The sequence below is a fragment of the Cetorhinus maximus genome, chromosome 23 (assembly GCF_964194155.1).
Source record: "Cetorhinus maximus chromosome 23, sCetMax3.hap1.1, whole genome shotgun sequence".
Taxonomy (NCBI): domain Eukaryota; kingdom Metazoa; phylum Chordata; class Chondrichthyes; order Lamniformes; family Cetorhinidae; genus Cetorhinus; species Cetorhinus maximus.
Genome location: NC_135901.1, coordinates 45161491 through 45305669, shown reverse-complemented (window position 1 = coordinate 45305669; position 144179 = coordinate 45161491). Strand labels below are relative to the sequence as shown.

General features: G+C 44.0%; 1 protein-coding gene, 3 non-coding genes and 1 pseudogene across 4 annotated transcripts; 2 read left to right on the top strand and 3 right to left on the bottom strand.

Annotated features, from left to right (window-relative positions):
* Positions 1-10772: 10772 nt before the first annotated feature.
* Positions 10773-23856, bottom strand: LOC144698519 (uncharacterized). The gene is given in 3 exon segments (XM_078570456.1): positions 10773-11507; positions 22763-23322; positions 23325-23856. Coding segments are annotated over 3 exon segments (1827 nt in total).
* A 16454-nt stretch (positions 23857-40310) lies between these two features.
* Positions 40311-40384, bottom strand: trnan-guu (transfer RNA asparagine (anticodon GUU)). Its single transcript has one exon. It is a non-coding gene; the product is annotated as a tRNA-Asn (tRNA).
* Positions 40385-48512: 8128 nt separating this feature from the next.
* Positions 48513-48584, top strand: trnae-cuc (transfer RNA glutamic acid (anticodon CUC)). Its single transcript has one exon. It is a non-coding gene; the product is annotated as a tRNA-Glu (tRNA).
* Positions 48585-52217: 3633 nt separating this feature from the next.
* Positions 52218-127780, bottom strand: LOC144698018 (uncharacterized; annotated as a pseudogene).
* trnat-ugu (transfer RNA threonine (anticodon UGU)) lies at positions 53597-53670 on the top strand. Its single transcript has one exon. It is a non-coding gene; the product is annotated as a tRNA-Thr (tRNA).
* Positions 127781-144179: the final 16399 nt, after the last annotated feature.

Genomic DNA, 144179 nt, shown 5'->3' with positions numbered 1-144179 from the left:
TTCATCAGATCCTGAACATCAATGGATTTTGAACATGGAAGGAAAAAGCAGTGTTCACAGTGGGGAGAAACCGTACATGTGTTCTGTGTGTGGACGAGGCTTCAGCCAATCATCTGGCCTGTTGAGGCATAAGCACAGTCACAACAGGGGAAAACCGTGGAAATGTGGGGACTGTGGGAAGGGATTCAGAACCCCTTCGGAGCTGGAAATTCATCAGCGCAGTCACACCGGGGAGAGGCCGTTCACCTGCTCTGAGTGTGGGAAGCGATTCATTCACTTATCCACCCTGCTGACACACCAGCGAGTTCACACTGGGGAGAGGCTGTTCACCTGCTCCAAGTGTGGGAAAGGATTCACCCGATCATCCAACCTGCTGAGACACCAGCAAGTTCACACAGGGGAGACACCATTCACCTGCTCCAAATGTGGGAAGAGATTCACTCGGTCATCCACCCTGCTGCAACACCAGCGAGTTCATGCTGGGGAGAGGCCATTTACCTGCCCTGAGTGCGGAAAGGGATTCACGACCTCATCTATGTTGTCGAAACACCAGCGAGTTCACACTGGAGAGTTCGCCTGCCCTGAGTGTGGGAATGCATTCACTGATTCATCCACCCTACAGAAACACCAGCGAGTTCACACTGGGGAGAGACCTTTTCAATGTCCAGACTGCGAAATGTGTTTTAAGAGTTCCGGAGAGCTGATATCTCATCAACGTGTTCACACTGATGAGAGACCGTTCAGGTGCTCTCTGTGTGGGACTGGGTTCAGGTGGCCATCTCAACTCACTGTGCACCAGCGAACTCACACTGGGGAGAGACCATTCTCCTGCTCCGAGTGTGGGAAAGGATTCACCCAGTCATTTAACCTGCTGAGACACCAGCATGTTCATACTGCTGAGAGACCTTTTAAATGCCCAGACTGCGGAAATTGCTTTAAAAGTCCCAGGGAATTGATATCCCATCAACGTGTTCACACTGACGAGAGACCATTCAAGTGCTCTCAGTGTGGGGCTGGGTTCAGGCATTCATCTCACCTCACTGTACATCTGCGTACTCACACTGGGGAGAGACCATTCACCTGCTCCAAGTGTGGGAAGGGATTCACTCAGTCATCTCACCTGCTGACACACCAGCGAGTTCACAAGCAACAACAGTAATTGGATTTTGCTCTTACTCACATGCAGAACTGAACCCCATGTTCATTGGGGTCTGCTTCGGCTGATGTTAATAAACTCCAGCACAATTATAGGTGTTAATATTATGAATAAAAATGAAATAAATAAGTTTTGTGTTCAACAGACAGTGTTGAGCCTCTTTAATATCTCTAACACAAGTTAGTTCCTTTTGAAGGGCTCTCCCTCTCTCCTGTCTCCTCCACCCTCAACAACAAGTGTGAGGAGCTCATGGAGCTTCTTTGTCACTAAGATTGAGACAATCCAATCAGCTGCTTCTGCTGCTTCCCTCCCTTCCACTAGCCCACTGAGACAAACTGTCTCTTAACTCCCCCCTTGTCTGAGCCCTGAACCCACATCTTTCTCCATCCAGCCTCCACATGCTCAGCAAGTTCAGACGGCAGAGAGAGGGTTAAATGCTTGGATGTATCAAGAGCTTTAAAAACCCACATTCATTGATGGTTCACCAGTGCATTCTCTCCGGTTCCACTCCATTCACCTGCTCTCACTGCGGGTAGAGGTTCAGGTGATTGTCCGTCCTGCTGCAACACCAGTGAGTTCACACTGGGGAGAGGTCATTCACCTGCTCCATGTGTGGGGAGGGATTCACAGATTCATCTAACCTGTTGGCACATCAGTGAGTTCACACTCACCAAAGATCTTTTAAACGTCTGGATTGTGGGAAGTGTTATAAAGGTTCTCTGGAGCTGACGTGCTATCAACATGTTCACACTGACAAGAGACCGTTCAGGTGCTCTTGCTGTGGAACTGGGTTCAGGTGATCATGTGAACTCAGTATCTACCAGCACACTCACACTGGGGAGAGACTGTTCACCTGTTCCGTGTGTGGGAGAGATTCACTCAGTCATCCCACTTGACTACCCATCAACCTGTTCATTCTGATAAGAAACCGTTTCAAAGTTCTGCCTGTGAAAGAGATTTTAAATCAAAGTAGATGCTCTGAAACACAAACACATTCAACCTCACCATCCCTGGGTTTGTCCTGTCCCAGATGCAGGACAGACCTAGCAGAGGTGGCAGGACAGTGATATACAGTCGGGAGGGAGTTGCCCTGGGAGTTCTCAACATCGACTCCACACCCCATGAAGTCTCGTGGCATCAGGTGAAACATGGCCAAGGAGACCTCCTGCTGATTCTCATGTACCACCCTCCCTCAGCTGATGAATCAGTGCTCCTCCATGTTGAACACCACTTGGAGAAAGCGCTGAGGGTGGCAAGGGTGCAGAATGTACTCTGGGTGGGGGACTTCAGTGTCCATCACCAAGAGTGGCTCAGTAGCCCCACTACACACTGAGCTGGGCGAGTCCGAAAGGACATAGCTGCTAGACTGGGTCTGCGGCTGGTGCTGAGTGAACAAACAGGAGGGAAAAACATACATCGTCACCAACCTGTCAACCGCAGAGGCATCTGTCCATGACAGTACCTGTAAGAGTAACCACCACACAGCCCTTGTGGAGATGAAGTCCGGTCTTTACATTGAGAATACCCTCCATCGTGTTGTGTGGCACTATCACCATGCTAAATAGAATATATTTCAAACAGACTGGGCAGCCATGAAGTGCTATGGGCCATCATTGGCAGCAGCAAAGTACTGAATCACAATCTGTAACCTCATGGCCCGGCATATCCCCCTCTCTAACATTGTCATAGAGCCAGGGAATCAACCCTGGTTCAATGAAGAGTGCAGGAGGGCATGCCAGGAGCAGCACCGAGCATACCTAAAAACGAGGTGTCAAGTTGGTGAAGCTATAACACAGGACTACTTGCATGCCAAACAGCATAAGCAGCAAGTGATAGGCAAAGCTAGGCAATCCCACAGCCAATGGATCAGATCTAAGCTCTGCAGTCCTGTCACATCCAGGAAGGGGACATCAATAGTGTTGTCAAGCGGCACTTGCTCAGCAATAATCTGCTCATTGATGCTCAGTTTAGGTTCCGCCAGGGCCACTTAGCTCCTGTCCTCATTACAGCCATGGTTCAAACATGGGGAAAAAAGCTGAGCTCCAAAGATGAGGTGAGAGTGACTGTCTTTGGCATCAAGGCAGCATTTGACTGAGTATGCCATCAATGAGCCCTAGCAACACTGGAGTCAATGCAATAAGGGGGAAAACTCTGCTGTTTGGAGTCATACCTAGCACAAAGGGAGATTACTGCCATTGTTGAAGGAGAGTCATCTCAGTTCCAGGACATCACTGCAGGAGTTCCTCAGGGTAATGATCCTCGGCTAAACCATCTTCAACAGCTTCATCAATGACCTTCCTTCCATCATAAGGTCAGAAGTGGGGATGTTCGCTGATGATTGCACAATGTTCCACACCATTCGTGGCTCCTCAGATGCTGAAGCAGTCCATGTCCAAATGCCACAAGACCAGGAGAATATCCAGGCTTGGGCTGAGAAGTGGCAAGTAACATTTGTGCCAGACAAGTGCCAGGCAATGATCATCTCCAACAAGAGAGAATCCAACCATCGCCCTTTGATGTTCAATAGCATTATCATCACTGAGTCCACCGCTATCAACATCCTGAGGGTAACTTGACCAGAGACTGATCTGGAATAGCCAAATAAATACTGTGGCTGCAATTCCAGGTCAGAGGCTAGGAATCCTGCGACAAGTAAATCACCAGCGAATTCACACTGAGGAGAAGCCATTCAGCTGCACTTCCTGTGAAAAGAGGTTCAGGCATTCAGGCAACCTCATAGCCCACCAGCGAGTTCACACTGGAGAGAGGCCGTTCACTTGCAGTGTGTGTGGGAAGGGATTCCATTGGTTATCCAGCTGCTGAAACACCAGCAGGGGTAAGGGTTGGATTCTGTTGTTAGTGCTGGTCTTAATCACATGCAGGACTGATAGTCTGAGTGTGACTGGTCTGTTTGTGTTGACGTTATCCACCCTATAACTGGCTGGAGTTTAATACTCTGGGTATGTCATTGATTTTCGGGGCCACATTGTTGCTTTCTGAAAGCACCATCTGAGATCTCGCCCCTTAATTCAGGAATTCTCGACAGGAACTCGGTTTCAATAAAGTTATGAACTTGTCATTCAATCTTAAATTGATCTTTCATGCAAATTCTACAATTCAGCGTCTGAGAGGTTCCACTGATGAACATCTCCAATTAGAAAGTGCTGATTAATCCTTGCTGACAATTCTTACTGACTTGCACATTACCCACAGTGATACCTCCGTTATAGAGACAAATAGGAACATAAGACTGAGGAGCAGAAGGAGGCCATTCAGCTCTTTGAGTTTGCTTCAGCCTTCAATTAGACCATGGCTGATCTGGTTGTGGTATCAACTCCACTTTCCTGTCTGTCCCCCATAGTCTTGACTCTGTTGTTTATCAATAATGTGTCTAACTCAGCTCTGAATACATTCAATGATTTAGCCCCCATTGCTTTCTGGAGAAAATAATTCTACATAACAATGACCCCTTGAGAGAACATTTCTCATCAACTCCATCTTAAATTGTAGGCCACATATTCTTAAACTGTGTCCCCTCGTTCTAGTGTGTCCCACAAGCTGAATCATCCTCCTGCTATCTACCCTATCAAATCCCCTCAGGATTTGAAGAGTCATATGGACTCGAAACTTTATCTCTGTCTTTCTCTCCACAGATGCTGTCAGACCTGCTGAGTTTTGTGAGCATTTTTTGTTTTTGTGCCCTTAGGATTTTATCTGTTTCAATATGATCACCTCTCATTTTTCTAAACTCCAATGGGTAAAGGTCAAATTTACTTCAGAAGATTCAGGGATGAGTTGAGTGAACCTTCTCTGAATATTTTCAATGCAATTATATCTATTTCTAATAAGGAGACCACAGCTGTACACAATATTCCAAACGTGGCTCATCAAGGCCCTGTACAGCTGCTGTAAAACTTCCCTACTTTTATATTGCATTTTATATTGGTGAAACTTAATTATCAAGGAACATAAACAAAATAGTGAAATATTTACAGGTACATCGACAAAAGCTTCATCAAACAACATTGATATTGGTGAATCTTGGAAGTCGCTGAGTTTAATCATTTCTGACCCAGCAGCAGCAACATTTGGTAAAGGTGGAACCCACAACAAAGACTGGCTTGAGACCTACTCAGCAGAGATGAATCTGTCATTGAAGCAAAAAGCAAAGTCTACCTGATTACAACATAAACCCAACAGCAAGAGCATTGTGTAATTAGCTGAGACAGTTGTGTAAAAGACAGGGAGATATGTACAAATAAACACTGGATCAGCCAACGTAAAGAAATCCAAACTGCCTGTGACAATGGAAATCTACGTGCTGTGTATGATGGGATCAGGAGGGCGCTTGGCCCGACCATCACCAAAGTTGCCCCTGAAATAAGCAGATGGCAAAGTTCTCACTGACAGAAGTAAATAGATGTCCACTGGGGTGAACACGACTGTGAGCTGTGTTCCTGTCGAACAGACATCTCCCAGTCTCCATTTGACTCTCTCTTGCAGCTTCCTGCAAGGTTGAGTTGGATGAGGAACCCTCATCACCTGAGCTCGAAAAGGCCATTGATTGTTTAGCAAGCGGAAAGACACTCAGCAAGGTTGGAATTCCAGCTGAAATGCCCCAACCCGGAAACTCCCATCTACTGTCATAGCTTCATAACCTCCTCCTTCTCTGTTGGGAGGTAGGATCCATTCCACACGACACGAATGATGCAAAGATCCTCACATTATACAAAAACAAGAGTGACAGAGGAGATTGCAACAACTACAGGGACATCTCACTCCTCAGCATCACAGGGATGACCTTCACTAGGGTCAGGCTTAAAAGACTCCATCTACTTGCAGACCGAGTGTATCCAGAAGCACAGTGTGGTTTCTGTGCTGGCAGATCTACAGTGGACATGATCTTCTCCATACGCCAGCTACAAGAGAAGTGTACAATTGGGATTGAATCTAAAATGCTGTCAGCTTCTGTGCTGAGAAAAGTGAAAGGTTATAATTACTGAGTGAAAGTAAACCTTTAAGTATGAATTACAATGAACTTGTACAATTGTAAAAGGCATCGAAGAGTTTGATTCCCTAAATATAAGCTTCAGCCTTGAGGTTATGATCTGGAGCTCACAAGCTGTGGGACACTCCAACCCCTTTAACTCTTTTCAGTCTCAGAAAGTTGAAGTTTTTGTTTATCTGTGAAAGGAAACTTTTCCAGTTCTACTTTTCTTCAGGTTTTTTTACACTTACTTGGAAAGATGCCTGAAGAAATGCTGAGAAAAAAGCAAAAGATTTTAAAAGCAGCTTAAAATGGTGTCTGGTTCATCTTTGACCTGAAAATAAAGTTATGTAAAGTTGTCACAATTGTGCATATTTGTGAATGTTTGATCCACCCTTTTGCAAAGAAGCAGAGAAGTTAACCCTTTCCATTGACAGTACGTTGACAATTTAAACTACAGACTTTGCCACTTTAAAAATTTGGCTTCATTCCATTTGTTATCTTTCAAGGTAAAGTGCTTGAGAACGGGAGATATGGGAGTTACTTCCAAACTGATTGCAACTACTTCTGTCTCTGATCTTCAAACAGTACTCTGAAAATTGAATTAATCAGTGAGGTTCCTCTAGGGCTCATGAATGAGATAGAATGGTAATTAATGGGATGCCCCACTTCGAATAAAATCACATTACCAACTTGGAATTGAAATAACTTACCCTGGGTGTTGCTCAATTGAATAAATCAATCCTCGAGGGAGATACTGGTGCAGTGGTAATGTCACTGGAGTAACAATCTCTCTAGGGACATGGGCTCAAATCTCAACATAGCAGCTGGTGGAATTTAACTTAAATTAATTGATTCTGGGAAATGGTCTCAGCTACCATCTGCTTCACTAATGTCCTCAGAAAGAAATCTGCCATCCTCACCTGGTCTGGCCTACATGGGGTTGCTGCTTAACTTCCCGAGCAAGGCATTCAGTTCAATTAGGGATGGGTAACAAATGCTGACCTTGATGAAAATGAAAGAATAAAGAAAAACTGGCATCCATGGGCATTCCAATGACAGTCAGGAAGGTGTCGATGAAGCTATCCTTCTCTTGGACAGGCTCATATCCTTGACCCTGAACTTCTGAAGCAAATGTCATTTGTCAGTCTGGCCACTTCCTGAGGCATTTCACCTCATCTCCACCCTGGATTTATTGCCAGTTATTTTAAGGCTGTGTTTGCTGCCAATGCCACACATGCACTGTTTCTCCACCATGTTCACTGTTTTGCAGACTCTCACCCTGAATCTGCGAAAAAGGAAATGGACAGAAACTTTGACTGCACCCGGACACATCCCGGGTTCCGAAGAGACAGGGACATTCCCTCTGTTTATTGCAGAGAGTGGGGGAGGGGCCATGTCTAGCGCAGGTTTGGATTTGTGAGTGAAAGACCTTTCTATCCGAAATCTGCAGGTATTACAACAGGTAAGAGAGGGTCAAATATGGGACATTTTATAACTGGCTGGCACTCTCCCTGACTATGTTTGTCTCTGATACAATATCAGTCAGAGATGAGACTGCATCTTCTGTCTCTCCAATGAGGTTTTCTAGGTGAAACCAGGCTTTACAGGGTTTTCTGGAACCGATACTTTGTCTGACCATCTGTGACTCAGCCCTGACTCACTCTGAAACTGTCTCTCACTCCACACTCTCTATTTTTCTTCCCTTGTGCTGTGTAACAAAGTGGGAAGCTGCTGTTTCTGAAGGATACACATGTTTCTATTTAGAGGCTTTCTGACAGACTGGGAGCAGCAGAGTGACATCTGCATGGACCACTGAGCATGTGCAGACAAACATTTTACATTGACAGGAGACACACTGTTATTTTAAAGCTGTGATCAGCGGTTACCAACCATCCTGCCAATCAAAACTACTTCTCCCTATGTGGAGGGAAACTCCTCAAAAATTAAACCACTTCAATTAAATCACCTCTTAACCTTCTCTGCTCAAAAGAAAATAATCCTGGCTTCTCCAGTCTCTCCACAGAAATGAAACCCCTCGTCCCTGATACTAATCTGGGAAATTTTCCCCACACACTCTCCAAGGCCTTGACATCTTTCCTAAAGTGTGGTGCTCAGAACTGAACACAATATTTCAGCTGAGGATTAATCAGTGATTTGTAAGGATTCAGGATAACTTTTGTGCTTTTGTTCTCCATGTCTCCATGAATAACCTGAGGACCCCATTAGCTTTTTATTAAACAGCTTGATCAACTTGTGCTGTCACATATAAATATTTGTGTACATACACTCTTAAGTCACCCTGTTGCTGCATTCTGTTGAAAATTGTACCATTTACTTTATTCTGCTTCTCCTCATTCTTCCTTCCAAAATACATCATTGACTGTGAATCACTTTAGGATTTTCAGAGGGTGTGAAACATGCTAAATGAACACAAGAAATTTCTTTCTCTTCTGCAGCTGATTTAAAGTTGCAGATTTTGCTCCGAAGATTAAATTGGGATTTATATTCAAAGTTAACTATTTTACTGCAGAAACAACTTCAGCTGGGAGTCAGTGAATTAAGAGGAAAGATCCCAGACAGCGGTTCTTCAAGTTACACTGCAGGCCCGACAGCTCAATCAGCTCCACACTCAGCTCAGGAGAGCTCAACAACTCCACATCCTGTCCACAGGGGAGTTCTCCTGGTGCAGTGGGACCAACATTCGTGTTTTAACTAACAGCACCAAAAAAACTAGATTAATCAGTTAGTCTGATTGTTGTTTGTGGAATCTTACTGTGCACAAACTGGCTGTCATGAAACAGAAACAACTTGTATTTATAAAACATGTTTAATGTAACAAAATGTGTCAAGGTCCTTCACAGGACTCTCATAAAGAAACATTTGACATCGAGTGACATGGGGAGATATTCAGGTCAATGGGCAGAGATTGGAGAGGCAGATATTAACAAGCATCTTTAATCAGGAGAGAGAGCTGGAGGGGGTGGAGAGGTTTAGGGAAGAAATTCCAGGACTTTGCACCTAGGCACGGCCACCAATGGAGTAATTAAAATCAGGGATGCTAAAGAGTACGGGATGAGATAGCACAGATATCCCAGAAGGTTGTGCGACTGGGAGTTACAGAGATTGGGAGGGACGATGCCATGGAGTGATTTGTAAACAAGGTTACGAATTTTAAAATTGAACAGGAGCAAATTTAGGTCAATGGCTACAGGGGTGAAGGGTGAACGGGACTTGATGTGAGAAAGCTCATGGGCAGCAGAGTTTTTGATGACCTCATGATTCCGTGTGGGATGGGGTGAATGTGAGAGCCCGGCCAGGAATGTATTGGGATTGTCAAGTCTAAAGGTAACACGGACATGGATGAGGGTTTGAGCAGCAGATGAGCTGGGGGTGAGGTGGAGACAGGCAGCGTTATGGAGATTGAAATATCTGGTATTAGTGATGGTGCGGATATGTGGTCAGAAACTCATCTAGTGGTCAAATAAAAGACCAAGACTGTGAACAGTGTGGTTCAGCCTCAGACAGTTCCCAGGGAGAGGGATGGACTCGTTAGTAAGGGAACAGAATTTGTAGTGGTGACTGAAAACAATGATTCTGGTCTTCCCAATTTTTAATTGGAGGAAATTTCTGCTCATCCAGTACTGGATGTGGGATAAGCAGTTTGATCATTTAGTAACAGTGGAGGAATGGAGAGGGATGGTGGTGAGGTAGAGCTGGGTGTTTACAGTGTACATGTGAAAACTAACACGGTGCTTTTGGATGATGTCACCGAGTGGCAGCATGTAGATGAGAAATAGGAGGGGCCAAGGATAGATCCTTGGGGGACACCAAGTTCAAGGATTTTGGAGAGGAAAGGGAGGTTGGAGATGGGGGCGGTAGTTTGAAAAGATGGTCAGGTCAAGAATTTATTTTTAGGATGGGTGATGACGATAGATTTGATGATGAGAGGGACATTACCAGAAGAGAGAGAAACATTAACAATATCAGCTAACATGGGGAAGTTGGATAATCAGCAGTTTAGTGAGAATAAGGTCAAGGGAGCAGAAGGAGGGCCTCATGGACAAGATGAGCACTGAGAGGACATGAGGGGAGATGGGAGAGAAACTGGAGAAAGATGCGAGTTCAGGGCTCAGACAAGAAGGAACCTTAGAGACAGTTTGTCCCGGTGGGTTAGTGGAAGGGAGGGAAGCAGCAGAGGCAGCTGATCGGATTGTCTCAATCTTAGTGACAAAGAAGCTCCATGAGCTCCTCACACTTGTTGTTGGAGGTGAGGATGGAGATGACAGGGGAGAAGCAGAGTATTGGAGATATTAAAAAGATTCAACACACCTTGTATTTCACACCAAGTTGATTTAATTGATTTGTATCAACAATATTAGCCTCTATAACAGGGCTGGAGTTTATTAACATCAGCAGAAACAGACCCCAATGAACATGGTTCTGTCCAGGATGTGATTAACTACAGTAACTGGATTTTGCTGTTACTTGTCAACTCGCTGGTGTCTCAGCAGCACAAATGACTGAGTGAATCCCTTTCCACACACAGACCAGCTGACTGGTCTCTCCCCAGTGTGAACTCGGTGGTGTTTCAGTGGGTAGGTTCAACTAATGAATCCCTTCCCACAGTCAGGTCAAGTGAGCAGCCCCTTCTCCAGTGTGAATTCGCTGGTGTCTCAGCAGGTTGGATGACTGAGTGAATCCCTTCCCACACACGGAACAGGTGAACGGCCTCTCCCCGGTGTGACTGCGCTGATGTACAATGAGGTCAGATGATCGCCTGAACCCAGTCTCACAGTGAGAGCACCTGAACGGTCTCTCATCAGTGTGAACACGTTGATGCAAGATCAGGTCCTGGTAACTTTTATAGCACTTCCCGCAGACTGAGCATGTAAACTGTCTCTGGTCTGAGTGAACCAGCTGATGTCTCAGTAGGTGGAATGACCTAGTGAATCCCTTCCTACACTCAGAGCAGGTGTACGGTCTCTCCCCAGTGTGATCTCGCTGGTGTGTCAGCAGGTTGGTTGAAGTAATGAATCCCATCCCACGCTCAGAGCAGGTGAACGATCTCTCCCCGGTGTGAACTCTCTGGTGTGTCAGCAGGTTGGTTGAACTAATAAATCCCTTCCCACACTCGGAGCAGGTGAACAGTCTCTCCCCAGTGTGAACTCGCTGGTGTGTCAGCAGAGTGGATGACTGAGTAAATCCCTTCCCACACTCAGGGCAGGTGAATGGCTTCTCCCCAGTGTGAGTGCGTCGATGAGTTTCCAGGTCAGACGGGTAATTGAATCCCTTCCCACAGTCCCCGCACTTACACGGTTTCTCCCGAGCGTGAGCAGCACTTTCTGCTTCCATGTTCAAAGGCTGATAGTATTCAGGTCCTGATGAATCGAATGACTCTCTCAGGTCTTGGTGTGAGTTTCCCGACAGCAAACCTTCCCCTTCTAATACCCTGTGAAATTGATTTAAAACAGAAAAAAGGGAGTGAGAGAGAACCCACAGAAACACAAAGGCAGGTTGTGAAATTGAGCTGAATGAATCTGGGAATTTGTGGGGCCAGCACGAGGAAAAAGTGACATGAAAACTGCTGGATTGTCATAAAAACCCAACTGGTTCACTAATGTCCTTCAGGGAAGGTACCTGCCACCCGGTCTGGGCCTACACAAGATTCGGGCTTCCAGGAGAGGAGGGAGAAAGAGCGAGAGGGAAGTGAGAGATGCAGGAGAACCCTGACAGAATCTCCCAAACCTTCAACCTCCACCCCCTAGAAGGACCAGGGTAGCAGGTGTATGCGAACATCATCACCTCCAAGTTCCCCTCCAAGTCACACACCGTCCTGACTTGTCTGACATCCAGTACTGGATGAGCAGAAAATTACTCCTTTAAATAATGGGAAGATTGAAGCCGTTGTCTTCAGTCGCCACTACAAACTCCACTCCCCAGACACTGACTCTGCACCTCTCACTGACAACTGTCTGAGGCTGAAACAGACTGTTCACAACCATAGTGAAATATTTCACCCCAAGATGAGCTTCCAACCACATATCCACATCTTCACCAAGACCGCCTATTTCCACCTCAGTAACATCGCCCGACTCCAGCCCAGTCTCATCTCATCTGCTGCTGAAACTCTCATCCATTCCTTTGTTACCTCTGGACTTAACCATCCTAACGCACTCCCGGCCGGCCTCCCACATTCAACCTCCCTGTAATCTTGAGGTGATCCAAAACTCTGCTGCCCATATGCTTACTTGCACCAAGTTTTGTTCACCCATCACTCCTGTGTTCACTGACCTACACAGGCTCAGACAAATCTGTTAGAATTCTTTGAGGAGGTAACGAGTAGGTTAGACAAAGGAGAGCCAATGGATATTATCTGCTTGGACTTCCAGAAGGCCTTTGACAAGGTGCCGCACAGGAGGCTGCTCAGTAAGATAAGAGCCCATGGTTTTAGAGGCAAGGTACTAGCATGGATAGAAGATTGGCTGTCTGGCAGGAGGCAGAGAGTGGGGATAAGGGGGTCCTTCTCAGGATGGTGGCTGGTGACTAGTAAAGTTCCACAGGGGTCAGTGTTGGGATCACAACTTTTCACTTTATACATTAATGATCTGGATGAAGGAACTGAGGGTATCCTGGCTAAGTTTGCAGATGATACAAAGATAGGTGGAGGGACAGGTAGTATTGAGGAAGTGGGGAGGCTGCAGAAGGATTTGGACAGGTTAGGAGAATGGGCAAAGAAGTGGCAGATGGAATACAACATGGGGTAGTGTGAGTTTATGCACTTTGGTAGGAAGAATAGAGGCATAGACTATTTTCTAAATGGGGAGAGAATTCAGAAATCAAGAGTGCAAAGGGACTTGGGAGTCCTAGTCCAGGATTCTCTTAAGGTTAACTTGCAGGTTGAGTCGGTAGTTAGGAAGGCAAATGCAATGTTGGCATTTATTTCGAGAGGACTAGAATATAAAAGCAGGGATGTGCTGCTGAGGCTTTATAAGGCTCTGGTCAGACCACATTTAGAATATTGTGAGCAATTTTGGGCCCCGTATCTCAGGAAGGATGTGCTGGCCCTGGAGAGGGTCCAGAGGAGGTTCCCGAGAACGATCCCAGGAATGAAAGGCTTAACATATGAGGAATGTTTGAGGACTCTGGGTCTATACTCGATGGAGTTTAGAAGGATGAGGGGGGATCTGATTGAAACTTACAGAATACTGAAAGGCCTGGATAGAGTGGAACATGGGGAAGATGTTCCCATTAGTAGGAGAGACTCGGACCCGAGGGCACAGCCTCAGAGTAAAGGGAAGACCTTTTAGAACAGAGATGAGGAGAAACTTCTTTAGCCAGAGAGTGGTGAATCTATGGAATTCATTGCCACAGAAGGCTGTGGAGGCCAGGTCATTGAGTGTACTTAAGACCGAGATAGATAGGTTCTTGATTGGTAAGGGGATCAAAGGTTATGAGGAGAATGGGGTTGAAAAACTTATCAGCCATGATTGAATGGCGGAGCAGACTCGATGGGCCGAATGGCCTAATTCCTGCTCCTATGTCTTATGGTCTTATGGCTCCGGGTTAAGGAGAACCTAAATTATAAAATTCTCATCCTTATTTTAAAGGCTGTGTTTGCTGCCGTTGTGCAAGCGCAGTTGTTCTGTTTTACTCTGTCTTCATAGGGTTAATCTCTCGTCCTCCTCAGACTCAAGTCACCACTGCAGACTCACCACGAGGAAACTGAGACTGTCCTGGTTACAGTGTCCATCAATCAACCAATTCAGAACTCAGTCAACAGCAGAGAGCTTTGATTGTACATTCCTAATCTCTAATGCTTTTTATAAACGCATACTGTTCTTTGAAATGCCTTGGAAAGTTTTATTACGTTAAAGGTGCCATATTAGCACAAATTGCTGTTGTTGATTTGGACAGATATCACTGTTCCTTCATTATCGCTGGGTGAATAACCTGTAACTCCTTACCCAACAGCATGTGGGAGTACCTTCACCACACGAACTGCAGCGGTTCAAGAAGGTCAAACATCATTTTCTCCACAGGCAACTGGGGATTGGCAATACTTGCTGGTCTTGTTAGTGAAAGGGCAGGGGAGTGGGACTAGCTGACTTGCTCTTGCAGAGAGCCAGCATGTGCACAATGGGATAAATGGCCTCCGTCTGTACTGTAATCATTCAATGATTCTATGACTTGATGAAAAAGGACCTACACTGGAGGCCAGGGACCAACTTCTGGTAACCAACACCCACCCTGATACAAACCAGCTCTTAATTGGTCCGTCTGTGTTTGTAGACTCGGTTCTGTGACCAACGCCTGCAATAAAATAATAGCAAAATACTGCAGCTGCTGGAAATCTGAAATAAAAAAAAAGAAAACGCTGGAAATACTCAGCAAATCAGGCAGGATCTGTGGAGAGAGAAACAGAGTTAATATTTCAGGGTGTGCAGAATGGATTACAGGGAATAAAAATGGTGCAGAATTTGATGGTCAATATAAGCTCAGAAGTGGAAGAGAAATGGACTATAGCGCAGGAAAAACAATTCCTGACTGTGAAAGATACTGTGGGAAGATAAAGCTGGTAAGACAGCAGCACATGGTCGGGGGATGGGCAGCAGTGGAAACCTTATTTGGACACAATCAGCAGAAGTAAAAGTTAAATGCTAAACACAGCTAAAATGCACCCAGTATTAGAGACAGAGAAAGTTAGACAATGACAGAGAGGTGATCAGGGATGGCAGAGGTGAAACAGAGCAAAAGATGGACATGGATTCAGATCCACAGGAAAGGAGCCACACTAGCCCCAGAGCGATGGAACCTCTAAAAGATAACAGAGCAGAGAACTAAAAGCTCCAAATTGTAGATGAATAGTCAAAAATACTCAACTCTGAAACAATTTCAGTTTTCGACTTTAAAATCTCCTGCAGCTGAAAAGATATCAGAAGCACTGGAGTCAGAGAAAAATCTCCCAGTGGAGGAAATACCCGGGGAGCAGGATGATGTCACCGTGTAATTGTCGATGTGTGATGATGTCACCGTGTAATTGTTGATGTGTGATGATGTCACGCACACAGACCCAGAACATTTGGGTTTGTACAAACCAGTGATCACCACACATTATGAAGGATGGGAGGGTCCTTGAGAGGGGGCAGAGGAGATTTACCAGAATGGGTCAAGGGATGAAGGATTTTAGTTGCAAGGTTAGGTTGGAGAAACTGGGATTGTTCTCCTTGGAGTAAAGTAGATTGAGGGGAGATTTAACAAAAGGTGTACAAAATTATGAAAGGTTTACATAAAGTAGTTAAAGAAAAGTTGTTCACAGTAGCAGATCATGAAAGGATTATGGGTCACAGATTTAAGATTTTGGGTAAGATGTACAGGAGGGATGTGAGAAAGAAATGTTTTCACAGTGAGTGGTAATGACCTGGATCTCAATGCTTACACTCAGAGGCCGATAGAATCCAGTTCCTGAATTTCTATTCTGGACTGACAGTGACAGGTTTGGGAAATGGTTTGTACAGAGCATTAAAAAAGGAGGATCCAGGTCCTGATGAATTGAGTGACTCTGTCAGATCTCACCCGTCTGTAAATGTTCCCCTTCTAACCCCCTGTAAAAGGAGTTTCCAAAATCCATCCCTGTCAGTCCAGGCTAGAATTGCACAACATTCTCTCCTCCTGCTACCGGGACCAGGAGGACCGCGCATGCGCACTGCTGCACTTTGCCCCCTATAAAGATGGCGGCCGTTACCCCGGGCCTGGCGAAGGGAGAAATCCAGGTTTTCCCGGCCCGTTCTCTGCAAACACAAGACCGGTACCTTGTTATTTGGGGTTTGCGGCCTGCACTGTGTCTTTATGAAACCTCCCTGTCCACTCGGCTGGCTTCATTCCTCCTCACACACCCACTCACTCTGTTAGTTTGCTCCATTCGACATTCTCTCACCCACACTGAGCAGCTTCAGTCACAGACCAGTATTGCGCATGATCATGAAATGGGCCGCACTGCACATGCTCCAAGCACACACCCTAATACGCATGTGTAGGAAGCTCCTGTTGTGAGGATAGGGCACATTCTGGCCCCTGTTAAAGGCTGGGTAACCATTGAGAGGTCGTTTTTTTAAATAGAAAATTATGTTTTGTGATCCGATGATGAACGCATCCTGGCTAAGTTTGCAGATGATACAAAGATAGGTGGAGGGACACGTAGTATTGAGGAAGCGGGGAGGCTGCAGAAGGATTTGGACAGGTTAAGAGAATGGGCAAAGAAGTGGCAGATGGAATACAATGTGGGGAAGTGTGAGGTCATGCACTTTGGTAGGAAGAATAGAGGCATAGACTATTTTCTAAATGGGGAGAGAATTCAGAAATCAAGAGTGCAAAGGGACTTGGGAGTCCTAGTCCAGGATTCTCTTAAGGTTAACTTGCAGGTTGAGTCGGTAGTTAGGAAGGCAAATGCAATGTTGGCACTTATTTCGAGAGGACTAGAATATAAAAGCAGGGATGTGCTGCTGAGGCTTTATAAGGCTCTGGTCAGACCACATTTAGAATATTGTGAGCAATTTTGGGCCCCGTATCTCAGGAAGGATGTGCTGGCCCTGGAGAGGGTCCAGAGGAGGTTCCCGAGAACGATCCCAGGAATGAAAGGCTTAACATATGAGGAATGTTTGAGGACTCTGGGTCTATACTCGATGGAGTTTAGAAGGATGAGGGGGGATCTGATTGAAACTTACAGAATACTGAAAGGCCTGGATAGAGTGGACATGGGGAAGATGTTCCCATTAGTAGGAGAGACTCGGACCCGAGGGCACAGCCTCAGAGTAAAGGGAAGACCTTTTAGAACAGAGATGAGGAGAAACTTCTTTAGCCAGAGAGTGGTGAATCTATGGAATTCATTGCCACAGAAGGCTGTGGAGGCCAGGTCATTGAGTGTATTTAAGACCGAGATAGATAGGTTCTTGATTGGTAAGGGGATCAAAGGTTACGGGGAGAAGGCAGGAGAATGGGGTTGAAAAACTTATGAATGGCAGAGCAGACTCGATGGGCCGAATGGCCTAATTTCTGCTCCTATGTCTTATGGTCTTAAGGCTCCGGGTTAAGGAGAACCCAAATTATAAAATTGTCATCCTTATTTTAAAGGCTGTTTGCTGCCATTGTCCAAGCGCAGTTGTTCTGTTTTACTCTGTCTTCATAGGGTTAATCTCTCGTCCTCCACAGACTCAAGCCACCACTGCAGACTCACCGCGAGGAAACTGAGACTGACCTGGTTACAGTGTCCATCAACCAGCCAATTGAGAACTCAGTCAACAGCAGAGAGCTTTGATTGTACATTTCTAATCACTAATGCTTTTTATAAATGCATACTGTTCTTTGAAATGCCTTGGAAAGTTTTATTACGTTAAAGGTGCTATATAAACACAAATTGCTGTTGTTGATTTGGACATATATCACTGTTCCTTCATTATCGCTGGGTGAATAACCTGTAACTCCTTACCTAACAGCATTGTGGGAGCACCTTCACCACACGGACTGCAGCGGTTCAAGAAGGTCAAACATCATCTTCTCCACAGGCAACTGGGGATTGGAAATATTTGCTGGTCGTGTTAGTGAAAGGGCAGGGGAGTGGGACTAGCTGACTTGCTCTTGCAGAGAACCTGCATGGGCACAATGAGCTGAATAGCCTCTGTCTGTATGGTAATCATTCAATGATTCTATGACTTGATGAGAAAGGACCTACACCGGAGGCCAGGGACCAACTTCTGTAACCAACACCCACCCTGATACAAACCGGCTCTAAATTGGTCCATCTGTGTTTCTAGACTCGGTTCTGTGAGCAACGCCTGCAATAAGATAATAGCAAAATACTGCAGCTGCTGGAAATCTGAAATAAAAAGAGAAAATGCTGGAAACACTCAGCAGATCAGGCAGTATCTATGGAGAGAGAAACAGAGTTAATATTTCAGGGTGTGCAGAATGGATTACAGGGAATAAAAATGATGCAGAATTTGATGGTCAATATAAGCTCAGAAGTGGATTATAGCACAGGAAAAACAATTCCTGACTGTGAAAGATACTGTGGGAAGATAAAGCTGGTAAGACAGCAGCGCATGGTCTGGGGATGGGCAGTGGAGGAAACCTTATTTGGACACAATCTGCAGAAGTAACAGTTAAATGCCAAACGTAGCTAAAGTGCACCCAGTATTAGAGACAGAGGAAGTTAGACAATGGCAGAGAGGTGATCAGGGAAGGCAGAGGTGAAACAGAGCAAAAGATGGACATGGATTCAGATCCACAGTAAAGGAGCCACACTAGCCCCAGAGCGATGGAACCACTAAAAGATAACAGAGCAGGGAACTAAAAGCTCCAAATCGTAGATGAATGGTCAAAAATGCTCAAACCTGAAACAATTTCAGTTTTCAACTTTAAAATCTCCTGCTGGAGCCTGCAGCTGGAAAGATATCAGAAGCACTGGAGTCAGAGAAAAATCCCCCAGTTGAGGAAATACCCGGGGAGTGGGGTGATGTCACCGTGTAATTGTCAATGTGTAATGATGTCACAGTGTAATTGTCGATGTGTGATGATGTCACAGTGTAATTGTCAATGTGTGATGATGTCACACACACGAACACGGAACATCTGGGTCTGTGCAAACCAGTGATCACCACACATTATGAAGGATGGGAGGGTCCTTGAGAGAGGGCAGATGAGATTTACCAGAATGGGTCGAGGGATGAGGGATTTTAGTTGCAAGGTTAGGTTGAAGAAACTGGGATTGTTCTCCTTGGAGCAAAGTAGATTGAGGGAAGTTTTAACAAAAGGTGCACAAAATTATGAAAGGTTTACATAAAGTAGTTAAAGAAAAGCTGTTCACAGTAGCAGATCATGAAAGGATTATGGGTCACAGATTTAAGATTTTGGGTAAGATGTACAGGAGGGATGTGAGAAAGAAATGTTTGCACAGCGAGTGGTAATGACCTGGAACTCAATGCTTACACTCAGAGGCCGATAGAATCCAGGTCCTGAATTTCTATCCTGGACTGAGTATGGCAGGTTTGGGAAACGGTTCATACAGAGCATTAAAAAAGGAGGATCCAGGTCCTGATGAATTGAGTGACTCTGTCAGATCTCAACCGTCTGTAAATGTTTCCCTTCTAACCCCCTGTAAAAGGAGTTTCCAAAATCCATCCCTGTCAGTCCAGGATAGAAATTCACAACATTCTCTCCTCCTGCTATCTGGCCCAGGATGATCGCGCATGCGCCCCGCTGCACATTGCCCCCTATAAAGATGGCGGCCGTTAGCCCGGGCCTGGCGAAGGGAGAATCCAGATTTTTTCGGCCCGTTCTCTGCAAACACAAGACCGGTACCTTGTTATTTGGGGTCTGCGGCCTGCACTGTGTCTTTATGAAGCCTCCCTGCCCACTCCGCTGGTTCCATTCCTCCTCACACACCCACTAACTCTGTTATAAAAACAAAAACAGAATTACCTGGAAAATCTCAGCAGGTCTGGCAGCATCGGTGGAGAAGAAATTAACTGATTTCTTCTCCACCGATGCTGCCAGACCTGCTGAGTTTTTCTTTTTTTTGCTTTTGTTTTTTCACTAACTCTGTTAGTTTGCTCCACTCGACATTCTCTCACCCGCTCTGAGCAGCTTCAGTCACAGACCAGCACTGCGCATGCTCATGAAACGGACCGCAATGCGCATGCTTCAAGCCCACACCCTAATACGCATGTGTAGGGAGCTCCTGTTGTGAGGATAGGGCACATTCTGGCCCCTGTTGAACGCTGGGTAACCAAGCTGCCATTAAGAGGTCGTTTTTTTGAATAGAAAATTATGTTTTGTCATCCGATGATGAACGAAGCCCAAGACCAAAATATAAAATTATTCAGTCAATTGGTATGACAAACAAACTGCATGGGTACTCTGCCATAATACTGTCCCGGGTGTAAATAACTGCAGTAAAACTACCTACATTTAGATGTGAACTCACTGGAGTCTCAGTCGGTGGTGTGAACAAGTATTTTTTCTTCCCATATACAGAACATTTAAACTCCGTCTTGTCAGTAGGAACATGACAATTCAGCCGGTGAACAATCCTTTCACAATGTCATTTTACCCCTAAGTTCCAGGACCATTGTGCGTGGATTTGGGAGGTAAGCATGATTTTGGAGACGGAAGACTGGTCGGAGATTGGATGCGAATTGCAAGGATGTCGGGGTCAAGGATGTACTCGTGGGAGGGAGGGAAGCAGGAGAGGCAGCTGATCTCAATTGTCTCAATATTCTCAAGATTGTCTCAATCTTAGTGACAAATAAGCTCCATGAGCTCTTCACACTTGATGGAGGTGTGGATGCAGGAGACAAGGGAGAGGGAGAGTACGAAACAAGGACTAACTTGTGTTAGAGATGTTTTTAAAAATTCAACATCCTCACAGAATGTTGATTTATTTGACCTTTATCCAGAATATTAACCTTATAACTGGGCTGGAGTTTATTAACATCAGCTGAAACAGACCCCAATGGGTATAGTTCATTCTTCTACATTATTAACAGCAAAATCCAATCACTGTAGTTCACTGTGAACTCGTTGATGTCTCGGCAGGTGGGATGACTGAATGTATATCTTCCCACACTCGGTGCAGGTGTACAGCATCTCCCCAGTATGAGAGCGCTTGTGCAGAGAGGTGAGATGATTGCCTGAATCCAGTCCTATAAAGAAGGCATCTGAACGGTCGCTCATCAGTATGAATACATTGCTGGCGGATCAGTTCCTGAGAACTTGTAAAGCACTTCCCACAGTCTTGAAATTTAAAAGCTCTCTTTGATGTGCAATCAGGTTGGATAAATTAATGAATCTCTTTCCACACAGCACAGATGAATGGCCTCTCCCCAGTGTGTCGGCAGGTGGGATAACGGAGTGAATCCCTTCTGACACTTTAAGCAGGTCAATGGCCTCTCCCCAGTGTGAACGCTCTGATGAGTTTCCAATTTCGATGGGTAAATGAATCCCTTCCCAATGTCAACATTTGCACAACTGCTTTCAGTTGTGACTGCATTTATGTTTTGACCAGGCCAGATGATTGGCTGAAACCTCATTCACATGCAGAACACTGTGAATGGTGCTTTCTTCTCCCATTTTCAAAATCACACAATTCTCTGCGGCCCAGAAACCACTCTGTCCAATAGAGACGCCCTCTGAAGAAGGGTCATACAGACTCAAAACTGCTGTCAGGCATCACAAGGGCCAAGGACATAAAAGTTCATTCACAAATGTTACAGGAACGGATAGGTTATAATCGCCAGGAAAGGCTAAACAGCCTGAAGCTCTTTTCTTTGGAAAAGAGAAGGCTGAGAGATGACCTGATAGAAATAGGATAAAGAATGGAGTTGGTAGCTCAGGAATGAAAACAATGGCTTCAATCTTCCCAAAATTTAATTGGAGAAAATTTCTGCACATCCACAAACAGTCTGATAATTTAACAAAAGTGGACAAGTCGAGAGAGGTGTTGCTGAGGTAGAGCTGGGCACTGTCAGTGTCTATGTGATAACTGACACTGTGTTTTCAGATGATGTTGCTGTGGGGAGAATTTTGCTGAGAAATAAATGGAGGCCAAGGCTGGATCCTCTGGGGACACCAGAGGTAACTGTGGGACTGGGAATGGAAGACATTGATTATGATTAGATAGAGAAGAATGGAACCAGGAGAGAGCAGCCCCACCCAGCTGGATGACAGTGGAGAGGTGTTGGAGCAGAATGGTGTGGTCAACCTTGTCAAAGCAGGTCGAGGAGGGATAGTTTCCCTTTGTCACTGTCACATAGGATGTCATTGGTGGCTTTGATCTGAGCTGTTTCAGTACAGTGGCAGGGGCAGAAACCTGTTGGGAGGGATTCAAGCAGGGAATTCTGGGAAAGATGGAGATGGTTTTGGGAGGTGTGCACACTTTTCAGGAGTTCAGAGAGGAACTGGGGGTTGAAGAGAGGTCAATACTTTGCAAGGACAGGAAAGTTAAGTAATTGTTTTTTGAGAAAAGGGTGATGATTTGAAGGAGAGAGGGACAGTACCAGAAGAGAGAGAACTGTGAATAATATCAGTGAACACGGGGAAGTTGGGTAATCAGCAGTTTAGAGGGAATACGGTCGATGGAGCAGGAGGTGTGTCTCATGGACAAGATGACCACTGAGAGGGCAGGAAGGGAGATGGGAGAGAAGCTAATGAAAGATGTGGGTTCACGGCTTGGACAAGGTGGAACATTAAAGAGACAGTTTGTCCCGTTGGGCTAGTGGAAGGGAGGGAAGCAGCAGAGGCAGCTGATCGGATTGTCTCAATCTTAGTGACAAAGAAGCTCCGTGAGCTCCTTACACTTGTTGTTAGAGGTGAGGATGGAGGAGGGAGGGGAGAGGAAGAGACCTTCCAGAGAAACTAACTTGTGTTAGAGATATTAACAAGACTCAATATGCTATATTTAACACAAATATATTTCATTTGTCCTTATCCAGAATATTAGCCCCAATAACTGGGCTAGAGTTTATTAACATCAGCAGAAACAGACTACAATGAACAAGGTTCAGTCCTGGATGTGATTAACAGCAATGTCCTGTTCGTTATTTGTGAACTCGCTGGTGTCTCATCAGTTGGGATGACCAGGTGCATCCCTTCCCACACTCGGAGCAGCTGAACGGCCTCTCCTCAGTGTGAATTCGCTGGTGCTTCAGCAGGTCAGAGGACACAGTGAATCCCTTCCCACATACAGGGCAGATGAACGGCCTCTCTCCAGTATGAATTCGCTGATGTCTCAGCAAGTGGGATGACTGTGTGAAGCCCTTCCCACAGTGGGAGCAGGTGAACTGTCTCTCCCCAGTGTGAATTCGCTGGTGTCTCAACAGATCGGATAAATGAACGAATCCCTTCCCACATTCGGAGCAAGTAAATGGTCTCTCCCCAGTGTGAACTTGCAGGTGTGTCAGCAGGTTGGATAACTGAGTGAATTGCTTCCCACAGTCGGAGTAGGTGAACAGCCTCTCTCCAGAGTGAACTCTCTGGTGTATCAGCAGGTTTGATGACCTTGTGAATCTCTTCCCACACTCGGAGCAGGTGAATGGTCTCTCCCCAGAGTGAACTCTCTGGTGTGTCAGCAGGTGGGATGACTGACTGAATCCCTTCCCACACTCAGAGCAGGTAAATGGTCTCCCCCAGTGTGAACTCGCTGGTGTGTCAGCAGGTTGGATAACTGAGTGAATGCCTTCCCACACTCGGAGCAGGTAAATGGCCTCTCCCCAGTGTGAACTCTCTGGTGTGTCAGCAGGTAGGATAACTGAATGAATCCCTTCCCACAGTCGGAGCAGGTGAATGGTCTCCCCCCAGTGTGAATTCGCTGGTGCCTCAGCAGGTTGGATGCCCGAGTGAATCCCTTTCCACACTCAGAGCAGGTGAACAGTCTCTCTTCAGTGTGAATGAGCTGGTGTCTCAGGAGGGTGGATGAATCAACAAATCCTTTCTCACATACAGAACAAGTGAAAGGCCTCTCCCCAGTGTGAGTGCGCTGGTGAGTATCCAGCCTGGATGGATAATTGAATCCTTTCCCACAGTCCCCACATTTCCATCGTTTCTCTCCAGTATGACTGTGCTTGTGTTTCGACAGGTCGGATAATCGGCTGAAACCTCGTTCACACACAGAACACGTGTACGGTTTCTCCCCACGGTGAAAAGCACTTTTATCTTTCATGCTTAAAATCCGATGAAATTCAGGTTTTGACTAATTGTGCGACACCGTCAGATTCTGATGAAATGGTGGGTTTCCCGATTGAAAATCCTGGGGAAATAGTTTAAATAGACAAAAGTGAATGAGAGAGAACCCACAATAACACAAAAACAGGTTGTGAAATTGAGGTGAATGAATCTGGTAATTTGTGGGGCCAGTACCAGGAAAAAGTGACCATGAAAACTGCTGGATTGTAATATAAACCCAACTGGTTCACTAATATCCTTCAGGGAAGGGAACCTGCCAACTGGTCAGGGACTATACAAAATACCAGCATCTACTGGGGGAAATAGAGAGGGAGATGGGAGAGGCAGGGGGTGAAGGAAAGGGATTTTATGCATCTACAATTCTACCAACATCTCCCAAACCCTCATCCTCCACCCACTAAAAGGACCAGGGTAGCAGGTGTATGTGAACACCATCACCTCCAAGTTCCCCTCCAAGTCACACATGGTCCTGACTTGTCTGACATCCAGCACTGGATGAACTGAAATTTCCTCCATTTAAATATTGGGAAGATTGAAGCCATTGACTTCAGTCCCCTCTATAAACTCCATTCCCTGAGCATCAATGCCATCCATCTCTCTGACAACTCTGAGGCTGAACCACTGTTCACAATCTTGGTGTCATATTTCACCCTAAGCTGAGCTTCTGACTACATATCACTAAGACTGCCTATTTCCACCTCAGTCATTTTGCGTAACTTCATCTGCTGCTGAATCTCACCCATTCCTTTGTTCCCTCTAACCTGGACTATTCCTAGCCGCCCACACAATGATGAGGTCATTAAAAGCTCTGCTTCCCATGTCCTAGCTCTGCACGGCTGGATCTGAAATTTAAAAGTTAAAACACTGAAAATATTGAACAGGTCAGGCTGAGCAATCGAGTGAGAAACAGAGCTTGGCCGTGAGACTTTCAGAAAAATCTCAGCGACAGTCGCTGACTAATGGTGGCCATAGTTCCCACTGTTCTATGCGTCCAAGGGATCGCTCTATCTAAAAGTTGTTCATCATTTGCGAATTGAATGTCGGTTGTCGGATCTGCAGACGACAACAATCCTGTAATTCCAGCTAAGAAGGTGAAGAACTGCAGCAAAATACAGGAAGACATAAACAGACTGGCTGATTGCATGGATTAATGGAAAATTAAATTCAAAATAGTAGAGTGAGGGCGGACTGGGCTCCTGTATTTGAGACAGACCATATTCTACCTCAGAGCATTCTGGGTAGCATCATCCACCATTACTGCAGAACAATAAGCCTTCCTTCAGCGCTTGTGCACCCACACCAGGGCCGAGACTAACAACCATTCTGCACCCAGAATCACAGCAACCTGCAGCCTGGACTGGGAGAAGCGGGAAGAATGAGGAGAAACAATATAATATAACACTCACAGCAACCTCCAATCCACCTCCATTCCCGGGTTAGTGAGACAGAGTTTAGAAACACTCACCAACACGACTCCAGTGAAACCTCCATGAGGAAAGGGGGAGCAGTGACTGTGCCTACTCTGATATAGCCCCACACCTGTCACTCAAAGCCCCAAATCCGCCCAGTTCACAGCTCAGCCTACCAGCTTGCAGCTTCCTGCACCTTGACCCCACCCGGCCCTGGTGTGGGACAGTCAAAGGTGAGTCGTTTGTGTAACCAGGACAGTGGGGGAGGGGTGACTTCACGCCCTTTGTTTTGTCCCAAATGGTTCCATTCTCCCCTCCCCCAGGGCCCTCTACACACTGCATGCAAGTGGCTGATGGACCTTGGAGATCCTCACTGACCTGTACAGGTACATGATCCTGTACCCCACTCATGAATCACTCTGTGAACAAGTTGTTTTACTTTTTTTTCTGCTACCCCTTCATGTAAACATCTTGTTACATACAGATCTTGTTCAATCTTGGTTAATCGCAGGCTCTGGGAAAAGGGAGGGAGGTGGCACCAGGTAAATTGTTCCTTCAGTGGGCAAACACAGACATGACCCACCAAGCGGTCTCCTCTGTGCTGTAACCATTCTATGATTCTCTGATGTGTCTGGATGAAAATCTGGAATTAAAAGTCTAATGATGACCACAAAACCATTGCCGATTGTCGTAAAAACCCATCTGGTTCACTAACGTCATTTAGGGAAGCAAATGTGCTGTCCTTACCTGGACTGGCCTACATGAGCAGACCCACATTAATGTCCAGAGGACAAGGGGAATTAGGGATGGGCAATAAATGCTGGCCTAGCCAGCGACACTCACATCCCATGAACAAATAAAAAAAAACCCTTTTGTTAGTTAACCTCTCCCAACCTGCAGCCTTTCACAGTCCTTTCCTTCTGTTCTTCTTCCCACCTCCCCTCTTTCACTTGCTCACAGACCTGAAACGTTAATTCTGTTTCCATCTCCATGGATTCTTTCAGATCTGCTGAGAGTTTCCAGTTTTTACTGTTTTTATTTCAGATTTTAGTAATCAATAAATTTATAATAATTGACACTACCCCTCTCTGTGGCAATTGTCTGAGGCTGAATCAGACTGTTCACAAACATGGTGAAATATTTCACCCCAAGATGAGCTTCCAACCACATATCCACATCATCACCAAGACTGCCTATTTCCACCTCAGTAACATCGCCCGACTCCACCCCAGTCTCAGCTCATCTGCTGCTGAAACTCTCATCCATTCCTTTATTAAGACTTAACTCTCCTAACGAAATCCTGGCCGGCCTCCTACATTCAACCTCACTGTAATATTGAGCTCATCCAAAACTCTGCTGCCCGTGTGCTTACTCTCACCAAGTCTTGTTCACCAATCACCCCTGTGCTCACTGAACTACAAAGGCTCTTGATTTATAACACATCTGTGAAACTCGTTGGAAAGGTCTAGTACACAAAAACATTCCATACAAATGCAAATTGTTGTTGTTGATTTGGACATATATCACTGTTCCTTTATCATCTCTGGGGGAATAACCTGTATCTCCTTACCGAACAGCATTGTGGGAGCACGTTCATCATACCACATGGACTGCAGCAGTTTAAGAAGGTCAAACATCACCTTCACAAGCAACTGGGGATTGGCAACATTTGCTGGTCTTGTTAATGAAAGGGCGAGGGAGAGGCTAACTGATTTGGTCTTGCAGAGAACCAACAGGGGCACAACAGACTGAATGGCCTCTGTCTGTATTGTAATCATTCAATGATTCTATAACTTGATGAGAAAGGACCTACACTGGAGGCCAGGGACCAACTTCTGTAACCAACAGCCACCCTGATACAAACCGGCTCTTAATTGGTCCATCTGTGTTTCTAGACTCGGTTCTGTGAGCAACGCCTGCAATAAAATAATAGCAAAATACTGCAGCTGCTGGAAATCTGAAATAAAAAGAGAAAATGCTGGAAATACTCAGCAGATCAGGCAGTATCTGTGGAGAGAGAAACAGAGTAAACATTTCAGGGAGCACAGAATGAATTACTGGGAATAAAAATGATGCAGAATCTGATGATCAATATAAGCTCAGAGATGGAAGAGAGATGGACTATAGCACAGGAAAAACAATTCCTGACTATGAAAGACATGGTGGGAAGCTATAGCTACTAAGCCAGCAGCACATGGTCAGGGCAGCAGTTGGCAGAAGTAACAGGAAAATACTAAACAGAGCTAAAATACACCCATTATTAGAGACAGAAGAAGTTAGACAACAGCAGAGAGGTGATCAGGAAGGGCAGAGGTGGAACAGCGCAATGGATGGACACAGAATCAGATCCACAGTAAAGGAGTCACACCAGCCTCAGAGCTGTCAGACCTCACACAGATAACAGAGCAGAGGACTAAAAGCTCCAAATTGTAGATGAATGGTCAAAACTACTCACCTCTCAAACAATTTAACTCTTTTCAGCTTTGGAAATTCCTGCTGGAGCCTGCAGCTGGAAAGATATCAGAAGCACTGGAGTCAGAGAAAAATCTCCCAGTTGAGGAAATACCCGGGGAGCGGGGTGATGTCACCGTGTAATTGTTGATGTGTGCTGATGTCACCGTGCAATTGTCGATGTGTGATGATGTCACCGTGCAATTGTCGATGTGTGATGATGTCACACACACGAACACAGAACATCTGGGTCTGTGCAAACCAGTGATCACCACACATGATGAAGGATGTGAGGGTCCTTGAGAGGGTGTGGAGGAGACTTACCAGAATGGTTCAAGGGGTGAAGGATTTTAGATTAGTTTGGAGAAACTGGTGTTGTTCTCCTTGGAGCAAAGTAGATTGAGGGGAAATTTGATAGAGGTGTACAAGTTTATGATTGGTTTACATGAGGTAGTTATAGAAAAGCTGTTCACATTATCTGAGCATAAAAGGGTTATGGGACACAGATTTAAGATATGAGGTAAGATTTACAGGGGGGTGTGAGGAAGAAATTTTACACAGTGAGTGATAATGACCTGAAACTCATTACTTACTCTCAAAAGCCGATAATATCCAGGTCCTGATGAATCAAGTGAGTCTGTCAGATCTTGATCTGATGTTTGGTTTGAGTTTCCCGTCAGCAAATCCTTCCCAGTTAATATCCTATGAAAAGATTACAAAACTATCAGTCCAGGACAGAAATTGATAAGAGAGAAAAATTTCTCGTGGTTTGAGTTTGCTGTGTGTAAATCCTCCCCTTCACACCCCCTGTAAAAGGAGTTTCCAAAATCCATCCCTGTCAGTCCAGGGTAGAAATTCACAACATTCTGTGGAGGCCAGGTCATTGAGTATATTTAAGACCGAGGTAGATAGGTTCATGATTGGTAAGGGGATCAAAGGTTACGGGGAGAAGGAGAAAAATGGGGTTGAGAAACTTATCAGCCATGATTGAATGGCGGAGCAGACTCGATGGGTCGAATGGCCTAATTTCTGCTCCTATGTCTTAAGGTCTTATTCTCTCCTCCTGCTGCCTGACCAGGATGATTGCGCATGCGCCCTGCTGCTCAGCCGCTCCCCCGGGCCGAGCAGAGGGAGAGATCCAGCCATTGCCGGTCTGTTCGCTGCAAACGCGGGGCCGGTAGTTTCTTATTAAGGCTCTGCGGCCTGTACCAACTGTTTATGAAGCCTCCCTGTCCACTCTGTTGGCTCCATTCTTCCCGTCCACCTAATAACGCTGTTATTCTGCTGCAGTCGCCATTTTCTTACCCTCTCTGCGGCTCCAGACACGGACAGCTCTGCGCATGCTCAGACAGGAGACCGCAATGCGCAGGTGCGAATCAGATTCCGCAATGCGCATGCGTAAGACCCTGGCGCTCTGGGAGGATGCAATTGCATATACAATAAATTTTTATGAGCCGATGGTAATTGCAGCTTTAAGGTCAAGATATAAAATTATACAATCAATTGATATAATAAATTGCATCGGCCTCTACCATACTTCTGTTCTAGGTGTAATTAACAACAGAACAAACCCCTACAGTTAGATGTGAATTCACTGGATTCTTCGCAGGTGAGGTGAAGAAGTGATTTCTCCTTCCATACACCAAACATTTAAACTCCGTCTTGTCAGTCAGAATGTGCCTATTGCGGAGCAAATCCTTTGAACTTTTATAGCTGGATTGTTCACTGGAGGTCAAACTGAGTAAATGCCTTCGGACACATGAAATCTCTGAATTTTCACCATCAGATGTGACTGCTGCTGTGTCAACTAATCAGATGATCGAGTAAACCTTTTTTTCCATAATTAGCTGCTGAATGATGTTTTCACAGTGTGACTGTACCTAGGCGTGTCCAACACAGACTTGGATCTCTAATCCTCCTGGCAATGGGCTCTGCATTATCATCTGAAGAAAAAAGGAAAGCGATGCTCTAAATCTGAAATAAAAACAGAACATTTTCAAATTCTAAACAGGTCTGGTAGTGTCTGTGGAGAAAGAGACATAGTTTTCATTTCAGGTCTGTGACTGGTCAGCAGAACTGTACTGAATCAGTGCACAGACCTGAAAATATAACTCTGGTTCTCACTCCCCAGAAATTCCCAGATTTGCTGAGTATTTCCATTATTTTCTGCTTTTATCTCTGGTTAAAGACGTTGCTTCTGAATTGGACATTGGGTTTCCTGTTAACCAACTTTTATTTATTCTTGTCTATCCGCAAGTAGAAACATCTTCCAAACCCTTTTGGAATATTAAAGGCTTCGATCAGGTCATTCCCTCACTCTGTTTTCTAGAGAAAACCTATTTAATCAGTTCAATCGTTGTTGAATGTTAAAAGTTTTCAGTTTTAACATCACTCCAGTAAATCTTTCTTGTACCTTCTCCGGTGCTTCTAGATCCATCTCATAATATGGAGACGGAGCTAATCTGAGTATCAAACTGATAATTGCTCCCAAATGCCTGTAAATTGGAAGGATCAGCATTGCAGTGGGAGAGAGGAACATGGTTACAAGCTGTTATTCACCAACCTCTATTTTGGCCATTTTCCCATCTGCAGAACTTAAAATGAAATGAACACATCCAATAAAAAGATTTAGAAAGTTGGTGTTAGTTTTGTTTGTGACTCATTCACTCGGGTATTCAGTAAATGCTGCTCGGAGGTTAGGGACTGGGATATAATACATTTGCATTTCCTGAGCCTATGTTCGGTGAATTGGGAAGTTTGGCCCGGGTTGGAGTGACTTGTGTCCCAGGAACGGGCAGTAACCCACTGATTGAAGCTGCAGTCGCCGCTTTCTGCTGGCAGCGGGTGACTGGAGAGTGCAGGGCTGGAATATTACTGCTTTTCTGCTTTTCCCTATCTCACTCACTGTGGAGCTAAGGAAGAATGAATACCTGATGGGTTTGTTTGAATCCAATAGTTCTATAGATTTCGAAAGCGCTCGATGTAGGCCTAAATGTCTTTTTCATTATGTTGCAGATTCGTGAACATTGACCAGGACACATGGCTGTGAGATCAAGCACCTCCTCATTTTCCTCAGTCGAAATATACAATCTAATTCCCCTTGCTGTACAACCTGTTACAGAGATTGTTCTAGAAAAGAGGGAAAGGTTTGCTACAGCTATACAAAGCCCTGGTTAGATCACACCTGGAGGACTGTGCATAGTTCTAGGAGCGGCACCTTATTAAGGAACAATATTTGCCTTGAAAGTTTCAGTGGAGCCGCATTGATTAGGTTGTTGGGTTTTGGAAATTGGAAGTTGTACATCCGCAGCTTGTGCCACTATTTCACCTCACTGTTCACTTCATGTTCATGTCCAACACACTCGATGCTGTTAGTGGCTCTACGAGTCTTCTCTGTTTTGACTAAACATGCTATTATTTTGTAGGAGGAACGAGGAGAGACAGTATAAATTACAGGGTTCTGGAGAAAAGGTCGGGTAATGGCAGTGACAGGACGGGCAGAAGGCCCACTTTCCCTGTTGTAACCATTCTATGATTTTAAACAATTAATATTAACATGTTAGCAAGTTCTGTAGTTGTGGCCCAGTCTTTAAGGTGAATGGGTTTAAAATCCATTGGGGCCTCCTGACGTAGGTTCAAATCTTGCTGACTGTGCTTCTCGTTATTTCTGCTTGCCTGTAGAATTAATTCTCATTCAAATAGAAGAAAAGCCATCCAAACAAATCCATTTCTGTGTCAGTCTTCTACAAGCCTCCAGTCGGATATGAAATAAAAACTGAGCCAAGTTGGTGACATCTTGTTTTCTGGGAGTTCGTCTCTCCTTAGGCCTCTGTTACTCTCGGTGTATCCCTCTGTGTGTGTCAATGTGGTTCAGTTTCCCGAGGGGTTGGACACATTTTACCAGCACAAACTTTATTTACTTTCGTTGTGCAACTTCATGTTAAAATGTTACAAGGAAAAACTCTCAGGATAAAAGATGCAAGAGGAGTTTGTCTATTTCTCTGTATGTTAAACTGCAACAACAATTTATATTTATAAACCGCCTTTAACCCAATGAAATGTCACAAGGTGTTCCCCAGGATCATTATATTACAAAGTGTGACACCGAGTCACATATTCGGTCAGATGACTAAAAGCTCGGTCAAAGGCGAAGAACTGTATTAAAGGAGGAAACTATCGATTTCATGTTCCAGATAACAGCAATGGTTCTGCTCATTGGCTCATTGTGTTCAAACTGAACAGGCCATTTGGTCAGAGAAATTTATCTCTGGTGAAAGGGATCGGGAATGAAAAAAATGCCAAAATCAGCCTCCATGAGCCAAATTTCCAGCCCTGTTAGCAGCTTCTCTGATGGCCGACTGGTTAGGGTTCAGCACTTTTGCTGCCACACCGCAGGTTTGATTCCCTGTCAGGGAATTGAGATTTACTGCCCTTGGGCGAACTGTTAAAACCAATGTTATTGTCTTCCAGTCTGAAAGCAACACAGAACAGCTCTGTCAGAGTCAGGGGAGTGAGAGTTAAAGTTTCACATCAGAGTTGGAAATGTTACACGTGCAACAAGTCGAGAATAAACCCACAGTTGGAGTGAGGGAGTGAAAATAAAAGAGAAGAGCTGTGATAGGTTACAACGCACTTACTATAGAGCTGGTGGTGCGAGGCAGAATATTATTCCTGTATTACCCATGTTACTTGTAGCTCTAATTTCCTGAGTTAGTACAGTGCCCAACATTACCACTACAGTTTGGTGACCAATAAACAACTCCCACCAATGTTTGTTGCCTCTTGCTGTTTCTTAGCTCCACCAAAATTGATTCTACACCTTGATGCTTCAATCTAAGACCCTCTCTCATTAATGTACCGATCTTGTCGTTATTAACTGCGCGACCCCGCCTCCTTTCCCTTTTTGTCTATCCTTCCTAAATGACGAATACCCTTGAATATTCAGATCAATCACACTGCTCTTTGAAAGCAGCACACAGGACCGAATGGCCTCTTTATTTGCTGTAACTTTCTGTCATTTTGTGTTCCCTAACACCCCGATTGCATCTCTCTAAGTTATTCTGCCATTTCATAAGTCAATCTAGCGAGATATACACAAAAAGCTAAAAGCTACTGCGGATGCTGGAAATCCAAAAACAGAATTAGAATTACCTGGAAAAACTCAGCAGGTCTGGCAGCATCGGTGGAGAAGAAATCAGTTAACGTTTCGAGTCTTCATGACCCTTCGGCAGAACTGAGTATAGTTAGGAGAAAGGTGAAATATAAGCTGGTTTAAGGTGGGGGGGCGGGGGGAGAGAGAAGTTGAGGGTGGGATGATTGTGGAGATAAGCAAGCAGTGATAGGAGCAGATAATCAAAAGATGTCACAGACAAAAGGATCAAAGAGGTGTTGAAGGTGGTGATATTATCTAAGAAAAGTGCTAATTAAGAATGGAAGGCAGGATACTCAAGGTACAGCTCTAGTGGGGGTGGGGTGGAAAGACTAACAAAGTTTTAGTTTTAGATTTAAAAATAATGGAAATAGGTGGGAAAAGAAGAATCTATATAAATTATTGAAAAAAAAAGGGAGGGGGGAGAAACGGGGTGGGGATGGGGGAGGGGAAGTTTAAGATCTAAAGTTGTTGAACCAGGTAATTCTGTTTTTGTTTAGCGAGATGTACATCCTGCCTTCTAGCTAACACTTTGAATTCCAGACACTAAACAGATTCAGCGAGTTTTCTTCTCATTTCCAGCACTGAATTTGAAACCAGACTAGTACAACTGCATAAATGATCTGAACCATTCACCTGAGTTTCAAACACGCAGTGTTTGCACATGAGCATGTACCTTCTTGTATATCTACTGAAGAACACAAGTTCATTCCGTTTCTTCACATTGAAAATCAGTTCAAAATAATTTCAAAGTTTAACAACATACACAAGACTGTGGATAATTGATACTCTGCACATTCCTATAATCAGCGTCTGGGACAATCAGCTCCTTGAACCCTTCTCGTGTCTTACATTCCCATTCCTTGCTTTCCAGGGAAAGAATGGGTTCATAAACTGGATGGGTGGGCAGTCCCTGGCTAAGTCAGGCCTCTTCCAGAGAGAATTTAAGAGTTAAAGAGATTTTCGTCCCGACTGTCATCAGTGATGATCACAAGATTTTTATTGAAAACCAATTTCACCATCTGCCATGGTGAGATTTGATCCCCAGTTCCTAGAATCCCAAACCAGTGAAAGTACCACTGTGCCACAGCCTCCCAATAAGGTAAACACGTTTAGAATTTGATGTGTGTCAGTTACTTTCAGTGATGAATTTCTGCCATGTGTTCCCTTGTCAGTTTCACAGGTGCCGCAGTGTTGAGGTTAGTGGGTTTTGGAAATTGAAAGTTCTACATGAGCAGCTTGAACAGCGAGTTGAACAAGTGCCAGCTCAGATTGAATTGTACGGTTTGTGTGCGGTGTTTCATTTTAACAGGAAGGGCGAGGAGAGACAGATTCAAAATAAATTGCTGTGAGGAAAAAGACGAGGGTTATAGAATGAGTTAAACTGCTCTTCCAGAGAGCCGGCACGGACAAGAATGTTCTCCTTCTCTGCTGTAGCCACGCATGATTTCATACTAACAACATCACCCTGTGCATTGAGTTAGTCGTGGTGACTGAGTGGTGAAGGCGATGGAGTCCAAATCCATTGGGGTTCCCCGCTTCTCATTATTCCTGGTTTTAACTCTCTGTTTACAGAGTTAATTATCGGTTACATTGAATCAAGTCCATCCAAACACTGGGGCGTTTTCCTATTTCCGTTCATTCACGAAAATATTCACGAAACTTCTAGTCGGAAATGGAACAAAAACGGATCCAGGTTCGTATCATGTTTGCTTTCTGAGTGTTTGTCCCTCCTTAGAAACAAACCCTTGTCCTCTGTCACTCTCGGTGTCGATGTCTGTGTGTGTTCCTTTGTGTGTGTCAATGTGGTTCAGTTCCTCATTTTTACCATTCAAACATTATTCACCTTAGTCCTGCGGCTTCATATTAAGATGGTCCAGAGAAAACAAAAGCGCTGTTTTAAAAGATGCAAAAGGACATTTCTTTCTGTTTCTTTTTGGGTGGAGGCTGTTCAACTACTAAATGCCCGGATGTTACAAAGCGGAGGATGATTGAAGTTTTCACATGATCTGATGAAGTAGCTGAGAATGCCCGAGGGGCCGAATGGCCTATTCCTGATTATATTTTTCCCATACCGATGCCGGTCGAGGCAATGGTTGCTTCTGCTCTAAATGTGATACTGAGTCGCCGAGTGGGCTAAGATGCTGGCCGAGGCTTTCCTGCTTTGGGCTCCACTCCCGCGGCTGTTAAACTTTCCAACGGTTTGTTGTTTGAGACGCTTCCAAAAAATCCTCCGTGCGGCCAGGGGCCGGCTGACCTGTGCAGTGTTGCATTTTGTTTGGGAGAATGGGGAGAGGTGGTTGGGGCAATGGCACAGACTGAAAATCTTATTTCTCTGTTACTCCCTGTCTCCATTCTATTATTTTATACAATCAATAGCGAACTTTCGCTAAGTATTGTGGCGAATTAGTTAAACTGATGGACTGGAAATCGGCTGGAGTTTTCTCATGCAGGTTTGACCCCGGTCGTTTATGCTTCCTATCATTCCTGATTTTAATTGACGGTCTGTAGAATTAGTTATGGGTTAAATTGAATATAAAGCATCCAAATACCCCGTGATTCTTATTTCTGTTCATTTGCAAACATTCACTAAATTCGGAGTCGGAAATGGAAGAGTAATTGACCACTCCTGATCAACCAATCACAACTGCTCTTTGACAGCAGCAGACCAGGCCGAATGGCCTCTTTCTTTGCTGTAACTTTCTATAATTTTATGTTTTCCAACACCACAGATGCTCTTTCCCAGTCATTCTGCCATTTTATAACGCATTTTATCGAAATGTACTTTGTTACCTTGTGTCCTGTCCTTCTGAAATCAAGACCCGGAGTGAATTCAGTGAGAAGTTTTCTTGTCATTTCCAGCAGGAGATTTGGAACCAGACCAGTTCACTGAGTTCAAATGGTCCCGACCCTTCACTGCAGCTCATTGTGCTTTTGAGTGGAGATGATTTCTGTTTGTTACTAAGTGCAGGATGATCTGATTAACTGACGGAGCAGGTTTGAGGTTCCAAATGATCTATTCCTACTCTGAAACAAAAACAAAACATGCTGGAAAAACTCAGCAGGTTTGACAGCATCTGTGGAGAGAAAGACAGAGTTAATGTTTCGAGTCCACATGACTCTTCTTCAGAACTAAAGGGAAGTAGGACTTCATATTTCTACTTCCCTTTAGCTCTGAAGAAGAGTAATACGGACTCGAAACATTAATTCTGCCTTTCTCTCCACAGATGCTGTCAGACCTGCTGAGTTTTTCCAGCATTTTTTGCTTTTGTTTAAGATTTCCAGCATCTGCAGTATTTTGCCTATTCCTAATCTATAGCTTTTGTTCTATTTCAGTGCCGAAACTTGTGAAGGAAACGTTTCATAAATTTCGCCCAGCGTGGCTGAGCGAGCTAAGCCGTTGGCTTAAAGTATGTACGAAGTCGTGAGTTTGCGTCCCACCGCCGCTCAACATTTAGCAGCCCCATTAGCACAAGCAAGATGCCACCTCATATTGACAGGGAGAACTAGGAGAGTTGCTGTGGGGAAAAGGTGGGGTGTGGAATTACAGTAGTTGAGTTGCTCTTCGAGAGAGACAACATGCTGAATGACCGTCTGATGGAGCCGTCTATGATTTTATACAAAGAGCAGTGATGTCAGTGTCAGTCCTGTGTTCACGGTGGAGTGGATAAGGGGTTGGAGTTGGAATCCTGTGGGGTCTCCTCACAGAGGTACAAATCCTACCGTCTCCAGTTCTCATCATTCCTGATTTTAATCAGGTGCCCATGGAATTAATTATTGGATAAACGGAATCAATACCACGCAAACACTCCCGTGGTTTCTTCTTTCTCTTGGTCTGTGTGAGTGTTAATGTGGTTCAGTTCCCCAAGGGAATGGACACATTTTTAACAGAACAAACTTTATTCACATTAGTTGTGCAACTTCAGATCAAAAAAATATCGGGGTGAAAGTTGGAAGAGGAGCTTGTCTCCTTCTCTATATGCCCCATTACAACAACAGCTTACATTTAGATAGTGTCTTCAACGTAATTAAACCTCCAAAGATGGTTGACATGATCTTTATGTAACAGAGTCTGACACTGACACACATATTGAGATGTTAGGCCAGGTGAACAAAAGCTTGGTCAAAGAGATAGGTTTTATGGAGCGTCTTAAAGGAGGAAAGAGTGGTCGAGGTGGAAGGAGGGAATTCCAGAGCTTGGGGCCTCGGTAACTGAAACCTCGGTCACCAATGGTGGAGCGATTCTAATTGGGAACGTACAACAGGCCAGGATTAGAGGGGCACAGATATCTCAGAGACGTGTGGGGTTCGAGGAGATCTCAGAGATAGGGAGGGGCGAGAACAACGGGAGATTTGAACACAAGGATAAGAAAATTTGAAGTAAATGCATTCTTTGACCGGGAACCAATGTAGGTCAACGAGTAGAGGGTGATGGGGAATGGGACTTGCTGTGAGTGAAGACACGGACAGCAGTTTTGGATGACCTCAATTTACGGAGGGGAGAATGTCCACTTACATTCCAGAACTGACATTCTGCTGGATCAGCACTGCCCTGTTTCCAAGACCAATATTGATCCTTTATAAGGTGCCGTTCCCAGAACTATACACAGTCCTCCAGGTGAGATCTAACCAGGGCTTTGTTTAGCTGTAGCAAACCTTTCCCTCTTTTCTATAACAGCCTCTGTAACAGGCTGTACAATAAGGGGAATTACATTGTAAATATCGACTGAGATGCTTGGTCAGAATAAACTTCATTTAAATATTCAATAGGAAATCAATTGCATAAATAAACATTCCTCTTCATTTCGAAGACAACATATGAATCCCCAGTCCAACTCTCCGTGTGATTGGGACAGGGAAACTTTGTTAATTTTCACACACTGAGCATGGACACTGCAGAAGCTCCTGCACCTCTTTCAATATTGTTTTTCTTAACTCAGAGTTTTCAAAAAGGAATTCATAATTATTTGAAATGGAAAAAAAACCTGCAGGATTATGAAGGAAGAGAATGATATTCGAACTAAGTGGTTAGCTCTTTGAAGAAAGCACAAACCCGATGGGTCGAATGGCCTCCTAATGGGCGGTGTCAGTTTACAATTAGATCAATTTCTCTGCAGCATTCCAAAATGTCCCATCCCAATCTTATTCCAGTAGAACAGGATCTTGCAGTGCAGCAGGTCTACACAGTTTGAAATTCTATACAAGTCCCTTTGGCATTTTCTCGCGAATTGTTTCTGTGGTGCATTGCCAGTGATGCCAACGTCCCATAAATGAATAAAAATACAAATAGTGGTTATCACATTCACTTCACATACGCAAGGTGACTGGTTCAAAAGCTGGCAGAGACATTATCAAAACTGAATCATCTAATTGCGAGAAGTTGCACAATTCCCATTTGTTGCTAAACAATAACTGAATATATTATCTCACAGCCATGTGTCATTGGCACTTCTCCAGGCTTTGAATGATTTTCTCCAAAAGGCACAGTTATGAGAAAGAGACAAAAATGAGACGAATTACAGTGAGATAGTTCGCACATGTGTGAAGTGTTGAATGACCTGATGTGCTGTGACATTTTATGATTCTAATTTCAGATCAATTTCTCTGCCGCATGGCTATGTTTTTCAGCCAAACTGGACTTCCACAAACCAGGGTTCGGAAGTGCAGTAAGACTGCAGGGTTTGATATACTAAGTCACTCTCTGTGGTTCTGTCCATTGTTTCTGTGTGTAGTGGTTATCAAGTACATGCAAAAAGTCCCCTGTCTGGAAATGGGTAGAAACATTATCGAGATTTACACATCTAAGTGTGAGGGAAAGTTCCATAATTCATGTTTGTTGCTGAATATTAACTGAATATAGTTCCTTGCCACCACATTAAATTTGCCCTTCGCCAACTTCAAAAAGCATTCTCAAATTCAGGAGGGATGAAACTGACTAGGCACAAAAAAAATACCAGTTTCTTTAGTCAACAACAGGAATTAATGAGTTTACAAATGCAAATTCACAGTTACTTACTGACTGAAAGATGACGACCAGTGTGATCCAAAGACTAGCATTACCCTAAAGGCAGGCGCAACTGATACTGTGATTGAACACAAGGGAATGGGAGAGATGGTACAAAATCACTTTTCATCGCTCCTCATCATGGATCTTCATTCTTTCATAGGCACGGCTGGCCAGCATTTGTTGCCCATCCAGAACTGTCCTTGAGCTTTGTAACATGTTAAAGCATTTCGGAGGGCCGTTAAGAATCAACCACATCACTGTTGGTCTGGAGTCACAGGCAGGTCAGCCAGGTAAGGACGACCGATTGTCTTCCCTAAAGGACTGGTGAACCACATGGGTTTGTACGGCAATCCGTGATAGTTTCATGGTCATCATGACTGAGAAAATACTGAGGACATGTCCGATCAGAATAAACGTCTTTTGTAAATTCAATATGAAATTAATTGCACAAATAACTAATGTTTATATCAAAAACTTCAGAAAGAACCATAGTCCAACTCTTCATTTCATTGGGTAAGGGAAATATTCATTAAGACAAACTGCATGGATTCTGCAGAAACTCCTTCTTCAAAAGGGAATTTGGAAATGGTTGAAAGGGAGAAATTTCTGATTCATGGAAAGGGAGAGGAAACTGGGACTAATAGGCAAGATCTTTGTAAAAGGCAGGTTACAAATAGAATGGGTGTAAGGTTCTCTTACTGCGCTGTGCCATTTGATGATGACATTGTTGATCAGTCTGTCTCCAGCATTCCTAATGAGAACAGCCGAATTCCATTTCTTCATAACAAAGACCCAAAGTGATGCTGAATGACGTCACCGTTTAACATTCCAGACAGCTCCATTGGGATCCAGGCAGGGAAATGTTCCTGTAGCGTTGTGGTTACCCCGCTCATTTCGCATGTGCAAGTTACTCCATTCGATGCTCGGGGAAACATTATCACCCAGCTGTGTGGAAAAGTTACATCGCTCCCATTCCTGTTTGTTGTTGAATGTGAACTGAATGCTGGATCTTGCAGCCACATTAGATTCGCTCTTCACCATTTCTGAAGATAACATTCAGCAAAATAAGAAGATGTTTCCGCTGGCAGCGGGTGATTGGAGAGTGCGGGGTTGGAATATTGTTACTTGTTCCTGTCTCACTCACTGTGGAGCTGAGGAAGAGCGACTAACTGATGGGCTTGTTTCAATCCAATAGCCTCATAGATCTGTATTGATTTAGATGGGGGTTCACGATCGTTCATATTCTTTGTTATGTCTGAAATGAATATCCAGAAACAGAGCTTGGTGTGGGAACTCAGTGGGTGACAGCCGAGTTTTCAACGTGGGGGGTGGGATGGATTTTCTTGTAGTTTCAGGGCCCCGAAACAAATCAGAGCGTTAATGAGTAATGATGGGGAGAAAAAAAGTGCCAGCTTCGTTCCTGGGTGGTCTCGAACCACCAGCCTTTCGGTTAACAGCCGAACGCGCTGACCAATTGCGCCACAGAGACGTGATGATGGAGTTAGCACTCTGTAAGATATCCTAAACCAATGGCTCAGTGAGAGAAAGCTTCAGATTGCCGTGACTGCAATGACAATTATTCCCTATCAGTTTTACTCTTCCCAAATAATGGTTGGGACATTCATTGTGGGCACATGGAAAAAGTCTGATCCCACCCACTGCAGACACATCCAGGTCACCGGGAACCAGCTCTCCTACACCCGGTGCTGTCTCCCTTCGAGCCTTTAGGTGTTTTGTCTGTTACCAAGTTGCTTGTCCCAAAGCCGATAATTCTAAAGGGGTTTCTCTGTTACACAGCGAGTGGTTAGGATCTGGAATGCACCACCTGAGAGTGTGGGGGGGGAGGCAGATTCAATTGCGGATTTCAAAAGAGAATTGGACAGAAAATGCAGGTCTCCAGGGACAAACGCGGGGTGTGGGACCAGGTGAGTTAGTTCCAGAAGAGAAAAAGATCTCCCTTTTCAGACGGAGTTAAGGAGATTTTGTTCCTCTCAGAGGGTCATTCGCCTGTGGAATTATTTTCATCAGAGGTTTGGTCATTGAATTTACACAAGACAGAATTAGACAGATTTTTGATAGACAAGGGGGTCAAAGGTTATGGGGGGCAGGCAGGAAGGCGGAGTTGAGACCAAAACCAGATTTGCCGTGACCTTAATGAATGGTGAGGCAGGGTCAAGGGGCTGAATGGCCTTTTCCTGCCCCTGAGTATTTTGTTCCTCCGACCCGGGCTGAATGGCCTCCATCTGTGTGTCGCCTTAGCTCTGAGTCTCTGACACTATGAGGCGCTGGAGAGGCAAATGGTCAATTCCTGCTTCTATTTGTTATGTTCTATTTTGGAGCCTTTACCACCCAAGGCAATGGTTAGTTTACCTTTGATAGTGGCAGCGTGGCCGGCTGGGTTAAGGTGTTTTGTTTGGGCTCTGTTCTCTTCGTGGGGTCGATTCCAAGTTTCAGTTGATTTGTTCTTTCAGTCACTTCACCTGAGCATCGGCTCGTGGTCGTCGATGTATTAAGATCTTCATCTTGGCAGGAAGAACAAGGAGACGCACTATGAATTGCAGGGTGACTGGGGATATGTGGGGCCGAATTCCCTCTTTCTCTGTTATAACCTTTCTGTGATTTCATATGAACAAAATTAAAATTGATGTGAGGTTTGTAATTGCGGATGAGTGGTTAAGACAATAGGTTTGAAATCTATTGGGCTCTCCCCATGTAGGTTTGAATCCTCGCTGTCTGCTGCTCCACACTTTAGGTTATTCCAGAATTAAATTAATTGTTGGTGAAATGGAATAAAAACTTTCCAAACACTCCCGTGTGTTTCTCCTGCTTCTGTTCCGCGTTTCTTCCTTTCCGTTCATCTGCAAGCATTCACCAAATCTGCAGTCTGAAATGGAACAATAATTGGACAAGCTGGTGACATCCTAACTTTCTGGGTGTTTGTGGATCCTGAGGCCTCTGTCACTCTCGGTGTATGTGTCTGTGTGTGTTCCTCTGTGTGTGTCAATGTGGCTCAGTTCCCTGAGGGGATGAACACTTGTTTGCCATCACAAACTTCATTCACATTATTCGTGCAACTTCATGTTAGAATGTTATGGTCCCCTGCCTTTTCCCTGGAGACCTGCATTTTCTGTCCAATTCGCTTTTGAAATCCGCGATTGAATCTGCCTCCCCCACACTCTCAGGCCGTGCATTCCAGATCCTAACCACTCGCTCTGTAACACAGAAGCCCCTTCAGAATTGTACACTTTATGTGATGTTGCCTCTCCTCATTCTTCCGACCAACATGAATCACTTCACACTTCCATACATTAAATTTCAGGTTCGTTTTAACTGTTTACACGAGGAATTCCTGTGCATTGTGACAGTTCACACAACGGTAAGAAAAAAGTTAGCTCCTGATCAGGAGTTGAACCTGGGCTGTGGTGGTGAAAGCACCAAATCGGAAGCACGAAGCTCTCCGGCTTCCAGTGAAGCCGAGGGGAGTTTTCACTCAGAAGCCAGCGGCTGTGATATTAACAAAGCGGGATGGAGAGAGACTCAGTTTGAGCGGTGACACTGCACATGTGAAAGCAGCAAATCTTTAAAAAATGGCAGCGCCCAGCATGGGGCTCGAACCCACGACAGACATTAAGAGTCCCACGCTTAACAGGTAAGCTAGCCAGGCAGAAACAGTCATTGCTTCCTATGTAAAAATTCAGGGAGATCAATGTCTCTTCCGCCCAGGAGCCTCAGCTTGTTCTGAATTTCAAAGTGTGAGACATAACCGACCGACAAAATCCACAAGGTTGCAATGAATTCCTCTCAATCAGCAATAACATCATTCACATCTTCCACTTCTTTGCTGCACCTCCTTCCAAACATTGCAAACTCCACTCGCACCTTTCATCCTGATATTTTTCTCTTTGACATTTTAACATGAAGCTGCACAATTAATGTGAGTTAAGTTTGTGATGGTGATTATGTATCCATCCCCTCGGAGAGCTGAACCACATTGGCACACACAGAGGAACACACACAGACATATACACTGAGAGTGCCAGAGGCCAAAGTAGAGACAAACACCCAGAAAGCAAAGATGTCACCAACTTGGCCAATTATTGTTCCATTTCAGGCTTCAAATGTAGTGAATGTTTTGCAGATGAACAGAAGTAAGAAACACGGGGGTGTTTGGGTGGTTTTCTTTTTCATTTGACTGATAATTTAGTCTGCAGACAGTTTGTGTCAATCAGGAATGAGAAGAAGGGGAGTTGGCAGGATTCGAACCACATGGAAAAACGCCTGAGCCACTCGGCCAGGACAACTGGGTAAAGGCTGCATGTTGTCTGTTTAAAATAATAGAATGAATACAGGGAGTTCCAGTGAAAGAACGTCTTCCAGTCCGTGCCATTGTCCAACCTTTTCCCAGTCACCCTGGGATTTACACTGTCTCTCCTCATTCTTCCAACTGAAATAAAACACTGCACAGCTCAGCTGCCCCTTCACCGCACGGAGAATCTTTTGGAAGCGCCTCAAATAACAAAGCACCAGAAAGTTTGGCAGCGGTGGGAGTAAAGCCCAAATCACCAGAGAAATCGAAACCTGAACCAGCGGCTGAGCCCGCTCGGTCTCACTACCACATTCAGATTAGACACAAACATTGTCTTCACCAACATTGACACTGAATTAGAATATAAAAAAATATCATCAGGAATTGGCCATTCGGCCCCTCGAGCATCCTCAGCTACTTAATAAGATGATGTGAAAACTTTAATCATCCTCCAGTTTGTAACATCCAGGAGTTTAGTTGCTGAACAGTCTCCACTCAAAATAAAGAGAGAAATGTCCTGTTAACTGATTAAATTTTTTTTTTTTTGCTGATATGAAGTCAGAGAACTAACATGGATAATGATTGGGCGGTAAAAATAGGAAACTGAACCACATTGACACACACAGAAAATCACAAATATGCACGTTGTTAAGATTTGAAATTGTGCTTATTTTCACACTGTCTTTCAATGTGCAGAAAGTGGAGCTGTGATCAGCTTATAGCTCAGAAGATGTACAGCAAGAATGTACATAACAGGCTGATGCTCACGGTGCCTGTTTGGACTCGGTGAGCTGCATCTAACGATTGAGACCATTTAAATATCGTTTAATGAGTCCGGTTCCAAATTCAGTGCTAGAAATGACAAGAAAACTCGCTGAATTTGCCTATTGTCTTGAATTCAAAGCATCCCATGGAAGATAAGAAATTTCATCTTAACCGCGGTGTTAGGAAACAAAAAATGTCAAAAAGTTACAGCAAAGAAAGAGGCCATTCGACCCTGTGTGCTGCTTCCAAAGAACAGTGTGATTGGTTGATCTGAATACTCAAAGATATTCGTTATTTCGGAAGAATGGGCAAAAAGGGAAACGAGGCGGGGTCGCGTTGATTATAAGGAACGAGATCGGTGCATTAGGGAGGATCTTAGATTGAAGAATCAAGATGCAGAATCAGTTTCGGTGGAGTGAAGGAACAATAAGAGGCCGCAAACAGGAGTTGTTTATAGGCCACCAAACTGTAGAGGGAATGTTGGGCATGGGATAAATCAGGAAATTAGAGCTGCATGTCACATGGGTAATACAGGAATAATATTCTGCCTCGCACCACCAGCTCTATAGTCAGTGCTTTGTAACCTATCACAGTCCTTCTCTTTTATTTTCACCTCCTCACTCCGACTCTGGATTTATTCCTGAGTTTTGCCCTTGTGAAATTTCCAGCTCTGATGTGAAACTTCCACTCTCACTCCAGCAATTCTATCGGAGCTTTACCGTGTTATTTTCAACCAGCAAATCGATCACATTAATTTAAACAGCTCGCCCAGGAGTAATAAGTTTCAACTCGCTGACCAGGAATCCAACGCAGGCTGTACTGATAAGCTTGCTGCATTGTAACCACTAACCCAGCAGCTTGGCACATGGAAGCTGCTTATGGCATTTTTCATTCCAGATCTCTTTCACCAGAGACAAGTTTCTTTGACCAAATGTTCTGTGTGGGATGACATCTTCACCAATGAGAAGAGCCATTGCTGTTAGCTGGAACATGAAATCCATACTTTCCTCCTTTAGGACAATTCTTAAAGCCTCCCCCTTTGACCGAGCTTTTAATCATCTGACCGAATATGTGGCTCGGTGTTACACTTTGTTATATAATGATCCTGGGGAACGCCTTGTGACGTTTCATTAGGTAAAAGGAGCTTTATAAATATAATTTGTTGTTGTAGTCCATACATAGAAAGAGACAAACTCCTCTTGCCTCTTTCATCCTGATATTTTTCACTGTAACATTGTAATGTGAAGCTGCACAACTAAGGTGAATAGAGTTTGTGTTCGTAAAAATGTGTTCACCTCCTCAAGGACCTGAACCACATTGACACACACAGAGGAACACAAACAGAGATATACACCGAGAGTGACAGAGGCCTAAGGAGACAGAGATGCCAGAAAGCCAGGATGTCCTCAAATTGGCTCAGTTTTTTTTCATTTCCGACTGGAGATTTGCAGAAGGCTGACATATGAATGGAATTAAGAGATCGCGGATATGTTTGGATTGCTTTTCCTCGATTCAAACGATAATTAGTCCTGTCAGTGTGCGGTTTAAATCCAAAATAAGATGAAACGCAGTTAGTAGGATTCGAACCGGCACAACCTAACACCAAGGGAGATTTAACCCATCGCCTTAACCACTGGGTCACGACTAGAGGACGGGGCAGGTGAGTATTTGTATGAAATCATACACTCGTTACAGCAGAGAAAGCGGTTTTTCTGCCCGTCCAGTCACTGCCATTATCTGACCTTTTCCCCGGAACCCTGAAATTTATATTGTCTCTCCTCGTTCTTCCTATCAAACTGGGAATGAAAGAGTGAGAATGATCCAACCCGGCTAATTACCCCCCGCCCGATCAGTCTGCTCTCCATCATCAGTAAAGTAATGGAAGGGGTCATCAACAGTGCTATCAAGCGGCACTGACTTAACAATAACCTGCTCACTGATGCCCAGTTAGGGTTCTGCCAGGGCCACTCAGCTCCTGAACTCATTACAGCCTCATTTCAAACATAGACAAAAGAGCTGAACTTCCGAGATGAGGTGAGAGTGACAGCCCTTGACAACAAGGCAGCATTTGATCGAGTGTGGCGTTAAGGAGCCCTAGCAAAACTGAAGTCAATGGGGATCAGGGGGAAACTCTCCGCTTGTTGGGGTCATACCAAACACAAAGGGAATGGCTGTGGTTGTTGTAGGTCAGTCAGCTTAGCTCCAGGACATCACTGCAGGAGCTCCTCAGTATCCTCGACGCAGCCATTTTCAGCCGCTTCACCTTCCTTCCATCATAAGGTCACAAGAGGGGAAGTCTGCTGATGATTGCACAATGTTCAGCCATACCCGACTCCTCAGGTACTCCAGCAGTCCATGTCCAAATGCAGCAAGACGTGGGCAATATCCAGGATTGGGTTGACAAGTGGCAAGTAACATTCACACCATGCAAGTGTCAGGCAATGACCATCTCCAACACGAGAGAATCCAACCATCGTCCCTTGATGTTCAAAAGCATTACCATCACTGAATCCCTCACTATCAACATCCTGGGGGTTACCATTGATCAGGAACTGAACTGGACTAGCCATATAAACACTGTTGCTACAAGAGCAGGTCAGACGCTAGGAATCGTGCAACGAGTAAGTCACCTCCTGACTCCCAAAGCCTGTCTGCCATCCACAAGGCATAAGTTAGGAGTGTGGTGGAATACTCCACACTTGTCTGCGTGAGTGCAGCTCCCGCAACACTGAAGAAGCTGGGCAAGGAAAAACAGTCCATCTGACAGAGACCACATCCACATTCGCCCCCTTCAGCACCAATGCACAGTAGCAGAAGCGTGTACCCTCTACAAGATGCACTGCAGGAATTCACCAAGGTTCCTGAGACAGCAGCGTCCAAACACATTACCATTACGCCCACATCGCGAGAATGAATTAAAAAAAAATCCAAGTTAGCCTGAAAATTATATTTCCTTGTTCTTCTGACCAATGTTAAGCACTGCAAACGTCAGTGTTTGGAGCAAGTCTGACGTATTTGCTCAAGTGAGGAACCAAATTAAGATTTCAATATCGGTTTTCTTAACTCCGAGTTTCCAAATGGGAACTGTGCAATGGCTTGAAAGTGAAAAAAAAAACAAAGCTAAGGAGAAAGCGAAGGAAATTGTCATTAATTATGAAACTCTTTGTAGAAAACAGACATAGACACGATGCATGTAAGGGCCTCTTACTGCGCTGTGCCATTTGATGATGACATTGTTGATCAGTCTGTCTCCAGCATTCCTAATGAGAACAGCCGAATTCCATTTCTTCAAAACAAAGACCCGAAGTGCTGCTGCATGACGTCACCGTTTAACATTCCATTGGGATCTTTACAGCGCAGGGTTTATAGAGGCGAGTGGGGTCACATTCGCTTCACATGTGATGGAGCTGCGGTTTGAAACCTGGCAAGAGCATTTTCAAGGTTTGTTTATTCGAGTGTGAGTGAAAGTTGGATAATTTACGTTTGTTGTGAATATGAACACAAGGGCTGGAATCCTGCTGAGTAAAGTTTTCACCATTTTTCTTTTTAACCAAATTAATTATCAGTTAATTTGAAGGAAACCCATCCAAATACGCCGTTATTTTCTGATTTCAATTCATTTGTCCGCATTCAGGAATTTTGCTTTCGGAAATGGAACAAACATTGAGCCAAGTTGGTGACATCCTTGCTTTCTGGGTGTGTGTCTCTCCTTCGGCCTCTGTCACTCTCGGTGTATATCTCTGTGTCTGTTCCTCTGTGATTGTCAATGTGATTCATCTCCCTGAGGGGGTGAAAACGTTTTTAACGTCGCAAACATGATTCACATTAGTTGTATGAATACATGTTAAAATGTCGCAGAGAGAAGTATCAGCGTGAAAGATAAAACAGGAGATTGGCCCTTTCTATATTTATCCTACAACAACAGCAACTTATGTTTATAAAGCGCCTTTAACCTGTTGAAACGTCACAAGGCGTCGTCAGGATCATTATATTACAAACTGTGACGCCGAGCCTCATATTCGGTCAGATGACTAAAAGCTCGTTCAAATGGGGAGGTTATAAGAAATGTCTTAAAGGAGGAAAGTATCGATTTCATGTTCCCGCTCACAGCAATGGTTCTTCTCATTGGTGAAGAAGTCTCTTGTGTTCAACCCAAACAGACCAGTTGGTCGGAGAAAGTTTCCTCTGGTGAAAGAGATCGGGAATGAAAAAGAAAATGTCAAAAGTTGCCTCCAGAATCCAAATGTCAAGCCTTATTGGTAGTTTCCCTGATGTCCAGTGACTCGGGATTGGCGCTTCCATTGGGCCAACAGCGAATAGGGTGGAGGGTTTTGGAAATTGAAGTATACACAAGTGCAGCTTGTGGGGCTATTTCACCTCACTGTCAATTTCATGTTCCAGCTGACAGCAACCGTTGTTTTCATTGGCTGACGAAGTCGTTTATCTTGAACCTAAACAGGCAGTTTTGTGGTGAAAGAGATCTGAACTGAAAAACAATAGGCAAAAGCAGCGTAGATAAGCCAAATCGAAAAATATTAGTCTAGCTTCCCTGATGGTCTAGTGGTTAGGATTCGGCGCTCTCACCGCCGCGGCCCGGGTTCGATTCACGGTCAGGGAATGTTGAGTTATTTCGTTTTTTGAACGAGTGGTGTTCACTCATCGATTGGAAACGTCTAAAAGCTCCACCAGAATCAGAAAAGTGAGGGCTATACATTTCACCTCAAGAGCTGGAAAACATCACACTTGGATCAAGTGGAGTGAGGGAATGAAGGAAGAGGATAAGAGGTTGGTTGCAAAGCACTGACTATAGAAATGTTGGTGTGAGGCGAAATATGGGTGGGAGAAGTACGAATTTTGCTGCCTACTGTTTGCACTGGCATAAATATCACTCCTGATGGATCAACCAATCACTACTGCTCTTTAAAGCAGCACGCCCGGCCGAATGGACTCTTTCTGTGCTGTGACCTTCTATAATTTTATGTTTCCCAACAGTACGGGTCGTTCTGCCATTTTATAACCCACTCGAGCGAGATGTACTTTCTTACCTTGTATTCGGCTCTTTTGAAACCAAAACACGGAGCAAATTCAGCGAGTTTTCTTGTCATTTCCAGCGCGGAATTTGTCACGAGACTAAATGATCGACACATTAATGGTGCCAATCCTTCACTGGAGCTCACCGTGCACAAAGAGCACTGTTATCATCAGCCTGTTATGTACCTTCTTGCAGTATATCTGCTGAACAATATAAGCTTATCACAGCTCTGCTTTCTTCACATCGAAACACAGTGTGAAAATCTATTTCAAAAGCTGAACAACTGGGAGGAGATTGACTGTGGATAATCGGCACTGTGCACATTCCTGTAATCAGTATCTGGGAGAACCAGGAAGGTGAGATCCAGGTGTCTCTTTACCCACGAATTTTATCCAATCCCACGAACTGTCTGCGTCTGCATCAAGCTGCGAATTGACCTGGGTGGTGAACGGTCAGAGGGAGCTGCAGGCGAGGCAGGAACAGAAGCAGAAACAGATGCGACATGAAAGTACTTTGAATTTGATCTGTGTCAGTTGCTTTCAGTGGTGAACGTCTGACTTGTAAGTTTCACAGGAGCCGCTGTGATTAGTTGGTGTTTTTTTTTAAGCAACAATATTTAAAAGTTAAAAGATAAAAGCAAATTACTGTGAATGGTGGAAACCTGAAACAATAACAGAAAATGCTGGAAAAACCGCAGCAGCTGGAGGGAGAAACAGGGACAATGTTTCCAGTCCGTACGACTCTTATTGAGATTTTTAAACTTTTTACATCGCCCAGCTTGGGTCTCGAACCCACGAACCTGATATTAAGAGCCACGTGCTCTACCGACTGAGCTAGCAGGGAATGCTAAAAACTGCTTCGTATCTCAACATACATGGTTAATACTGTTGCTTTCCACCTGATGCCTCAACTTGATCAGAATTTTAAAGTGTGGAGAGTAATCGGCCTACAAAAGCCCGAAGGTTGCAATGCATTCCTCTCAATCATCAATAACATCATTCACATCTTCCACTTCTTAGCTGCACCTCCTTCCAAATACTGTGATCCATTTTCCTCAGGATTTTCTCCTCGATTTAATGTTTACCTGCTTTGTGACCTCTTTTTGAAATCAGATTCGCATCAACATCCAACACAAATTGAATTGCAGACCCGACGGACAAACAATGGAAAACAAGTCACTCGGTAACACAAATCCTATGGTACTCATTTTCAGATTCACAACAGTCAGATTTTCAATAAAACGAGGGAATTTTACAGTGAAAAGATTTAGAAAGTTGGTGTAACTTTTATTTGTGACTCACTTGCTCGGGCATTCTGTAAATGCTGCTCGGAGGTTCAATGACCTGGATATAATCCACCTGCATTTTCCTGAGCTTGTGCTCGGTATATTGGGAGGTTTGGCCCAGGTTGGAGTATCTCGCGTTCCAGGGATGGGCAGTCACCCGCTGATTGAAGCTGCAGTCGCCGCTTTCTGCTGGCAGTGGGTGATTGGAGAGTGCGGGGCCGGAATATTGCTGGTTTTCTGCTTTTCCCTGTCTCACTCACTGTGGAGCTGAGGAATAATGTTATGGATTTCTAATGGGTTAGATGCAGGTACATAGTAGGTCCAAATCTTTTCTCTTTATATTTGACAGAAAAAATAATTTTAAAAAGCTGCTTTTGTGGGAGCTCACTGATAACAGTAGAACTTCCACCGTTTTGGGGATGTTATCTTGCAGACCAAGTGCCTAATGGCATCACGGAATTGAGTGACAATGAGTGGTGATGGGGAGAGAAACAGTAAAGGCTTCACCCGGTGGGTGGTTTTGAGTCACCAGCCTTTCAGTTAATTGGCAAACACGCTGATTAACTCCACACAGAAGTCCAGCCAACAAGGTGGTCCAATCAGCGTGTCAGTGAGTCTAATCTTCAGATTGCCACTTCCGGAATGACTAACGCTCTCTATCAGTTTGACTCCTCCAAAATAAACGGTGGGACATTCATTTTGGATAAAGTCTGAACCCACCCACTGCAGACACATCCATGTCACCGGGATCCAGCTCTCCCTCAACCAGTGCCTTCTCCCTTCCAGCGTCTCGGTGTCTTGTCTGTTACCAAGTATTCTGATTGTCCCAAAGCCGATATGAGGTTTGAATCCCTGATGTGCAGTATCGAGAACCCTTTCAATGTCTCAGATCAGTAAATTTCACTGATAACATCAGAGTCAATGTTCCAAGGGAAAGGTGCCTTGACTGTCTCTGGTCAGTCGAACAGTTCACCCCTCATTCTCCTCGGATTCCATTCCTCAAAGGGTATTTTCATTTTCTTCTTGAGTTCCCTTACCACATCTGGCAGCATCTTTGGATTGAGAGGCTTAATTAACATTTCAGATGCAGTGCAGTTCTGATGAAAGGTTACAGACCTGAAATAAAAACAATGTCTCTCTCTCCACAGACGCTACAAGGTCTGCTGAGAATTACAGCATTTTCTGTTTTTATTTCAGATAACCAGCATCTGCAGTATTTTGCTTTTCTTTTCCTGATTAGTGAAACATATAAGATCCTGAAGGCAATTGACAGGGCGGATGTGGAGAGGATGTTTCCTCTTGTGAGGGAATCTGGAACTCGGGATTGGTGTTTAAAAATTAGGGGTCACCTATTTAAAACGGAAATTAGGCGATTTTTTTTTTCTCTCAGAGGGTCGTGAGTCTCTGGAACTCTCTTCCTGAAAAGGCTGTGGAAGCAGAGTCTTTGAATATTTTTAAGGCAGAGATGGATATATTCTCACGTAGTTGAGCTTTGAACCCACTCGCAAAAGTGGATTATAAAATGGCAGAATGAGTGTGAAAGAAGTGGTGTTGGAAAATATCAAATTATAGAAAGTTACAGCAAAGAAAGAGGCCATTCGGCCCTGTGTGCGACTTTCAAAGAACTCCAAAGAAGAGTTACACGGAATTGAAACATTAATTCTATTTCTTTCTCCAGAAATATTGCCAGACATGCTGAATTTTTCAAGCATTTTCTGTTTTAACTTCAGATTTCCCGCATCCACAGTATTTTGCTTTTATCTCTGGGTTTCTAGCCCAGTGACAATGCCAATACGCCATCTCCTGAATGCTCTGATTTGATATGAACATGTTTTCCCGAAGGAAGTGCTGTTAGTGGCGGACGAGTATTGAGGGCGATGGTTCTGACATCCATCGGAGTTTCCCCAATGTTGGTTTGTTGACTGCGGTTCTCATTATTCCCGATGTTGACCAATAGAATTAGTTATCGGGTAAATAGAATCAAACAGAAACTTCCGCGCTTTCTTATTTCCATTCATCTGCAAGGATTTGCGAAATCTGCAGACGGAAATGGAGTAAAACTGAGCGAGTTTGGTGACATCCTTTCTTTCTGGGTGTTTGTCTCTCCTTAGCCCTCTGTCACTGTCGATGTATATGTCTGTGAGTGTCCCGCTGTGTGTGTCAATGTGGTTCAGTTCCTCATTTTCACCGATCCCCACTTTATTCACCTTAGTTGTGTGGCTTCATATTAAAATCGTACAGAGAAAATAAAAACTGCTTTAAAAGGTTCAAGAGGAATTTTCTTTCTGTATTATTGAGTGGAGACTGTTCAGTTACTAAGTGTCCGTATGTTACAAAGCGGAGGGCGATTGAAATTTTCACTGAGCAACATTTAAACAGACACCGAGTCCTTGTGGTCGAGTGGTTAAGGCAATGGACACATCGAGAGAATGAATTTGTAAATACAAACAGTCCAAACTGATACCCCTCGGACATGAGGAACTGTATTTCTTCTCGAAGCTGTTCCACGTGTGACATTTGCAGCTCTGATGTGAAACTTCAACTCTCACTCCACTGATTCGGGCGGAGCTGTTGCGCGTTTCGGTTTTCAATCGATAAGTAAATGAGGCTTGTTTTAACAGTTTGTACCAGATCAATAAACCTTCATTGCCTGGCCGGGAATCGAGTCCGGGCCACGGCGGTGAAAGGGCCGAATCCTCACCTCTAAATCACGAGGAAAGCTGTCTATAACTCTTGCAACGTGCTTTATCTGGGCCACATTTGCCATTTTTCAGACACTTTCACCAGAGGTGTTTTTAAGGGGTAGCTGCAGTGAAGGATTCGCACCAATATAGTCTCGTTCAACTGGTCTGGTTCCAAATCCTGCTCAGGAATTTAAGAAAAACTTTGAGTTTGCTCAGTGTCTTGACTTCAAAAGCGATGATGTAAGAAAGTACATTCCCCCAAGCGTGTAATAAAATGTCGGAATGACTGGGAAATTATGCTGGGAAACATAAAATTGTAGACAGTTACAGCAAAGAAAGAGGCCATTCGGCCTGGCGCGCTGCTTTCAAAGAGCAGTTGTGATTGATTGGTCAGGAGTGATATTTGTGTTAGTGTAAACAGTTGGCAGTAAAATCTCTCACATCACCGCGGCAGACTTTCATCACTGAAAGCAACTGACACACGTCAAATTCTGCCGCTTTCATGTCGCATCTTTAACTTCCTGTTCTCCCTCTCAGGCATTTCCAGATCTATCAAATATCATCCATGCGGAACGTTGTCCTGTTCCTCGTTCCACTAGGAGACTTACTGTGAGAAGGATGGTGTACGTGGCTCCATAGCTAAGTGGTTTAAAGCACTGGTCTTGTAAACGTGGGGTCGTGAGTTCAATTCTCACTGGGGCCTGCAATTAATGTTTATGAAATTTGGTAACAAAGTAACTTTTGAGCAGAGCACTGTAAAAACATTAAAGCTGGAAATCCAAAACAAAAAAAAATGCCCGGAAAAACTCAGCGGGTCCGACAGCATCTGCGGAGAGGAATAAAGTTAACGTTTCGAGTCCGTATGGCTCTTCAACAAAACCTGTATTGGAAGGTCATGTCAGTGGGCAACAAGATGGCAGATGGATTATAATGTAGGCAGGTGCGATTATGTTCACTTGGTTATAAAAATGAGAACAACAGAATGCTTTTAAAATGTGAGAAATTTGTAAGTGCTGATGTTCAAAGAAACTTGGCTGTGCTTGTACAAGCAATGTGGAAAGTTAGCATGCAGAATCAGCATGTTGGCCTTTATTGCAAGGGGATTGGATAGCAAGAATAAAGAAGTCTTGGGTTTTGGTGAGACGGCATCTGGAATCCCGTGTGCTGTTTTCATCTCCATATTTATAAAAGAATAGACTTGCATTGGCGACGGTGCAGGGAAGGTTCACTAAATTGCTCTCTGGAATCTATTCTCTGGAGTTTAGAAGAAGTAAAGCCAATCTGATTGAAACCTGTAAAATTCTGAGAGGGCTTGATAGGGTAGACACAGGGATTGTTTCCGCTGGTCAGGGAGTCTAAAACACTGGGGCACAGTCTCAGGGTAAAGGGTCGATAATTTCTGGCTGAGATGAGGAGAAATTACTTCATCCAAAGGGTTGTGAACCTTTGAATTCTCTACCCAGAGGGTTGTGGATGTTCCATCATTGAATACATTTAAGGCTGGGATGGACAGATGTTTGGTCTCTCGGGGGACTAAGGGATATGGGGAACGGGCAGGATAATGGAGTTGAAGCCAAGATCAGTCATGTTCGAATTGAATGATGGGACAAGCTCGATGAGCCGTGTGATCTACTCCTGCTTCTATTTCTTGTGATCATATGTATAATAAAGACAGTTATGCATGTTATATTAAAAACATAATGTATTGGAAGTTCTCAGCAGGTCTGACAGCAAATGTGAGGGGAGAAACAGAGTGAAGGTTTTGAGTTTAATTTGACACTTTTTCAAACCATAAATTGGCTGCTAGTTATGACATTTTGCACAACATCAAGACAGAATTGAACCCAGGCAGTGAAAGCACCAAGGCTGAACCACTAGAGTGTTAGCTTCCAACTGAAGGTTTAATGGTTTAAGAAAACCTAGGGTCAAGTAGACTCCCTCTCTTCCTGCTTCTACTCATATTACCGACATAATTCTGCTTTGTGTCCTTTGGCTGAAAGGAAATGTTGTCCAAACTTTGCCAGCCCTGCTGTTATTCGGTAAGTTCTCACACAAGGATGGCGTGTCTCCAAATATTGCATACAGTTCTGGAATCCGCATCATAGGAAGGGTGTGATTGCACTGGAGAGAGTGCAGAGGAGATTTACCAAGATGTTGCCTGGGCTGGAGAGTTTTAGTTATGAGGATAGATTAGATAGGCTGGGGTTATTTTCCTTGGAGCAGAGGAGATTGAGCGGGGACATGATTGAGGTGTATAAAATTATGAGGGGCGTAGATAGAGTAGACAGGAAGGAACATTTCCCCTTGGTGGAGGGATCAATAACCAGGGAGCATAGATTTAAGATAAGGGGAAGAAGGTTTATAGGGGATGTGAGGAAGAATTATTTCACCCAGAGGTTAGGGGAAATCTGGAACTCACTGCCTGAAAGGGTGGTAGAGGCAGAAACCCTCATAACATTCAAAAAGTATTTGAATGTGCACTTGCAATGCCATGGCATAGAAGGCTATGGGCCTAGTGCTGGAAAATGAGATTAGAACAGTTAGGTACTTGTTTGACAGCGCAGATTCGATGGGCTGAAGGTCCTCTTTCTGTGCTGTAGACCTCTATGACACTATGACTAAATAGATTTATGAATATTCATTTCAAATAACGCGAGAAACTGAAAGAAACATGTGCATAACATCCAACCTTGAAAGATTGGGTTCAAAGCAACGAATAGAAATTGACTGTCAAACTGCATATATAGAACTGGAACACACCATCACAACGAATGAATCCATTGTCTGTTAAAATGATGCTCAGTGAAAATTTGAATCATCCTCCGCTGTGTAACATACAGGCACTGAGTCAATAAGCAGTCTCCACTCAAATAAACACAAAGGGTCAATCTCCTCTTGCAACTTTTCAACCTGTTGTTATTCTCTGTGCCATCTACCATGAAGATATAATACGAAAGTGAATAAGGTTTGCGATGGTAAAAAAATGTGTTCACCCCTCGGGGAACTGAACCACATTGAGACACACAGACACTTGCAGCGTGAGTAATAGTGAGCAAGGTTTTATCTCTAAGGAGAGAAAAACTCTCAGAACGCAAGTATGGCACAAATCAGCTCAGTTTTGTATCATTTCTGACTGCAAATTCCGTGATTGCTTATGGATCAACAGAAATGAAGCAACACGGAAGTGAAGCAGGAAAACCACACGGGAGTGTTTGGAAGGTGCTGATTCCATTTAACCAATAGTTCATTCTGGAGACAGCAAAACGAAGGAACAGCGAGAAGTACAGTCAGCAGGACTCTAACCCACGTGGGGAGGCCCCAATGGATTTTAAATCCATCCCTTTAACCACACAGTCACGGCTGCAGGCCTTATACTAGCGTCATTGTTGTTCCTGTAAAATCCTGGAATGGTTACAGCAGAGAATGAGGGCATTCAGCCCCACCTATTCCCAGTCACCCTGCAATTCCTACAGCCTCCCTTGTTCTACCTACCAAGACGAACTACATCATATGTCAAATACCCAGAGCCTATTCTAAGGGATTTGATGAAATGTCTGAAAGACAAACCAACTGAAACTTTGGCAATGGTGGGATTAAAATCCATGAATTAATAGGAACAGGTGCTTAAATCCAGCACCTGAGACCACTCGCATACGCTAATGCTGGCAATATGATAGTAACCATCGCCTTGATTGTAACGGTACTGAATTAGAACGTAACAAATAGCAACAGGAATAGACCATTTTGTCTTAAGAGCCCCTCACTGTACCATAAAATCAGACCCAAAAACAACATATAGAGACCATTCAGCCGGGTCAGAGGAACAGAGGCCATTCAGCCCTTTGACCCTGCTCAACCATTCGTTAAGAACAAGGCTGATCTGGTTGTGGTCAACTCCACTTTCCTGTCTGTCTGTCCGTACCCACCCCCACCCTCACCGCCCCCCATAACCCTTGACTCCCTTCTCTCCCAAAAATCTGTCTAAATCAGCCTTGAATAAATTCAATGACCCAGCCTCCACTGCTTTCTGGAGAAAATTCCTCAGACTAACGTCCCTCTGAAAAAACAAAAAAAAACTCTTCATCAAAACTCTGCATCTGAAAAGGGAGGCCTCTTACTCTTCTGAAATTAACTCACCTGGCCCCTCAGCCCTACCTTTTCCCTGGACATGTTGCAGTATTTGGTCCAATTCCCTTTTGAATTCCGCTGCTGAATCTGCCATCCCCACATTCTCTATCTAACCCAGCCGCCGGATCCATCCCTCCCAGGTCGCCATGTGGAAATGCATGGTGACCCTGCACTGAAGAACAGACATACTCAGCTACTTGACAACAGAACAACATGAAGTGACTATTGTGGAAAATTGAATGAGACATTTTAAATCAAGACATTGACAAACACTCCATAGAGAAACTGGCTTTCAAACAATCAGGATAGAATTAAACACACCAGTACCTATCAGAGGGAGTAAAATTAAAGTGAAGAGGGAAACAGAATCTAGTTTTAGAAAATATCCACAAGGTGGATGAAGGTGCATAGTGAGCTAGAGAATCTTTAAAGTCCGTGCATGAACTTCTGTTTGAACCAGATGTATTTACCACATGCCAATAATTTAAAATTGTGTGAGATGATCTGCAGGTGAGGAGGATGAATATCAGTCGATAGTTATCACATTTAGTGGATTAAGTTTTCACATTTACTCTTGGTGGCAGCTCAAGGGTCTGTGTTGCTGATTCTGATCATTCTAGTAGCTTTAGTATGTTATCCACGGTTTGTCATAAAGAAATTAGGAAACCAAGCTCGGAGCTTAGAAATAGTGAGGTTAGTCAGGAATTAGTTGTGAGAAATCAGTAAGAATATTCCCTTCTCAAGGTGGGGAGATCTGTAAGAAATCACTGTCTAATAACCTTATAAAACCTTCAGACGTGTATTGAATATTGTAGGAATGGCTCTCCCTCCCCTTCTCTCTCTCGCTTAGGAACAAAGATTCCTGGCTTGACACACATAGGACAACATATCCCAATGTTACCTTATAGGGATGGACTCGGGAGTTAGGGAACGTAGTTTGTAGTGGTGACTGAAGACAATGGCTTTGATCTTCTCAATTCTTAAAGGGAGCAAATTTCTGCTCATCCTGTATGGAATGTTGGATAAACAGTTTTTTAATTTAGTAACAGTGGAGGAATGGAGAGGGATGGTGGTGAGGTAGAGCTGGGTGTTGTCAGTGTACATTTGGAAACTAACATGGTGCTTTTGGATGATGTCACCTAGTGGTAGCATGTAGATGAGAAATAGGAAGTCTCAAGTATAGATCCTTTTTTTAGGATGGATGATGACGGTGGATTTAAGGGTGAGAGGGACAGTACCAGAAGAGAGGGAAAAAGAACATGAACAATATTATCCAACATGGAGAAGTTGAATGATCAGCAGTTCAGTGGGAATAGGGTCACTGGAGCAGAAGGCGAGTCTCATGGACAAGATGAACACTGAAAGGTTATGAAGGGAAATAGGAAACTGGAGAAAGATCTGAGTTCAGAGCTCGGACATGGGGGATCTTTAGAGACAGTTGACCCGGTGAACTAGTGGGAGGGAGGGAAGCAGCAGAGGCAACTGATCGGATTGACTCAATCTTAGTGACAAAGAAGCTCCATGAGCTCCTCACACTTGCTGTTGGAGGTGAGAACAGAACAGGCAGGGGAGAGAGAGAGCACTTCAAAAGGAACTAACTTCTGTAGAGAAATGAAAAAGACTCGACACACGGTGTGTTTGACACAAAGCTAGTTTATTTGACTTTTATCCAGAATTTTAACCCCTATAACTGGGTTGGAGTTTATTAACATCAGCAGAAACAGGCCCCATAGAACATGGTTCAGTCCCAAATGTGATTAACAGCAGAATCCAATCACTGTAGTTACTTGTCAACTTGAGTTAATGTTTCGAGTCCATGTGACTCTTCTGAAGAAGAGTCTATGTGGACTCAAAACGTAAACTTTGTTTTTCCGTTCACAGATGCTGCCAGACCTGCTGAGTCTTTCTACACTTTGTTTTATTTCAGATTTCCAGTAACTGCAGTATTTTATCTTTATACTTGTGAACTGGTTGTTATTTCTGCAATGTGGATGAACAACCAAATGACTTGCCACACTCGGAGCGTGAGAACAGCCTCTCTCCAGTGTAAATTCACTGGTGTACAGTGAGGTCAGAGGATTGCCTGAACCCAGGCCCATTATGAGAGCACCTCAACGGTCTTTCGTCAGTCTGAACATGTTAATAAGGCATCAGTTGCCTGGAACATTTCTAGCACTTCCCGCAGTCCGGGCTTTTAAAAGGCCTCATCAGTGTGAACTCACTAGTGTGTCTGCAGATGGGATAACTGAGTGAATCCCTTTCCACAGTTGGAGCAGTTGAATGGTCCCTCGTCAGTGTGAACATGTTGATGGGAACCAATGAACATTCTCCACTCTCACAATCCGCCGCTTCCGGCTTCTCTCCGGCACCAACCTCAAGCAAAGAGAGCAGGAGACTCCGAGCATGCGCCATCCACTCGGACATCCCGCGGCAGATAGAGCGGTTTCTGAGGCGCAGGGAATTGTGGGTAATCAGACTGCCATTAGAGACCGCGTCTCAGTTTAACTTTGCCTGAAACTGGGAAATCAAGGGGAAGGTTCTCTTCACATAGGGATAGAAAATAAGAAAGATCAAGTTCCAACTCCTGCCATTCGGGCTAGAGATGATAAGGGACGAAAAGGAGGATTTACACATGGGGGCAAATGGCATAGCCGAGAGTCAAAATGAATACTTTGCAACTTCCTTTACAATGGAAGAAAATGCTACCCAGAACATGGTGAAAGAGGAGGTGATTCAGATTCAGAAAGGTTTAAAATTGAATTCGAGGAGATATTAGATAGGTTATCAATACTTAAAGTTGTGAAACAAAAACAGAGCATTCTGGAAAAACTCAGCCGGTCTTACAGCATATTTGGAATGAAAAAATAAACAATTAATGTTTCGAGTCCGTATGACTTACTGTTTTGTTCTCCCTCCACAGATGCTGTTAGACCTACTAAGTTTTTCCAGCATTTTCTGCTTTTGTTTCAGAATTCCAGCATCCGCAGTATTTTGCTTTTGCTTTAAAGTTGTGAAATCACCTGAGCCAAATGAGATGCACCCAAGGATCCTGGGAGAAATAAGAGTGAAATTAACAGAGGCGGTGGCCATAATATTTAATTGTGCCTTGGACTCAGGTGCCAAAGTGCTCGAAAATTGCAAAAGTTACACCCTTGTTCCAGAATAGGTGTAAGGATAAGCCCAGCAACTGCAGGCCAATTACTTTAACTTCAGTGGTGAGAAACTTCCAGAAACTATAATTTGGACGAAGTGAGCAGTCACATGGACAAATGCAGGTTAATAAAGGAAAAACAACATGGACTTCTTAAGAGAAAATCATGTTTAACTTCCTGGAGTTTTTTGAAGAGATAACAGAGAGGGTTGATGAGGGCAATGCTCTTGATGTGGTGTACATGGACTTTCAAAAGGCATTTGGTACAGGGCTGCACAACAGACTTTTAAGCAAAGTTATAGCTCGTGGAATAAATGGGACAGTAGCCACATGGATGCGGAATTGGCTCAGTGGAAGGAAACAGAAAGTAGTTAATGGATGTTTTTCAGGCTGGTAGAAGGTTTGTAATGGTGTTCCCCAGGGGTCAGTGTTGGGACTTTTCCTGACATATATTAATGACCTAAATCTTGATGTAAAGGGAAAAATTTCAAAGTTTGCAGAAGATACAAAAGGGGTTGAAGGAGAAAGGGACCTGGGTGTATATGTCCATAAGTCATTGAATGTGGCAGGAGAGTGATTGAGAGAGTGACTAATAAAATATACAGTATCGTGGGTTTTATTAATAGGGGCATAGAGTAGAAGAGCAAAGAGGTCATGTATAAGTCACTCGCTTGGCCTCAGGTGGTATTTTGCATCCATTTCTGGGCACCACACTTCAGGAAGGATGTGAAGGCATTGGAGAGGGTGCAGAAAAGATTCACAAGCTTGATTCCAGGGAGGAAGGACAGCTCATAAGAAGATAAATTGGAGAAAGTAGGACTGTTTTAATTAGAGAAAATAAGGCTGAGAGGATATTTGGCAGAGTTACTCAAAATCAAGTGGGGGCTGCACAGAGTAGATAAGGAGAAACTGTTCCCACTCATCAAAGGATTGAGAACAGGAGGGCATAGTTTTAAAGTGATCAGTAAAATAATCAACAATGATATGAGAAAAATCCTTTCACGCAGTATCTGGTTAGGGTCTGGAATGCTTTGTGTGGGAGTGTGGTGGAGGCAGGTCCAATTGAAGCATTCAGGCAGGAATTAGGCTGTTATCTGAAAAGGAAGAATATACAGGTTTATGGGGAAAAGGCAGAAGAATAGGACTGGTTGAGTTGCTCATTCAGAGAGCCAGTGCAGACACGATGGGCCAAATGGCCTCCTTCAGCCCCAAACCAAATCTATAATGTGGTAGAATTTATTGGTTCATTCTGACAGTCAATCTCTATCAATACGTTTGTAACAGAGCAACATCCCATTGTTCTCCCAGCTTTACATTCTAACAGGAAGTTCCAGGTGTTTGTAGCGCTGTGATCTTGTGGTGTGGACAATAACATCGACAATGTTATTGTCCACACCACAAGATCACACATCAATCTTGTGGAAAGGGTCTGATACATCGAGAGTGATATGGTCTGCAAAATACAATCTGTGTGAGTCATTGGGATATGATTGTGTAATAGTTCAAGGAGATCTGACCACTCACTGAGTGAGTTCGTATAAGTGTAACTTAGATACACACAGCTTGTGTCATAGTTCAGTAAGATCTGACTACTTAATGAGTGAGTATTTATGAGGGTGAGATTCTGCTAACATAGAAATTGCAAATTAAGAATGACAAGGTCCATCTCCTAACATTTGCATCCTGCAATAATGGACCTGTTGGCAAATTCTTTGTAATGAATCTGTTTCAATAAGCTGTCACAAACTAACACCCTATTGTTCTGCTGTGCTTTATATTTTAAGGGGCATTTGCTGACATTTTTATTGCTATGAGCTTGGGTAGTGGCTATGTCTTCACTCTTCTCTGTTGATCTGATCAAGAAGGGATGCTGCAGAAAGAAGGACTTGGTCTGTCAGACGCGGTCACTGTGAAAGTGATAATGAAACATCTGTGTGTCAAAGTTCAGTGACACCTGATCACTTACCGAGTGTGAATCTATGAAAATGTAACTCAAATAATCTCAGCTCCTGCAGGTGATTCTCTGGCTACAATGACATAGATAAGAAAGGAGTCAGGAGTCCCACCCAGCTGGACACCAGTGCAGAAGCATTGGGGGAGGATGGTTCGGTCAATGGTGTCAAAGACCACAGACAGGCCAAGAAGGACAATGAGGGAGAATTTACCTTTGAACATTCACAGAGGATGTAATTTTTGACTTTGATGAGAGCTGTTTCAATATGGTGGCAGGGGCAGTTTTCTTAATGGTGGGATTGAACCATGGAGTTTCATGAAAGATTGGCATGGATTTTGGAGGTGACCAGGACTTCGGAGAGAAAAGGGTGGAGAGAAATGGGGAGATAGTTTGCAAGGGCATTGGGGTCAAGGATTGGTTTTATTGAGGAGGGAGTGATGATGGCAGATTTGAAGGAGAGGGAAATTGCTTCAAAGGAACTAACTTGTGTTCGAAATATTAAAAAGACTCAACGCACTGTGTTTAACACAAAATTGATTTATTTGATTTTTATACAGAATATTAACCGGAATGACAGGGCTGGGGTTTATTAACATCAGCAGAAACAGACCCCAATGAACATGTCCTGGATGTGATTAACAGCAAAATCCAATGCAGTTACTTATGAAATCATTGGTGTTTCACCCGGTTAGCCGACCGAGTGTTGGAAGTGATTCACTCAGAGCAGGTGAACAGTCTCTCCCCAGTATGAACTCGCTCGTGCGTCAGCAGGTGGGATGACTCAGTGAATCCTTTCCTACACTTGGAGCATCTGAACGGCCACTCCCCAGTGTGAACTCGCTGGTGTGCAGTGAGTTGAGATGATCGCCTGAACCCAGTCCCACAGTGAAAGCACCTGAACGGTCTCTCATCAGTGTGGGACACCAGTTACCCAGAACTTTTAAAGCACTACTCGCAGTCTGGGCATTTAAAAGGCCACTCGGCAATATGAATTTGTTGATGTGTCTGTTGGTGAGATGACTGAGTAAATCTCTTCCCACACTCAGAGCAGCTGAACAACTTCTCCCCATGAGAATTCGCTGGTGTCTCAGCAGGGTGGATAACTGAATGAATCCCTTCCCACACTCTGTACAGGTGAATGGCCTCTCCCCAGTTTGAGTGTGCTGGTGTATGGTGAGTTCAGATAAACGCCTGAACTCAGTCCCACAGTGAGAGCACCTGAACGGTCTCTCGTCAGTGTGAACACGCTGGTGGGCCAGCAGGTTGGATCAATCAGTAAATCCAGTCTCACACTCGGAGCAGGAGAACAGCTTTTCCCCAGTGTGAACCCGCTGGTGTATCACCAGGCTGGATGACTGAGTGAATCCTTTCCCACAAAAGGAGCAAGTGAATGGTCTCTCCCCAGTGTGAACTCGTTGGTCTGTAAGCAGATTGGATGAATTAATGAATCCCTACCCACACTCTGGGCAGGTGAACAGCCTCTCCCCAGTGTGACTGTCCTGATGAGTTTCCAGCTGAACTGTATAAGTGAATCCCTTCCTGCAATCTGCACATTTCCACAGCTTCTCCCCATTGTGGCTGTATTTATGTTTTGACAGGCCAGATGATTCGCTAAAGCCTCCTCAACACACAGAACACGTGTACGGTTTCTTCCCACTGTGAACGGTGCTTTGTCCTTCCATGTTCAAAGTCCGATGATATTCAGGTTACGACAAATTGGGTGAGTCCATCAGATCCTGATGTGATGTTTTGTTTCACTTCCCCAAATTAAAATCCTCCCCTTCTAATACCCTGTGAAATTGATTTAAAACAGAAAAAAGGGAGTGAGAGAGAACCCACAAAAACACAAAGGCAGGTTGTGAAATTGAGCTGAATGAATCTGGGAATTTGTGGGGCCGGCACGAGGAAGAAGTGACCATGAAAACTGCTGGATTGTCATAAAAACCCAACTGGTTCACTAATGTCCTTCAGGGAAGGGAACGTGCCACCCGGTCTGGGCCTACACAACACTCTGGACTCCATCGGAGCAAATAAGAGAGCGAGGTGGGAGAGGCACTGGATAAAGCAGAGGGATAAACTCTAAATCTCCATCCCTGGAAGGACCAGGGTAACAGGTGTATGTGAACACCATCACCTCCAAGTTCCCCTCCAAATTACACACCGTCCTGACTTGTCTGACATTCAGTACTGGATGAACAGAAATTTCCTCTATTTAAATATTGGGAAGACTGAAGCCATTGTCTTCAGTCCCCGCTACAAACTCCACTCCATAGCCACTTGCTCCATCCCTCTACCTTGCTGGGAGTTGGAGTGGACGGACCCGTGGGAGATACTTGGGAGCTGAGAAGTGCCGATAAATATATTACGGGGATTCGAGTGAGGCCTACCTTGCTGGGAGTCAGAGCTTAGCGGACCTGCAGGAGACAGTCGGGAGCTGAGCAACACCTACAAATACAGACCAGGAATTTGAGTGAGGAACGCCTATAAATACAGACGGGGTATTTGAGTGAGGAACGTCTATAAATACAGGGTGAGGATTTGAGTGAGGAGTGTGTATAAATACAGAGTGAGGATTTCAGTGAGGAATGCCTATAAATACAGACAGGGTATTTGAGTGAGGAACGCCTATAAATACAGATGGGGTATTTGAGTGAGGAACGTCTGTAAATACAGCCGGGGGATTTGAGTGAGGAACGCCTATAAATACAGATTGGGGATTTGAGTGAGGAACGTCTATAAATACAGACCGGGGATTTGAGTGAGGAACGTCTATAAACACAGACGGGGGATTTGAGTGAGGAATGGGCTGTTTCACTGTTGCAGCTGCTGTGAGGCAGCAGGAGACGGGGGAAAGAGGCAACTGTGATGTCACAGGAAGCTGGTACGTTGATTGGTCGGTAAGGGACAGTGTGTGAGAAATCAGCTCAGGACAGGCGAGTTCAGGTAGATCTATAAATAAAAATAACTTTACAATAATAAACCAAAATTTGAAAACTTTAAAATTCAAATAAAACAACAAAGATTTTAAACAAGCAGTAAAATAGTGTTATTTAAATAAACATCTAATACACATCCCTTGTAGTTAAGAAGCATATAATCTTTAGTAGTCAGTGGTACTAGCATTCAGTCAACACAGTAAATTGTAGCACACATAGGAAGAAAGTAATTAAAGTAAATTAACTAAATAACATAAGTTAGAATGGTAGGAGAGGGGTTATGTTGCAGCTGTGAGATGTGGGAGCTTTTGGATGCCAAGGCAATCCATGACAAACACGTCTGCTGGAAGTGTAAGCAGCTTGAGGAATTCCGGATCAGGATTATTGATCTGGAAACCGAAATGCAGACACTGTGCAACATAAGGGACGGGGAGAAATACCTGGATACTTTGTTCCAGAAGACAGTTACCTTAGAAGAGGGTCATCTGTTTGATCAGCAGTGAGGGACAGGAGCATGTGACTGTCAGTGAGGCAGGTAATGGGACTGAGCAGGCAGTAGTGGAGGAGTCTCAGACTTTGCAATTGTCAAACAGGTTTGAGGTGCTCACAACCTGTATGGATGAAAGTGAAATGTGCAAGGTGGATGAACTGGCTGGCCATGACCCTGTGGTACAGGAAGCCATTCACGCAGGGGGAGCAAAAAGGAATGTAGTGGTAGTAAGGGATAGTATAGTGAGGGCATTGACACTGTTTTCTGCAGCAAAAAGTGAGAGTCCAGACAGCTGTGTTGCCTGCCCACTGCCAGGGTTCTGGACATCTGCTCAGGGCTGGAGAGCGACTTGCAATGGGAGGGGGAGAATCCAGTTGTCGTGGTCCATGTATGTACCAATGACATAGGTAGAACTAGGAAAGAGGTTCTGTAAAGTCAGTAAAAGGAGCTAGGTACCAAATTATGTAGCAGAAACTCAAAGGTAATAATCTCTGGATTATTACCTGAGCCACGTGCAAATTGGCATCAGGCAAATAAGATTAGCGAGACCAATGTGTGGCTCAAAGATTGGTGTGGGAGAACTGGGTTCCGGTTTGTGGGGCACTGGTATCAGTGCTGGGGGCTGTACCGTTGGGACGGTTTACACCTGAACCGTGCTGGGATGAGTGTCCTCGCAAATCGCATAACCAGGGAAGTAGAGAGGGCATTAAACTAAACAAGGGCGGTGAGGGATCAAGCTTGGGTAGAGGTAGCAATTCAAGGTGCAGAGTCAAGACAGGAGAGCAAAATAGTAATATGAGAAATGATGGTCAGAGAATGACAGGAAAGGACTGAGAGAAAAAACCTAAGAATAAATCAACAGTCAAGACTAGATGTTACAACGGTAACAAAAAGACAAGACTGAAGGCTCTCTATCTGAATGCACGTAGCATTCAAAACAAAGTAAATGAATTGATGACCCACATATGATCTGATAGTAATTATGGAGACGTGGCTGCAGGACAACTAAGATTGGGTCCTTAATATTGAGGGGTACATGACATTCAAGGAGAATAGGAAGCTCGGTAAAGGTGGAGGGGTTGCATTGTTAATCAAAGAGGGCATTGGTGCAATAGTTAGAGATGACCTTGGATCAGGAGATCAGGATGAGGATTAGTAGGGGAAAAATAGTCATTAGTGGGAGTGGTTGACAGGCCCCTAACAGCAGCCATTGTGTAGGGCAAAGTACTCAAGAGAAAATATTATGCGCTTGTGATAAAGGGATGGCAATAATCATGGGTGATTTGAATCTACACATTAACTGGAAAAATCAGATTGGCAGTAGCAGCCTGGATGAGGAGTTCTTAGAATGCTTTTGAGATAGTTTCTTAGAGCAGCATGTTCAGGAGCCAATCAGAGAGCAGGTTATATTTGACTTGGTATTGTGTAATGTAACAGGATTAATTAATGACCTCAGAGTACGGGCACTGCTAGGTAGCAGCGAGCACAATATGGTTGAATTTTACATCCAGTTTGAAAGGGAGAAGAGTGGGTCAAAGACTAGTATCTTAAACTTAAATAAGGGCAACTATGTGGGGATGAAAGCTGAGCTAGCTGAAGTGAACTGGCAAACTAGCCTAGAGGATAGATCAATCGAGAAGCAGTGGCAGATATTTAAGGGAATATTTCAAAGTATTCAGAATGAGTACATCCCGACCATAAAGAAAAATTATAAGGGGAGGACCCACTATCTGCGGTTAACTAAAGAAGTTAAGGAAAGCATCAAGCTTAAGGAAAAAGCATACAACTCCGCAAAGATGAGCAGCAGGACAGATGATTGGACAGAATATAAAGAACAGTTGAAAATGGCAAAAGGTTAATCAGGAGAAAGAAATTAGAGCGTGAGAGGAAGTTTGCTAGAAATGTAAAAATGGATAGCAAGTGTTTCTACAGGTGCTTAAAAAGGAAAAGAGTGAGCAAAGTGAATGTTGGTCCTCTAGAGGGTGACAGTGGGGAGTTAATAGTAAATAAGGAAATGGTGGAAGAAATGAAAAATATTTTGCTTCTGTGTTCAATATAAAGGATACAAAAAACATTCCAGTAATAGCTGCAAATCAGAAGGTGACAGGAGAAAGGAACTTGGTGAAATTGAAATCACTGGGGAAATGGTACTGAGCAAATTGAAGGAGCTGCTGATGTCAAGTCTCTGGGACCCAGTGAACTAAATCCTCGGGTCTTAAAAGAGGCGGCTAATGCGGCAGTTGGTGCGCTGGTGTTAATTTTCCAAAATTCGCTCAATTCTGGAAAGGTTCTGTCAGATTGGAAAGCAGCAAATATAACCCCTCTATTCAAGAAGGGAGGGAGGCAGAAAACAGGAAACTATAGGCCAGTTAGCTTGACGTCTGTTGGGGGGAAGTTATCAGAATCAATCATTAAGGAGGTTATAGCTGGGCACTTAGAAAAGCTCAAGGCAATCGGGAAGAGTCAGCATGGTTTTATGAAAGGAAAATCATGTTTAACCAATTGATTTGAGTTTTTTTGAAAGAGTAACATGCACTGTGGAAAAAGTGGAGCCCGTAGACGTACTGGACTTGGATTTCCAGAAGGCATTTGAGAAGGTGCCACATCAAAGATTATTATGGAAAATAAAAGCGCACGGTGTAGGGGGTAACTTATTAGCATGGATAGGAGATTGGCTGGCTGGCAGAAAGCAGAGAGTATGTGTAAATGGGTCTTTTTTCTGATTGGCAGGATGTGACGAATGGAGTCCCACAGGGGTCTGTGCTGGGGCCTCAACTTTTTATGATTTACATCAATGACTTAGATGAGGGGAGTGAAGACATGGTCGCTAAATTGGCACTTGGCACAAAGATAGGTAGGAAAGTATGTTGTGAAGAGGACATGAGGAGGTTGCAGATGGATGTAGATAGGTTGAATGAGTGGACAAAGATCTGGCAAATGGGGTGAAATGTGGGAAAATGTGAAGTTGGTCACTTTGACAGGAAGAACAAAAAAGCAGAGTATTGCTTAAATGGAGAATGGCTGCATAATTCTGAGGTGCAGAGGGACCTAGGTGTTCGAGTAAATGAGTCACAAAAAGTTTGTATGCATGTACAGCAAGTAATTAAGAAGGCTAATGGAATGCTATCCTTTGTTACGAGAGGGGTTGAACATAAAAGTAAGGATGTTATGCTTCAGTTATACAGGACCACACCTCGAATACTGTGTGCAGTTTTGGTCTCCTTATTTAGGGAAGGATATAGATGCATTGGATGCAGCTCAAAGGATGTTCACTAGATTGATATCTGGGATGAGTGGGCTGTCTTATGAGGAAAGGTTGGACAGACTGGGCTTGTTTCCACTGGAGTTTAGAAGAGGGAGGAGTGATTTGATTGAAGTATACAAGATCCTGAATGGCCTTGACAAGGTGGACGTTGAAAGGATGTTTCCTCTTGTGGGTGAGTCCAGAAGTAGGGGGCACTATTTCAAAATTAGGGGGTCGCCCTTTTAGGACAGAGATAAGGAGAATTTTTTCTCTCAGAGGAATGTACGACTTTGGAACTCTCTGCCTCAGAAGGCGGTGGAGACGCGATCATTGAATATTTTTAAGACACAGGTAGATAGATTCTTGATAGGCAAGGGAATCAAAGATTATCAAGGTTAGATGGGAATGTGGAAGTTCAAACATAAGAAGATCAGCCATGATCTTATTGAATGGCACAGCAAACTTGAGAGGCCAAATGGTCTGCTCCCGTTCCTATTCCATATGTTCTCATGGTGTCTCTCCAGTGTGAATTCGCTGGTGTATTCGCAAGTGGGATGACTGAGTGAAACCTTTACCACAAACGGAGCAGGTGAATGGTCTTTCCCCAGTGTGAAACCGCTGGTGCCTCAGCAGGCCGGATGGCGAGTGAATCTCTTCCCACACACGGAGCAGGTGAATGGTCTCTCTCCAGTGTGAAACCGCTGGTGTATTTGCAGGTGGGATGACTGAGTGAGTCCCTTCCAACACTCAGAGCAGACGAACGGTCTCTCACCAGCGTGAATTCGCTGGTGTGTTCACAGGTTGGTTGAGGAAGTGAATCCCTTCCCACACTCAGAGCAGGTGAATGGCTTCTTCCCACTGTGAACTCGCTGGTGTCTCAGCAGCTCAGATGACTGAGTGAATCCCTTCCCACATTCAGAGCAAGTGAATGGTCTCTCCTTAGTGTGAATTCGCTGGTGTTTAGCATGTTGGCTGACAGAGTGAATCCCTTCCCACACTCGGAGCAGGTGAACGGCCTCTCCCCAGTGTGACTGCGTCGATGGATTTCTAGCTGGGTTGGGTAATTGAATCCTTTCCGACAGTCCTCACATTTCCACAGTTTCTCCATGGTTCAAGTGTCCCTGTGTGTCTCCAGGTTTGATGGTCATTTGAATCCTTGTCCACACATAGAACACGTGTACAGTTTCTCCCCGCTGTGAATGGTGTGATGTTATTTCAGGCTGTGTAACTGGTTAAAGCTCTTTCCACTGTCAGTTCACTGGAACACTCTCATTCGGGTGTGTGTGTGTCTCGGTGCTTTTCCAGACTCACTGATGTTTGAAATCTTTTCCCACAGACAGAACAGACAAATATTTCTCCTTCCACGTTCAAAGATGATTATATTCACTTCTTGATGAATTGAGTGACTCTGTCAGATCTTGATGTGATGTTTGGTTTGAGTTCCCCCTCTGTAAATCCTCCTCTTCCGATACCCTGCAAAAGGAGTTTACAAAAGTGATCACTATAAGAACAGGATAGAAATTCAGAGCAGACAATTCTCATTTCTATGGAACATTATTTCCAGCCTTCTTCTCCCAAAGCAGCAAATCCCCATCCCACACACTCTCCCTCCTCCCTGTGCTGAAGCCAAACAGAGTTTTGGATAATTCTTCCTGTATCTTCTTAACAAATTTGTCCAACTGAAGATAACAATATGTTTCATCATTCAATTCAGTCATTACTCATGACTAAAACATTAATCTGAAACCCCCTGACTGACCAGACAGAATAGCAGATGTTAACCTTGTGTCCAAAACTTACTGTGTGGAGATTTAATGAGTGATCATGAAGGCGGTTTCTCCAAACGTCCCATGGTTTCCTTCCTTCCTTCTCTCCCTCTCTAACTAAGTTAAACCTGGGATCAGTCTCATGGTCTATTCTGGTTCCTGCTTCTCTTCCTGATGACTAATTAACTCCAATTAAACACTGAGAAGACTGAAGACACTGTTTTCAGTCCCTGCTCCAATCTCCAATCTCTAGATACCAACTCCATCCTTCTCCCTGGGAACAGTCTGAGATTAAACCAGTCTGTTCATAACCTCGGTGTTACATTTGATCTCAATCTGTGCCGTCATTAAGATCGCCTCTTCAACATCACCCGCCCTCACCCCGTCTCAGTACATCTGCTGCTGAAACCCTAATCACAGCCGTTGTTAGCTCCAGACTTGAATGACTATCCCAACACACTCCTGGCTGGTCTCCCACATTCTACTCTCTGTTAACGTGAAGCCATTCAAAGGCCTGCTGTCCATGTCTTCACTCGTAGCAAATCCTGTTCCTCTGACACCCATTTGCTTCCTGACCTGCCTTGGATCCCGGTCAAGCAACAGCTTGATTTTAAAATTCTCATCGTTGTTTTCAAATCCCTCCATGGCCTCACCCTTCCTTATCTCTGTAATCTCCTCCAGCCCCACAACCCTCTGAGATATCTGCACTGCTCGAATTCTGATAGCTTGTACATTCTCCATTTTAATCGCTCCAGCATTAATGACCTTGCCTTAAGTTCCCTCGTTCCCAAATTCTGAAATTCTCTCCCTACACCTCTCCCTCTGTCTACCACATTTTCCCCCTTTAATACACTTGAGTATTGTTAAAAAAAGAGACATTCTGTTGAAACCTTTTCTCTTGTACTCAACAGGACAGGCGCAAGAACATCAAATTTCAAAGATTATCAGTCGGGCTCATAATGAGGCTCACTTATGCTTGCTAGAAGCTGCATATATTCATACACTGGGAACTGTCCACTGCAGACAGAAGGAGCATGTCCAGGGATGGGGCCATTTGTTGAATTAAACAAAAGCATGGAGGATGATACCTTTTTGATGTATTCTCCATGGTAATGCATTGACCAATCAGAGCTGACTGGCCAACCAGTCAACACCCTTTCCTTGTGCAGCATAAATTGTTATTCGCTGAGAAATTTGTTTTTTTTGCATCTGTCCGGATGAGTGCAACATGAAATATCAGCAATATGTCTCCCTTTTTCAACAATACTTAAATTCTGTACTGCTGAGTGACTGTGGGTTTATAATTCTATTGCTGCTGATCCTGGTGAACACACATTTTATGAACGTTTCCTAAGGGTTGTTGCTCATTGTCCCCGTGAGGATGACGGCTGCGCATGCGCCCTGTAGCACATTGGCCAATCAAGATGGAGGCTGCGCATGCGCCAAACTCCACATTGCCCCTATAAAGATGGCTGCCGTTAACTCGGGCATTTCTCCCGCAGCGCCGAGCAAAGCGGCTTCTTATTGAGGGATTGGGGCCGGTACCGTGAGTTTATGGAACTTCCAAATTCATGCGCCGTCCCTATCTCTGTTCACGCGTTTATTTTCGGTTCTGGATCTGCACTCGTTCTTTGTTTAACCCGCATTTTAAATCCGCTGGTTGGAGCTCCCTTACCGCCTGTCTCCACGGACTGCGCATGTTCCGACTCCAAATGATTGGCGGCAGCTCCGGACCAATAGGAAGAAGGGGCGGGGTTGGATGACCGATCGTGAGCAACTGATCCTCCAGGCAATCGGAGTGAGAGGGGCGGATCCTGCTGGGAGTGGAGCATGCGCAGTGTGGGCGGGGGACCGGGACGAAGGCGGTGGATTTTTTCCCCCAATAATTTATATAGATTTTTCTTTTCCCACTTATTTCCATTATTTTTAAATGTATTTCCATCCATTGTTTTATCTCTACCTTTTAGCCTTTTTCAATTCCTTCCCCCCACCCCCACTAGGGCTATCTGTACCTTGCTCGTCCAGCTTTCTACCCTTAATTAGCACATTCCTTAGATAATATCACCACCTTCAACACCTCTTTGACCTTTTGTCTGTGACATCTTTAGGTTATCTCCACCTATCACTGGCCCTCTATCCAGCTCTACTTGTCCCACCCCCACCTTAAACCAGCTTATATTTCACCTCTCTTCTACTTTTACTTAGTTCTGTTGAAGAGTCATATGGACTCGAGACGTTAACTGTGTTCCTCTCAGCAGATGCTGTCAGACCTGCAGAGTTTTTCCAGGTATTTTTGTTTTTGTTGTGGTGGAATTTAAAGTCCAGCGGGTGAGAAAGGGCCGAGTGCAGGAGAGGAATGGAGCCGGAGGGTGGACTGGGAGGGTTCACATAGCCCCGGTGTAGGACTTCAAACCCGGATTAGAAACTCCCGGAGCCCAGTTTATACCGAGTGTTTGGAAACTCCTTTTACAGGGGGTTAGAAGGGGAGGATTTACACACAGCAAACTCAAACTAAGGGAAATATTTGTCTCTTTGGATTGACCTGCTGAAACACATTGAATTCTCACTGGCGAGAGGCTGTTCAGTTGCTCACAGTGTGGTAAGAGCTTCAGGACATCATCCCACCTGCTGGGACACCATTCACACTGACAAGAGACCTTTTAATTTAAGTGTGAGAAGTGCTTTAAAAGGTGTGAGGAACCATGCGTGGAAATTTGCTAGTGCTGTCGGTGGGCTCTTAAACTAATTTGGTATGGGGGTGGGATACTGAGTGGAGGTATAGTAGGGGGTGATGTACAGACAAGTATATAAGAAAAAACAAGTCAGTCTGGAAGGCAGAGTGTACAAAGTCAAGTTAAGGCACAAGGCAACATGGCAAGGCTGGATGACATTTATTTTAATGTAAGGAGTGTTGTGAGTAAGGCAGATGAGTTGCAGATGCTGATTAACACATGGGGATATGATATCATTGCTATCACGGTGACATGGCTGAGGGAGGGGCAGGACTGGCAGCTCAATATTCCGTGGTATAGAATCTTCAGGTGAGACAGGAAGGGGGCAGAGATTGTAAAAGAGATGGTGGTGTCACAATATTGATCAAGGAGTCAATTACTGCAGTAAGGAGGGATGGTATCTTAGAAGGTTCCTTAAATCAGGCCGTATAGGTAGAACTTAAAAACAGAAAGGGGGCAATCACATTGTAGGGAGCATACTATAGACCCCCAAACAGTCAGAGAGAGATAGAAGGGCAGATATGTAGGCAAATCTCAGAAGTGTTAAAATAATAGGGTAATAATAATCGGGGATTTCAACTTCCCCAATATTAACTGGGATAGACAAAGTTTGAAAGACTTTGAGGTGGCAGAATTCTTCAAATGTATCCAGGTGAGATTTTGAAGCCAGCACATAGAAAGTCCTACAAGAGAGGTGCTGGACCTATTAGAGAACAAAGCTGGGCAAGTTGTAGAAGCATCAGTGGGGGAGCAGTTCAGTGATAATGACCATAACTCAGTAAGATTTAAGTAGTTATGGAAAAGGACGAAGATGGATAGAAAATAAGGGTTTTGAATTGGGGAAGGCCAATTTCAATATGATAAGACAGGACCTGGCCAATGTGGACTGGGAGCAGCTACTTGTAGGAAAATCAACATCAGAGCAGTGGGAGTCATTCAAAAAGGAAATAGTGAGAGTACAGGGCCAACATTTTCCCACAAAGGACCAACAAGTCCAGAGAAACTGGGATGTTGAGGAATTGACAGGATTAGATAAGGGGGGAAAAAAAGGGAAGCTTATGGTACATACCGAGGGCTTAAAACAGCAGGATCCCTTGATGGGTACAGAACGTGTAGGGGGTTAAAGAAGAAATTAGGAAAGTGAAGAGGGGGCATGAAAAACACAGCTGGGTGAAATAAGTTAAAATCCAAAGGCATTTTATAAGTATATTCAGGGCAAGAGGATAACCAGGGAGAGATTAGGGGCCATCAGGGACCAAAATGGCAATCTGTGTGAGGAGCTGGAAGATGTAGATGAGGTTTTAAATGAGTACTTTGCATCTGTATTAACGAAACAGAAGGACGATGTAGGTATAGAAATCAGGGAGGGGGACTGTGATATACTTGAACAAATGAGTATTGAGAGGGAGGAGGTATTAGCGGTTTTATTGGGCCTTAAAAGTGTATTAATCCCCAGGCCCAGATGAGATGTATCCCAGGTGCTGTGGGGGGCAAGGGAGGAGCTTTCAGGGGCCCTGACATTAATTTTCAAATCCTCTCTGGCCACAGGAGAAGTACCAGAGGACTGGAGGACAGCTAATGTGGTATCATTATTAAAGAAGAATGGTGGGGATAAACCAGGGAGCTAATAGGCCAGTGAGTCCAACATCACTGGTAGGGAAACTTTTGGAAACGTTCTGAGGGACAGAATTAATCCCCATGAGGAGAGGCAAGAATTAATCAAGGATAATCAGCATGGCTTTGTCGGTGAGAGATCATGTCTAACAAATTTGATTGAATTTTTCGAGGAGGTGACGAGGTGTGTAGATGAGGGTAGTTCAATTGATGTAGTCTACATGGAATTCTCTAAGGCTTTTGACAAGGTCTGGCATGGGAGACAGGTCCAGAAGGTAAGAGCCCATGTGATCCAGGGCAATTTGGCAAATTGGATCCAGAATTAGCTCAGTGTCAGGAGGCAGAGGGTGATGGTCAAAGGTTGTTTTTGTGACTGGAAGCCTGTGTCCAGTGGCGTACTGCAGGGTTCGGTGCTGGGTCCCTTGTTGTTCTTCGTGGACATTAATGATGTAGACATGAATGTAGGAGGTATGATCAGTAAGTTCACAGGTAACACAAAAAAATCACTAGTGTGGTAAATAGCGAGGAGGAAACCCTTAGACATATAGACAGGCTGGTCAGATGGGCAGAACAGTGGAAAATGGAATTTAATCCCAAAAAGTGTGAGGTGATGCATTTTTGGAGGACTAACTGGGCAAGGGAGTACATGATGAATGGTAGGACCCGAGGAAGTACAGACCCTTGGTGTGCATGTCCATAGATCCTTGAACATAAGAACATAAGAACTAGGAGCAGGAGTGGGCAATTCAGCCCCTCGAGCCTGCCCCGCCATTCATTATGATCATGGCTGATCTCATTTTGGCCTCAACTCCAATTTCCCTCCCTCTCCCCATAACCTTTCAACCCATTACTAATTAAGTCCGTGTGGTGAAGGTGCTCGCACAATGCTGGTAGGTAAGGAGCTACAGGTTATTCACCCAGCGATGAGGAAGGGACATTGATATATGTCCAAATCAACAACAACAATTTGTGTTTATATCGCACATTTATTGTTATATAGTTTACCAAGACATTTCACAGAAATGTTAGAAACCAAGGAGATACTCGGGCAGGTGGCCAATAATTTGGTCAAAGAGGTCGGTCTGAAGGAATATCTTAAAGGAAGCAAATGAGGTAGAGAGGCGGAGAGGTTTAGGGAGGGAATTCTAGAGTCTTGGAAACTGACAGGATGGCAACCAGTGATGGAATTATAAAAATCAGTTATTCTCGAATTCAAGAAGAGCAGATATTTCGGGGGGATTGTGAGGCTGGAGGAGGTTACAGAGATAAGAATGATCACAACCATGGAGAAAACAAGGATGAGAATGTGAAAATTTAGGTGCTGCTTAAATGAGTGCCTTCAAATCATTTGTATAGTTTGTGAATGGCTGTGGGCCAAGCACTGATCTTTGTAGTATCCCACAAATAACTGCCTGTCATCCTGAGAATGAGACATTTATTCCGACTCTGTTTTCTGTCTTTTCACCAATTCTCAAACTATAACAGGATATTACCCCAATCCCATGTACTTGAATTCTGTTTATTGACATCTTGTGCTTTGTTTAGTAACCTTCTCTCTGTCTCTCCCACTCCTCTCTCTTTCTCTCTCTGTCACATTGAATTCTCCAACCCAGCGAGTTGTGGATGCTCCATCATTGAATATATTTCCGGCTGAGATGGACAGATTTTTGGCCTCTCAGGGAGTCGAGGGATATGGGGAGTGGGTGGGAAAGTGGAGTTGAAGCCCAAGATCAGCCACGATCGTATTGAATTGTGGAGCAAGCTCGATGGGGTGTTAGGACTTCTCTTGTTCCTATTTCGTATGTTCTTATAGAGGCCAGAGTCTTGTGTAGGCCCAGATCGGGTGGCAGGTTCCCTCCCCTGAAGGACATTAGTGAACCAGTTGGGTTTTTATGACGATCCAGCAGTTTTCATGGTCACTTTTTCCCAGTGCCGGCCCCACAAATTCCCAGATTCATTCAGCTCAATTTCACAACCTGCCTTTGTGTTTTTGTGGGTTCTCTCTCACTCCCCTTTTCCTGTTTTAAATCAATTCCACAGGGGATTAGAGGGGGAGGATTTGCATTCGGGAAACTGAAACCAAACATCACATCAGGATCTGATGGAATCGCTTAATTTATCTTAAACTGAGTATCTTCAGATTTTGAACATGGAAGGAAAAAGCACCGTTCACAGTGGGGAGAAACCGTACACGTGTTCTGTGTGTGGACGAGGCTTCATCCAATCATCTGACCTGACGGAGCATAAATGCAGTCACAATGGAGAGAAACCATGGAAATGTGGGGACTGTGGGAAGAGATTCAAATCCCCATTGGAACAGGGATCTCATTAGTGCACTCACACTGGGGAGAGACCATTCACTTGCTCTGAGCGTGGGAAGGGATTCACTCAATTAGCCAACCTCATGGGACACCAGCAAGTTAACACAAATGAGAGACCTTTTAAATGCCCACAGTGTGAGACGTGTTTCAAAAGTTCTGTGGAACTAAAGTCCCATCAATGTGTTCACAATGATGAGAGACCATTCAGGTGCTCTCAGTGTGGGACTGGGTTCAGGCAATCATCTCATCTCATTGCACACCAGCCAGTCCACACTGGAGAGAGACCGTTCGCCTGCTCCGAATGCGGGAAGGGATTCAGTCAGTCATCCCACTGGCTAAGACACCAGAGAGTTCACACTGGAGAGAGGCCATTTACCTGCTCCGAATGTGGGAAGGGATACAGTCAGTCATTCAACCTGCTGCTGCACCAGACAGTTCACACTGGAGAGAGGCCATTTACCTGCTCCGAATGTGGGAAGGGATTCAGTCAGTCATCTGACCGGCTAAGACACCAGAGAGTTCACACTGGAGAGAGGCCATTTACCTGCTCCGAATGTGGGAAGGGATTCAGTCAGTCATCTGACCGGCTAAGACACCAGAGAGTTCACACTGGAGAGAGGCCATTTACCTGCTCCGAATGTGGGAAGGGATTCAGTCAGTCATCCGGCCTGCTGAGACACCAGAGAGTTCACACTGGAGAGAGGCCATTTACCTGCTCCGAATGTGGGAAGGGATTCAGTCAGTCATCCAACCTGCTGCTGCACCAGACAGTTCACACTGGAGAGAGGCCATTTACCTGCTCCGAATGTGGGAAGGGATTCAGTCAGTCATCCAACCTGCTGCTGCACCAGACAGTTCACACTGGAGAGAGGCCATTTACCTGCTCCGAATGTGGGAAGGGATTCAGTAAGTCATCCCATCGGCTAAGACACCAGCAAGTTCACAAGTAACTGTCGTGATGGGATGTTGCTCTTAATAACATTCAGGACTGAAGTATGTTCATTATAGTGTGTTTCTGTAGACATTAATAAACTCCAGCCCGCTTAGATAAAAGTCAAATAAATCAGCATTGTGTTAAACACAATGCGTTGAACCTTTTTTACTATTTTTAACAAGTTAGTTGCTTTTTGATGTTAATAAACTCCAGCCCAGATATAGATTCTGTATAAAATTGGAATAAATCAGCTTTGCGATGAACAGTTGAGTCGTTTTGATATTTCTAGCACCAGTTAGTTCCTTTTGAAGGGCTCTCCCTCTCCCCTGTCTCCTCCATCCTCACCGCCAGCAACAAGTGTGAGGAGCTCATGGTGCTTCTTTGTCACTAAGATTGAGACAATCTGATCAGCTGCCTCTGCTGCTTCCCTCCCTTCCACTAGCCCACTGGGACAAACTATCTCTAAAGATCCCCCTTGCCCGAGCCTGAACTCGTGATTAAATGACAAAGGGGATGATGGTGCAAGGCAGCATTGGGTGATAATGAGACAAGGAAATAAACTAATGGGACAAGTGGAGAAACAACACAGGCCCAGAGGAGAGATAAATGGTAAAAGAAGAACCATTACCAGCACCTACTGTCAGAAAAAATGGGAGCAGTGGTTATGATCTGAAATTATCAAAATGAATGTTGAGTCCAGAAGGATGTAAAGTGTTCAATGAAAGATGGGCTGCTGTTCCTCGAGCTTCCATTGAGCTTCATTGGAACAGTGCAGGAGGCCGAGGTCAGAGTGGGAGTGGGTGGAGATTAAACTGGTAAATGACCAGGACCTCAGGGTCACACTTGGAGACTGAAAGGTGATGTTCCACAAAGCAGTTACCCAATTGGGATTTAATTTCCTCAATGTAGAGAAAACCGTGCTGTGGTCAGTGAATAGACAATACTGAATAGCAAGAAGTACCAGTAAATCACTGTGCCCCTTGGAAAGAGTTTTGGGCCCTGGAATGAGGGAAGGGAGGAGGTGGATGGGTGCTGCTGCATCTGCTGTGCTTGAATGGAAATGATTCACACTGATGTTCATAAGAACACAAGAAATAGGAGCAGGGTTGGACTAAAAGGCCCCTTGAGCCTGCTCCACCATTAAATGTTCTTCCAGCTCAACTCCACTTTCCCATCCTATCACCATATCCCTTAGTGCCCAAATATTTATGGATTTCCATCTTGAACATATCAAGATGGAGAACAACAGACTCAGTGCAACTATTAATCTGGGAAATGCACAAACAAGGTGCATGTGAATTACAAATTCACCTCTTCACTGCTTGGTAATCATGTTAAATGAGCTTTACACTGGCCCCATGCTGAAATCTAGTCATTCTCTGACAGGTATTCTTAATGGTTTAATTAGCAAATTTAAAATGAAAAATACCCTCTGCTTCACTTTAAGGCTGAGAGACAACTTTGTAATTGATTCATAATGTCACAGACTGGCTCATTAGATCTGCTCATTTCATCTAATCTTATTTTCAGCTAATGGGAGAATGGCTGAAACAGGGGATGGTGAATAACAGCTCGAAACCACAGTCCCCTCTCCCACTGCCATAATGATCCTTACAACATACAGGAATTTGGGACAATGTGACTTAGATGCTCAGATTAGCTCTGTCTCCATATTATAGGAAGGAGCGAAGCACTGGGGATGGTGCAAAAAAGATTTACTGGAATGATGCCAGAATTTGAAAATATGTCAAATTCACAAAGATTTAACAGATTGACAAGTTTTTCTCTGGAAAGGAAAGTGAGGGATGACTTGACTGAGGCCTTTAAGATAATGAAAGGGGTTGACAGGGTAGACAAGTGGAAGAGTTTTCCACTTGTAGATGGTTGAGAATAAATATACATTAGTCATCAATAAATCCAATGCACAATTCATATGCAACTTCTTCAATCAGAGATAAAAGCAGAAAATCATGGAAATACTTAGCACATCCAGGAGAATCTGTGAATTGAGAAATAGAGTTAACTTTTCAAGTCTGTTCACTGATGCAGTGCAGTTCTGATGGAAAGTCACAGCCCTGAAATTTAAATACATCTTTCACTCTCCACAGATCTGCTGAAAATTCCAATATTTTGTTTTTTTATTTCAGATTTATAGCACCACCTTTCTCTAACTGTGGTTGAGAATGTAGAGCACATTCTTAGAGGGGTTTGAGATCCCAGTGTGAGCTGAAACTCATGTTGCAAAATCACACCATGAAATCACACCAGCTGAATGTGGAAATGGATTCACCTCGTTAAACCATTTTCTGACACAGCAGCACAGTCATACCTGTGGGAGACCATTCAGATACTTCATTTGTGCAACCCTTTGCTCACTGCCTACCTGCTAACACTCCAGTTTTAGAAGGTCAAAGGATTAGATCCACAATTGCTACATTCCAACTGACAAGACAGAGTTTCAGTAGTCAGAATATGGGAAGAAAAATCACTTGTCTGTGGCGCTGCTGAGACTCCAGTGAGTTCAGATCTAACTGTCAGGGTTTGTTCTGTTGTTAATTGCACCCAGGACAGAACTATGGTGGAGGGGCCGTGCACTATGGTTGCCATATCAATATTCATAATTTTATATATTGGCCCTATGGCGCCAATCATCATCGGATCATAAAACATAATTATCTTATCAGAAAAGGCCTTTCAATGGCGGTATGTTTACCCAGGATTCAGTGGGGGCAGAATGTGCTCTATCCTCACGACAGGCGGCCCTGGCGCAGGCGAAGTAGCTGGAAGTGTCTGGTACATGCGCATTGCGATCTCTGACTGGAGCATGCGCAGTACCATCGGTACCTGGAGCTGGTGGAAGACGCTGAGAAATGGCGAACACAGGCGAGTAAAAGGAGCCGGTGAGTGGGGGAGGGATGGAGGCGGCGGAGTGGACGGGGAGGCTTCATGAAGACCCTGTAAAGGTCTGAAATCTTGAATAAGAAGCTACCAGTCCTGCGGTTACACCGAATGGAGAGGGGACAACTCTGACCCGCATCTCCTCTCGGAGACAGGCCCGAGTTAACATCCGCCATCTTCACAGGGGCAATGTGCAGCAGGGCGCATGCGCGGCCATCCTGGTCCAGGTAGCAGGAGGAGAGAATGTTGTGATTTTTCTATCCTGGACTGACAGGGATGGATTTTGGAAACTCCTTTTACAGGGGGTTAGAAGTGGAGGATTCACACACAACAAACTCAAACCAAGAGAAATGTTTGTCTCTTCTCATTTTCTATCTTGGACTTGACGGTTAGTGTTTTTGTAAATTTCTGATATTGGATCTTAGAAGTGGAGGGTTGACAGATGGGAAACTCAAATCAAACATCAATTCAGATCTGGCAGAGTCACTCAATTCGTGAGGACCTGAATATCATCGGCCTTTAAATCTGGAAGGTAAACAGTTGGCCTGTCTGTCTGTGGGCAAAGGTTACTTGTAGGGTAAAGAATAATTAACTGGGGAAAGCCAACTTCAATAGGGTGGGAATGGATCTGACACAGTAAAGTGGAATCAAAAGTTGGCAGGAGAAACTGTAATTGAGGAATGGGCTGCCTTAAAGAGGAAATAGATCAGACATAGTAATGACATATTCTTACAAATGAGGAAGGTGTGGCTAACATATCCACAGCTCACTAAATAAGAGAAGAGATTAAGATGAAGATGAATAAGTCTGCTAACAGAGATATCAGGTGGCTAATACAACCGAGAGACAGGATAAAGAAAGAATATTCAGAGAGAAATTGGAAAAAGAAAGTAAGAGAAGCAAAGAGACAGTATGAGAAGAGACTGGCAGCTAACATGGAAGGAAATCAAAACGCTTTCTCTGGCTGATACCTAGTAACAGGCCGGTAAAAGGAGACAGGGGCTGGTTAGGGATTTAAGCAAAGGTGATTTACCCATTGGGACAGGGGGTATGGATGAGGTATAAATGAATATTTGGCATCTGTCTTTACCAAAGAAGATGATCCTGCACAGGTAATGGTTAAAGAGGAGGTATTTCAAACACTTGTGGTGTTTAATATTGATAAGGAGAAGGTATTATATAGGCTGTCTGATAAAGTTGACAAGGCACCAGGATTGGATGAGATATATCCAAGGATACTGAGGGAATTCAGAGTGGAAATTGTGGACGCACTGACCATATTATTCCAAACTTCTTCGGACCCATGAGTGGTGACAGAGGACAGGAGAATTGCAAATCATACACCTTTGTTCAAAAAGGGTGTAATGATCAGCCCAACAACTACCAGACCAGTCAGTTTAGCCTTGGGAGTGATAATTCTGGACAAAATTAATAGTCACTTAAGCAAATGTGGGCTAATTCAGGAAAGCCAGCACAAGTTTGTTAAGGGAAAATCATGTTAAACTAACTTGCTTAAGGTTTTTCAAGAGTTAACAGTGTAGTTGATAAGGGTAATGCTGTTAATGTGGTGTACATAGTCTTCCAAATGGCATTAGGTAAAGTGCTACATAACAGACTTGTGAGCAAAGTTATAGCTCATAGAACAAAATGGGCAGCAGCAACATGGGTACAAAATTAACTGAATGACAGGAAACAGAGAGTAATGATTTTTCAGAATGGAGGAAGGTTGAAAGTGGATTTCCCCAGGAGTCAGTGTTAGGACTCCTGCTCCTATGACCTAGACCTTAGTGTTCAGGCACAATTTTGAAATTTATGGGCACAGACTGTGTAGAAGGTCCTTTCCCTGGTGGACCTTAGTGAACCAGTTGAGTTTTTGTGACAATCCAGCATCTTTCGTGGTCACTTTTTCCTCGTGCCTGCCCCACAAATTCCCAGATTCATTCAGCTCAATTTCACAACCTGCCTTTGTGTTTTTGTGGGTTCTCTCTCACTCCCTCTTTCTGTTTTAAATCAATTCCACAGGATATTAAAAGGGGAGGATTTGCAGTCGGGAAACTGAAACCAAACATCACATCAGGATCTGATGGAGTTGCACAGTTTATCGTAACCTGAATATCATCGGATTTTGAACATGGAAGGAAAAAGCACCGTTCACAGTGGGGAGAAACTGTACACGTGTTGTGTGTGTGGACAAGGCTTCAGCCAATCCTCTAATCTGGCAGGACATAAATGCAGTCCCAATAGGGAGAAACCGTGGAAATGTGGGGACTGTGGGAAGGGATTCAGTTGCATGGAAAGACATCGGTGCAGTCAAACAGCAGAGAGACCGTTCATGTGCTCCGAGTGTGGGATGGGATTCACTTGTTCATCCTACCTACTGAAACACCAGTGAGTTCACACTGACGAGAGACCTTTTAAATGCTTGGACTGTGGGAAGTGCTACAAAAGTTCCTGGGAACTGACGTCCCATCAACGCGTTCACACTGACGAGAGACTGTTCAGCTGCTGTCACTGTGGGACTGGGTTCAGGCGATCATCTCATCTGACTATGCACCAACGAATTCACACTGGGGAGAAGCCATTTATCTGTTCCAAGTGTGGGAAGGGATTCACACAGTCATCCAACCTGCTGAAACACCAGCATGGTTACACTGGAGAGAGGCATTTCACCTGTTCAGAATGTGGGAAGGGATTCACTGATTCATCCCATCTGTTGACGCACCAGCGAGTTCACAGTGAGGAGAGACCTTTTCAATGTCCAGACTGTGGGAAGTGCTATAAAAGTTCCAGGGACCTGATGTCCCATCAGCGTGTTCACACTGACGAGAGACCGTTCAGATGCTCTCACTGTGGGACTGGGTTCAGGCGATCAGCTAATCTTATTTCACACCAGCGAGTTCATACTGGGGAGAGACCTTTCACCTGCTCCGTGTGTGGGATGGGATTTACTCCGTCATCCAACCTCCTGAAACACCAGCGAGTTCACACTGGGGAGAGACCTTTCACCTGCTCCGTGTCTGGGATGAGATTTACTCAGTCATCCAACCTCCTGAAACACCAGCGAGTTTACACTGGGGAGAGACCGTTCACCTGCTTTGAGTGAGGGAAAGGATTCACTCAGTCATCCAACCTGCTGAGACACCAGCAGGTTCACGAGTAACTACAGTGATTGAGTTTTGCAACTGAACCATGTTTCACTGGGGTCTGTTTATGCTGATGTTAGTAAACTCCAGCCCAGTTATAGGTGTTAATGTTCTGGATAAAAATAAAATCATTAAGCTTTCAATTAAATAGATGATGTTGAATCTTTTCACTATCCCTAAGACATTAGTTCCTTTCGAAGGGCTTTCCCTCTCCCCTGTCTCCGCCATATTCACCTCCAGCAACAAGTGTGAGGAGCTCATGGAGCTTCTTTGTCACTAAGATTGAGACAATCCGATCAGCTGCCTCAGCTGCTTTCTTCCCTTCCACGAGCCCATTGGGACAAACTGTCTCTAAAGATCCCTCATGTCCGATTTCTGAACCCACATCTTTCTCCAGTTTCTCTCCCATCTCCCCTTCCTTCCCTCTCAGAGCTCACTTTGCCCATGAGACCCACCTCCTGCTCCATCGACCCTATTCCCGCTAAACTGCTGATCACCCATTTTCCCCATGTTCACTGATATTAACGGTTCTCTCTCTCCTGGTACTGCCCATCTCTCCTTCAAATCTGCCATCATCACCTGTCCTCAATAAAACCAACACTTGACCCCACTATCCTATTAAACTCCCGCTCCAGCTCCAACCTCCTTTCGCTCTCCAAAGTCCTGATCACCGCCCAAATCCATGTCCACATTTCCCAGAACTCCATGTTTAAATCCCTCCAATAAGATCTCTGTCCCTGTCACGGTATCGAAACAGCTCTTCCCAAAGTCACCAATGACACCCGATGTGAATGTGACAAAGGAAAACTCCCTCATTGTCCTTCTCGGCCTGTCCACAGCCTCTAACAACGTGGACCAAACCGTCCTCCTCCAATGCCTCTGCACTGGTGGCCAGCTGGGTGGGACATGATGAAACAATGTACAAACAATTCAAGGGCTGACTGACTTCATGAAATAACCGGGCAGACAGGGAATGTCACCGTTACAACAAGGATAGTCCGTGGTTTCAGTGAATGAACCGACAGAAGGGTGTTGTGGAGAATCTAAAACACTCGACATGAGTCAGCTATGTGATGGAAAAGCAACATTAACGACAAATATGGGGATACAGGAGAGTCCCAAAGACATCTCATTGATAGAAGTTTCTCCCATACATTTGGAGTATTTTGTAGACATTACAGCATTGATCATGATTACAGAATGAACCGTGTGCCCTTGTTTATAATTTCGATCCTGTACGTTCATGCCTATGTAGAAATGGTCTGCACCCATACCTGGTTCCTCTGTTATTCTCCTCCCACCCCACACCACAAGTGCACTCCCTCTGACCTTCTCGATTTTCTACCTCCTTCTCACTGTCTCCCTTTCCATCAAAAATCAGCAAATTGTTAAAAAAATCAATGTAAAAGTAATGTCTAACCTTGTAATCCCGACATTAGCAAGAAGTCCCCTTATGTCCCCGTTGGACATCTGTCCATTTTACCATACCCTAATCCTTCTGTTAGTCCTAAATTAATTATGTCAGCCAGACAAAGCAGAATTACTAACTTGAAGCATCTATGTGTTAATGACGCATTCCCCCCTTTCAAGGGTTAGGACAGGTTAGGAAGAAGGTTCATATTGTCATCATTCAGAACAACCCAGATTACAAAGGAACAACTGATCTCAAAGACAATCTCTTGTAGTATGTGTGGAGGGGGTGTGCTGAATCAGGTTTAAATGGGTTAAATGATACATGTTTTCTATATTAGACAATCACATTAAAATCTGGCACTCAGATGGGGATATGGATTTGTGTTAGGTGGGAAGATCGGGATCAGTGTATTACTCCAGGAAGCCTGAAGATCAGAGGGACAGTATTTCAGAACTGATTCCTGTGATAGCAGCAATCCCATTGCTGTCTGTGAAAAAGACCGATGGAAATATTTAAAGTGGAAACTATAGGCGTGTTGGAGGATGTTGTACACAAGGAATTTGTGAACTATCTGAGGATAATAGTGAGGGGAAAGGAATGGATCTGGAAAGCAGCAGACACTTCATGTTGCTCCAGGAGAAGTGGGGCCTGGTTGTGTAGATGTCAGGTTTTACACAGCACACAGTCAGCCTGTGGTTTCACCCTGGATGAAGGATCTCCGAATCGTACCATTCACATCACTGGATGGGATTCTCAGGAGCCATGTTGTCTGCTTGGAGAGGAAGGTTTCTGTTATAGCTAATGAGAAGCAGCACAGACAACCACACACAGAGACCCACACACACATTCTCCCTCTGTCTCACACACTCAGACAACATCTCCACACCCACACACATTTACACACACTTCCATACTCAGGGACACACCCGCACTCATACAAACAGACACATGAGGACACATCCTGTCCTATCAGGTGGACAACACCGACCAAAGTGACTAATACTGGGGATAAAGTATTCGTGCCTATGGAGAACACTGTTTTTGGCACATTCAAGTCAACATCACCCTCCATAGCCTGTGAGCGGTTTTGACCATCCAATCTCACCCCTTTCTCTGAACATTAAATCTACATTGAACAAAACCTGGGACAGAGGCTACAACACAATTAGAACAATGAGCTGTCTATTGCCAGCTTTGGTGACAGTGGGAGGTTGTAAAATTTCAGAACAACATCCGTGGATAATTACAGCCTCTAATTTCCTCTTGCAATGACTGAAAATGTCAACTCCTCTCATGTTGATGGTCTGTTTGATGAGAGAATTCTGAGACAGGTTGCATGGTGAAAGAATATAATGTTGTTTTGACTCTGTATCCAATATTCCCCTGAGTTTGTTCATTGCTGTCCCAATGTCCTGAGACTTGTTCCTTTGTTCAAAAGGAACTAATTTGTGTTAGTGATATTAAAAAAACACTCAATACACCATGTGTTTATCACAAATCTGATTCATCTGATTGTTATCCAGAGTATAAATCACTATAACTGGGCTGGAGTTTATTAACATCAGCAGAAACAGACCCCAATGAACATGGTTCAGACCTGGATGAGATTCACAGCAAAATCCAATCCCTTGTTAATTGTGTACTCGCTGGTGTCTCAGCAGGTTAGTGACTGAGTGAATCCCTTCCCACACGGAGCAGCTGAACGGCCTCTCTCCAGTGTGAATTCGCTGGTGTACAGTGAGTTGAGATGACCACCTGAACCCAGTCCCACAGTGAGAGCACCTGAACGGTCTCTCGTCGGTGTAAATACGTTCATGGTGCATCAGTTCATTGGAACTTTTAAAGCACTTTTCAGAGTCTGGGCATTTAAGAGGTCTTTCATCAGTGTGAATTCGTTGATGTGTCTGTAGATGGGATGACTGAGTAAATCTCTTCCCACACTCAGAGCAGCTGAACAACTTCTCTCCAGTGTGAACCTGCTGGTGTCTCACCAGGTTGTTCGAATGGGTGAATCTTTTCCCACACTTGGAGCAGCTGAATGGCCTCCCCTCAGTGTGAGTTTGTTCAGGCTGGATAACTGAGTGAATCCCTTCCCACACTCTATACAGGTGAATGGCCTCTCCCCAGTGTGAATGTTCTGGTGTATGGTGAGTTCTGATAAATATATGCTTTCTTTACCACCTGATCCACCTGTCCTGCCACCTTCAGGGACCTGTGGACATGGACTCCGAGGTCTCTCACTTCCTCTACCCCTCCCAATATTCTCCTGTTTATTGTGTATTCTCCAGCTTTGTTTGCCCTCCCCAAATGCATTAGCATGAATTTTCTTTCTCTTTTACAGCTGATTTAAAGTTGTTGATTTTGCTCCAAAGATTAAATTGGGATTGATATTCAAAGTTTACTATTTAACTGCAGCAACAACTTCAGCTGGGAGTCAGTGAATTAAGAGGAAAGATCCCAGACAGCGGTTCTTCAAGGTACACTGCAGGCCCGACAGCTCAATCAGATCCACGCTCAGCTCAGGAGAGCTCAACAACTCCACATCCTGTCCACAGGGGAGTTCACCTGGTGCAGTGGGACCAACATTCGTGCTTTAACTAACACCACCAAAAAAAACTAGATTAATCAGTTAGTCTGATTGCTGTTTGTGGAATCTTGCTGTGCACAAACTGGCTGTCATGAAACAGGAACAACTTATATAAAACATCCCAAGGTGCTTCAGAGGAGTTTCATAAAGAAAAAACTGACAAGTCACATTGGGAGATATTAGGGTCAATGGACAAAGCCGTGATTGAAGAGCTAAATTTTAACCAACATCTTTAATCAGGAGAGAGAGCTGGAGGGGTGGAGAAGTTGAGGGAGAGAATTCCAAAGCTTCACACCTAGGCACGGCCATCAGTGGTGGAGTAATTAAAATCCGGGATGCCAAAGTGGCCAGGAGGATGAGTGCTGAAATCGAGGAGGGTTGTAGGACTGGAGATTAGAGAGGGATGAGGCCATGGAGGGATTTGAAACAAGTATGCAATTTTAAAATGGAGACATTGCTTGACCAGGAGCCAATGTGGGTCAATGAACACAGGGGTGATGGGTGAACGGGATTTGAGGTGAGAGCACACAGGCACAGAGTTTTGGATGATCTCATGATTCCGTGTGGGACAGGGTGAATGTGAGAGCCCGGCCAGGAACGTATTGGAATCATCAAGTCTAAAGGTAACACGGACATGGATGAGGGTTTGAGCAGCAGATAAGCTGGGGGTGGGGTGGAGACAGACAACGTCATGGAGATTGAAATATCTGGTGTTAGTGATGGTGTGGATATATGGTCAGAAACTCACCTTGGGGGCAAATATGACACCAAGATTGTGAACAGTGTGGTTCAGCCTCAGACAGTTCCCAAGGAGAGGGATGGACTCGGTAGTTAGGGAACGGAATTTGTAGTGCTGACCAAAGACAATGGCTTTGGTCTTCCCAATTTTTAATTGGTGGAAATTTCTGCTCATCCAGTACTGGATGTGGGATAAGCAGTTTGATAATTTAGTAACAGTGGAGGAATGGAGAGGGATGGTGGTGAGGTAGAGCTGGGTGTTGTCAGTGGACATGTGAAAACTAACACGGTGCTTTTGGATGATGTCACCGAGTGGCAGCATGTAGATGAGAAATAGGAGGGGCCAAGGATAGATCCTTGGGGGACACCAAGTCCAAGGACTTTAGAGAGGAAAGGGAGGTTGGAAATGGGGCGGCAGTTTGAAAAGTGGGGGATCAGAGATTGTTTTTTTCGGATGGGTGATGACGGTGCATTGAAAGGTGAAGAGGGACAGTCCCAGGAGAGAGAGAGAACCATTAACAATATCAGCTACATGGAGAAATTAGATGATCAGCAGTTTAGTGGGAATAGGGTCGATGGGGCAGGTGGTGGGTCTCATGGACAAGATGAGCGCTGAGAGGGCAGGAGGGGAGATGGGAGAGAAAGAATAAAGAACAAAGAAAAGTACAGCACAGGAACAGGCCCCTCGGCCCTCCAAGCCTGCGCCGATCATATTGCCCATCAACTAAAACATTTTGCACTTCCGGGGTCCGTATCCCTCTATTCCCATCCTATTCATGTATTTGTCAAGCTGCCTCTTAAACACCACTATCGTACCTGCTTCCACCACCTCCTCTGGCAGCGAATTCCAGACACTCACTACCCTCTGCATAAAAAACTTACCACCGCACATCTCCTCTATAGTTTTCTCCTCTCACCTTAAATCTTTGTCACCTAGTAATTGACTCTTCCACCCTGGGAAAAAGCTTCTGACTATCTACCCTGCCCATGCCACTCATAATTTTGTCAACTTCTATCAAGTCGCCCCTCAATCTCCGTTGCTCTAGTGAGAACAATCTGAGTTTCTCCAATCTCTCCTCATAGCTAATAACCTCCAGACCAGGCAACATCCTGGTAAACCTCCTCTGCACCCTCTCCAACACCTCCATAGAAACTGGAGGAAGATGTGGGTTCAGGGTTCAGACAAGGGGAACTTTAGAGACAGTTTGTCCTGGTGGGCTAGTGGGAGGGAGGGAAGCAGCAGAGGCAGCTGATCGGATTGTCTCAATTTCAGTGACAAAGAAGCTCCATGAGCTCCTCACACTTGTTGGAGGTGAGGGTGGAGGAGACAGGGGAGAGGGAGGGTCCTTCAAAATGAACTAACTTGTGTTAGAGCCACTAAAAAGATTCAACTCACTGTATTTCATACAAAGCTGATTTATTTGACTTAATCACATTATATATATATTTTTAATATTAACACTGATAACTGGGCTGATGTTTAATAACATCAGCAGAAACAGACTCCAATGTACATGGTTCAGTCCTGGATGTGACTAACAGGAAAATCCACTCAATGTTCTGAGTTACTTGTGAACTTGCTGATGTCTCAACAGGCTGGATAACCGAGTGAATCCCTTCCCACACTTCGAGCAGGTGAACGGTCTCTCCCCAGTGTGAGTTCACTGGTGTACAGTGAGTTGAGATGATTCCCTGAACCCAGTCCCACAGTGAGAGCACCTGAATGGTCTCTCGTCAGTGTGAACACGTTGATGGGACATCAGGTTCCCGGAACTTTTGTAGCATTTCCCGCAGTCTGGGCATTTAAAAGGTCTCTTGTCAGTGTGAACTCTCTGGTGTGTCAGCAGGTGGGATGATTGAATGAATCCCTTCCCACACTGGGAGCAGGTGAACGGTCTCTCCCCTGTATGAAGTTGCTGGTGTTGATGCAGCCCTGATGATCGGGTGAACTCCTGCCCACACTGGGAGCAGGTGAACGGTCTCTCCCCTGTGTGAGCTCGCTGGTGTTGTACCAGCCCTGATGGTCGCGTAAATCCACTCCCACAATCGGGGCAGGTGAACGGCTTCTCCCCAGTGTGAACTCGCTGGTGTCTCAGCAGGCTGGACGATCGAGTAAATCCCCTCCCACATAGAAAGCAGCTGAATGGCCTCTCCCCAGTGTGACTGCGCCGATGAGTTTCCAGCTCAGACGGGAATCTGAATCCCATTTCACAATCCCCACATTTCCACGATGTCTCCCCACTGTGAACGGTGCTTTGTCCGTCCATGTTCAATAGGGCGACTCCGTCAGATCCTGATGTGATGTTTGGTTTCAGTTTCCCGACTGCAAATCCTCCCCTTCTAATACCCTGTGAAATTGATTTAAAACAGAAAAAAGGGAGTGAGAGAGAACCCATAAAAACACAAAGGCAGGTTGTGAAATTGAGCTGAATGAATCTGGGAATTTGTGGGTCCGGCACGAGGAAAAAGTGACCATGAAAACTGCTGGATTGTCATAAAAACCCAACTGGTTCACTAATGTCCTTCGGGGAAGGGAACCTGCCACCCGGTCTGGGCCTACACAAGACTCTGGTCTCTTTAGGAGCATAAGAAATAGGAACAAGAGAAGTCCTAACACCACGTCGAGCCTGCTCCACCATTCAATACGATCGTGGCTGAATTTGGGCTTCAACTCCACTTTCCCGCCCACTCCCCATATCCCTCAACTCCCTGAGAGACCAAAAATCTCCCCATCTCAGCCTGAAATATATTCAATGATGGAGCATCCACAACTCGCTGGGCTAGAGAATTCTATGTGACAGAGAGAGAAGGGGATTGGGAGAGGCAGAGAGAGAAGCAGAGTGGGAGAGACAGAGAGAGAAGGGAATGGGAGAGGCAGAGAGAGAAGGGGAGTGGGAGAGGCAGAGAGAGAAGGGAAGTGGGAAAGGCAGAGAGAGAAGGGGAGTGGGAAAGGCAGAGAGAGAAGGGGAGTGGGAGAGGCAGAGAGAAAAGGGGAGTGGGAGAGGCAGAGAGAGAAGGGGATTGGGAGAGACAGAGAGAGAAGGGGAGTAGGAGAGGCAGAGAGAGAAGGGGAGTGGGAAAGGCAGAGAGAGAAGGGGAGTGGGAGAGGCAGAGAGAAAAGGGGAGTGGGAGAGGCAGAGAGAGAAGGGGATTGGGAGAGACAGAGAGAGAAGGGGAGTGGGAGAGGCAGAGAGAGAAGGGGAGTGGGAAGGGCAGAGAGAGAAGGGGAGTGGGAGAGGCAGAGAGAGAAGGGGCGTGGGAGAGACAGAGAGAGAAGGGGAGTGGGAGAGGCAGGGAGAGAAGGGGAGTGGGAGAGGCAGAGAGAGAAGAGGAGTGGGAGAGGCAGGGAGAGAAGGGGAGTGGGAGAGGCAGAGAGAGAAGGGGAGTGGGAGAGGCAGAGAGAGAAGGGGAGTGGGAGAGACAAAGAGAGAAGGGGAGTGGGAGAGGCAGGGAGAGAAGGGGAGTGGGAGAGGCAGGGAGAGAAGGGGAGTGGGAGAGGCAGAGAGAGAAGGGGTTTGGGAGAGGCAGAGAGAGAAGGGGAGTGGGAGAGGCAGAGAGAGAAGGGGAGTGCGAGAGGCAGGGAGAGAAAGGGAGTGGGAGAGGCAGAGAGAGAAGGGGAGTGGGAGAGGCAGAGAGAGAAGGGGAGTGGGAGAGGCAGAGAGAGAAGGGGAGTGGGAGAGGCAGAGAGAGAAGGGGAGTGGGAGAGGCAGGGAGAGAAAGGGAGTGGGAGAGGCAGAGAGAGAATGGGAGTGGGAGAGGCAGGGAGAGAAGGGGAGTGGGAGAGGCAGAGAGAGAAGTGGAGTGGTAGAGGCAGAGAGAGAAGGGGAGTGGGAGAGGCAGAGAGAGAAGGGGAGTGGGAGAGGTAGGGGATGAGGAGAGGGTTGTTATAGATCTACAACTAAACCAAAACTTTGACAAAACTTCCCAAACCCTCAACCTCCACCACCTAGAAGGACCAGGGTAACAGGTGTATGTGAACACCATCACCTCCAAGTTCCCCTCCAAGTCACACATCATCCTGACTTGTCTGACATCCAGTACTGGATGTACAGAAATTTCCTCCATTTAAATATTGGGAAGACTGAAGTCATTGTCTTCAGTCCCCACTACAAACTCCACTCCCTATCCACTGACTCCATCCCTCTCCCTGACAACCGTCTGAGACTGAATCAGGCTGTTCACAACCATGGCGAAATATTTCATCCCAAGATGAGCTTCCAACCACATATCCACATCATCATCAAGACCGCCTATTTCCACCTCAGTAACATCGCCCGACTCCAGCCCAGTCTCAGCTCATCTGCTGCTGAAACTCTCATCCATTTCTTTGTTACCTCTAGACTTAACTATCCTAACGCACTCCCGGCCGGCCTCCCACATTCAGCCTCCCAGTAATCTTGAGGTCATCCAAAACTCTGCAGCCCGTGTGCTTACTCGTACCAAGTCTTGTTCACCCATCACCCCTGTGCTCACCGACCTACAAAGGCTCCAGAATAAGAGGCAAAATTTTAAATTTCTCATCCATATTTTCAAATCCTTCCAGGGTCTCACCCTCTCTATCTCTGTAATCCAGCCTCACAACCCCCTGAGGTATCTCAGCTCCTCTAATTCCGGCCTCCTGAGAATTCCTGATTTTAATTGTTCCACCATTGGTGACCATTCTTTCATTTGCCTTGGCCACAAGCTCTGGAATTTCCTCCCTAAACTTCTCCACCTCACTTTCTCCCTTTTAAGATGCTCCTTAAAACCGATCCATTTGACCAAGCTTTTGGTCACCTGCCCTAATATCTCCTTATGTGGCTCAGTGTCAAACCTTGCTTTGCAACATTTCTGTGAAATGCCTTGGAATATTGTCTTACATTGAAAGTGCAATATAAATACAATAATTTGTCATATATCACTGTTCCTTCATCATCGCCGGGTGAATAACCTGTAACTCCTTACCTAACAGCATTGTGGGAGCACCTTCACCACACGGACTGCAGCGGTTCAAGAAGGTCAAACATCATCTTCTCCACAGGCAACTGGGGATTGACAATATATGCTGGTATCTGTGGAGAGAGAAACAGAGTTAACATTTCAGGCCATGCAGAATGAATTACAGAGAATAAAAATTACACAGAATTTGATGGTCAATATAAGCTCAGAAGTGGAAGAGAAATGGACTATAGTCCAGGAAAAACAATTCCTGACTATGAAAGATGGGAATGTAAAGCTGGGAAGTCATCAGCACATGGTCAGGGTTGGGGAGCGATGGAAATTTCATTTAGACATTGTCCGCAGAAGTAACAGTAAAATCCCAAATGGAGCTAAAATAGACCCATTATTAGAGGAAGTTAGACAATGGCAGAGAGGTGATCATGGAGGGCAGAGGTGAAACAGAGGAATGGATGAACATGGATTTAGATCCACAGTAAAGAAGTCACACCAGCCCCTGAGGCATGAAACCTCTTACAGATAACAGAGCACAGCACTAAAGGTCTCGATTGTAGATGAATGGTCAAAAACATTCAGCTCTGAAATAAGTTCAGAGTTGGCAATGTTAAACTCTCCTGCTGGAGCCTGCAGCTGGAAAGATATCAGAAGCATTGGAGGCAGAGAAAAATCTCCCAGCTGAGGAAATACATGGGGAGCGGGGTGATGTCACCGTGTAATTGTCGATGTGTGATGATGTCACAGTGTAATTGTCGATGTGTGATGATGTCACAGACACAAACACAGAACATCTGGGTCTGTGCAAACCAGTGATCACCACACATTATGAAGGATGTGGAGGGTCCTTGAGAGGGGGCAGAGGAGATTTACCAGAATGGGTCGAGGGATGAGGGATGTTAGTTGTATGGTTAGTTTGGAGAAACTGGGGTTGTTCTCCTTGGAACAAAGTAGATTGAGGGAAGATTTGATAGAGGTGTACCAGTTTACAATTGGCTTACATAACATAATTAAAGAAAAGCTGTTCACAGTATCTGATTGTAAAAGGATTACAGGACTACAGATTTAAGATTTGAGGCAAGATCTACAGGGAGCATGTGAGGAAAAAATTTTACACAGCGAGTGGCAATGGACTGGAACTCAATGCTTACCCTTAGAGGCCGATAATATCAAGTTCCGATGAATCAAGTCATTCTGTCAGATTTTAATGTGATGTTTGGTTTCTGTTTCCAATCTGAAAATCCTTCCCATTTAATATACCAGGATGTTGCCTGGGATGAAACATTTAAGTTTATGAAGAGAGGTTGGATAGACTTGGGTTGTTTTCGTTGGAGCAGAAAAGACTGAGGGGCGACCTGATCGAGGTGTACAAGATTATGAAGGGCATGGACAGGGTGGATAGGGAGCAGCTGTTCCCCTTAGTTGAAGGGTAAGTCACCAGGGGACATAAGTTCAAAGTGAGGGGCAGGAGGTTTAGGGGGGATGTGAGGGAAAAGTTTTTTACCCAGAGGGTGGTGACGGTCTGGAATGAGCTGCCTGGGAGGGTGGTGGAGGCAGGTTGCCTCACATCCTTTAAAAGGTACCTGGATGAGCAGTTGGCAGGTCATAACATTCAAGGCTATGGGCCAATTACTGATAAATGGGGTTAGGTAGGTGGGTCAGGTGTTTCGCACGTGTCGGTGCAGACTCGATGGACCGAAGGGCCTCTTCTGCACTGTGTGATTCAGTAATTCTGTGAAAAAGGAGTTTACAAACAATCCATCACTGTCAATACAGGACATAAATTGAGAAGAGACAAATATTTCTCTTGGTCTGAGTTTGCTGTGTGTAAATCATCCCCTTCTAACCCCCAGTGAAAGGAGTTTCCAAAATCCATCCCTGTCAGTCGAGGATAGAAATTAACATTCTCTTTTCCTGCTGCCTAGACCAGGATGACCGCGCATGCGCCCTGCTGCACATTGCCCCCTATAAAGATGGCGGCCGTTACCCCGGGCCTGACGAAGGGAGGAATCCAGACTTTTTCGGCCCGTTCTCTGCAACCGCTAACCCCGTACCTTCTTAGTTGGGGTCTTCAACCTGCACTGTGTCTTTATAAAGCTTCTCTTCCCACTGCGCTGGCTCCATTCCTCCTCACACACCCACTAACTCTGTTAGTTTGCTCCACTCGACATTTTCTCAACCGCACTGAGCAGCTTCAGTCACAGACCAGCAGTGCGCAAGCTCATGAAACAAACCGCAATGCGCATGCTCCAAGCACATACTACAATGCGCATGTGGCAGGAACTGCGGTCGTGAGAATAGGGCACATTCTGTCCCGCAGTGAATGCTGGGTGAGCACCCCGCCATTGAAGGGCGAAAATGTAGGATATCAACCTATGTCCTGTGATCAGATACGATGGGTGCCATTGGGGCAAGGCATCAAATTGTTGAATCAATTGACACAACGACCAAATTGCTCTGGGCTCCACCATAATTCTCTCATGGGTGTAATGAACAGCAGAACAAACCCCTGGATTTAGATATGAACTCAGCGGAATCTCAGCAGATGGGGTGAGTTGGTGGCTTTTATACCGTCTTTTGCCACTAGCAATCCTCTGATTGTGGATCAAATCCTTTGAACCTTTAAAGATGGAGTGTTAACATGTGAGCAAACTGAATAAAGCCCTTTGCTCACGTGAAGTATCTGAATGGCCTCCCACCAGTGTCATGAAGCTGTTAATGTACGTAATATTTTGGAAAATACTTTTCTTTTCAAATAGAGGTTTAGTCTATGGGTGAGTCTTATTTGGATTAAGGCCAGCTAGCCTGGGTGCTTTGATGTGTGCTAGTTTTGAGATGTAAGAGGAATAACGTGCATTTGCATTTTTTAATAGAGCATTCAAGAAGTAGCGTGAAAACGGACACCTACCTAGCAGCTATCAGGCAATATATTTATATTTTTAATAAAATTTGTATTACGAAAGAGCTTTCATTGTTAAAAGGTGGTGTTCAAAGAGGCTGGTAGGAAAATGAGAATTAGCATTCAATCAGTGATGGTAGGTAGAACAAGACAACCATTTTGGGTGTGCAGAACAGAGGCAACGTGAGATCAAAAGGCAGCTGCAAGCCTCCAATTGACTCCACAAGGAACAAATGAAAAGAACCGCATTTTGAATTTGAACGGTGAAAATGCTTTGCCTGCTGTCTGGTTAAGTCTATGGGTTGCTGTTGCCTTAATGGAGATTAGTTTGGGAATTTGTTAAAAGTTCTGAGAGTAATAATTTGTAGCCATGTGTATATATACTTTAATCTGTGTAAATCAATAAAATGTTTTATTTTGTTTAATTTAAAACTTCGAGAGCTGATGGTCTGATTCCTGAATTTTGGGTCGCATCTCAAACATAACACTTAAAATCAGTGATAGTTGTTTAAGGTTTCCCTCTGGGAATTTAAATAACTCCGCTTTACCAACTGCATTAGTCATAATACCAGCGAGACTGTGTTGCTGTGTCAGTAATTGGGATGATAGAGCGAATCCATTTCCATTTCCACCTGGTGAACAATCTGTTTACAGTGTGAGCTTACCTGCACGTTTTCAGCTCAGACATGGATCTCTAAATCCATTGGTGATGGGTTCCACATCCTTAGCACTACATGAGAACAAGGAGCAGGAAGAGGCCATTAGGCCCCTCAAGCCTGCTCCGCCATTTAATAAGATCATGGCTGACCTGACAGTAACCTGAAATCTCTACCCCGTCTACCCCTGATAACCTATCACTCCCTTGCTTACCAAGAATATATCCATCTCTGCCTTAAAAATATTCAAAGACTCTGCTTCCATAGCCTTTTTCAGGAAGAGAGTTCCAAAGACTCACGAATCTCTGAGAGAGAAAAAAACTTTGCCTCTCTGTTTTAAATGGGTGACCGCTTATTTTTAAACAGTGACCCCTAGTTCTAGATTCTCCCACAAGAGGTAACATCCTCTCAACATCCGCCCTGCCAGGTACGCTCAGAATCTTATATGTTTCACTAATCAAGTAAAGAAAAACAACATATTGCAGATGCTGGTCATCTGAAATAAAAACAGAAAATACTGGAATTCTCAGTAGACCTGGTAGCCTCTGTGGAGAGATAAACATAGTTTTCATTCCAGGTCTGTAATCTTTCATCGGAACTCCATTACATCTGAACTATAAATTATACCTCTCAAATCAAAGATGCTGCCAGATGTAGGCAGGGAACTCAAGGAGAAGGGCGCTGTGGTACTTCTAAAATCTTGCTGCTTTCAAAAAGGAAAAGAAAACAACTAATCGCTGCAAGGCAGACATTCACCATTGAAAGCAACTGGCAGCATCTTTGATGGCAAATTCAAAGCACTTTCATGTCACATCTCTTTCTGCTTCTGTCCCTGTCTCGTGTCCTGCTCCCGGGTCAATTAGCTGCTCGATGCAGACAGAGTCAATTGGTGGGAATGTAAGACACAAGGCGATAAGTTTGCAGGCAACAGGGTAAAGAGACACCAGGATCTCATCTTCCTGATCCTCCCAGATTCTGATTACAGGAATGTCCACAGTGCCGATTATCCACAGTCACACTCGCCTTCTAGTCCGTTTGTACTTTGTACGAGCACATTCTAGTACGTTGTTCTGCTTTGAAATTGTTCATATTTTCACATTGGGTTTTAATGTGAAGGAAGTGGAGCTGCGATAAGCTTATATTATTCAGCAGATGCACTGCAAGAAGGCACATAACAGGCTGATGAGAACAGTGCTCTTTGGACACGGTGAGCTCCAGTGAAGGATTGGCACCATTAATATGTCGTTCACTTAGTCTCGTGACAAACCTGGTACTAGAAATGACAAGAAAACTTGCTGAATTTGCTCAGTGTTCTGGTTTGTTAAGAGCCGAATACAAGGTAAGAAAGTACATCTCGCTCGAGTGGGCTATAAAATGGCAGAATGACCCATGCTGCTGGGAACCATAAACTTATAAAAAGTTAGAGCAAAGAAAGAGCAGTTGTGATTGGTTGATTGATCAGGAGTGATCGCTGTGCCAGTACAAACAGTAGGGAGCAACATTTGTCCTTCTGCCACCCATATTTGGCCATCTCTGGTCAGTGCTTTGCAACCAGCCCTACTCTTAGTCATTCCCTCACTCCGCCTCCGTGTTCTCCACTTGTTCCAAATGTGATTTTTCCAGCTCTGAGGCGATACTCACTCTTCTGCTTCTGGCAGAGCTGCTAAATATTTTCAATCAATAAGTAATCAACACTTGTTTAAACAATTTCTTGAGATCTACAAACCTTTATTCCCTGACTGGCAATTAAACCCAGGCCGCGGCAGTGAAAGCACCAAATCCTGACCACTAGACCACCAGGGAATCTGCCAAATTGTTTCTGGAGTTGACTTATCTATTCTACGCTGCTTTTGCCTCTTTTTGTTCCAATGGGTCGGAAATAAAAATTAAAGGCACAGATAACATAGATAAGTCAGATTGTAAGGCTCGTGCACAGCTTCCCTAGTGGTTCGGATTCCCCGCTTTCACCGGGCCATGGGCCGGGTTCGATTCCTGGTCAGGGAATGATAATTTATTGGCCTCGTGCAAACTATTAAAGTGAGTCTGGATAATTTCCTGATTAAAGCGAGAAATGCAGACCACCTTTGGCACAATCAGTGATGTGAGAGCGTGAGTTTTGCATCAGAGCTGGAAATGTCATCTGGTCGCAACGGCTCGAGAACAAACACAGAGGTGAAGATAGGGAATGAGAGAAGAGCTGTGATAGGTTGCAAAGCACTGACTATAGAGATGGTGGTGCAAGGCAAAATATAACGGTAATAGGGGAGATTTTACTGTTTACACTGATACAAATATCTCCCAGATCTGCTTCGAACTCTCGTGTTAAATGAGAAGAAAACTTCTCGCTGAATCTTCCACTTCTTAGCTGCACCTCCTTCCAAACATTGCAAACTCCTCCTGCATCTTCCATCCTGATATTTTTCTCTGTAACATTTTGATATGAAACTGCACAACTAATGTGAATAAAGTTTGTGACGGTAAAAATGTGTTCACCTCTTCGGGAAACCGAACCATATTGACGCACGCAGCGGAACAGGCACAGGCATATACACCGAGAGTGACAGAGGGCAAGGGTTTGTATCTAAGGAGAGATAAACGCCCAGAAAGCAAGCATAACACAAACCTGGCTCTGTTTTTGTGCCACTATGACTACAAGTTTCATGAATGTTTTCGTGAATGAACGGAAATAGGAAAATCCCCTTGGATGCTTTAGTGCTTGGATGGATTTGATTGAATCTAATCGATAATTAACTGTAGACACAGAGTGAAAACCAGGAATAATGAACAGCGGGAAAACCCAATGGATTTGAACTCCATCTCCTTAACCACTCGGCCAGGGCAACTGGCCCTATGGACAGGTTAATGTTGTTGGTATATAAGATGGCTGCAGCAGAGAAGGCGGGCTTTCAGCCCATCTTCTGCGTACTCTGTCTGGAAGAACAACTCAACTACTTCCACTGCCGTACATTCTCACACAAGCAATTACTATTTGTATTGCCTCCCCTCCTTTTCCTAATTAAAATAAAACCCAATACATGCTCGCATTCACTTTGGGCTGGCACTTTGACTTCAGAAGAGAGCCACAGGTGAACCACCAATAACGTTGGTAGCGGTTCCACAAATAATGGAACCTGAATCCAGCGCCTGAGGCCGTTCGGCCAGGCTACCTCTCCCAACCTGCGGTTTCCTGTCGCCTTGATGGTGTTTCCACTGAAACAGAACATTAAAAATTGGCCATAAGCCCCCTCGAGCCTCTGCTACCACTTAATAAGATCATGTCAGATCCCCAAACTCTACACCAATTTCCCACCTAATCCTAATAGCCCTTCATTCCCTTAAAGCCCAAGAATGTATCCACCTCAGCCTTCAATATTCTCATTGGCTGGGGTCCACAGACACCCGGTCTACAAAATTCCATAGATTCACAAGCCTTTGAGTGAATAAATGTCTCCACACCTCAGTCCTAAATGGCTGACACATTATCTGGAGAATGTGAGCCCTGTTCTAGACGCTCCAGCCGGGGGAAACAGCCTCTCAGCATGTTCACTGTCAAGCTGGCTCAGAATGTCAGACTTTTCAATGAGATCACCTCTCATTATTCTAAATTCCAGAGAGAACAGACTCATCCCATTTAATCTCTCCTCCTAGGACAACCGTCTCATCTCAGGAATCAATCCAATGAATCTTGGTTGCACACAGACAGCGAGAGAATGGAGGGAACAAAGAGCACAAGAGTCAACAGAGATAGAGACACAGACAGAGAGACTGAGAGAGTGAAAGAGAGCGAGACAGATATACAAAGGCAAAGGGAGACAGATAGAGACAGACAGTGGAGTAGACACTGGGAACAGATACACTTCACCATTCCAGATGATTGTTAACTTGGATTGACAGACAGAAAGAAAGAGGAGAAAGAAAGGCTTACATTTAAACAGAGTCTCGCCAACTCAGGACAACGGGAGGCGCTTTAGAGCCAATGAAATCTTTCTGAAGTGTAGTCACTGTTGTAATCTAATGACAGAGAGAGTTTGATACAAATGCTGATTCAGCAGATGACAAAATCCGATTTTAAGAACTCCATCTCAACGTAGAATATTTCTTTCTATATCTCTGAACATTTCATTGTTTGTTTGATGCGGATTCAAATGATGTAAATCTGTAGCTGAAGAAATAAATTGCACCTCGAAGCCCTGAAGAAACAGGGACAAAGCATCCCATTTCTATCAGGTCATCCCTCAGCCTTCTCTTTCCTGGAGAAAAGAGCTTCAGGCTGTTCAGCCTTTCTTGGTGATTATAACCTATCCGTTCCTGGAACATTTGTTGTTGAACTTTTACATTCCTGGTCCTTGCGACACCTGATAGAAGTTGAAATAGTTCCTAATGTCCGAGGGATTTCAGTTTGGAATATTTGTATTTACAAATTCATTCTCTCGATGTGTCCATTGTCTTAACCACTTGACCACAAGGACTCGGTGTTTGTCTGTTTAAATGTTGCTCAGTGACAATTTCAATCAACCTCCACTTTGTACCAAACCGACCCTTAGAAGCTGAAAAGTCTCCATTCAAAAAAGAGAAAGAAAACCTCTCTTGTATCTTTTAAAACTGCTCTTTTTCTTCTCCGTACAATCTTAACGTGAAGCCACACAACTAACGTAAATAATGCTTGAATGGTAAAAATGAGGAACTGAAACACAGTGACGCACACAGGAACATGCACAGACATATACACCGAGAGTGACAGAGGGCAAGGGGTTCTATCTAAGGAGAGACAAACACCCAGAAAGCAAGCCTGACACTAACCTGGCTCCGTTTTTGTTTCATTTTTAGCTGCAACTTTTGTGAATGCTTGCAGACAAATGGGAATTAGAGAACGCTGCAGATTTTGGATGGTTTTTATTCAACTTAATCGATAATTAATTGTGCAGGTACATTGAAAATTTCAAAAATGGTAAGAGCAGTTGGCAGGATTCCACCCTACCTGTGGAGATCCCAAAGCATTCAAAACCCGTCACCTAAACAACTCAGTGACGAATACAAGCCCCGGATTTGCATTAATGACGTTTGTATAAAACCATAAGCGATGGTCATTCACATGCTGACTCTCTGGAAGAACAACTCATCTACTGTAATTCCACACCCCGCCTTTTCCCCCACAGAAATTCAGATTGTCTCTCCTCGATCTTCCTATCAAAGTAAGACACCACACTGGATTTAATGCAGGCTGGTATCTGTTGGTTCTAATGGGGCAGCTGCAGACAACAATGCGAAGACTGAACACTTGCCCACAGTGGAATTCGAACCCACCCCTCCATGGAGAGGTAGAGCTTTTATCCAGGGCCTTAGACTGCTCGGCCACGATACCATATTCAAAGACGTTGGCCATCATTTCCTTCACTGGTGTTGCTACTAAAATAGAACAGAAGCAAAGGAGCAGGAATCGATAATTGGGACTCTCGAACCAGCTCCGTCAGTTAATCAGATCATCCTACACTTTGTAACATACAGAAATCATCTCCAGTGGTAACTTAATTATTTCAATGTTTCATTATTTCGATGTTTCAAATGATGTTCCTTTTTTCCTGTCTAGCTGTGCGTGTTTACTCAATGAAATGTTGGTATAAGGTAATTAGATTGTTTTTCGACTGAGAAAAATAAGGAGATGATTGGTCAGAATAAACTTTTTTTTCGAATATTCGATTTGAAATCAACTATTTTTAAAATTTCCATAACTATTAAAAAGTTCGGAAAGCAACTCTTCATGTCATTGAGTCTGGGAAATTTTGTTAATTTTCGCATTAATTTTCACACACTGCAGAAGTTCTTGCATCTCTTTCAATATTGCTTTTCTCAACTCAGAGTTTTCAAAGGGAATTGGGCAAAGACTTGAAAGGGGGAGAAAAAAAATAGGGTTATGGATAGAGACAAAGAAATTGAGATTAATTAGAAAGCTCTTTGTACATAACTGATGTAGATCCGTTGGGCCAAAAGACCTCTTACTGAGCTGTGCCATTTGATGATGACATTGTTGATCAGTCTGTCTCCAGCATTCCTAATGAGAACAGCCGAATTCCATTTCTTCAAAACAAAGACCCAAAGTGCTGCTGCATGACGTCTCCGCTTAACATTTCAGTGAAGCCCATTGAGCTTTTCGGTTATCTCCTGTTTCTGCACATGATAAGATCCCTGGTTCAAGACTGCACAGAGCCATTATCTAAATCTGCAGATTCAAGTATGTTGAAGATAGTATCTTACAGCCATGTGGCCTGGTCACTGTTCATCCTTCAACCAAAAATACATGATCTGCTCAATGTTAATCAGGAGTGACTTCTGTCCAAGTCTGAACAACAGGAAGAAAAATCTCTCTTATTCCCATCCGCATTTTGTACCCTCATCCCTTTAGTCAGTTTCTTTCTCATGCCCTATAACCTATCACACTCCTTCCCTTTTGTCCTTTCATCCCCCTCCCTCCGTCTCTGGACTTGTTTTCCACCTGTTACACCCCTGACTTTTCCAGCTCTGATAAAAGATCAACAAACTGGAAGATTAACACTGTTCCTCACTCCACAGACACTGCCAGGCCTACTTTCACTTGATAAGCAATCCCTGTTCATTGTGACAGTTCACACAACGGGAGGGGAAAGGATTTCCCTGCCCGGAAATTGAACCTGGGCTGCGGCAGTGAAGGCACCAAATTCAAAGCACTAAATTCTCTGCTTCCGTGAAGTGGAGACAGTCTCCACTGATAAACCCAGCAACTTTGATTCTAACAAAGCGGGATGGAGAAAGACTCAGTTTGACCGTTGACACTGTTGGAGGAATGGAGAGCTGGGGATCACCCATGAAAGCAGCAAAGTTTAATATCAATGGCGCCCATCATGCAGCTCCAACTCACAACCGACAGGTCCAGTGTCATTCACTCTGCCAAGTGATGATGTGTGCATCCCCTAGCTCTGGTCTCCAACGCGCAGAAAGACAAATATGTTCCATTTGGAGCCTCAGTTTGTTCTGAAATTCAAAGTGTAGAAGGTAATCGACCTACAAAAGCCCCAAGGTTGCAATGCATTCCTCTCAATCATCTTTAAAATCACTCAACATAGAACCATAGAATTATAGGAATGTTACAGTGAAGAAAAAGGCCATTCAGCCCATCATGTCTTCGCCACCAAAAAAGAGGAAAAATAAACCAGCCGCTCATTATATTCTCACTTTCCGGCACCTGATCCGTGGCCTTGCAGGTTCCAGCACTTCAGGTGTTGATCCAGGTACTTTTTAAATAATTTCAGCGTTTTAGCCTCAACCACAAACTTAGGCAGTGAATTCCAGACGCCCTCCACTCTCTGGATGAAAAATGTTTCCATTTTAATTTTGCATTCACGGGATGTGGGCTTCACTAGCTGGGCCAGCATTTATTGCTCGTCCCTAGTTGCCCTTGAGAAGGTGGTGGTGAGCGGCCTTCTTGAACCACTGCAGTCTATGTGGTATGGATACACTAACAGTGCTGTTAGGGAGGGAATTCCAGGATTCTGACCCAGCAATAGTGAAGGAAGGGCGATATATTTCCAAGTCAGGATGGTGAGTAACTTGGAGGAGAACTTCCAGGTGGTGGTGTTTCCATCTATCTGCTGCCCTTGTCCTTCTAGGTGGTAATGATCGTGGTTTTAGAAATTTCTCTCTAAGGATCTTTGGTGAATTGCTGCAGTGCATCTTGTAGATGGTACACACTGCTGCTACAGTGCGTCAGTGCCGGAGGGAAAGAATGTCTGTGGATGTTGTGCCAATCAAGAGGGCTGTTTTGTCCTGGACAGTGTCAAGCTTCGTGAGTGTTGTTGGAGATGTACTCATTCAGGTAAATGGGAAGCAGTCTATCATACCACTGACTTGTGACATGTAGATGGTGTACAGGTTTTGGGGAGTCAGGACATCTCCTGAGCTACTCGTCGCAGGATTCATAGCCTCTGACCTGGTCTTCTAGCCACAGTATTTATATGGCTATTGCAGTCAGTTTCTCATCAATGGTAACCCCCAGGATATTGATAGGGGTGGATTCAGTGATGGCAACGTCAAGGGGCGATGGTCAGATTCTCTCTTGTTGGAGATGGTCATTGCCTGGCACTTGTGTGACACAAATGTTAATTGCCACTTGTCAGCCCAAGCCTGGATATTGTCCAGGTCTTGCTGCATTTGGACATGGACTGCTTCAGTTTCTGAGGAGTCGTGAATGGTGCTGAGCATTGTGCAATCATGAGCGAACACCCCCGTTCTGACCTTATGATGGATGGAAGGTCATTGATGAAGCAACTGAAGATGCTTGGGCCGAAGACCCTACCATGAGGAACCCCTGCAGTAATGCTCTGGAGCTGAGGTGATTGACCTCCAACAGCCACAACCATCTTCCTTCCTGCTAGTGTGACTCCAACCAGTGGAGAATTTCCCCCCTGATTCCCATTGGCTCCAGTTTTGCTAGGGTTCCTTGATGCCAAATTCGGTCAAATGTGCCCTTGATGTCAAGAGCAATTACTCCCACCTCACCACATGAGTTCAGCTCTTTTGTCCATGTTTGAACCAAGGCTGTAATTAATTCAGAAGCTGAGTGGCCCTGGCGGAACCCAAATTGGGTGCCAGTGTGCAGGTTATTGCTAAGCAAGTGCTCCTTGATAGCACTGTTGATGACCCTTTCCGTTACGTTACTGATGATGGAGAGTAGATTGATGGGGTGATAAGTGGCCGGTTTGGATTTCTCCTGCTTTCTGCATACAGGACATACCTGGGCAATTTTCCACATTTCTGGGTGGATGCCTCTGTTGTAGTTGTACTGGAACAGCTTGGCTAGGGGCGCAGCAAGTTCTGGAGCACAAGTCTTCAGTGCTATTGCCTGAACTTTGTCAGGGCCCATAGACTTTGCCTCATCCAGTGCCCTCAGCATTTCTTGATATCACGTGGAGTGAATCGATTTGGCTAAAGACTGACACCTGTGATGCTGGGGTGCTCTGGAGGAAGCCAAGATGGATCATCTACTCCCCTCTGCTGGCTGGAGATTGTAGCAAATTAGTCAACCTTATCCTTTGCACTGATGTGCTGTACTCCCCGCCATTTAGGATGGGGATATTTGTGGAACCTCCTCCTGCAGTGAGTTGTTCAGTTGCCCACCACAATTCACGACTGGGTGTGGCAGGACTGCAGAGCTTAGATCTGCTCCGTTGGCTGTGGGATCGCTCAGCTCTGCCTATCACATGCTGCTTATACTGTTTGTCACGCAAGCAGTTCCGTGTTATAGTTCTGGCAAACCTGTTATTATTCACTTTACCATTTACCATGATGATAGATAACGAATGTGAATAAGGTTTGCAATAGCAAACATGTGTTCACTCCCCTGGGAACTGAACCACATTGAAACACACACAGACAAAAACACCAAGAGTGACTGAGGAGAGAAAAACGCCCAGAAAACCACCAACTTGGTTCAGTTTTGTCCCCGACTGCAGATTTGGTGAGTGCTTGTCAATGAATGAACACGGAAACAAAGCAGGACAGAACTCATGGGAACAATTGTATTCCATTTAATCAACTGTGGAGGAATTTGAAGGAAGAAACAGTGAACAACGCAGTCAGCAGGATTCGAACTTGCATGGGGAGACCACAATGGATTTCAAATCCATCAACTTAACCACTCGGCCACAACTAAAGCTGCTGGGCAAAACAGTCACGTTGTTCAACCAAAATCATAGAATTGTTGCAGCAAAGAAAACTGGACTCGGTCTCACCTATTTCCGGTCACCGCACAATTTATATCGCTCCTCCTCATTCTTCCCAACAAACTGAAGCATTGCAGACATCGGCATTCCCCAGCGCATCCTGAGGGATTTACTGAAGGGACCGAAAGAAAGCGAATTAGCTGGAATTTTGACAGCGGTGCGATTTGAATATAATTTAAATCCAGTTTGTCAAACCACTCAACCACACTTAGCACAGCGAATGTCCCTTCAACCATTGCTTCGAGTGCGACCAGCCCTGAATTAGAACAGAACAACGGAGCAGGAATGGAACCATTTTGCCCCTCGAGCCCACCATAGTATTGGAGAATCAGAGACAAGGTTACATTTGGCCCTGGTCTGAGGAACATGGGAGTAATGAACAGGAGGAGGCCATTCAGCACTTCGAGCCTGCTCCAGCATTCAATAAGATCATGGCTGATCTGGTTCTGATCTCAACTCCACTTTCATGCTCCCCCACCAGAGACCCCTCCGCCCTCCACCACCGTGCTTCCCCCCACTCCCGCCCCTGGCATAAGCCTTGATTCCCTTGTCTGTCAAAAATCTGTCTAATTCGGCCTTGAATAAATTCAGTGACCCAGCCTCCACTGCTTTCTGGGGAAAATAATTCCACAGACCAACGACCCTTTGAGAAAGAAAAAAATCTCCTCATCTCCGTCTGAAAAGGGAGAACTTTTACCCTTAAGGAAACTGATTGACCTGGTCCCATTCCCCCGCCTTTTCCCCGGAGACCTGCATTTTCTGTCCAATTCTCTTTTGAAATCCGCGATTGAATCTGCCTCCCTCACACTCTCAGGTAGTGCATTCCAGATCCTAACCACTCGCTGTGGAACAGAGAAACCCCTTTAGAATTGTACACTTTATGTGATGTTGCCTCTCCTCATTTTTCCTTCCAACATGAATCAGTTCACCCTTCCCTACATTAAATTTCAGGTACGTTTTAGCAGTTTACTCGAGGAGTTCCTGTGCATTAAGACAGATCATACAGCGATAAGAAATAAGGTTTTCCCTGACTAGCAATTGAACATAGGCTGCGACGGTGAAAGCACCAAATCCTCAGCACGAAACTCTCCAACTTCCAGTGAAGCCGAGGGCAGTGTTCGCTCAGAAACCAGCGGCTGTGACATTAACATAGTGGGATGCAAAGAGAGTCAGTTTGAGCGGTGACACTGCCGGAGGAATGGAGACCTGGGGTTCACGCATAAAAGCAGCAAAGCTTCAAAAACATGCGGCGCTCAGATCGAGCCCACGACCCTGAGATTAAGAGTCTCATGCTCTACCGACTGAGCTAGCCGGATGTACACAATGCTTGCTTCCTATGCCAAAATTCAGGTAGATCAATGTTGTTTTCCACCTGGAGCCTCAGCTTGTTCTGAATTTCAAAGTGTAGAAGGTAATCGACCTACAAAAGCTCCAAGGTTGCAATGCATTCCGCTCAATCATCAATAACACCAATTAAATATTCCTCTTCTTAGCTGCACAACATTACAAACTCCACTTTCACCCTGATATTTATCTCTTTCACATTTTAACATGAAGCTGCACATCTCATGTGAGTTAAGTTTGTGATCTTGAATATGTGTTCGCCCCTCGGGGAACTGAGCCATATTGACACACACAGAGAAACGCACACAGACATGTCACCAACTTGGCAAATTATTGTTCCATTTCAGGGGCCAAATGTCGTGAATGTTTGCAGATGAACAGGAGTAGAAATGCCAGTGTGTTTGTGTGGTTTTGTTTCTCATTTCACTGATAATTTATTCTGCAGACAGTTTGTGTCAATCAGGAATGAGAAGAAGGGGAGTTGGCAGGATTCGAACCACATGGCAAAACGCATGAACCACTCGGCCAGGACAACTGGGTAAAGGTTGCATGTTGTTTATTTAAAATAATAGAATGAATACAGTGAGTCCAGTGAAAGAAGGCCTTCCAGTCCTTGCCATTGTCCCACCTTTTCTCAGTCTCCCTGGGATTTATACTGCCTCTCTTCATTCTCCCAACAGAAATACAACACCGCACAGCTTAGCTGCCCCTTCACCGCACTGAGAATCTTTTGGAAGCGACTCAAATAACAAAGCACCAGAAAGTTTGGCAGTGGTGGGATTGAAGCCCAAATCACCAGAGAGATCGAAACCTGAACCAGCGGCTGAGCCCACTCGGCCTCACTACCACATTCAGATTAGACACAAACATTGTCTTCACCAACATTGACACTGAATTAGAATATAATCAAATTATGATCAGGAATTAGCCATTCGAACCGTCGAGCATTCTTAGCTACTTAATAAGATCATGTGAAAACTTCAATCATCATCCACTTTGTAACATCCAGGAGTTTAGTTGCTGAACAGTCTCCACTGAAAATAAAGAGAGAAATGCCCTGCTAACTGCTTATGTTTTTGCTGATATGAAGTCAGAGAACTAACATGGATAATGTTTGGCTGGTTAAAATGGGTAACTGAACCACATTGACACACACAGAAAATCATAAATATGCGCGTTGTTAAGATTTGAAATAGTGAATAATTTCAGATTGTCTTTCAATGTGCAGAAAGTGGAGCTGTGATCAGCTTTAAGCTCAGAAGATGCACAGCAAGAATGTATATTACAGCTTGATGCTCACAGTGCCTGTTGGGACTCGGTGAGCTGTATCTAACGATTGAGACCATTTAATTGTCGTTCAATGTGTCCGGTTCCAAATTCTGTGCTCGAAATGATAAGTAAACTCGCTGAATTTGCTCAGTGTCTTGAATTCAAAGCATCACATGGAAGATAAGAAAGTTCATCTGAACCGTGGTGTTAGGAAACATAAAATGACAGAACGTTACAGCAAGGAAAGAAGCTATTTGGTCCTGTGTGCTGCTTTCAAAGAACAGTGTGATTGCTTGTTCTGAATACTCAAAAATATTCGTCATTTAGGAAGAATGGGCGACAAGGAAAACGATGCGGGGTCGCACTGTTAATAAGGAACTAGATCAGTACATTAGTGAGAGAGGGCCTCAGATTGAAGGATCAACATGTAGAATCGGTTTGGGTGGAGCTAAGAAACAGCAAGAGGCAGCAAACATTGGCGGGAGTTGTTTATAGGCCACCAAACTGTAGTGGTAATGTTGGGCATGGGATAAATAAGGAAATTAGAGCTGCATATGACATGAGTAATACAGGAATAATATTCTGCCTCGCACCACCAGCTCTATAGTCAGTGTTTTGTAACCTATCACAGCCCTTTTCTTTTATTTTCACCCCCTCATTCCGACTCTGGGTTTATTCCCGAGTTTTGCCCTTGTGATATTTCCAGCTCTGATATGAAACTTCCACTCTCACTCCACCAATTCTAGCAGAGTTAAACCGTGTTATTTTCAACCAGCAAATCAATCAAATTGATTTGAACAGCTCGCCTAAGAGTAATAAGTTTCAACTCCTTAATCAGGAATCGAACGCAGGCTGTACTGATAAAATTTCCCATTTTAACCATTAACCCAGCAGCTTGGCCCATGGAAGCTGCTTATGGCATTTTTTTCATTCCAGATCTCTTTCAAAAGAGGCAAGTTTCTTTGGCCATATGGCCTATATGGTTTGAACACAAGTGACCTCTTCAGCCAATGAGAAAATTCATTGCTGTTAGCTGAAAGATGAAATCGATACTTTCCTGCTTTAAGAAAGTTCTTAAAGCCTTCTCCTTTCTCGGAGCTTTTAGTCATTTGACTGATTATGTGGCTCTGTGTTACACTTTGTTATATAATGATCCTTGGGAACGCCTTGTGCCGTTTCATTCGGTAAAAGGAGCTTTATAAATATAAGCTGTTGTTGTAGTCCACACATAGAAAGAGACAGACTCCTGTTGCTTCTTTCATCCTGATATTTTTCACTGTAACATTGTAATGAGAAGAATTCACAACTAATGTGAATACAGCTTGTGCTCGTAAAAATGTGTTCACCTCCTTGGGGAACTGAACCACATTGACCCACATAGAGGAACATACTCAGAGGTATACACCGAGACTGACAGAGGCCGAAGGAGAGACAACTGCCAGAATGAAATTATGTCAGCAAATCGGCTCAGGATTTTTTTCCATTTGCGACTGGAGGTTTGCAGAAGGCTGACAAATGAATGTAAATATGAGAACACGGATACGTTTGGAGCGCTTTTCCCCGATTCAAACAATAATTAATTCTGTCTGCGTGCAGTTAAAACCAGAAATAATGAGAAACATAGTCGTCAGGATTCGAACCTTGGCAGGAGTTCTAATGCATCGCCTTTTCCACTCGTCCACGACTACAGAAGATTTTTCTATGCTACTAGTGTTTGTATGAAATCATAAATTAGTTACAGCAGAGAGAGCGGTCTTTCTGTCATTGCCATGACCTGATCTTTTCCCCAGAACCCTGCAATTTATACTGTCTCTCCTCGTTCTTCCCAGTAAACTGGGAATGAAAGAGTGAGGATGATCCAACCCAACCAATTACCGCCAAATCAGTCTACTCTCCATCATCAGGAAGGAAATGGATGGAGTCATCAACAGTATCATCAAGCGGCACTGACTTAGCAATAACTTGCTCACTGATTCCAGTTTGTGTTCCACAAGGGCCACTCAGTTCCTGACCTTGGTTCAAACATAGACAAAAGAGCTGAACTCCCGAGGTGAGGTGAGAGTGACTGCCATTGACATCAAGGCAGCATTTGACAGAGTGTGGCATCAATAAGCCCTCGCAAACCTGGAGTCAATGGGAATCAGCGGGAAACGCTTCATTTGTTGGAGTCATATCGAGCACAATGGGAGATGGTTGTGGTTGTTGGAGGTCAGTCATCTTAGCTCCAGGACATCACTACAGGGCTTCCTCAGGGTAGTGTCCTCGGCCAAACCAGCTTTACTAATGACTTTCCTTCCATCATATGGTCATAAGTGAGGATGTTCGCTGATGATTACACAATGTTCAGCATCTTTCACGACTCCTCAGATAGTGAAGCTGTCCATGTCGAAATGCAGCAAGACTTGGACAATGTCCAGACTTGGGTTGACAAGTGGCAAGTAACATTCGTGCCACACAAGTGTCAGGCAATGACCATCTCCAACAAGAGGGAATCCAACCATCGCCCCTTGATTTTCATTGGTATTTGCAGCACTGAATCACCCACTATCAACATCCTGGGGGTTACCATTGACCTGGAACTGAACTGGACTAGCCATATAAATACTGTGGCTACAAGAGCATGCTAGACGCTAGGAATTGTGCAACGAGTAGCTCACCTCCTGACTCCCCAAAGCCTGTCCACCATCTACAAGGCACAAGTTAGGAGTCTGATGGAATACTGCACACTTGCCTGGATAAGTGCGGTCCCTAGTACAAATAAGAATCTGGACACCGTCCGTGGCAAAGCAGTCCGCTTGATTGGCACCACATCCACATTCACTCCCTTCACCAACGATGCACAGTAGCAGCAGTGTATACCATCTACAAGATGCACTGCAAGAATTCACCAAGGCGCCTTAGACAGCAGCACCCAAATCCACGACCATTACCATGCAGAAGGGCGAGGCAGCAGATAGTAGGAGCACCACCACCTGGAATCTCCCCTTCAAGTCACTCACCATCCTGAATTGGAAATATATCGCCGTTCCTTCACTGTCACTGGGTCACAATCCTGGAACTCCCTTCCTCACAGCACTGTTGGTGTACTGACACCACAAGGACTGCAGCGGTTCAAGAAGGCAGACCACCTTCCCTGGGGCAATTAGGGATGGGCAATAAATGCTGGCCCAGACAGCGAAGCCCACATCCCGTGAACGAATTTAAAAAAAATCCATGTTAGCCCGCAAATTATATTGCCTTGTTCTTCTGACCAAAGTAAAGCGCTGCAAACGTCAGTGCCTGGAGCAAGTCTGACGTATTTGCTCAAGTGAGGAACTAGCTGAAGCTTTCAATATTGGTTTTCTTAACCCGAGTTTCCAAATGGGAATTGTGCAATGGCTTGAAAGCGAAAAAAATACAAGGCTAAGGAGAAAGAGAAGGAGAATGCCATTTATTATGAAGCTCTTTGTGCAAAACTGACATAGGCACGATGGGTGGAAAGTCCTCTTACTGTGATGTGCCATTTGATGACGACATTGTTGATCAGTCTGTCTCCAGCATTCCTAATGAGAACAGCCGAATTCCATTTCTTCAAAACAAAGACCCAAAGTGCTGCTGCATGACGTCACAGTTTAACATTCCAGACAGCTTCATTGGGCTCTTTGCAGCACAGGGATTATGGAGGCGAGTGGGGTCATATCCGCTTCACTTATGATGGAGCTGCGGTTTGAAAGTAGCTGGTTTATTTGAATGCGTGAAAATTCGATAATTTACGTTTGTTGTAAATATGAACACGAGGGTTAGAATTCTGCTGACTAAAGTTTTCACCATTTGTGATTTTATCCAAATTAATAGTCCCTTAATTAGAAGGAAATCTTTCCAAATACGTCCGTATTTTCTGATTTCCATTCATTTGAAAGCATTCAGGAAATTTGCTTTCAGAAATCGAACAAGCACTGAGCCAAGTTGGTGCCATCTTTGCTTTCTGGGCCTGTGTCTCTCCTTTGGCCTCTGTCACACTCGGTGTATATCTCTCTGTGACTGTGATTGTCAATGTGGTTCAGTTCCCTGAGGGGGTGAAAACGTTTTTAAAGTTGCAAACTTGATTCACGTTAGTTGTGCAACTTCATGATAAAATGTCGTAGAGGAAAGTGTCAGTGTGAAAGATAAAACAGGAGATTCGCCCTTTCTATATATATCCTACAACAACAACAACTTATATTTATAAAGTGCCTTTAACCAGTTGAAACGTCACAAGGTGTTCCCCAGGATCATTATATAACAAAGTGTAACACCGAGCCTCATATTCCGTCAGATGACTAAAAGTTCGGTTAAAGGGGGAGGCTTTAAGAACTGTCTTAAAGGAGGAAAGTATCGATTTCATGTTTCACTAACAGCAATGGTTCTTCTCATTGGTGAAGAAGCCGCTTGTGTTCCATCAACACAGACCGTTTGGTCGGGGAAAGTTGTCTCCTGTGAAAGAGGTCGGGAATAAAAAATAAATGTCAAATATGCCTCCATAATTCAAATGTCAAGCCTTTATTGCTGGTTTCCCTGATGTCCAGTGAATCGGGATTGGCGCTTCCATTGGACCAACAGTGAATAGGGTGGAGGGTTTTGGAAATCGAAAGTTGCACATGAGCAGCTTATTTCAGCTTTTTCAGCTCACTGTCGATTTCATGTTCCAGCTCACAGCAATCGTTTTCATTGGATGATGAAGTATTTTGCCTTGAACCTAAACAAGCAGTTTTGTGGTGAAAAAGATCTGAACTGGAAAAAGAGAAATCAAGTGCAAGAAAAAAACACGGCCTCAGTGAAAAATAGTGGGAACGGGACAAGTAATGTTAGAAAGACAAACCTTCAGGCTTTGTGCCTTAACGCAAGGAGCAGTCACAATAAAGTGAATGAATTAACTGCGAAAATAGATGAAAATAGTTATGATATAGTCGGGATTAGGGAGACATGGCTGCAGGGTGACCAGGGATGGGAACTGAACATCCAGGACATTCAGTATTTCGGAAGGACAGACAAAAAAGAAAAGGTGGTGGCGTTGCACTGCTGGTTAAAGAGGAAATTAACGCAATAGTGAGAAATGATATTAGCTCCGACGATAATTAATCTGTATGGGTAGAGCTGAGAAACACTAAGGGCCAAAAAGCGTTCGTGGGGGTTGTATACAGACCCCCAAACTATAGTGGCGATGTTGGACATGGCATTAAACAGGAAATTAGAGACGCATGTAATAAAGGAACATCTGTAATTCTGGGTGACTTTAATATGCATAAAAAATTGGGCAAATCAAATTATTAACAATACCATAGAGGCGGAATTTCTGGAGTGTATACGGGATATTTTTATGGACCAATACATTGAGGAACCAACGAAAGAACAGGCCATCCTCGACTGGGTATTGTGTAACGAGAAAAGAATAATTGGCAATAATTTTGTGCCACGACCCTTGGGAATGAGCGACCATAATATGATAGAATTCTTCATTAAGATGCAGAGTGACATAGATTCTGAGACTTGGGTCCTGAATCTTAATAAAGGAAACTACAATGGTATGAGGCGCGAGTTGGCTATGATGGATTGTGAAACGTTACTTAAAGGGATGGCGGTGGATAGGCAATGGCAAACATTCAAAGAGCGCATGCGTGAACTGCAACAATTGTTTATCGCTGTCTGGTGCAAAAATAAAACAGGAAAGTGGGCCAAACCATGGCTTACAAAGGAAATTAGGGATAGTATTTGATGCAAGGAAGAGGCATACAAATTGTCCAGAAAAAAACAACAGACCTGAGGATTTGGAACACTTTAGAATTCAGCAAAGGAGTACCAAGGGATTGATTCAGAAAGGGAAAATATAGTACGAGAGTAAGCTTGCTGGGAACATAAAAACTGACTGTAAAAGTTTCTATAGGTATGTGAAGAGAAAAAGATTAGTGAAGACAAATGTAGGTCCCGTACAGTCAGAAACAGGAAAATTTATAATGGGGAACAAATAAATGGCTGACCAACTAAGTACAGACTTTGCTTCTGTCTTCACAAAGGAGGACACTAATAACGTACCAGAAATGTTGGGGAGCACAGGGTTTAGTGAGCTGGAGGAACTGAAAGAAATCAACATTAGTAGGGAAATGGTGTTGGCAAAATTGATGGAATTGAAGGCCGGTAAATGCAAAGGGCCTGATAATCTGCATCCCTGAGTAGTTAAGGAAGTGGCCCTAGAAATAATGGATGCATTGGTGGTCATCTTCCGAGATTCTATAGACTCTGAAACAGTTCCAAAAGGTGGAGGATAGCTAATGTAACCCCACTATTTAAAAAGGGAGGCAGAGAGAAAATAGGAAATTGTAGGCCAATCAGCCTGACGTCGGTAGTGGGGAAAACTCTAGAGTCCATTGTAGAAGATTTAATAGCTGAACACGTGGAAAACAGTGGCAGAATCGGACAGCGTAAGCATGGAGTTATGAAAGGGAAATCATGCTTGACAAATCTACTGGAATTTTTCGAGGATGTAACTAAAAGATTTGATGAGGGGGAGCCAGTGGATGTGGTTTATTTGGACTTACAGAAGGCTTTCAACAAAGTCCCACATAAGAGGTTGGCGTGTAAAATTAAATCGTATGGAATTGGGGGTAGTGTATTGGGATGGATAGAAAACTGGCTGGCAGACAGGAAAAAAAGAGGAGGAATAAACGGGTCTTTTTCCGATTGGCAGGAAGTAACTAGTGAGGTACCGCAGGGATCGGTACTGGGACCCCAGCTATTCACAAAATATATTAATGATTTAGATGAGGGAACTAAATGTAATATTTCCATATTTGTAGCTGACACAAAGCTGGGTGGGAGGGTGAGCTGTGAGGAGGATGCAGAGATGCTTCTGTGTGATTTGGACAAGCTGAGTCAGTAGGCAAATGCATGGCAGATGCAGTATAATATGAATAAATGTGAGACTATCCACATTGGTAGCAAAAACAGTGAGGCAGGTTATTATCTGACTGACTATAAATTGATAGAGGGGAACGTACAACGAGACGTGGGTGCCCTCGTACACCATTTGGTGAAAGTAAGCATGCAGGTGCAGCAGGGAGTAAAGAAGGCAAATGGTATTTTGGCCTTCATAGCGAGAGGATTCAAATATAGGAGCAGGGATGCCTTGCTGCAATTGTCCATGGCCTTGGTGAGACTACACCTGGAATATTGTGTGCAGTTCTGGTCTTCTTATCTGAGGAAGGATGTTCTTGCTATCGAGGGTGTGCAGCAAAGGTTTAACCAACTGATTCCTGGGATGACGGGACTGACGTATAAGGAGAGATTGAGTCGGTAAGGGTTATATTCAGAAGATTTTGGGGGGCGGGGTAATCTCATAGAAACCTAAAAACTTCTAACAGAACTAGACAGGGCAGATGGTGGAAAGGTATTCCCGATGTTGGGGGTGTCCATAACCAGGGGTCACAGTCTGAGGTTACGGGGTAGACCATTTTGGACTGAGCTGAGGAGTAATTTCGTCACCCAGAGAGTGGTGAGCCTGTAGAATTTGCTACGACAGAAAGTAGTTGAGGTCAAAACATGTTTTCAAGAAGGAGTTAGATACAGCTCTTGGGGCGAAAGTGATCAATGTATATGGGGAGAAAGCGGGAGCAGGCTAGTGAGTTGGATGATCAGCTATGATCATAATGAATGGCGGAGCAGGCTCGTGGGGCCGAATGGCCTACTCCTGCTCCTATTTTCCATGTTTCTATGTTCCTATGGCACATGAGAGCTTCCATCTCAAGAATTATACTTGCCCGAAAAAAGAACTCCTCTTAATTATTTCACAAAAGGAGCCAACACGGACGAGAAAGGACGGGTCAGTTAGATATAAAGATCAGTGTATCTCTTTAATATAAGAAAAACCGTGTTGTCAATGGTCGGACACCTATGGAGAGTCGGTCAGCAAGAGTACAAGACAGAGCTTCTATGATGTTGACTGTCTTAATTGGCTGTTCCATTTTTGAACTAATTTAACAATTAATTGGAATGGATATTTCAATGTGTTCCATAACTCCTGCCTGAATTTCTTCTGAGTCACGGTATAAATACACGTGTTCGTGCAGCAACTCAGAAGCTGAAGCATGTTTCCACATTCCTGCAGAATAAACTTTGGATTATTGAAATTGAAACCGGTGAAATAGTCAGTTCTTGTAATTCGAACATGGAAAAAATTGATAACGTACGTGAACCACAGGAGGACGAAGCTACCAGAAATTGTGAAGAGTAAAAGGATGCATTTTTTTCTGCTCTCCATCTCTGGGTCCCGCTGACTCTCCCCATTGCTCTGGACACGGAGTCTTTTGCGAGCTCTACTGGCCGCAACAATATGTCTGACAGTGAGAACATTGAGCAGTATGATGAGGAAGACTGGGACGCATGGGGTTAGAAGACGATCAGACCAGTCAAACGCCTTCCATATGGGTGTAGCATAAAATATAGGTTTTATGTTGCAGTACAAGGCTACGTTATTAATTGTATATAAAGGCTCATATGTTAGGTAGAAAGGGATGTTTTTCAAACAGCTCAGGATACAAACCATTGCTATGACAACAGCCGCAGTTTTGACCTTGCAGTATTTTGGTTTCAGCTTCTGGCAACAAATGGCCACAAATCGATCAAAGGTGAAAGCGATTATTAACCAGACGGAGCAGTCTCGAGATGAATAAATAAGCACAGTAGTGGCTGTACATGCTGATGTCCTGGACAGGAAGCTATTTCTGAAATAGATGCCACCTATTCTATTCAATATCACCGCGGTGACAATGACCAGGAGATCCATCAACGCCATGAACAGCAGGTACCGAGTGATACATCTGGAAAGGCCACAACCTCCGCGAGACAGGATTACAATTGTCACTATATTAGCTGCAAAAGGAACAATAGTTACAGATTAGAATACAATTAATAATTTTAGTTCGGCCTGATGTGGTACAATATGTATAAGTCTTCTACGTTTTGTATTAATATGTACCTGTTCAGCGCAGATTTACTGAGTAATGAATGTTATAACAGGAAAACTTATTGTGCTTGCTGGATCTGAAGTCATAACTCACTGAACTTGGGACAAGCAAATGCAGCTGAACGAAATTAAATGTGGTGCCAGGAGATAGTGATTCATCAATAATTAACCTTAAATTAAAATGAATAAAATCATCTTGATTAACTTTAAATCAACGTGAGAAAGATTGAGATATTATGCCATTAAGACGTCGGGAAAATCACTAAGTAATTTCAGCAGGGTATGAGGGTATGAGTCTATAATGAGTTATTGGGAACTGTTATTCCACTGTCGCTTGAAAAATGGTAATGGTAGCAATGAACAGTAATTTATTCTTTATGGTAACGTTTGAGGCAGCTCTTTCTGCCGCTCCTTGTCATGCGACAAGGCCATTGTGTCAGGTATCACTGTGACAACGGCACATCCCGCAAGGAATCGTTCAGTGACAGCTCTGTGCGGCGTTGTAACATGCGAGGCAAAATGGTAGGAACAATTGGTATGGACAATGTAGCTAGAACCTTAAATTCAGCAAGTGCAGAACTTAAATGGAACGATAAATGTCGCAAGTAATTTTAGAAATGGCGAATAGAGTCTTAGTATACATAAGAAATTGTGAATTGCTGGTTTACGTTTGGATCTGGGTGCCCAACGGGTACTTCAGTCACTTTAAGCATATATGCAATTTGCTGTTGGAAGTTCATGTTTAATCCGGTTCCATCACTCTTTAACGCTTTGGCTTCCAGTTTACAACAACTTCATACATTGAAAATATCTCTGAATTAACTCTTCCAGTTATTTTGCCCAGTAAATTAAATACGTGTTCCCATTTCTTGATTTTGAATACCTCTGTTAACCCTAACCTCAATATACTTTGACCCCAGGAAAACCACCTCAGCTTCTCTCGTCTCTTCAGACAACTCGACCCTTACATTTCGGCCATTGGACTGGTACCCTGGAGAGCAAATCACTTGATTGTTGTGTGGAGACAGCAACGACCTTGAATGCTAACTTTAAAAACATCGCCCGCCTTGCCATAGCATTTGAATTGAGAATCCAAGGGGAACTCATTTAGGAAAAGTGGAATAGATCGAGTTAAATTTTCCGGGTTGGAAGAAGGAGAACAGGAATCGTAATATTTATGCAGTCTAATTAATAGGAACTGCGAACTATTAAATGTTGATTAACCGAAATAATTAACCCAATATAGCACAATATAAATTCATGCACTGGTTGCATTCAGTGATGGGCGCTTCTGTCTTAAACAAATCAACTAAATGGTCATTTTCTGTGAATCGTTATCAACGTAAATTGTGATCTTAACAAAACTTGTCAGTTATTCGTTCAATTGTTTATTGAATTGTTTAAGCGAATGACTGCTGTAAGTATGTCAGAAGAGCGGACATGGACGTTTAACTTAACAAACGCTGTTACATCGAACAACAACTCTTTTCAGGTCATGTTGTATAAGACAGTTGACAGTAAATTTTCAACATTCACAAAAGGTGCGGGTCTTGTGAGCCAAACAAGCATCAAAGTAATACACCAGGAAATATATCTGAAATATCGTCCAAGTTGCCCCAATCGTTGAACGGGGGGAAAAATAAATACACAATGATCGATTTGTCCACAGGCTCATACCTGATACACGGTATTTCGGCACAACACGCTCTATACAAACTAAATATATTGAAATAGCAAGATACACCATTGATAATATCCAATAATGGAAGAATAAATCTCATAAGATTAGTTAAAAATAAGTTTAATTGATCTGGAACCGTTCATCTGATGCACCCGCAGCAGATGGAAGAAAGTCAGCTCGATTTCGAAGGAGATCCCTGGAGCTGTGACTGCTAAGTATGTAACTGAAACCGAATGCTGAGCAAGGGATAGATATATGCGCAGTTAATTCCCGCTGTGAAGCACAGTCACGTTCTAATGTCAGCCTCCTATAGGCTCCCTGAGCTCCTTAAGCCAGGAAATAATGGAACTTCGACTTTCCCACACCAGGGAGGCAAGTGATTGGAGAAAATTCTAATATGGTTAAGCTATTATTGTCAGGTCGCTGATGGATGGAAGTTTTTTTTTTTCACTCATTCTCAACGTTTAAACCATGTTAATATATTAGCATCAGCCCATGTTAGATCCGATTAGTGCCACGATATATCAATATTTGCTAGTGTTTACATTGGTTAAAATAATGTCATTAGGTCGCTTGTAGATCCGTCTTGTGTCGCTCTGGGTCAGTGTTCAGGAGTTTAAAAGTACTATTGTCCATTCGGTGTTAGAATAGGTTTGCGTCACCCTATGTCAGTATTTAGCAAGGTTAAAGTATCATTATCAGATCTCTGTTTGAGCCAATTCTCTAATTCTCTGTCAGGAGTCAGGGAGGATTGAAGTACTTTTATTATTTCAGTGATGGGGCCGGGTTGCTTCACTCTGTTCGGGATTTTGAAAGCCAATGAAATTTTTAAAATAAAACCCCGACATCGCCACATATAAAACCATTGGATGTGCAGAAAGCGCTGCTCTGGGTGTAAAGTTCATGGTTATCTGGCGAACCAAAGCAATTAAAGCATAAGAAAAAAAAACAACATTCAGAAGTACCAACAGAGAATTGGGTCACAGAAAAAGAAAAAAAATAACTGCCAAAGCAATAAATTAGAAAATGCATGCCGAAGAATCCGGACAGTGCGTTAAATAATAAACTGTGCGGTTATCTCCGCATCTCACCTGGAACCCCGATAGCTGCAAGGACAGGATAGTAAATGGAAAATAACGGACCATTTGATGGTGAGTGCATTTTCTGTATGAGACTGTTTACTCGAAATGTTCCCAAAGTATGCTCTGTGACAGAAACGATCCCTTATTTATCAGTCATGATGCAATTAGGTAGCATCAACTTGGGTATTTTAGTTACGGAAAAATAAACAAGCAAATCACTTTCATGATGATGTGTCCTGAAATAGACCATGATATAAAGTATCATGCAGACACCTAGAGGAAAATAACATCTCTATAACATATATCCACAAAAGATAATGCAATGCAGTGGTCAGGTTAAAACGGAAGGCTGGACATTGCATACACTGTTAGACAGAGTTGCATGCATCCTGCAGCACAACAGGCACTGTCCTTCTCTGCAGTGCTGCCGAATTGCTCGATATCGACGAAACTCTCCCCACCCAATTTGTTTTCTAACTCAGCCAACGATCTCCATCAGTCTTTACTCATTCAGCTTATAGAATCATAGAATAGTACAGGGGTTAAGGCGTATAGATCATTCAGCTTGCCGTGCCTGTGACGGCTATTTGCAAGAGAAATTCAACTAATCCCACTCCCATTCATTGCCGCATAACCCTGCATTTTTTCTCTTCGGGTAATTTTCCCACACATTGTTGAAAACCACGATTGGGTCGGCCTCCGCCACACTCTCAGGTATTCCAGATCTTAATCACTCGCTGCACCAAAACCTTTTAGCTCATTTGGTATTTTTGCCATTCATCTCAACTCCATGACCTCTGGTTCGCGGCCCCTTTGACAATGGGAATGATTTCTGTCTCTCCTGACACCTCGTGGTGTTCATTATCTTCACAATATATCGTTCAGATTTTCCTTCTTTAAGAAAAAAATGCAACCTTTCGTCAAAACTGGCGTCCCTCGGCCTGGAACCATTCTCCTAAATCTCTGCTCCCTGTCTTAGGCCTTCAAGTGCATCGTAAAGTGCGATGCCCATAATTGAACACAATGCTGTAGTTGTGACCGAACTAAACTTTTTCAAATTTTCACAATGACCTCTTTGGTCTTGTCTCTCCCTGTGCTTATAAAGCTCCGCATTCTGTTTGCTTTCTTAAGCACTTCCGAGAATCCTTCCGGGCTTCCTCTGAAAACGATCTGAGCTATTCCTTGATGATCCCCCTGTCGGGATCACATCTAAATGTTTGCCACTTTTTGGGTAAATACATTTTATTCCTGAATTATCTAATAATACGTAATTGCCGGTTTTATATTTAGGGCTTGTAGTTCTTATCTCCCAACAAGTGGGAACATTTTACTCTCAAACAAGCTTATAAATCCAGTTCATAAGCTTTCAAACCTTTATCAGTCACCGCTTGGCCTTAACTTTATTGAAGTAATTTGCCATTAAAAAATCACCATTTCCTAATAAGTATTTCCAGTTCCTTCGAGTATCGTCCGTGTGAAGCAGCTTGCACGGCCCCAAGTGCCAATATAAACATTTACATATACATATATATAGTACAAATGTAACATGTGTTCACAATGCTTTGAGTGCTGTTTATCCAAAGTTGGATACAATTGCAACACAGCTTATCTGTTTCTCAGTTACTTTGCTTCACATATAAATTCCAATGTCTATTTGATTTGTAGTGGTCCTATTAACCTGTTTAGTCACGATGAACGATCTGAAGCACATAATCACATAACATTTACAGTGCAAAAGGGGACCATTCGTCCGAAAGAGTCTGCACTAGCTGTCTGGTAGAGCATTCTACCAAGTCCCAACCCCTTACCTTATCTCCGTATCCTTGCACATCCTTCATTTTCAGATAGAAATCCCAATCCCATTTGAACACCTCGATCGAACCTGCCTCCACCACCCTCTCAGGGAATTCGTTGCTGACTACAACCACACTCTGGAAAAAAAAAATCCTCAAAATATTTTTATTCGTTTTGCCAATTATTTCCAGCCTGTGGCCTTCAATTCTTGAAGTTCTTTTGACTGGAAACAGTTTCTCACCATTTACCCCGCCCACATCCATCAGGATCTTGACTACCTCCATCAAATATCTTCTGAGCTTTCTTTTGTCCAAGGACAACAAACCAAACCTCTCCAAGATATACTCAGACCAACATTTCGTCATTGTTGGAATCATTCTTTTGCACTCTCTCCAATGAATTAACATGTTTCTTCAAGTATGGCGCAAAGAACTGGATGCAGTACTTTAAATGAGGCCTAACTAGTGTCTTATACAAGTTCAACGAGACCCCTTTCTCTTGAAATCGATGTCCTTATTACTAAAGCCTAAAATAATATATGTTTTATTAACAGTTGCCTCAATCTGCCCAGCACATTCAATGGTTTATGCAGATGTGCACCAATGTCCCTCTGTTCATGCCCCTCCTTTAGAGGTGCTCCCTTTATTTTATACTTTCTCTCCATTTTCCTCCTTCCAAAATGAATCACCTCACACTTCTCTGCTTTGAACTTCATCTGCCATTTATCTCCCCAATACACGAACATGTTTATGTCCTTTTGAAGTTCAAGATCATGTCCATCACAGTTTGCAACATTTCCAATCTTCATATCATCTGCAAATTTTGAAATCACACCCTGTACACCACAGTCTAGGTCATTAATATATATCAGGAAGTGCAAGGGTCACAAAACTGACACCTGGGAACTCCACTACAAACTTTCTTCCAATCTGAGAAACTACAATTTATCATTACTCGCTGTTTCCTCCAGTCAGCAAATTTCTTATCCGGGTGCCTACTTTCCCTTTAATTCCATGAGCTTGAATTTTGCTCATTGTCTTTTGTGTGGCTTTGTGTCAAATGTCTTTTGAAAATCTATACACACCACAGCAACAGCTTTACCCTTATCAACCGTGTCTGTTAGGTCCACAGAAAACTCCAGCAAGTCAGTTAAATATGATTTCCCCTAAATTAATTCATGCTGGCTTTCCTTAATTATCCTGCAATTGCCTAATTGACGATTGATTTTCTCCCAAACTATAGTTTCCAGAAGCTTCCTTACCAGTGATGTCCAACCAACTGATCTGTAGTTGCTGGCTTTATCTTTACAAGCCGTTTTGAACAAGAGTTTGACATTCACAACCCTCCCGTCCTCTGGCAGCACCCCCGTGTCGAAGGAAGACTGAAGCAATGTTATTAGTGTCTCGGCAATTTCCAAACTCACTTCCCACTGTCCCTTGGATGCAACTCATCAGGCCCTGGTAACCTATCTATCTTAAGTAAAGATAGCTTAACACCACCTCATTTTCAATTATAAATTCTTGTCGTGTATCAGTTACCATCTGTCTCACCTCGGCCAGGGTAACATGTTCTTCCTTTCTAAATATAGATGCAAAGTATTTGTTAAATAGCTCCACTATATCTCCTGCTCCCACTTGCAAGTCCCCTTTTTACCTGTAATCGGCCCCACTACTATTTACCACCCTTTTGTTATTCGAATGCTTACAGATAATCTTGGGATTCCCCTTTATGTTAGCTTCCAGATTCTTTTCGAGCTCTATTTTCGTTTGTATTATTAGGTTTTTTTTCACTTCCCTTCTGGCCCTTTCTAAATTCAGCTTGATTCTCCATAGCATCATCTACCTGACATCTGTCGTGCGCACACTTCATTCTTTCATCTTCACCTCTATTTCTCTCATCCAAGGCCCTCTGTATTTATTTATCGTTCCTTCACCCGTCAAGGAAATGCACTTTGAAATATTCAGCAGTACGTTGATCAATGTTATTTCACCTTTTTCATTCCTTAACTCTAGCCAGGGAGATTCTGTTTTTGTCCCTTCTGGAACATCCTAAATCTCCAGTTCTCTAAAGCCATCATTACTCAATGCTGCCACTTCGCAACCACCCCCTCCTCCCGCCACGCCGCCCCACCTCCCCCCCGCCCCAACGCCCCCGACCCCCCAACTCCACCCCCACCCCCCCAACCCCGCCACCATCACCCTCCCACCCCCGACACACAGTTTTCTTCCTTTCCTGCCGGTCCGAAGGGATACACAGAAATAATTAACGCCCAGTCCTGCCCCACTTTTTGCCAGGACCCTGTGAAAGCAATATCAAACATTCATTTGCAACCTATGCCTGTACTTCAGCAATCCTATTGAGGACCATCGGTGTGTTCGCATATCTGCGCATTAGCCCTGATTTAGGCTTATTTTACATCCCTCTCATTCTGACCACCTCTAATGACTTACTATTGCCTATTCTATTTCTATTTAACTCTAGAATTATTCTATTTACTTTTTTAACTAATCTCTGAAACAACCTTCCTATCAGTTAATACTAGTTCCTACTGCCACTTTTTCTCATCCCCAGTCTGTATTTCCTTCAGGTTCCCACCACTCCATTGCACCACCCAACCCCATGATAATGTAGTTTAAACCATCCCCAACAGCAATAGAAAACGTTCTATTAAGGACATTAGTCCAAGCCATCTTAAGGTTTAACTAACCCATCTTGTACATTCCGAATTCCTCCAATGCCGGTCCCATCCCTCAGAAATTTAAAGCCCTCCCTCCTACTCCATTTCACCAGCCGCGTGTTGAACTGCTCAGTCTTGCTATTCTAATGTTCATGAGCACTTGGCATGTGAGTAATCTTGACTTGTCTGCTCTTGAGGTCCTGCTTCTTAATCGCCTTCCTAACTCCCTAAACTCGGCTTTCAGAGCCCCATCCCTTTTCCTATCCATTTTCATTCTTCCCAATGTGCAGCACGACCTCTGGTTGTTCAGCCTCCCCTTAAAGAATACCCTGCATCCGCCCTGTGAGACACTAGACCCTGGCACCAGGCAGGCAATATACGACCCTGGAGTCACGCATACTGTCGCAGAAACCAGGATCTGCTCCCCTAACTATGAAATGCCTGACTAATACAGGACTTGCGCTCTTCCTCCTCCACTCCTCTGCAGCTGAGCCAGTGGCGAATCCCACAAATTTAGCCCTTGCTACAATCCTCTGAGGAACCACCTTACTCACCATTATGCAAAATGGAAAACCGTTAGAGAGTGAGATATCCTCAGGGGATTCTTACACTACCTGCTTGTTTCCCTTAGATACTTTGGCGGTCACACATCCATTCACTGCCTGTGTGCTTCTTAGCTGCAGTGTCACCATCTCTCTGAAACGTGTAATCCTCAGCCGCTGATCGAGTTACACAACCCGGAGCTCAGGTTTCTGCAGCTGGTGACATTACCTGCAGATGTGCTCATCGAGGGCGCTTTGTGGCTGTGCAGCTTCCCATATCTTGCATGATGCACATTCCACGTTGCCGTGCTGCACTGACATACCTTAAATTTATATAAAGTGTTCACTGCAGTATGGCATAATGTAATAACTCACCTGTCGCTCACCAATCCTCTTCTCCGTGCCGCCTCCGGAAAGGCCTGTACTTAACAATGAGTCAACTTATGGTATTACCGTGACTTCTCTTTTAATTTTGTCTGTAAACTCCCGGATACCTCTCTGTCCGTTGCTTGATGGGCTGCTATGAAATTCATCAGCTACTTTCACTGTAGATTAGTACGAGTCAACTGCTGGAGGCTGAGGAAAGGTAGAAAAAGGGAGGAGCACATTCTGTCCCCGCCCCTCCGCCCGCTTCACCGAACTCCCTCACTCGCAAGACTCCAACATAAGCACTCTACTGAAGTTAAATCAACACCCCAGTTCAGACAAGCAGCACTGATGAAGCCCTGTTTTTAAGCTCCCTTATTCAAGCTTCTGGAAAGCAATTAACACCAGTTATCTATTTAACTAGCTGCAACTCCAAGGAGAGCCTGAAAACTCCTGTTTTAGAGCTTCAGTAAAACTCAAGTTTTCCTAATCCAAAGAGAAAGTTTTAGTTAATAGCGAAATTAAAGAAATGACTAGATTTTGTATCGAAATTAGATAAAAATTAACCCTTAAATAAAGCCAATCCTTAAAATTAACCCTTAAAAGTCCCTCGATTAATCAGCTTCCAGATCATTCATCTGATCATTGCAACGGCACCTCTCCGACAATGTCAATTTTGCTTTTAGGTTAAGCTATTTCAGAACTGGAGAACACAGCAATCTTACTTTCCATATTTCCAGGCCATTCCTTCTCGATAAGGTATTCGAGAACCCGGGTCTCAATCTTGTTCAGCATCTCATTTGCTGGATTTGGATGTCAGTGACTTGTTCAATGCGATTTTTCAACAACGAGTAGCGCTGTTATCTTAGCTCACTACAGAATCCAAGTGGAAAAAATTACGTCTTTCAAAGTCCAGGACATCAGTGCAGGGTCCAGATAGACATTAGCAAGTTCATTATCAAGCAACGTGCTTCAACCTGGATGGTGTTAGGCTTCTTGAGTGTTATTGGAGCTGCAGTCACCCAGGCAAATGAAGAGTCTTCCATCATACTCCTGACTTGTGCCTTGTAGGTCATGAACCGAATTTGGGGAGTCAGGAGGTGAGCTACTCTCTTCAGGATTCCCATCCTCTGACCTGCTCTTGTAGCCACAGTATTTATATGGCTAGTCCAGTGCAGTTTCGTGTCAATGGTAGCCCAAGGATATTGATATTGGGGGATTCTGTGATTTTAATGAAAAAGCTATTCAAAATACAACATGCTTTTATTTAATTGCACGAACCAATGCCACTGATTGTTCGGCTTCCAGGCCATTCCTCTGATCGTTCGTACTCCTACAATATCAGATTCTGCCTTTAGGTGAGACTATTTCCGGCTGGAGGCCAGAACACAGAAATCTTACTTTCTGTAATTTATTTCCAGGCTACTCCAGCTCGACAAGGTATTCGAGACCCCGGAGCTCAATCTCGTTCAGCATCTGACTTGCTGCGATATCCTGAGACGTTGAGATGATTGTTGATCATTGCTTCAAGTCATCAAGCTATAAATTTAATGCGATCCGGCCAAACGGATGTTTTGTTCTATTTGATCTCTAACTGTATTTTTTTTCCTTAATGCTGCTAATAATGTGACAATTTTGAATCTGTCTCCAGGAAAGTCCGTCCGTTCCAGATGTATCACTCGGTATTTTGTTTCCAGGTCGGTGATGGGTCTCTTGGTAGCAGTCATGAGAATGATATTAAAGCGGACAATTGGCATTTATTTTCCATTTAGTGCCCTTTCCAACACTCCAGCCATTAGTCTCAGTAATGCACTCATTTTTCAAGCTAGGGACACTTCGCTCTGTTTAACAATCGCTTTCACCTATGGTCGATTTGTGGCCAATTGTTGCCAGAACTTGAAAACAAAATATTGCACTGGTTAAATAGCGGTTGTGGTTATAGGAACGATCTGTGCTCTGATATCTATTAATAGCGTTTCTTGGTATTTCATTCATGAGGACAACATCTGTGGTACTGCAATATCAAGTTAAACTTTTATACTTTACCTGCCTGGAGAACATATGGTTGGTTCGAACGTATTTCAATCCCATTCCTCTTGATGTTAGTGTACAATATTCTGACGGCCAGGCACGTTCTAGTGGCCAGCAAGGCCAGAAGGAGAATTCGGGCTCCTAATAAGAGGAATGATCAGTGTGATATGGAGATAGAGTCCGAAAAGGGGCATCATTTTACTTTTCAGCATCTCGGGAAGTTTTATCCTGTTACGGACGCCCAGTGTTATTAGTTGTCTTGATGTCAAATACTCAACTGGTTCCACTGTAAATGTCCCACAGTTTATTCTCCAGGAAAGTGCAAAAATGCTTCAGCTTTTGAGTTGCTGCTCAAACAATTGTACTTATGTGGTCACCCAAAGCAAATTCCGGGACGAACTAAAGAATGTGATCAAATATCCACTGAGTTTAATCATCAAATGTGTTAAAGAAGGAGCAAATAAATCCCCGTTGTAATCCCCCCTCTACCTCATGCTGCATCGTTCACGATATGTGGATATTGCTATGAAGGCAACGGGAACATGCATCCACTGTGAGGAAATCCCACACCATCGATGAAAACAAGGTCCACACCATTCATCCCAAAAACACACATGTCTATTAAAAACCGATAACATGATTTTCTCTGTGAAAAAAAATCCATTGTCCAGTGGCCAAAGTGAACTGAACAATTACTGTGAGAAACCCCAGTGACCATAGCTACGTGACCATTCACTGTAACAAAGTCACACAGAGGCGTTAAACATAAGGCTCACCGAAATCTTTAGATGCTTGCTTCGAGTTTTGAATTCACCCAGAAACGATAATATCAAACAATTTCATCATTTATGTCATATGATTTCCCCAGCACGACTTTCCACATCCTATGTCTCACATCTTGTTAACACCCTCAGTGCGTTGTAATGTGATATCGACATCTGATCATGTGGGCTTTCCAGGGCATCACAATATGATCCCCAAACGCGAATCTCAGTTATGCCCATACATCACCCATGCGCTGGTCGTGTGATTGCCCCTAATCTCTCTCTGAGGTCGTTCTAGTGCCTTGCCATGTGTTCTGCCAGCACGTCATCATATGATAACCCACCACCTAATGTTGTAAATACCGTTGTGCATTGTCATATCAATCCCGCAGTCTCACATTATGTAGTATACTCTCTGCCTCATCATATCGTTCATCTGATAGCTCATGGTGTCAACTCCCAAATATTTCAACATGTAAACTCCAAAAATCCATGGCATCTGATATGCCATAATCGCAGGCTGGTATTGCTCACACCAGTTCTTTTCATCTGAACAGTAACTCGCCATGCAATTTCACCAGTACTTCACCATCTCATGTCCCCAGTTTATCACCATGTTGTCTTCCCAATTCGTTTTCATGTAACTTCATCAACACTCGTCTGGTTGATCCCACCGCTACCGCGTATTGAATGTCCCACTGTGATATTTCCATTATCCCAACATATTATAATCGCAATACAAACTAATGTCGTCTTTCCAGGAGTAAATCGAAGAGGATTCTACAGTTCAGGACAAGGGGGCATATTACATTTACGTCAAAAAAGTGCATTTGAACATGAAATGAACTTAAAATTACATCAATAAGAAGAGAGAAAAAACGGGCTCTGTTCAGTTCGCCAGAAACAACCCAGTTTCCAATTTCAAGTCATTTGAATTCTCCATCTTTCTCCCATGTTCACCGCTTTGTCCACGGCCTGCTCAACATAAGCTCGAGGAACAGCACCACATCTTTCCCCTCAGGGTTCTGTAGCCTTAGGGAATTAACATCGAGCTCAACGAATTTAGATCCTCACATCTGTCTTTGTCTAGTTCTGTTCATTCATTTCTCTTCTGTTTGATTGTTTTTTGTTTCGCAGAATTGCTATTTTCCTGTTTCTTTCTTTATGCCTCCAATTGCATTCTGATTTCTTTTTTTTTTATTTTAACTTCACGCCCCATTTAGAGACAATATTTGCTTCTTTGCTAATATGCATTACCACACTTTTTGGCGACAATATCATGAAATATTTGGCCGTGGAATCCCCTCTGGCCTCCACCCTACCATAGTCCTTCCTTTTCGTTCGTCCTGCAAGCTCCTACGTTCCAATGGCTTAAAAAAACCTAACATCTCTATCTGTATTCTGTTCTGATGAAAGGTCGCTCGACGTGAAAATTTAACTTTTTTCTGTTCATAGGTGCTGCATGACCTGCTGAGTTTCTACTGAATTGTTTGTCGCTTAAGGGAAGGTTGTGTTTCACATTAAGCAAAAAAAAGAAAAACAGGATGTGCTGGGTCTGGCAGCCTCTGAGCATCTGAGCAGAGAGTTACCGTTTAGAGTCCAATGTCACTCTTTTTCTGATCTGAAGGAATGCGGAAATGTCATGGGCTTTATGCTTTTGATAAGGGGGTGAGGGTAAATAAGAAATGAGAAGTCCTACAACAGGGTAGAGGACGGAAGTGATAAAATATTAAAGGTGTATTGGAACAAAAGGGTAAAGGGACTGTTGACGGTTACAGTAAGAAAACAATACATTTGAACAGAGTGAGACTGAATAGTTGAATGATTAACAGTTCTGTCCGAAAGTACAACATGGAGACGCAAGATTACGACTAACACATGACAAAAGAGAATAAACAGATCAAAATGGGGAGAAAAGGTCATAGTCCTATATTGTTGAACTCAATTCTGTGTCCAGACGGCTCTAAAGTGCCCAATTGAAGATGATATACCGCGAGTTTAGCTTGAGCTTCACCACAACTGGGCGAGGACAGAACTGTGAGCATGAGATCAAGTTGGTTAATTGAAATGGTAAGCAAATGCAAGATCTGGGCTATGCCTGCAAGATGAGCAGAGGTTTTTCTGAAAACCGACCACCCAAACTGCGTTTCATCTCCCCTTTGTAGGGGAAACCACGTCGTGAAAACGAATGCTGTATGCCAAATTGAAATAAGTGCAATATTTCACTCGGAAGGATTGTTTGGGGTCTTGTTTGAGAAGAAGGGTATATGTGAAGTGACAGGTAATGCATCTCCTGCACTTGCAGGAAAGGGCGCGGTGTTAATAGTGACTGAGGAGTGTTGCAGAGGGAACTATCCTTATGAAACAATGGAAGGGGAGAGCAAGCAAATGTGTATTTCGGGGTGGCATCACGCTGGAGTTGTGGAGGATGATTTGTTTAATATGAAAACTGGTGGTGTGTTAGATAAAGGCCAGAGGAAGGCGATGATTGTTCTGGCAGGTATCTAATGGCGTGAAAGCATATATGTGTGAGATTAATCGGACATGGTGGCGAGCCCATTAACCTTGCTTGTTGAAATCCTTCGTTGAACAAAGAGGATGACACGTGAAGAATCGCCGTTGTGGAACATTGCATCATCAGGACAGATTCAACCGTGATGGAAAAGCTGCGCGAATGGAATGGCGTCCTTACAGAGCGTAAAATATTAGGAAATGCAATCTAATTAGTTGAGGGAGTCCGTGTGCTTGTACGAAAATTACTAGATAACATAATTGAAGAAATGGAGACACAGGAGTCGAGAAATGGAAGGGAATAGTTAGAGATGGAGCAGGTGAATGCGGGGTGGAAATTGATAACAAAGTCCATGAAGTTTTCCAGTTCATGGCAGGAGCAGGATTCAGCACCGATACATTCATTAATTAAGGCGATGCAGAGGCGAGAGAGGGGGCCTGAGTCGGACTGGAATATTGTATGTTCCACATGGCCCTCAAAAATACAGGCATCACTGGGGCCCATTCAGCCATGCAATAGCAAAGGGGAATTTTTGGAGTTGAAGGTCGAAAACTTGAAGAGAGCAAAGCTCAGCCAGGAGCAGACACTAACGTAACGCTTGCCTTGAAGAAAGGAGGGAGACAGAAAGTACGAATATATAGGCTAGTCAGCCTAACACCTGACATCGGTTAATCCATTATTCAGGAAGCAGTACATTTAGAAAAAAAAAATAATAGCAGCAGAAATTGAAGCAGGAGAAGTCTACTCCGTCCATCGATTGTGTTCAACCATTAAATAAAATGATGGTGGATCTGATTCCGGCCTTAACTCCACTTTCCTGCATCCCATAACCCTTTGCATCATTTATATATATATATATATATATATATATGTAAACCGACTAACGGAGTTTTGATCATATTCATTGCACTCTGTGGAAGAGCATTCCAAAGACTAATGACCCACTGAGAGAAGAAATTCTTCCTCACCTTCGGTTTCAATGGCATGTCCCTTATGCTCTTAAAACTGTGAGCCCTAGCTCTAGTTTCCTCCTCAAGACGAAACATCAAATTTTCCAAACACTTTCAGAATCTTATAAAATAAATACTAACACCTCTTATTATTATGAACTCTAAACTGGAGTATAGGCGCAACCTGATCATACTTGCCTCGTAGCACAGACACCTTCTTCCCAGAAGCCAACCGAGCAAACGTTTGCTGCACTGACACCAGTCCAAAAATATCTATTTGATGTAAGGGGTAGAAACTGCAGAAAGTAGACTAGGTCTCGTCTCAACAGTGTTCTGCACGATTGTCACAAGACATTGCTACGCATCTATTCCACTCACCTTGCAACGTTTAATTTGCATTGCTAATTAGGAAGACTAGCAAACCCTGCTCAAGGAGAATGAACAACTGGAAACTAAGTAGAAAAGCAGAACCTCAAAGATAAGTATGACCCAATTATTAATTGAGGCATGAGCACATTGGCGCTCCGGAATTCACATAAAAGTGTTGAATGCGTGTCTCAAAGTTTGGCTTAGGAAACATGGTTTTCAATTCATGGGGCATTGGCACCAGTTTGGTGGAAAGGGGAGCTATACCGGTGGGATGGCCTTTGCCTGATCCTTCCTAGGACCAATGTTCTGGGGCGGCAAAGAAGGACCTAAAGTAAATATTGTTGGTAATTGGTGGTTGGGAGGGATCACGTGAGGGAAGACGTGATAACTTGAGCGGGAGAACAAGCGAATAGAGCAAGGCAGCAATATGCGTGTTGGCAATCAGCGCAGCTGGAAGGGACAGAGCGTACAAACTTAGGCATGCACTAGCAGCCAGGGCGAAAAGTTGCACAAATAAGCACAGTCTACAATTGAGTAAATGGAGCCTATGAATTGCCAAATTCACCAATGTTCTGAAATAGAAATGAATTTATATGATCTGATCGGCATTTTAGAGAAATGGCTGCAAAATGGCAAATTATGTTACCCAAATATGCAAGGGTACATGACATTTCACAAGAGCCGGAAGCTGAGAAAATGCGCTTGGGCAGCTCTGTTAAGTATCAATGGCGTTAGTGAAGTAGTGAGGTATGAACCTAGTTCCAAAGATCAAGATGTAGAATCAGTTTCGCATAGAGATAAAACAAATACTCACTGAGGGCGTAGTTTGTAGGTCCCTTCACAGTAACTACACTGGAGGACGGGGTATGCAGGGGAAAATTAGGTGGCGTGTGAGAAAGGCAAAACGATCTTCATGGGTCTTGTTTTTATCTATGTTTAAATTGGGCGAAGCAGCTTGCAAAAGTAGCTTGAATATGTGTTCATAAAAAGTTTTCGGAACAGTCAGGTTACACTAGGTTTGATAATTTGAAAAATTGCAGGATTAATTAATAGCCTCATATTAAAAGGGGCCACAAGTGAGCAGTGATCATAATGTAAGTGAATTTCAAATTCAGTTTGACGGAGAGAATAGTGGATGTAAGGCTCGTGTACTAAATTTTGAAAAGCACATCTATGAGTGTATGAAGGCAGGGCCGGCTAGGGTGAACTGTGAAATTAAGTGAAGGGACAAGGTCAGTCTAGAAGAAATAGCAGACATTTCAAAATAGATACATTCCAGTGAGAAAGGGCACGAAAGGTAGGATGCACCATTCTTGGTTAGCTAAGTAAGTTAAAGAAAAAATGAAATTGAAAAAAAGCATACAATTCTGCAAAAAAATAGCGGCAGATCCTAAGATTATTTGGGATATAAAAATACAAAGATTGAACGACAAACATTATGAGGAGAGAGAAATTACACATAACTAAAAACGGAAAGAGCATCTCAATTGATCTTCCAGAGATTGAGCCTGGGGAATTAATAATGGGAAATATGGAAATGCTGGATGCACTGAAAAAATAGCTTATGCTTTTCTGCACTGTAGAGGACACAAATAACATCCCAGATATAATTAAAAATCAAAAGTTGAAAGGGAAGGAGGGACATACAAAACATTGCAATCACCAGATGAACGATTACTGCGAAAGGTGTTATTAATAAAGGCTGACAAGTTTCCAGGTCCTTGTGGACTTCCTTGGATCTTAAAAGAACCGGCTACTAGCGCTGTAGATACACTGCTTTTAATTTTCCAAAATTGCCTGCTTGCTGTAAAGATTCTCTGAGCATGAGTGAGAATTTAACTCCTTGAATCAAGAAGGGACGGAAACAGAATACAAGAGGTGTCAGACCAGTCAGCTTAACATCTGTCATCGGGAAAATTCTGGAATTTATTATTAAGGAGTTTATATCAAGACACTGATGAAATCTTAATTCTACCAAGCAGATTCAATGTGACTTTGTGAAAGGGAATCCTGCTGGGCTAATTCATTAGAGTTCTTTGAGTAAACAGCAAAAAGTGCAGATAAAGGGCAACCAGTATATGTGCTGTACTTTAATTTACATACGGCAATGGACAGGGTTCTACATCAAAGGTTACTAACCAAAATCAGAGCTCATGTTTTAGGCGAGGTTAGTATGCTAGCATGGATGAAGGTTTTCCTAGCTAACTGGAAACAACGTGTAGGCATAAATGTGTAATTATCAGCTTGGCAAGATGAGTGGAGTGCCACAGGGATGAGTGCTGGGGTCTCAGCTATTTACAATATGTTTCAATGACATGGATCAAGGGGCTGAAAATATGTTTTATAATGAGACAAGGAGAGGTGGGAGAGTAATTTGTGATGAGAATTTAAGGAATCTACAAACTGGTATCTTTCAGAAAGCTGAACAGCAACAATAGAGGAACAACGAATGGATACTAAACAGTTTCCGATCCTGAGGTGGATGTGTGGAGTATTCAGAAAGGACAAGATCAGGTGCCAGTGTTTCATGAGTCATTCAAGATTGTGGAAACTTCGAGGAGAGCATCACAGAATAGATTGAAATCGTATGGACAAGATTTAATGGGTTAAAGAGGATACGTGGTGAGCCAAATGATGTAAGATGGACTACTAGGAAGAAGAAGATTATGAAGATGGAAAGATGCTTGCTGGGAGATTATAATGCAGTGAGATTGGAAGAGCATGTGTGACTGACAGGAGGGTATGAAGATGGATGATAAACCAGCATTGCAATGATGAAGAGGAAGAAGAAGAAGAATAAGAAGATGATCATGATTTTGGTGATGATGATGATGATGATGAACGTGACGATGAAGATAATGATGATCATTATGATTATGATGATGATGATGATGGTGATGATACTGATGCAGCGGCTGATGGTGAAAATAGTGCTGCTGCTGCGGCTACTGTTGATGAAGATGCTGATATGCCCTTGAGTAAGATAAACTTGCAGGGCTACCGGGATATACTGTGGAACGGAACTGACTGGATTGCTTTACAGACCGCCAGCAAAATCTCGGCAGGTATTATGGTGTCCTCTGTGCTGCATTGACGCTGATGAACCTTGTTTGCACCAATATATGGCAAATACATCATTTCTTAGGTAGGTCAAAACTAAGTACTGCTGCCTAAATGCGTTTTTAACAAAGTCCTATGCATTTGCTGCAAAAAATTTTTACGCACGTTATACAATAGGTTCACATAAACAGACAGAAAATGAGGGAGAGTCATAGAAATCCAAGAGGGACACAACCACAGAAACCGACAGCTGGAGGCTGGAAGGTGTAGATACAATCTGCAATTCAGTTTTACTGTGCATTGATAATGGCTGACAGAAAGCAAGGCCTTCTTTCACATAGCGTCGTTCAATAGCTCAAAACGTCCCAGATTGCTTCACAGACAATTAAATGCTTCTGAAATATAGTCAATTTTGAAATGCAATCATAGTGTTAGGGGAATAATGCAGAATTAACGTATGTCTAAATAGTACCTTAATAAATACAAATAAATATTATTTATTTCTTTCCATACCTTCACACTGCTTGATGAAGATCCAGAGATATAAAAGTCTGTAGAATTTTTCGATGCTGCTCAGTTAAAATTTCACTCGTGCAGAGCTTCACAAAAGTGTGGCACAAATAATCAGGCATGTATACCGTCCCTAGCCAATACGAAGTTTAATGTTTTAGTTGTCCAAGTCCAAAGAGTACTTAAGGAACTTGTAGATGGTAAATCAAATCCTTTGAATTATTATATCTGGCTGGGAGTCCGAGTGGAGCTGCGAGAGGTATTCGGGAGCTGAGGAGCGCAATTATTCACTTTTTCAGCTGCTGTAAGGTTGCAGTCCGTGAAAAAGAGAGAAAAAAATAACTGCGACGTCACATGAAGCTGGTACGTTGATTGGTCGGTAAATGCTCAGTCCAAGGTACAGTGTGAGAGAAACCAGCATAGGACAGGCGAGCTCAGGTAGATCTATAAATAAAAAGAGCTAAGCCTTTTAAATAATAAACCAAATTTTGAAAAAATGAAAATTAAAATAAAACAATAAAGATAAAAAGCAATAACAATGAAGTAATTTACACAAATATCTAACACACATAACAAGTTGTTAAGTAACGTATAACATTCAGTTGTCAGTGGTACGAGCATTCAATAAACACGGCAAATTGTAGCATATATAGGAAAGAAAGTAGTGAAAGTAAATTAATTAAATAACACAAATAAGAATGGCGGGGCAGGTGTTATGTTGAAGCTGTGAAATACGGACGATTCTGGACGCTAAGGTGATCCATGACAACACACCTGCAGTGTAGGAAGTGTAAGCATCCTGACAAATTGCGGATCAGGATTATTGATCTGGAAGCCAAAATGCAGACACTGCACAACAAAATGGAGGGGGAGAAGTGCCTGCATAATTTGATGCAGAATACAGTCACACCTCTTAGAAGAAGGTCACCTGTTGTCGTCAGCAGTGAGGGACAAGACGATGTGACTGTCAGTCAGGCAGGTAATGGGTCATTAGTGGAGGAGCTTCAGACTTTGCAATTGTCAAACAGGTTTGAGATGCTCACAACGTGTGTGGATGAAAGCGAAGTCTGCAAGGTAGATGATCTAGCTGGCCATGGCACTGTAGTGCAGGGAGCCATTCAAGCGTGGGGAGCAAAAAGGAATGTCGTGGTCGTATGGGATAGTGTAATGAAATGAATTAACTCTTCTCTGCAGCAAGGAGCAAGAGTCCAAAAGGATATGTTAACTGCCCGATGCCAAATTTCGGGGCATCTGCTCAGAGCTGGATGGGAACTTGCATTGGGAGGGGCAGGATCCGGTTGTCATGTTCCATGAAGGCACTGATGACATGTGTCGAACCAGGAAAGTGTTCTGGAAAGTCAGTATGAGGAGCTAGGTACGAAATTAAGAGGCAAAGGCTCAAAGATAATAACCAGAGTGCAGGTGACATTAGATTTAGTATTGTGTAACGTGACAGGAATAATGACCTCAGAGTAAGGGTACCGACAGGTAGCAGCGACAACAATATGATTGAATCTGACATCCCGTTTGAAAGGGGGAAGAGCGGGTCTAAGACTAGTATCATAAACTTAAATAAGGGCTGCTATGTGAAGAAGAATGTTGAGCTAACTGTAGTGAACTGGGAAACTAGGCTAGAGAATAAATCAACCGAGACACAGGGGCAGACATTTGAGGGGATATTACAGCGCATTTAGAATAATTAGGTTCCATCTATTCAGAAAAATGTCTAAGCGGAGGTCACACCATCCGTGGTTAATCAAAGAAGTTAAGGGAAGCATCACACTTAAGGGAAAAACATAAATCTACGCAAAGATGAGTGGCAGAGCAGATGATTGGACAGGATATAAAGAACGGCAGAAAATGGCAAAAAGGTTTATCAAGAGAAAGAAATTAGAGTGTGAGAGGAAACCATCTAGAAATGTAAAAACGTATTGCAGGAGTTTGTACAGGTACTTAAAGAGGAAAAGAGTAAGTAAAGTGAATCTCTGTCCTCCAGAGAGTGACAGTGGAGAGGAAATGGCGGAAGAAATGAACAAATATTTTCCTCCTCTGCTCACTACACAAGATACAAAAGAAGCTCCAGTAATAGCTGCAAATCAGGCGGTGAACAGGAGAAAGGAACTTGGTGAAATTGAAATTATTAGGGAAGCGGCATTGAGCAACTTGATGGTGCTGTGGGCTGTCAAGTCTCCGGGTCCCGGTGGACTACATCTAGTTTCTTAAAAGGGGTGGATAATGAGGTAGTTGATGCGCCAATGTGTCAACTTTCCAAAATTCTGGAAATCTTCCATCAGGTTGGATAGAAACAAATATAACCCCTCCATTCAAGAAGGGAGGGAGGCAGAAAACAGGAAACTATAGGCCAGTTAGCTTGACGTCTGTCGTGGGGAAGTTATTAGAATCGATCATTAAGGAGGTTATAGCTAGGCACTTAGAAGAGTTCAAGGCAATCGAGAAGAGTGAGCATTATATTGTGAAAGGAAAATCATGCTTCGCCAAACTATTGGAGTTTTTTGAAGGAGTAACATGCTCAGTGGGTAAATGTGGCCCTTTAGACATAATGTACTTAGAGTACCAGAAGGCATTTGTTAAGGTGCCACATCAAAGATAATTACGGGAAACAAAAGCACATGGTGTAGTGGGTAACATATTAGCATGGATATAAGATTGGTTGGCAGGGAGAAAGCAGAAAGTATGCATAAATGGGTCCTTTTCTGATTGGCAGGATGTGACGAGTACAGTCCCAGAGGGACCTGTACTGGGGCCTGAACTTTTTACGATTTACATCAATGACTTAGGTGAGGGGAGTGAAGCCATCGTAGCTAAATTTGCAGATGACACAAAGATAGGTAGGAAATTATGTTATGAAGAGGACATGAGGAGGGCTGCAGACAGATATAGACAGGTTGAGCGAATGGGAATAGGTCTGACAAATGGAGTTTAATGTGGGAAAATGTGAATTCGTTTATTTTGACAGGAAGAACAAAGTAGCAAAGTACTACTTAAACGGGGAACGGCTGCATAATTCTGAGTTGCAGAGGGATCTAGGTTTCTAGCGCATGAGTCACAAACAGTCAGTATACAGGAACGGCAAGTAATTTCGAAGAATCACGGAATACTATCCTTTATGGCGAGAGGAGCTGAACGTAAAAGTAAGGATGATATGCTTCAGTTATAAAAGGCATTGGTGAGACCACACCTCGAATACTGCGCACAGTTTTGGTCTCCTTATTTAAAGAAGGATGTAAATGCATTGGAGGCGGTTCAAAGGCAGTTGACTAGTTGATACCTGGAAAGGGCGGGCAGCCTTTAGAGGTGGGGGGTTGGACAGACTGGGATTGTTCCAACTGGAGTTTAGAAGAGTGATGGATGATTTTATTGAAGTATACATGATCCTGAACGGCCTTGACAAGGTGGACGTCGAAAGAATGTTTCCTGTCCTGGGTAAATCCAGAAACAGGGGGCACTGTTTTAAAATTAATGGTTGCCCTTTCAAGACAGTGGCGTGGAGATTTTTTTTTTCTCTATGAGTCTTGTGCGACTGTGGAATTCTGCCTCAGAAGGTGGTGGAGGCGGGGTCATTGAATATTTTATAGGCAAACGTAGATAAATTCTTGTTAGGCAACGGAATCGAAGGTTATCAGGGTTAGGTGTGAATGTGGAAATTAAAACACAAGAAGATCAAACATGAACTTATTGAATGGCGAGCAGCCTCGATGGGCCGAATGACCTACTGCTGTTCCTATTTTTTATGCTCTTTTAATTGTTGCCCGCTGAAGGGGTCATTGAATCCCCGGCTCTTGCATTATAGTCAGAGATACCAACGAATCTATGATCAAAGGTAATGAATAGCTCTCAGTTTCTCTCAGAGGGTGTCAATCATGCTTCCTCCATGAGTGAATCTTTTCACCTGCTAATTTGAGAAATGTCACTTCTGTTCTGGCTTCAAATACCAACGCACTTTTTACTAAACTGGAGAACCCAACCACATTGTCCGGATGTGAGGAGGGGGAGACTGAGCTGGACTCATAGCACATGTGATTCCAGCAATGCCGAGTGTCTCCAGTGGTGGCGCTGCAGCCGTTCCCTCAACCAGTTCGGTTTCATATTCACTTGACAAACGTATACATTCATTCAGTTACCAAGGCCACAAGAATCCCCAAACATTCAGCTCTTTGGCTTAACATTTTAGAAGGCAATCACAGAAAAATGCTTAGCTACTACTTCACATACCGAGTGGTTATGAGTTTCAAGATTGCATGCTCAATGATTGTATCCACTACTCATTTGTTTCAGTGACTGATCAGAGTCCCCAACCATATATGGGTCCGAAATTAGTTACATGTGCTGGCTGGCTAAAGCTGCTAAAAGGACGATATCATTACAGAAGCATGAGCAGATAGCAAAAATGGCGAGGACAATACTCACTTTACAAACTTTATAAATTTTCCCAAATCTCCAGACGCTGAACAGGCCTCTTTAGTAGCCCCCTAATCATGTCACTCAGAAACAAAGAGTGCCAGCTCGAGATGCCCCGGAGTAAGTTCAATGCCAAACCCCAATCCTTGCTCATGCAGAGACTTGGGGCTACAAATTCTATGGCAATACAAATTCAGTTCAGAAGCAATTGGATTATTTTGCACGATCAAGTAATTAAGGTCCTAAATTGTATTAAGGCTCAGGCAGCTCAAAATATAGAATGTAACATTATATTTACAGCACAGGAACAGCTCCAAATTCCCATGAGCAAATTATGAAAACCTACCATTTCGTGTTTGTCGAAATTCATGTAGAAATGTAAAATATGGTTTACACAATATTACTCCATGAGATATTCAGAATAAAAAATAGTTTCCATTGCACTCCCTCCACGACTCAAGAGCGTTCATGTCTCTTTGGGAAGGACAACTTTGTGGAGTTTATCTCGGAGCTAGAGCAGGTGAGTGATCTCCCCATTGTGGTAAAAGCCAGTGTCCCGGTTGTACTTGATGGTTCAAATCCTAAGTACACAAAAAACAGTTGACTGACTTCTCAACAATGTGGACACTCTGATGCCTAAGCAGAGAGCAGAAGCAAGCTGAAGCCCGGCTGCAGCCCAGCCCAGGCTCTCTTTTGTACTGTTCTGCCGGTGGGTCACCATGTGAAATGAATGTTTGAAGCAATTGCTGCATTTGGAGCAGGTGACAGGTTGCTCACCTGTTTGAGTATAAGTATTGGTCAGTACTGATTAGGAGCAGCTGATTTCTTCCTGCACTTCCTGTGCCTGAAGGCCATTATTCCTCCATCCGTGGAAGGCACGATAATACTCGGATCTAAATGAAGAGAGACAAGTTTTGCTTCCAACCCCTTGTCTGCATGGACCATTGCAGCCAGAGCAGATTTTAGGGATTCCTTCCCGCACACTGGGCAGGCGAATTACGTCTACCTGCTGTGGCCTGACAAGTTGGTCAGCAGGCCGGGGGGCCTGAATCTATTCCCAGAAAAAGTGGACTGGAATCAAACTCTCAATTCTCCAGTTGAGGTCAGTTTGTGATGAGTGGCCACAAAGCCTCGAAGTCGTGTTTTAACGTGGGTGGCGTGTCCGAGTAAAAGTAATTGTAACATCATATTTTCAAAGCAGTTTAATTCAGGGCTGAAAGGGCGAGCCGTTCAATTTGTCTTTGTGGAGGGATGGAGTACTGGTGCAGGCATGGCTGCTGTTATATTCAACCTGAAGCCAACATTACTTTCACAAGTTGCAGCACCGATGGAACAGCAAAGGACAGAGACATGATAGAAGGAAGAGAAAAGATTGTGCCTAGGCTAACTGATACTTGCTTTGATATGCACAAGCAGGTTGTATGAGCTCAGGGAGTGGGTGGAGTGGGGGGCGGTACGGTTGGGAGTCTTGAGGAGGTTGGTCACATAAACTGAGCGGGGATGGATTTAGACAGCAGAGGAGGTGAGAGGGCTTCAACTGGTCCCACTTACCCAATTGGCTGCTGAACTGAACGAGCAACAATGACAAGTTTCGCCCTGGAATGGTGATCTCCTGTGCAGATTATTAAGCTGTTCCTAGTCATGACGGGGCTTCCCACGCAGTGGTTGCCGAGGCATCAGCATTAGTTGTCTCAGGTATTTTAGCCTCTCTTCAAACACACAGGTGAGGCCTCTGTGGCTCCTGTAAAGCCCAAAAAAATCCGTATGCAGGAGCCATGTAGCACCATGACGGGCAATGAGCCATGTGTGTCTTTGATGTCGTGCAAGAAACGTAAATCTATCTGCTTACAGGAAAAGAGAACTAAACACAGGGGAAGGACAAGATCTGGAGGTGGCGTAACCTACATTGTCACCCTTATGCGTGTGGATGAAGGGGCGCTGGAGCTGTGTTGCAAGAGGAATGTCTAGTAATTGCTAATGGGTGAGAGTGTTGTTGAGGACCCAGAAAGTGAATAGCCGAATGGATAGGGGCAAGAGAATGGAGTTCAAAGCATAATGTTCGTATGTGAGTCATCAGAGACATGGAGCTCCAAATAATCAGCAGTCAGGTGGGCATGTTGCCCTCTCATCGCTCTTCTCTCTCTAGCAGGGCACGAACTAAAGCAACCAGATGCTGAGCCTTCGCAATATCTCTCCACCTCCGAGGAGGGGAAACAGTTCTGCGAGGAGGCTTGTTAATTAATGGGGGCTGTGTCACGGAGGAAGTAACAAGGTAACAATCCAGGGAGAGCAGCACAGATAAATCTGAACAGCTGACAGAGGCAGTGGCAGATCTGGCCAATCCCACTCGACAGATAGTGTGAATTCCAGGTGATTATCAGCAGCGAGAGGTATTGATAGTAATGCCACACGGTACATAACAATAACTGAGCGGGATGTGGTTATTTTACTATGGTTCGAGATTTGGCTAGACACTCCCTGGGGTATTGCATTCATTTCTGGGCACCAGCATTCAGGAACGGTGCATGGTCACTAGAGCGGGTGCAACACGGATTCGGCAGCATGAAATCAGGACTAAA